Below are 139,286 nucleotides of genomic sequence, written 5' to 3' on the forward strand. Positions count from 1 at the left end.
TCGGTCATTCGATTTTTTTTGTATTTTTTAATCCGGCTGAAACTTTTTTGGTGCTTTCGGTATGCCCAAAGAAGCCATTTTGCATCATTAGTTTGTCCATATAATTTTCCATACAAATTTGGCAGCTGTCCATACAAAAATGATTTCTGAAAATTCAAAAATCTGTATCTTTGAAGGAATTTTTTGATCGATTTGGTGTCTTCCGCAAAGTTGTAGGTATGGATACGGACTACACTGGAAAAAAATGATGCACGGTAAATTTTTTTTGGTGATTTTTTATTTAACTTTTTGTCACTAAAACTTGATTTGCAAAAAAAACACTATTTATATTTTTTTTTATATGTTTTAGAGGACATAAAATGCCAACTTTTCAGAAATTTCCAGGTTGTGCAAAAAATCTTTGACCGACTTATGAATTTTTGAATCAATACTGATTTTTTCAAAAAATCGAAATATTGGTCGCAAAAAATTTTCAACTTCATTTTTCGATGTAAAATCAAATTTGCAATCAAAAAGTACTTCAGTGAAATTTTTGATAAACTGCACCGTTTTGAAGTTAAATCCATTTTTAGGTGACTTTTTGCCTTCCTCACCTTACTGAGGAAAGGCTATAAAATCACTCGAAAAATGAACTTCTCAATTAGACCTCCTAGACCCACCTTCATGTATACCTATCGACTCAGAATCAAATTCTGAGCAAATGTCTGTGTGTGTAATGGGATGTTGATCAAAAAATTGTCACTCGATTATCTAAAGACTGGCTTAACCGATTTTGTCCGTTTTAGCCTCATTCGATCCGTTCTGGGGTCTCATAAGTCGCTATTAAAAATTATGGAGTTTAGTTAAGTACTTTAAAAGTTATGCTAAAAAAACGATTTTAACAAAAGTTCGGAAGATTGTAAAAAGGGTGGTTTTTGTAAGAAAACCCGTCATGCTATACATTTTCAGAAAGGTATTTAAAAGACCTTTTCAGCGCGATATTGAAGATCTGAAAACCCTATCAAAAGTTATAAGCACTTAAGTGTTATTTACGCACTTTTTGGAGGCCGGATCTCAGATATTTTGATGAAAACGTTGTCCGGATCTCTCATGCGACCTATCGTTGAATAGGTTATCAAAAACCTTTCCAATGCGTCCAAGAAATTGATGATCTGACAACCCTATCAAAAGTTATAAGCACTTAAGTGTTATTTACGCACCTTTTGGAGGCCGGTTCACAGATATTTTGATGAAAACGTTGTCCGAATCTATCATGCGTTCATCGTTGCATAGGTAATCAAAAGACCTTTCCAACGCGTCCAAAACATTGAAGATCTGACAACCCTATCAAAATTTATAAACACCTAAGTGTTATTTATGCACATTTTGGAGGCCGGATCACATGATCATCCCAACTTATCTCATGATATTCATGCGACCTATCTTTGGATAGGTAATTAAAAGACCTTTTCAACGAGCACGAATTGGATTGAAGATCTGACTACCCTATCATAAGTTGTAACCACATAAGTGCCCTGCAATATGAAGATCTGACTACCCAATCTAGTGGTATGAATAATGAGTCAAAATTGATAAAACTCTGAAAAACACCGCCATTTTGTGTCTATTTTGGATAGCACCCTTTAAATGTGAGGAAGGCACCAACCACCTAAGGGTGGATTTTAAGTAACGTTTTTGAAAATAGTCGCAGTTTTTTTTATTTTTTTAAATTAGTGCACATGTTTGCCCACCCTTAAAAAAAATATTTTTGAAAAGCTGAGAAAATTCTCTATATTTTGCTTTTTTGGACTTTGTTGATTTTGCGACCAATATTTCGATTTTTTTTTGAAAAAATCAGTATTGATTCAAAAATTCATAAGTTGGTCAAAGATTTTTTGCACAACCTGGAAATTTCTGAAAAGTTGGCATTTGATGTCCTCTAAAACATATCAAAAAATAAAAAAAAATAAAAATAATGTTTTTTTGCAAATTAAGTTTTAGTGACAAAAAGTTAAATAAAAAAGTCAAAGTAGTTATGTCACAGACATAACCGGAATGGCGTAGACTACGTAAAGTTTTGAGATGTGGACATAGAGTTTTCCATATATTAATTTTGAAGAATTAGCTAGATACTTGAAATACATTAACGGAATAAGATCGTAAATGGGAGATGGACCCCCCAACAAGACAGAACTTACACACTCCAGTCAACTCAATCGGACTGCGACTGCCATGTAACCATACTTTGAATGTGTTGGTAAATCTTTGACTAGAAAGCCTTATTTAAACAATGGAAACATCGAATTGAGGAGAGAAGAACGAAAAACGATTTTTTCGCGAACCGAATGAAAGTTTGGTAGCATAATGTGGGGGAGAGAGAGGGGTTGGTGGGGTGCAGCCTCAGAAAGCTGTGCAATCCGTCACCCTCGAAGACCAACACTAGTTCCTGAAAGGTATTTCACCGACTCATCACGGGTGGGACGAGAGACGGGGAGTGAGGCAACTCCGAAGAGTTGGGAAGTCTTCACCCCCTTCCTGATTGTTTCACAATAACGACCCACGAGAGGCAACTGTTCGGCGAGACGGCAGCAGGCGCGTGCCTCATCTTGTTGCTGCCTCGTCCCGGGTGGGACGAGGGACGGGGAGTGAGGCAACTCCGAAGAGTTGGGAAATCCTCACCCCCTACCACGAAAGATCCAAACGGTCCGGCCATCGAGAGGCAACTGGCTGACGGTGACGACGAGAAGGCGATGCGCGCTTCTTTTGCAGTTCTAGTCCCTCTCTCTCCTGCTGCTGCTGCTCTGGTCTCTCTCCTGCTGCTGCTGCCGGTCCGATGTCTGAGACGTGAATGATGGTCTGAAATCTGGCGCAGTTTCTTATATATGTTTTCGGCCCGCTACTTCCCCTCCTTTTTCGCGACCGGTACCGGTCGCGCTGCTTGTGTGATTTTCCCCTCAAAATAGGTACTTGACCTTCCCGTCCGTGAGTGGGAAGCGCTCATTTTGCTTGCAAAATCTCTGCATTTTGAAAACATTTTAAAACATTGAGTTGTTACAATAGTAAAACTATTTTGCCAACATTGAAAATTTAATAGCAAATTGCTGAATAATTTTCGAATCGAATGGAACCAAAATCGTGCCGATTCGATTTGAGGGAAGGAAGATATAAGCGATTGACGGATGACGCAATATTCCAGGGCCTTCGGCCCGGGTTTTTTGAAATGGCACCCCAGTACCTTCGACAAAGACGTAAGTCTACGTCAAAATCACCAAAAAAAATTTTACCGTGCATCATTTTTTTCCATTGTAGTCCGTATCCATACCTACAACTTTGCGGAAGACACCAAATCGATCAAAAAATTCCTTCAAAAGATACAGATTTTTGAATTTTCATAAATCATTTTTGTATGGACAGCTGCCAAATTTGTATGGAAAATTATATGGACAAACTAATGATGCAAAATGGCTTCTTTGGGCATACCGAAAGCACCAAAAAAGTTTCAGCCGGATGAAAAAATACAAAAATTAAAATTGAAGAAAAAAGACCGATTTCGTAGAGAATTGCTCAAAAATAAGTTTCTCTACAGATTGTTCCACCCGGTTTGGATTACATGATTTGAACTCAGTACCTTAAATTCATTTATTATTAACTCATAATTGAGAGCCGGATAAAAAAATAACGCAACAAAAGGCAGGACATTGCAAGATCACCATTTGATATCCTTACCAGCCGTTCAATGGATCTTCCTGCAGTTGATGCGTTCCCCAACTCGACAAGCGTGCCAGGTTTGACCATAATTAACATCCTTGCACTAACGTTCTTCTCCGAGTACTTTGCAGTGTGCATAATCAAAGTGCCTAATGAGGACCTTCTCCTCAGCGAGTCTTTACCGGTGCTCATAATTACCGTGGACTCGGAATTCAACGCGACGTTCCAACGGGGAGTGGACGGCGCCTGCCAAGCCTTTATAATATCCGAAAAGGCCTTCATTTTGTTCTTGGACCTGTTCGTATTCGTGCACGATCGCTCGGACCAGCGATCGCCGGGTAAGAAGGTCATCGTCGTCATGGATTCAACTGACAGAGCTAAGCTCGAGCAGTTGACGAATCATCCGAACATCCTGGAGGTACCGGAGGTACTCTTCGTTTGCCCAGATGAGCCGAACGGTTCGATCGAGTACCACACTACCGACATCTCCAACAATGGAACTCGGAGTACGTGGAACGTCAACATTGTTCCGATCACGCCTCCGGACTACTTCCCGGACAAGTTCCAGGATATGCAGGGGTATCCGATTCGAGTGATCGCCTGCTCGTACCCTCCGTTTGTGCACTATGAACAGTCGGTTTGTTCTAAGGGTCTTGATATAAATTTTATGAAAAATATGACAATTTTTTTCAAATTTAAGACTACCGAAAAGGCAAATGCTCGCTACGATCCTAAATATATGAAGGAAGATCTACCCTTGTTTATGGATGGAACCGAGCCTATACTAATACTGGAGTTTTGCCGGATACACAATTGTTCCGTGGAGGGGTCTTTTGGTGGGTTGAATCGTAAATCAATGAAATGGCATTGAGATTGATAACTTTCTTCCCAGATGAGATTGCGTACTGGGGTGAAGTCTTTGAAAATCGCACTGGAACGGGTCTTCTGGGAGCAGTGATTGAACGGCGAGCTGATATAGCCGTGGCTGCTGTCTACTATTGGTATTTCTATGTTAAATTGATCATGATCTATATTTAAATCTTTCATAATCCAGGAGAAGAGCGTACGACTACGGAACCTACACCCACCAGATGAGCCGATCCGGAATTACAGTTTTGGTACCAAAGCCACGGCTTCTGGCTCCTTGGCGGACTCCTTTCCTTTCCTTCACCGGATCACTCTGGATTGCAGTATTCGTGACCTTCATTGTTGCTACTGTGGCAGTCTGGTTGATCGAGGGAGGTCGCTACAAGCTTCTACAGCCTCTGAACGAAATGCCAATCACGATGAGCGATTCCCTGCTCACCATGATCGGGTTCTACATGGAGCAAAGTGCTCGCATGCGTACCGACATGGTGTCGTGTATATTTCTCTTTACATCGTTGTTGTTTGCCGGATTCATGGTAGGCAACAGCTACGGTGGTGGTTTGGCCGGGGTAATGACTGTGAAGCAGTACGAGAAACCCATCGACACTACGAAGGATCTTGCGGCAAGCGGGCTTCCGTTCGTAGGAGTAGCTTTGTCGTGGATATATTCAATTCTTTACTCAACTCAGCCCCATGTCCAAACTCTGGTCAAAAACTACCGAATCGTCGACGAGGACTACCTGGTCGATCACAGTAAAACACACGACGTGGGATTCTGCGTGGAGCAGTCCGAGTACGGTCACTTTGTGCCGTCCTCGTTTGTTGACGTGGAAGCGTCCACCATGCTGCAGAAGCTCAAGGATAACCTGTACTGGGAAACCGTAGCGGCGCTTGTGACCAAAACCTGCCCCTTCAAGCAACCGTTCAACGATCTGATCATGAAGGTGAAGCAAACGGGCGTCCAGCACTACTGGGAGCTGCAGGTGAGAGCGAAATTCCAGACAGATTCAGCTATTCCTACAATTGATCTATTTCTTGCCAGACCGTGAACCGCTACCTGCAGACAACGGTGCAGAAGAACATCATGGACACTCGCCAAGCCTGTGGTGACGATGAAGTTATAGCGCTTACCGTTTTACACTTCTTGGGAGCTTACCTTATTTTGGCAATTGGATGTGGCTTAGCGACGGTTGCATTTGTACTAGAGGCACTGCATTCTCGGTTTAGTGGAAATTCAAGAAAATTATTTAGGCGAAGGGTTAATATAACCGTGACATGAATATTTGAAAGAATTTCTCTCAATTCTTTTGCACATTGTAACATCAATTCTACACACTTTAATTACATTTAATCAGCGGTATTTCACCAAGGTCAATGTCATTCCGAGTCATAGAGTTAATAAAGAAACTGTCATTGTCAAGTTACAAATAATTGGAGGAAAAGCTGTGGAAAGTTTTGAACTAGAAGATTAATTTTCTTCTTCTAACAACTTCAAGAACATACTTAAATCAGACTCAGGAGGTATAAGGAAATGTCACGTCATCATATTTAATAACATTATTATGCAGCACAAAGACTCACAACTACGCTTCAAAATATAATTAACTGCATTAATCAAATCAGTTCAATGTTAATCGCATAGAAAGAATTACCATCCAATTGTCAACTTGCAAAGATGCCCAATAAAAGCTACGCACAAAGCTGCACAAGACGCATTCTAGTGGCTCTTCAAAACCTTAAACCATGAACCTACTAGCAGTTCATTCCACCCAAAACTACCCCGTCATCACCGCAATCCAATACCTGGCGGTAACGTTCATGTCTCAGTACTACACCGTGTGCCTCATCAAAGATCGCGATGACGATCTCCACCTCAACGTACCCATCCCACTGATCACGATCACCGTGGATTCCGAGTTCAACGAGACGTTCTTGCAAGCGGTGGACGCCGCATGCCAAGCCTTCGTAGTGTCCGAAGCGGCGTTCGTTCCGTTCCTGGATTCGTTTGTTTTCGTGCACGATCAGTCCAACCAACGAGCCTCCGGAAAAAGGTTGATCGGCGTTATGGAGTCCGATGATGTTACTAATCTCAACATGCTGAAAGGTCATCGGAATATTCTGGAACTGCCGGAAGTCGTTTTTGTTTGTCCGGATAAGGGGAACGAGTCGATCAAGTTCTACACTACCGATATCTTCAACAATGGATCGCGGAGTTCGTGGAGTGTTGAGATCGTTCCCATCGAACCACCAGACTACTTTCCGGACAAGTTTGAAGACATGCAAGGATTCCCGATACGGTTGAGCACTTTGATGTACCCACCTTATGCTTACTATGAACAATCGGTAAGCTTCGCATAGAAGCTCAAGAAACAAATGTTCTAACCTTTTACAATTCAAGACCCCCGAGAAGGCCAATGCTCGCTATGACCCCAACTTCATGAAGGAAGACTTGCCGCTGTTTCTGGACGGTACCGAACCTACTCTAATTTTGGAATTTTGCCGAATTCACAACTGCACCATCGAGGCTTCGTTTGGTAAGGTTGAGCTATTGCTAGGGACAAGGGCCAAAGTGTAATAAAGGTAAACATTTAAGACGAGTCCGCATTTTGGGGTGAAGTCTTTGACAACCGCACTGGAACGGGTTTGCTGGGAGCAGTCGTTGAACGGCGTGCTGATATAGCGGTAGCTGCCATCTACTTCTGGTATCGTTGACTTAAATTAAATGTTGAAGCAGAATTTCAATTCATTTTTGTTTTAGGCGAAAACCGTACGATTACGCAAGTTATACCCATCACGTAAGTCGATCTGGAATCACTGTACTCGTTCCAAAACCTCGACTTCTGGCTCCTTGGCGGACTCCTTTTCTTTCTTTCACGGCATCCCTGTGGATCGCGGTATTGATCACCTTTATTGTTGCCACCGTGGCAGTCTGGTTGATCGAGGGCGGTCGCTACAAGCTGCTGCAACCTCAGAACGAGATGCCGGTCACGCTGAGCGATTCCTTGCTGACCATGATCGGGTTCTACATGGAGCAAAGTGCCCGCATGCGGACGGACATGGTGTCGTCTGTCTTTCTATTCACATCGCTTTTGTTTGCTGGATTCATGGTGGGCAACAGCTACGGCGGAGGATTGGCCGGAGTTATGACCATACCTCAGTACGAGAAACCCATTGACACTACCATGGACCTTGCTGCCAGTGGAATGCCGTACGCGGGAAGAGCCCTTTCGTGGATCTTCTCTATCTTGTACGCTACACAGGTATAATAATTTCAACAAGCTAATCCTATTTAATACTCTTCAGATTTGTAATTATTCCAGCCGTACGTCAAAACCCTCGTCAAAAACTACTTGGTCGTTGACGAGGAATATCTCGTAAGGCACAGCAAGACGCACGATCTCGGCTACTGTGGCGAGCGGACCGAGTTCGAGCACTTTGTTCCGTCGGAGTTTGTCGATCTGGAAGCATCCAGCATGCTGCAGCTACTGAAGGACGACCTGTACTGGGAAACTGTTGCGCACCTGGTGACCAAAACCTGCCCCTTCAAGGAGCCGTACAACGACATGATCATGACGGTCAAACAATCCGGCATGCAGGACTTCTGGGAGTTGCGGGTAAGAATATTGTTCCAAAAATCAGTTCAAAGTCTCACTTTCTCCGCATTACAGACGGCTAACCGATACCTGCTGACGACGGTACAGCAAAACATTTGGAACGCTCGCAAAGTCGGTGGTGACGATGAGGTTATCAAGCTAACCGTTTCGCACTTCTTGGGAGCTTACCTCATTCTGACGTTCGGATGCAGCTTGGGAGCACTTGCGTTTGCCTTGGAAGTTTCCCAAGCTCGAATCAAGGCGACTTTCAACAAAATATTCAAAAGAAAAGCTACTACAAGCACATCGCTTTAATTTTAAAAACAACCCTAAACTACACTTTCATGCACCGATTCCCTACGGGAAAAAGAACTTGGGCGTTGCTTTGAAGAAGCAGGTCAACAGCACGTAGGCAACTTCGCACTTGTCTTCGATTCCGTCGGCGGCATACCTGCACGAATCCAGCCCGATTCGGAACGGTTCCTTGTATTCCTCGGGGAGAAGCTGAACCTGAGCGTACGCCGCGTCGTAGTTGAGCTTGCCTTTTTTCGACTAAGAAAAATAGTTTCATCAACTTATATTCAATTAAATTTCCTCAAATTTCTCACAGTTTGTGTTAGATCCATTAAACAGGAAGCGTAGCACTGCAGCAAAAGAAAGTAGTCTTTAGGTAAAGCAAAAAAAAAATCCATCCTACAATAGTTTACCTTAAACTCCGGTGTGTCCGGAAATACTCCTTTGGAAGCAGCGGAAGCGACATCTGAAGGAAGCACTCATCATTAAATTGTCCGAAAATGTTATCCTAATATTCCTAACCTTCCGGAATCCCGTACTTTGGTTGACAAATATTTCGCATCACTTTGGCGACTCGGCTCATGTCTTCAACGGTCATCGTACCAGCCACGTGGTCCAACCCTATTAAGGCTACGTAAGAACCGATGGCTAAAAGCACTAGATATTGCATGGCTCACTGCGATTGCTGTTACCTTCCTATTACGATAAAAACAAAACTGATATTGCACCATATCGAATGGGTGGCATTTATAACAATAAAGCTCCAGGTCGATGATTAAATGGTGAAAACGTACTGTCATCTCTAGTCAACACTCAACGTTTATGTTCGGTCATGATTCCTAGAGCTGGCAAAGCGTTGAACAGATAATTACATATATAGTTTTACAGAGTTGCGAGTCATCGGGCTAGCCCTCGCGATGTATCAATAACTTGGCAACTACATTTAAAAAAAAAATATCTTAAATGATCTTGGAAGCTCTTAAGAGAATATTCCGCTACACGAATTGATGTAGTGACTCGAGAATCAGCGATCAAATATTAGATACTTATTATGTTATGAAAGATGATTTTTTTTCGATTTTTCAATTTGATGCCATTTTGAGCAAATTTGTTCAAGAGGTAGTTTATTTTAGAACTTGTGCGTTTGTATCAAGGTTGTTAACGATAAAATTATCGAGGCTAGATAATTCTATCGGCGATAATCTTATCGCCGATACTGAACGATAACTAATTTTCGAAATCTTTCTAAAATCGATAATTTTCATAATTCGCAATATGAGCATCAAACGAAGCAAAATTTTGATTGCATTTTGGCTTTTTTTTTTTGTAAAACACAAAAATTTTCACAAAATATCGTATTTTTTTGAAAATACTCATATTTCCATAATTTTCAATATGGGTATCAAACGAAGCAAAATTTTATATGGGGCATACAAAATATCAATTTATGTATGAAGCATACAAAATTTCGCTACGTTTGATACTCATATTGCATTTTATTTAAATATGGGTATTTTCAAAAAAAATACGGTATTTTGTATAGTTGAATTAATCGATTTTAAAACGGTTTTTAAATTGAGTTAATGTCCGTTTATCGAATTATCGAAATAACGATAACGATAGATTAGGATAGCGATAACCATTATCGTCATCGTTAGACGATAATATTATCGAAGATAATTTTATCGATTGACAACCTTTGTATGTCTACACATGAAAAGAACTCATATAAACTTTGCCTGAGATACCAAAACAGTCAGAATATCCCTTCTTAAGATACAAATTTTTGAATATCCACTTGCCCAATTTGTATGGCCAGCCCTCAAAATTGTATGGAGTTATGTATGGAAAAACAAATGATGCAAAATGGCTTCATTCGACATAGGGAATGCATGAACAAAGTTTCATTTGATAAAAAAAATAAAAAAGGAAAGTCGAAAACGTAGAGAATTAGGATAAAGTATACTCATCAAAAAATAGGTACACGGAAAAAATCCTTATTGATTTAGTTATAGTTATATTTAAAAAAAATGTGATTTTCGGGAAAAATCTTGAATACTGTGAATCAAAATTTCAAAAACTGTATTTAGAAGCAACATCAAATTATTGACATTTTCAAATTATTTTTTTCAAAAATGGACAGTTTTTTGCAATTTAAAAACATTTCATGAATAAAAAGCATCGCTGCCGATATTTTTTCAAATAGCTAAGATTTTGTAAAACTTTCCGCCTTTTTTTTTCAAAATTTTAATCAATAATATTTAAAAACAGTTACTTTAACTTTTTCAAAAGTTGAGTTTGAATTAAAATTTTGGAAATAATGTTTATTGAAAAGAGATCGAACCAATAGTTCTCGCGATCTCGCAAAAATGAGTTGAAAAAAGAGGGCGAATTACATGACACTGAGAAAAGCGCATTTTCACAAAATTTAAATATTAAGAGACAAAGTAAAATAGGATGTAACAACTTTCTTAAAAATTATTTGACAATTACAAAAAAAATGGTGTACCTATAAGACCGTTGCAAATAATTTTTGAAGTTTATGTCCCTCGACTATGACCAAAGTCGGACAAAAGGGCAAGGGGAGGGGGGAGGTGGGGGACAAAAAATAAAAAAGTTAAAAAATTGAAATTACAGGCCACGGTTTCAACATTTGAATGAAAAAAGGGTTTAAAAAAGCATTACACATCTGGCCAGTTGTTTTGCAATCGTGAGATTAAAAAATTTCTAAATATTGAGGAAAATTTTATTTTTGCGAGAAAAAACAAGTTTTTACGGTGATGTACATTGGAATTCCATAAAAGTTCAAAATATTTTTAAACGAGCCCAAACAGGCTAAATATGATTATCAATGCAGAATAGGGCATTTAAGATTGTTTTCAGTTGATTAGACTTCTATTTCCATTGAAATTTTCAAGATTTTTGAGAAAAATATTGTTTTGCCCCCTGATTTTTTGGATCATTTTTGACGGAGGGGGGGGGGCGACATAAAATTTGAAACATATTTGCAACGGCCTAAACATATGGGATTTGCTTGTAATCATTACGAATTATCGGGATTCTTGAATAAAAACAAAATGAAAAATGATCCTTGTAGGTTATTGCAGATTCCAAAAGTACATTAAGTTCCCTTCTAATGCCATGTCCTATTTTTTTACAGTCGAGTAACAAAAATTTTCAAAGGTTTTAAAATTATTTTTGAATTTTGTTTCGATAAAAAATACTTTTTTTCGGAATTGTGAGAACGCCATCAAATCGGGCGGCCAATGACACCTAAAACTTCCTTTGACACAAAGTTTCCATCTCATCACCTTTTCAGGCTGCAAATGACTGAAAACCATGTATTTTTTCGCGTGTTTAAAAATGAAAGGGGTCGTACCACTCCTCCGTCACGATATATCATAAAAGGGACCTAGGATTCGTGATCATGAACAAAAGTTACCCCTAAGGACAAAGTTTGACGTAAATCGAAGCGGGATCGGGGCAACTTTTCCAGATTTCGTGTGAGTTGGTAGAGAATCACCCAAATAAAAGATTACCAAAATGGTAAATAACTGTTCCTGTAAGTTCACTTGCAATGTGTGCTTTTATAGCTCAATTCATAATTTTGCAGTCCAAAACTTTGAAAATCGACGTTATCGGGTAAATCACTTCGATTCCGAAACCAGTTAGCACTTGGTTAATCACGCGGAAATCACTAATTAACACAATTCTAAAACACACAGGAAATCACTTCCCGATTAAAGATAGCCCCTAATTATCACTCACCGCAGCTGGGGTAGATATAAAACCAACACTCCCTTCGAGGGTACGCTTCAGTCCCAACTCGACAATCAATCTCAAGTGGAACCAATAAAAGTGAACCCAACCCAAATCTCGTAAATCATCCGCCAAAAAAACGCGAGGGATTCACCCTCGTATCAATTTTCCCTAACATAAACCCACGTGTCTGGCGGAAAAGTTCACAGAGGGTGACGGTGGGGCGATGACTTGTTGAAGTGAGCAAAAGTGAGCCGACCGCACCGCACCCACCAACCAAACCAGAAATGAAGACCTCCCTCGTGAAAACGTGATATAGCGTGACGACATGAGGTGCGACAGTTGGGCCACCCTACTGCTGACGGTTCTAATTTGGTACGCCAAGTTCTGCGGACATGATTGCGTAGGTGTTGTCGTTTGAAGGGGGGCGAGGAGGGTGGTTTTTATCGGGTTGACCTGTTGCATCTCCTTTTTTATTGCCCCACAGGGAGTGACTAAGGAACAGATGGAAAAGACGGCCCGAATGTTTCGAAATGTTTGCCAACCGAAGCATAAGATGTCCGATGATATCCTGGAAGAGGCAAAGAAAGGAGTGTTTCCCAACGAAAAGAACTTTAAATGCTACGTCAGCTGTCTGCTCGACATGATGCAAGCTGTAAGATTTGACCTTTAATTACAGCTGGATTTATTAACATTTGTAAAATTTTCCTTCCAGACCAAACGAGGCAAGATCAGCTACGAGAAATCGCTCAAACAAATCGATACCCTACTTCCGGACGACTTTAAGCCGGACTTTCGAAACGGACTGGAGGCCTGCAAGGATGTAGCTCAGGGCGTCAAAGATCACTGCGAGTCGGCGTACGTCCTGTTGAACTGCTTTTACCAAAACAATCCAAAGTTTATTTTTCCCTAGCTGATATTCATGAACTGACCAAATGCAAACGACCACCGGACAACCCCTACCATGATAGTTGATAGATAAATGTGATATTAATTCGATAAGTTTGGCTCTTAGACTTATTGTGTGCACCTCAAAGGCGAAATAAAAGTTTGCGATTGATGAAAATAACATGTTTATTGCTTTCAAACAAATCACAAATTACACGACAGGACCACACATTTTGCAACAACCCAAGCTTAGGCAAAGAAAAACTTGGGATTATTGTCCCTGTTGCACTTCAGGAAAGCATACGCAGCTTCACAGTTATTTTTTATACCATCCGCTGGAAAAAAAAAGTTCCAGAACGCGATTACACTCCAACTAAATTAAACATCAGAAGTTCGACAAACCAGAGTTTCTGCACATGTTGAAGGCCTTTACCGTTGGCTCAGCGATGTCCTCCGGGAGCATCATGTCGATCTGTTTGATCGCACTATCCACTATCACCTTGCCTTTCCGCATCTATATTTCAAAAGAAGAGCATTGCCGTGCGTAGCAATTTATTTTTAAATGAAAACAGGGAAAACAGCTAAATACACTGACAGATCAAATAAAAATATTGCTTGCTGATTTGAAGGTCTCGGGACCAAACAGCTCAAAGCTGCAAATATATTTCTATGATTTTTGAGGATGTTTTACGCAACATTTCCAAACATTATCTGAATATTGTATTAACACTTGTAGCACCCACCGGTCACGCAAAGGTTACGCAAAGCACCAAGGGGGTCAAACAAGTGGGAAATGCAACTTCAACCATCTGTATCTTAAAGAAAACTCAACCGATTTGGATGATTCTTGATGCATTCGTTCCGGAAGGATGTCAAGAATCATCTCCAATAAGGTAGCTCCAAAACAGATGCATAAAAATTACCTGTCACAATTTCAAAAGATTCAAAAGATATTCCACTTTAAAGACATACATTTTTTATGCGAACTTCGTTTGACATTGAACCTCTGGGACCATGAAGGCTACTGGTTTTCCCCAGTGCTCAAGATCAAACTACCGTCATCTGGGGCAAATCGGGACTACAGTTTGAATAGGGACAGCACTTTTTAGAACACTCAACATTTTGAAATTTGGAAAACGATGCGCTATTACTGTTCGATTTTGAACCAAATACCACAAACTCAAAATGATTAAAATGCATATGAGACATTTATGCAAACAAGGGCAAGCTGCTCATATTTGAAAGCATTTCTTTAACTGATTATATTTTTGTCCACCTTTTTTCTGATATTCTGTTTGGTCAACGCCAGTATACGTGTAGAAGCAAATAAAAATCCGATATTGCGGATTAATTCTCTATAAAACTTACAAAAAAGACACGTTTCATTATTATAAGTGTTTAGCGACTTTGAAGAAATCAAAACCTACCGCCTGCATCATCTCGAGCACACAGTTTGCGTAGCACATGATCTCCTTCCCTTCCGGAAGCTGCTCCTCCCCCCGGGAGAGCGCCTCCACCTGATCCAGCGATGCCTTGGACTTCCCGAGGCACACGGTGCGCATCATTTCACCCGTTTTCTGCAACTGCTCCATGGTCGTTTTCTAACAGGTGTGAAAGGAGGATTTTGATAAAATTTGTCACGTGGAGCGTGAATTTGAACTAATTACACTTTGTACAGGATTGCAGAATACTTGCAGGATGGCGAGCAGCGCCAGTGGGACAATTGTTCGAGTACTCATTGTTGGTTTTTCTGCGATCTTTAATGAATGAATGAAGCATGTTTATATAGCTCCGATGAATGATTTGCTGCTGCGCGCTAAAATGTAGGTTTCCCAGTGACGATTGACAGCAACGGAGTGCAATCATAGCTATTGATTTTGAAGCGAGCAGGTCAACCCGGCTGCACATTTGTTTAGACTTGGAGAAAATTCGCAGTAATTGCATGCGTACACAGATCGATATCCGCCCATCGGAGGGTAATTTTCTCATCATGAATGAAACATGAGTGGCTTATATTTGCCTAGAAAATTAAACTTTATTATACTATTTTGCCCAACGATCATACATTCTGCTATCACAATTGGATTACTTTACTTCGCTTACGGTTTAGGCATTGATATTGTTGGATTTCCTAGAAAAAGCTTAACAATCGTTTCTCTCCTCTCCCCTACGCAGTCAACCACTTAAGCCTAAATGAGAAATAAAACATAATTCTTGCTAAAATACAGATGGCAGCGGCTCGCAATCGGTCAAACGTTGGTTCCACCCCGGGCCCGCATCTTTCGCAAGCAAACGTACCCTCCGCCAAAGACCAGCATAACCAACGGAACGCCAATTCCGATCCCAGCCACAATCAACACAAACGCCGACAGCTGCTCAACCGGAGGCATTCCGACTCCCACCTGAAACGTCATCGTGGTGTAGTTCGTCTTCGTGTAGAACCCGTCGCCGCTGAACCCGAACGAGATGTTCATGCCCTGAACCAGCAGCCGGTCCAACTCCTGCCCGTAGATGGCGTACGCGAGCGTAGAGTTCAACGCGTTCGCCGGCGACTCCACCGTCTGCGGTTCGCTCTGGTGCGTCTCCGTCGAGGTGGACACGTCCCGCTCCGGATGGGTGTACGACACGGGCCTGTACTCGATGAACCCACCGGCGGAAAACTTGAACGCCCCCGGCGACAGCACGTCGATGATTTCAAAGATGCCCGGCGTGTGCTCGTCGTCCAGGCTTTTGCGCTTCGTGATCTCAAAGTCCGACCCGGCGACGGCTTGCTCCGACACGACAAACAGCAGCTCGAGCGCGAACCGGGGCCGGTCAAACTTGGAGCTCACGTTGTTGAACACGATGTCCACCTGGGTCGAGTTGGACGAGTGCAGCAGGTGGGGAAAATCCAGCCCGTGGTCGCGCATCGAGAAGGCGTTCAACTGGGGTGGGAGAAAGTAACTCTGTATTGTACAAGTTCATTTTGTTACAACAGGGTGGTCATTGGTCAATCTATTCAAGTTACCGAAGTTCTTAACGTACGCTTCAGTACCCAAGAAGCATCACGGTTCAAAATTGGTTTATTGGTCTTAAAAAAAACTCCAGACAATATTATGCACTTGAGCAATTCTCTCAGATTTCGGACATTCGATTTTCTTTGTATTTTTTTAAATCCGGCTGAAATGTATTTGGCGCCTTCGGTATGCTCAAAAAACAAGCAAAGCAAAAAAGCACTTTGACGACCCCCGGGTCTTTTGTGGTCTCTGTTGCAAGTAACTTTTAAACTTTTTAAATTTTCGAATTTTTTATTTGTGGTTCTAAGAATTTTAAAATTTCTTAAATTTGTTAATTTAAAAAATCCAAAATTGAGAAATTTCTTTTCGTTCCTCAACTTTTGATTTAAAAAAACATTATTGAGCTTTAATTCCTAAATTCTGGAGTTTGATACTCTTAATTCCTTTATTTTTTTTTAATTATCAAATGGTTTTATTTCTAGATTATTAATCATCATTGTTTAATTGTAAATGCAGCCACAAAATCAAACATTTTTTGGGTCATATTTAAAGTTTGAAACATATTCCGATTTTTGCAGTTTTTTAGAATTCTTAAAAATGTTAATTCAAGGTTTTTTTTATAATAAATTCTATGATTTTTCCAATTGTAGCATTATTAAAAGTTTGCCCTGTAATGTTCAAAACTTAAACAAAAATATATTTTTTCCATTTATCAATTTAAAATTTTTAAATTTTCGAATTTTTAATTTGTGATTCTAAGAGTTTTAAAATGTCTTAAATGTGTTAATTCTAAAAATCCAAAATCGAGAAATAATAAATAAAAAAAATTCTCAACTTTTGATTTATTTATTTTTAATTCAAATTAGACCGTTGCAAATATTTTTCAAAGTTTATGTTGCTCGTTAACTGGGTTGAACAAAAAATAACGAGGGGACCGATGCATAATATTTTCCAGATGAAATATAAAAATAAAAGTTACTCAATTTTTTTTTTCAATGCTTACTTTTCATTTTTCTTTAATTGTAACTTGAAATTAAACAAAAGTTTGAAAAAAGTTTTCTTATTTATTGAACATGATTTTTGCATCCATTAACCCCTCGGTCATTTTGGTTTGTTTTGGTTTTTTGACGTTTGTCTGCTTTTTAACTGGGATATGACCCAGTTATCGAGCGCCCAGTTAAAAAGCAGCCCAGTTAAACAACGCCCAGTTACCGAACAACTACTGTATTAGGTGGTAGAATAGGCCAAATACTACCAAAAACAAACATAAACTAAACAAGTTAAATGCAAACTAAAATACTTAAAATAAAAGTTGCTCAAAATGACCTCCTGAACACGGGAAAAATGAATATTTATGAAAAAAAAATTTGGACAGTAGAGGGTTAAGAACAACTTTTTGTCGTGACCCCTCTCTTGACCGTTTCTTGGGCATTTTTTATATGGAGTTTTGCGTTTCTTCCCTTATCCGTATCAGCTTGTAGCTGTTATGAGTCCCAGATCTTGACTGCTGGGGACAGGTCGCCAACTCGGCAGGGGATTTAAAAAATATCCTTTCCGACCTTTTGTATCTACCTTTTTTCGCTCAAATATATAATGCAAAATTTGGCATTGCCAGACTCCTGCTTCACCCACATAGTAACATCTGATTCAAATTAATTATATTTTTCAGAAATTGCAATTAATTTTCGATATCAAACTTCAAATAGATTGACCACCCTGATCGAACTGAACAATCACCTACCTTGAACAGAAAATCATTTTTAGCGTTGATGGCTAGCATCACATCCCGCTCGCTGGCCCACAGCAGCGTCCGATTCCAGGCGAACGTATGCGGGTCGTACACAAAAGCCTTCGACTGGTTCGTTATGGTTCCCGTGTCCCCGATGTCATCGAACTGGAATATCTGCAAAATTCAATCGATATAATGCTCACAATCAATTCCAACCAAAAACCGCATAAATTAACGCACCCTGTTAATGACCGTCATAAAGGTATAGACGGGCTGCTTGCTGAACCGAACCGACTCGGGCTTTCCGCCAAGGAAGTCGTCCCACTGAATGTCCAACGTGGCGCTTTTGTCCGTCAGCGCCACCAGAATCGTTGGCTTGCCGGTGAAATCCCACACGTAATGGATGGTGTCCTTGGCCGAATCGGCCCGGATGTGGATCACGGTCACATCGGTCCCGTTTGGGGTGCACACGTCCTCCGGGCAGTGCGGGTTCAACCGGGCGGTCAACTGGAAAACAGAGCACAACACCATTAATGCGTCATCGATTCAGCCCTTTGTGTCCTCGATTAAGACACGATTACGAAACATCGCCACCATTAGTCACCTTGCGTTCCAGTTCGATCGATTCCGTGCCGTGACAGATTCCGACGGCCAGCAGCAACAGCAGCGTTAGCGGCGTCGTAAACATTGCGTTATTATCTTTGGGCGGCTGTTGTTTTTGGAATCCTCCCCCAAGCAGCTGCGAGACGCGCGTTCATTGACTCACACACAGCAGACACTCTCGAGTTGATAGTAACGTTTCGGTTTGATAACACACAAAGAATTTCCGCGACCAACTCGTGCGCGACGAAGACCGCGGTGTTGTGTTCCAGTTCTGAATGAATTTCTGCTGACCGAAGCACTCTGAGCTGACATCAACATCTGTCATGTACGGCGTAAGCTTTCGCGAAAGCTCGTTTTGTTTACATCGTCGCTGTCTCAACACGACTCACATCTCTTTTTAGTTTGGTTGATCTGGCCGTTTTAAGGGGCTACGTGCAACATTGTGGTTAATAAATTAAAATTAAATGTTAATTTTTTTCAGGACTTTTCATTAGAAAAGTTGAAAGTTCAGTTTTGCCCCCGTGTTTTCCACGGCCGTGCTAGCCCCCGTGTATATTCTGGAGTTTTTTTTTTTTTGAAAAGGTCCAATAAACCGCGAAACCGCTTTGAGTCAGGGGTAGTAAAAACACGCAAAATGCAAAAACTGAAAATTTGGTTTATTGGACCTTTTAAAAAAAAACTCCAGATATGTATGTTGTCGCATTCACGCAACGCATTGTGTTGCTTCAAAAAATCTCAACCGAATTGTATTTTTCAGAATTCGTAAAATGCATTTTTTTTTTAATTTTAAATTTTTTTTTTAAGAGAAAGAAAATTAATTGTGATAATCGATTTTATGATGTTTAGTTTCTTTTAAAATAATATTTGGTGAATTTCGATGAACTAAGTGTAAAGGGACAAACTTTGAATTATATTTACAGCGACCAAGTTAAAGAGCAGAATTCGTCGTCAACATTTGCATCATGTGCAAACCAAGCGTTTAACAATTTCGTCCAATAAAAGTGGGTTTATTTTAATATTTTTTGCCTCCTATTTTGTTTATTTCATAGAGCAAAGAGACAAAATCATAAAATAAAATTAGGATTGACCTTATTAAAGAATGTTGATATATTTTATTTTAGTTTCTTTTTTCATTTCCTTATTTTAAAACTTTGGTATTTCAGAATTTTACCAAATCCCGGACGACTTCATGCCACGAGCTGATGTGCGGTATGGTGGACGGTGAGGACGATGAATGAAGTTAAGGATGCCATCAAAAAGCTAAAGAACAACAAAGCAGCGGGTAAGGATGGTATTGGTGTGGAACTCATCAAGATGGGCCCGGACAAGCTGGCGGCCTGTCTGCATCGGCTGATAGTCAAGGTCTGGGGCGCAGAACAACTACCGAAGGGGTGGAAAGAGGGAGTTATATGCCCAATCTACATTTCGTTGGTACTTATCAAGCGGGTTTTGTGGGGGGAAAATCGACGACAAATCCTCCAAAAAGTTCGCGGGTACTCGATCCCGACGCACCACCTGTTTAACGATTTCAAAGCCGAGTACGACTCGATCGATCGCGCAGAGCTATGGAAGGTCAAAATGGTGAAGTACGGGGCACGGTGTAGCCTGGGAAGCTATTTGTCGATGGGCCTCCGCAAAGCTTTTTTTTTTATTTTTTGCCTTCCAGTTAAGGATTCTATCACAGAGTAACCCAGAGTAACCAGTCCGAAGAAAAGTCATTTCATTTTTAGCTCCATAAGGTTTGCTGATATCAGGCGTGCGATGTACCACAAAGTTGAACCAAAAATCAAGAGGCAGTGGTAACTCTGTCTTACTCTGTGATTCTACTATGGTCATGTATTATGTACTTGTAGATATTTTACTAATAAACAACTTTGTAGAACAGCAACCACCACACATTCCTTTACCTGTTATAGCACTACTTCTATCAAAAAAATAAAAATTTATGAACTGATATACAAATAGGATAGAAACCGCGATTTGAAAAAGAAATGACCATTTACGTCAACAAATCCGTAGTTCCTCGATTCGCAACAATGGTCGATACAATCATAATCCGAAAACCGTTAGTTCAACAGATCAACGAATTTTGTCCGATATCATTACATTGTTGATTGATCGAGACTCTATGGACAATTTGACATAAAAGAATGCCTAGTATTCTACATCAATCAAAGTTTATTGACAGCATTACTTTAACTTAACTAACTAACTTTAACATCAAATAGATTTGTAAAGGATACAGATTTATTTTAAATGCTAATGCTAAGCAACAACACAATTGTACTATCCTGAAGTCCCAACCTAAATCCCACATTGTGATAGTGAAAAAGTCACAGAAGCAGCGGTGTCTTGTGCAATTGTGATATTTTCACTATCGGAGAACTACCTAGTTCACGAAGACAGCTTTTCGGTCAACGCTTAAGCCCTGGGGCTGCGGCAAAGCGAGTTCTCGTAGCATGAAGTGGTGTCCATAGTGCTTATAAAAAAGAATGTTGCCCAAATTTTAACTAATGCACTAGGATCAAATCATGCCCCTTGACTTTACAAGGCCCAGGGAACTTTGTAGAACAGCAATCACTTTAGAACAAAACAAAAGTTAAAAAAAGATTGTTAAATTATTTTAGAAAAATGGATCGCGGCATTTCTTGACTGTTGTATTTTTTTGGATGAAAAAAATGATTCAAAATCAAGTAAAAAAATGTTCTTAGAAATGCTGAAATCATAGAGTTTTTCAGGTTATTTGGTTTAAGACTAGTATGCTGCCGTTCTACGCATAATTGTCCCATGTCATTTTTGGTCGATTCTGACCTTTTGTCATTTTTAGGTTTAGTTTGACGTTTACTTTTCGAAAAACACATAAAATCTAGTACTTTGTTCGTAAACTCAGTGAAAACAACACCAAGTATGTTTGTCCCATCGTTGTACTTCTACGCATAATTGTCCCACAAAGTATTTTCTATCACCAAATTATCAGTTTTATGAAATATTGTGTCTTGTTTACCTGTTGTGTAGCAAGAGGATTATAAATAAGAGTGATAAACTGCTAACTGGGATGATTATGGACTTATGGGGTGAAGAGAAACCTACGGGACAATTATGCGTAGAAACACAAAAAACGGTCGAAAAATTTCAATTGCCTTTTTCTCAGTTGCACTTTTTTGAACATGGGACAATTATGCGTAGAACGGCAGTATGGGCAGTGACAATATTTAAAGAAAATAATTTCAACGCTTCGGTTTCATAAAAAGTAGTAACATATATTTTTAACATTTCCAAATATAAATTGTTGCTTTTTTATTGTTTTTCAAATTCCAGTTTAAAAACCATCCAACTTCACTGACCTTCACTGCTACTCATTTGGAGTATATCTGGTCCGAATAAAAATCGACCCACTGGTCGGCGGCTTCACATCGCTCAGGTGTACGCCCTCCTTCAGCGTGCCACGCCTCAGCAGGTCCTCCTCGTCTTCTTCGGAATGCTGCGATTTGAGATGTTTTTTGAGATGCACCTTCTGGGCAAAGTACCGGTCCGTACACTGGACGCACTGATAGTACCGCAGATCCGTGTGGGTGATTTTGTGCTTCGTCAGGTCCGACTTGTTGGTGAAACCCTTTTGGCAGATGTCACAAATGTAGTCTCGCGTGTTGGTGTGAGATCTGGAAGGTAAAATTAGGTTATGAGTTCTACTGAAAACGTAAACCGTGTTTCTTACTACCTCATGTGCGTTTTCAGCGCACTGGACTGACTGAAAGCCTTCCCGCAATCGCTGCAAGTGAACGGTTTCTCCTGTGTGTGAGTTCGGATATGGCTCTTGAGGTTACCAGATTGAACGAACGCAGCGTCGCAGTAATTACAAGAAAAGAGCTTCACGTTGGCATGCAACCTTAGATGGTCAACCAGATTTGATTTCCGCTGGAACGTCTTGTGGCACACTTCGCACTCGTGTCTTTGGGAAACAATAGACGGTGTTTTCTTCGCTTTCGTCGGCGATTGCTGTTTGCTCACGTCCTTGAAGTTTTGCAAGATGAAATCAACCGCATCCGTCGGTTCATCAAACACAATGTGCGACGACTCGTCCGAGTCTTCCTCCAGCTGTTCCTCAGACTCATCCCCAAAGTCGTTCTGCTCCTGTGAATCGTCGCGCTCCTCTTCAACGGGGTCTTCATGCAAACTGTCATCGTCCAGATACTCGACGCGAAAGCTCTCCCCTCTATCAAAAGTTACGTTTACAACGTCATCCTGCTCGCCTGGGTCCACCTTAATTGGCGAGAATTGTCCCGCAGTAGCTCTCATAGCTGCCGCGATCTTGAGCGTCTTTAGCAAGTCCTGATTCACGCAGCCCTGCAGCATGAAGTTGTGCGCATCCTGCAGCCGGAGCTGGCAGCTCTGGCAAATGTGCGATGGGAGCTCATCGTCGACGGAGCACTGGAAGGTTTGGGTTCGAGAGGAGGAAGCGAAATGTTGGTTCTAGATACTATTTTAAGTAATTTACTTTTTTTTTGGTATTTTAAATAAAAAAAAAACGAAGTTGACTTTATAGCTGTCGGCCACCATTGCTAGTACCAACCACTAGTGTCTTCCTTTTATCTTCAAGGACTTCGCCGCCCTGGGCTCCTAAGTGTATGAAAGTATGGCACGGAGCGACGGCGCCGAATACCCATATTTACACAAAGAATTTTAGAGCGCCCGCCGCGGGATTCGAACCGGCAACCTCTGGATTGGAGTCCGTTGCGCGGTACCAATGTAAATACTGGTTAGTCCAAAACCATTTTTTGCCAATGTTTAGAATTATTGTAAGTTGACTTAACAATTTTATTCTGGTGAACTTAACCGAAAAAAATATTTTAAAAATTGTTGCTCTACGTCCAATTTTCTTTATAATGAGTATTTGCTCAACTTTCTACAATTTGATGTTCCGGAGATATTGCAGTTTAAAAATGGAGGTTTTCACAATTTTAAGCGAAACTGCGAAATGACGAAAATCAACATTCATGCTTGTTTTAATGGTATTAACAGTCCCACCGAATTAGAGTTATATCAGAAAAATTTGATTTAAATTTTGCTATTTTTGTGTACGATTGAAATGATCCATAAGGCCATTGCAAATATTTTTTGAAGTTTATGTCCCTCGCCTCTGACCAAAGTCGAGGGGGAGGGCAAAAAAATAAAAAAGTTTTAAAATTGAATTTAAGAGCCATGGTTTTAACCTGGGTGCTGAATAGTAGTCCGCAAAACGGCCTCAATTTTGAACTGTCAAAGTGGAACCAATTTACTGTTCGCCGAAAATAGAGAGTATTGTTATCGATCATTAAAAATTGTTTTTTTTTGCAAGAATGAAAAATGTGTGGCTTTTGAGGACCTGGAGTTGAAGTCAAGAAATCTTAAGAAAGTTGAAGGCGAGATCGTCTTTTTTTATAATTATGAATGGAAGTTGTTTATGGAGTCGATGCTGTTGTATCCATCCAGAAGCTTTCTTTTTTGTTTGATTGCGTTTGAAAACCTACTGGTTTAAAGAAAATGTTCACTGTTTGTTAGATCAGCTTCGCTAGAATTAGCGATGTTTCTCGCTGGACCAGGAAAAGCTGCAGGATTTCAAAATGACACTCTTGCCGCAGTTTTTCGTCACCCGTAAAAAAAAGAAGCTCTTTTAACCGATCGAAACTAAAAAAACACAATTTTTCAGCAAAAAAGTCAAAACTTGTCAAAATAAAACACAAACTACTGATCATTAAACATCTCATTTACCCTTAAGAAAAAAGTCATGCTTGTGCTTGAACAGACTCTTACTTTTAGATGTAAACAAAGTGGGATCATTCGAAAATCACGTTACGCATTCTGTCTATTCATCACCCAGGTTTTAACATTTGAATGAAAAAAGTGTTTTAAAATGCATTATACACCTGTCCAGTTGTTTTGCAATCATTAGTTTCCAAAATATCTAAGAATCGACGAAAATTTTATTTTTTGCGAAAAAAAAGTTTTCATAAAAATTCAATTTTTTTTTTAATCCAGGCAAAACATGCTAAACTTGATTATCAATGCAGAAAAAGGCATTTTAGATTGTTTTCAGTTGATTTAACTTCTATTTTCATTATAATGTTGAAGTTTCTTGAAAAAATGTTTTTTTGGCCCCCTGATTTTCGGACAAATTTTGAAGGGTGGGCGACATAAACTTGGAACAATATTTGCAACAGCCTAATTTGATTTTCTATAAACGAAAATGATACATTTCACCTAGATTTAGGAACATTTATTTTAATTTGATATGAAACGGAATTTTCCTTATGTAGATTCAAGCTTTATTTATTTATTTTTTGCTAATAAATCATATCTCGGGATATTTTTTCAATGTTGTCTTAAAAATGTTGCATATAAATTTTAAATTAAAGCTCATTAAAATTATTTTAAATCTAATTTTGATAAACGATGATTTAATTTTTCGAGATGTAACCCCTTAAATTATATGGTAACATTTAAAAAAAGTTGGACAAGTCGGTGTTTGCCATTTTTTTACAATTTAAATTTTTGCATTAAATACTAAAAATTCAAAGAAACTAACTTTTATCCCCGTCGTCTTCTCCAGCGCCAGCTGCAAAGTTATTTCACTTCCCTCCAGCTTGGTGCTGAAAATGTTCTGGAACAGCTCGTTCTTGTCGACCTCCAGGCACATCCGGCAGCACAGCAAATAATTGTCCACTGTTATCACGGCCATCGCCGGTAAACAAAAGCACAAATTTCACAGAATTAAAAGTTTTTTGAGAAGTATTTTGTAAATAAAATAAACCAAAACGAATGTTTTCGAAAAACGCGAAATTGCAAACGTAAACACGCGAAAGCTCTCACAAAAACAAGCGCGATTTGGGTTTGGAAATGTCAAATGGGGTTCAATCGAAAATTACGTTACGTTTGCGGATGACTGTTATTTTTTTTAGGTTTTAGATTAGGTTTTAGATTATCAAAATCAAGCAAAACATTGTAAAACGTCCCATCTCATTTTTCAAAACATTGAGAAAAACGAGGATGAAATCTGCGGTTCGTTTTTCAATTCCTATTTCGAACTTAATTGGCCAACCGCGATTATTATTCAAGTAAAATGCGTGAAACTAGATGTGTTATGCATCCCCATATTCAATTCAATGCAAAAATGTAATTATTCCTGTAAAATTGATGAAAAAATAACATAGGCCTGAAAAAAAGTTATCAATATGCGGGATCAGATTAAGCCCATTGCGTTTTAGAGCCTTTGTAAACATTGGCGTGTTTCATTTTCCATTTGGGCCCTATGTCAAACGGCCAAACACGACGGCAGGATTTGTTTTTGTTATTGTTTTGTTTTTTGGCCTCGTAGGCCAATCCAAAACAAATCAGGCTTTCGTGTTTGGCCTTTTGAATCAAAAATTTATTTTCGCTCGTTTTTGTTAATTTAACATATTAATATCGCGTTTTTTATTACAATTTCTGTTGTACATCGAGTATTCCTGCATTCGAAATGGTAAGTTCAAACTTTTAGTGATTTAAAGTGCATATTAAAGTTCTTATTTTGCAGGAAAGTTCGTGATACTTAGATGGCTAAAGAAGCCCACAAACTTGGCTGGTAGGTGCTCCAGGAAAAAATGTGAGGACATTTGTGGAAGGAATAACGTCCTACGATGCCGAAGGAGGCGATTGGTGCATTCCGTTATCGGAGACGTGGAGACCAAGCCGCATGACTATCTCCGTCGAACTTGTACGTTGCCGACGGGTCGATGGCACTGACGGCTTGACCGGCTACAACTAGGTGAAAAGGAGTAATCAGTGCGAATGTACTTATCAACGGGGAGATTCATCGGAACTAGTGACATGGAATAGCAAAGAAATGGTATTGTGTAATAAATTTATGTATTGGAATCTGCTCTTTCAAAATTGTCCACTCACCCGAAGCCGTGGTGAAATAGAACGCGCCATGCTATTCCCGCCAGCGCTGGCAGGAGTTTCAAGCGCGAACTGTTCCGAATTCCGTTGTTCACGTTGACTAGGTTGATCAGATCGTCTTTTCGATACAGCCGGAAGTAGATATCTGTCCCGTGGCCTCTTACTGCATCGCTACTCCGTTCTGTCCCGGAAGCTTGCAGTTTCGCAGTAATTCAAAACAAAGGGCCATTCCTTGTTTCGGTGTTTGTTTTGAAACACATTGTTTTTGTCCCTGGGTCAAACTCGATTTCAAAACAAAACAACCCAGTTTCCACATTGGCCCTTAGAGCCAAAGGGTCTATGAGGATTTTGAATACAAACAAAAAATCATTGACTTCGGCCTTTGGTAAAATATATGTTTTTACATAGAAAAATCATATTTTTCATACTTATCTCGATATGTAGCGATAGTTTAACACCCTTAGCACCGTTTGCAAGAAAAATGTGTTTTGTTTACATTTTTGACTTTGGACCTTTTACATTGTTTTGCTTGAAATATCAATGAGAACTTTAATTTTGTAATACTTTGATACAATAATTAGGTGTTAATAAGGTGATTGAATTTGAAGTAACACAAATTAGAATTTTCCAAAACACCCTTTTTTAAATTTTATTCATGGGAAATAATTGGTTACGTCATGACTGAAACCTCCTTTTTCCAAAAAAATAGAGATGTGAGTCGACATTCGTTTAACGGCTTGTTTACGTTGGCCAACTTCGACAGGCTCGGTTCAGAATCGACACCCGCGTCGACGAGTCAAGTGGTCGGCCGCCCTTTCTTTTCTCCGCGTCGGTTGCGAGGAGGTTCTCCGAGTCCCCACCATGGGTCGCAAGCGGAAGTTGACCTCCCCGGTCAAGCAAGCCGCTTCGGCGGAAAAGCAGCCGAGAGAAGAGCAACCGCCTCAGGAGGAGGAGGAGGCGGAACCGACCGAGGTCGAACTGGCCATTGTCGAGGAACCGGAAAGTGATCCGCTGGCCACGCAAGGGCGCCAGGATGTGGACGACTCTGATGGCGGTGGCGACGATGGCACCGGAAGCGAATGGGAGGACAAGTGTCGCCAGTGGGTGGTACGACAGGAGCAGCCGGAATCGACCGTACCGGAACCACTGCAGGATCACGACCACGACGAGGTGGCCCAGCTGACCTCGAATGTATGCTGGGTACTCGAAGCTTCATTTTTTTAGTGGATTAACTTCCTTTTTTAATTTTAGGCCCTGCGGCGTCCACTTCGGGACCAGCTCAAGGATTTGACCGAGAAACAAATCCAGAACTCGGTCCTATTTGACTGCGAGTGGGAGCGCTGCGAGTTCGAGAGCAACGACGACCTCGAATACACGAAGCACGTTGAGGGGCACGCGCAGCGTTACCTAGCGGAAGCCGTTGAGTCGGAAGGTATAATTGGAGCTTGTGTTGCTGAAGATCCTTGTATACTTGCTGCTCTAAAAGCAAAAGCAAAGTTACCTGTTCTGGAATTCTGGAACACTAATGAAATGAAAACGATGTGTCTCAATCGGACAAAACTTGACAACTTTAAACAGTTTGAAAAAGATCCTAAAAATTGAGTTTAGTGCTGCGAGAAAGTTGTGCACAGACCTAAAATAGCTAGACACAATTTCGCTGGAAAGTAAATGATATATGTTGGCCCACAACAATTGTCAGAAGATAACGAACAAGAAGTGTTTTAAATGGATAGTTTGTTTCGTGGAGGTGATGTTCATCATGCTTTATGGACGATCGATCAGGCTTGTTACAATCAATGTTTCAATATATTTGCAATTACTTCCAAAATCATTCAGCCTCAATGAGTGACTTGTACATTTTCACGTCCGTAATCGTGATGAAATGTCCTTCTTAAATGATTCACATATTCTGGTTCCCGTTAAAATCTAACCAACATTATCAAATCGCTTTCCTGGCAGGGCTCGTCTGCTACTGGGATCTGTGCGACTTCCGTACGTCGTCGGCGACCGAGCTGGAGAGCCACGTGCACTTTCACGCGTACCACAGCCGCATCAAAACGTACGGTGCCAGCCTGAACACGTGCATCGACATTCCCAAGTGCAACAACGAGAGCCGGCGGCGAAATCACATCGAGATGTACAAGGCGTCGTTCCGGTGCGAGTGGGGCAACTGCGACGAGCGGTTCAACAAGGTGGTGCCGTTCTTTCAGCACGTCAACGACCACGTCCGGGATCAGTTTCCGGTGGATAGAAAGTCCACCAAGGAAATTATCAAGTGCGAGTGGACGCACTGCCCCCAGCAGTACTGTCGTCGCAGCGTTGCGCTCGAGCACGTTCGTAGACACTCGACCGAGCGGACCATCGGCTGCTACAACTGTGGATCGGTGTACACGTCCCGGCTCAAGTACATCGAGCACTGCCGACGCCAGGTGGACTACCAGCGTAAGCTTTTCCCACGTTTGAATCAATCTTTGAGTAACTTCTCATTCCGTTTCTTTGTTGCAGTTCGCGAGATTCCCTGCCCGGACTGTGATAAGCTGTTTGCGACCACGCAGCTCATGAAGGACCACCGGGCCGTGCACAATAAGCGGTACGAATGTCCGCAGTGCCCGATGAAGTGGCCCTCGCAGAAGGCACTGGCCTGCCACATCCGGTACCGCCACATCAACGAAAAGCCGTACAAGTGTCATCTGTGTGAGCACCGGTAAGTTTGATGGGAGCAATTCTTGGAGCTATTTTGGGATCTGTAAATATTCAAACTTCTGTAATTTTGGAAAATTTTATATCCGGAATCTCAGTTGAGTTAGTACTTTACAACCTCAGTTTTACTGACAAAATTAAAGAAAGAAGCGAAGCAGATATTCTTCCGCTTCAAGGATCATTTCCTTTGGTATGGTCAGTACCTTCGCCCCCGATATGATCATGGTCGAACGAAACTTTATCATACTCATCAATGTTAATGTTCTGAGCGATGTTCAGAATACTTTAAGCAAGCTTAAGCACCTTGACGTGTAAAAACTCCCCAGTTTCTAAAATTGAGTCTGAATTTGAACGAAATCGCGTCAATTAACATCCGCAAGCAACGAGAAACTTAGTTCTGTTTTATCTACCCTTCCCTTTGCAGAACGGTCTCGATACACGATCTTGAAGGTCATTTACTCAGCCACAAAACTAAAACCGAGTTTAAGTGTCCCTATAAGGGCTGCCTTAAGGCATCCAAGTACGAGGTCACCGTTCAAAAGGTAGGTCTTTCCCACCTTTCGAAAATCTCAGCTTCTATTAACAAACCACGTCTACAACTCCGTCGCCTCCCCACAGCACATCTATAAGGATCACCTCGGCTATCCGATGATGGTGTACGCTTGTCACGTGTGCGGCAAAAGCACCGAAACGGCCGCCTCTATGTCGAAGCACATGATGAAGGTGCACGAGCTGAAGCGAGAACCGGGCTACAACCGGTTCGTGTACAAACAGGACACGGCCACGGACGGCAAGTACCGGCTGCGGTCGTTCCTGAAGAGCCGAGCGGTGGCGGCTGCCGAGGAGTCGAAACCCGACCTAGCGTTGAAGAAGGAAGTCATCACCGAGGTCAACCCGACGGTGAAGCCGCTGCCGATGGTTGCGGACATTAGCAATCTGGAGCGGTACCTGTGTCCGAAGCGGGAGGTGAAGGAAGTGCCGGAGTGGGAGATGGCCGAAATTGTTCCGGTGTGGCGTACGCAGGCAGCGAGGAAGACTTACGAGAATAAGGCTAGAGTGCTTACACTGAAGGAATTTTAGGGCAGTTTTAATGATTTCATTGTTGATTTATTATTTTTTAAATTCATTTATGTATACATTGTAAAACAACGATGCTATCTTTTAACATTTAATCAATTCAAGTAAGGATATTATTACACAATTCCATTTATATGATCAAAAGTGAAGTTACAATTGTTGAAAATTGTTTTTTAAGAATCGCCAGAAAAAATATCGCTTCCTGGATGTATGTATAAATTAAAGCAAAACAAACATTGTTTACGTAAGGTAGAATAAAAATGGTTTTGGAGAAATACAGATTGAATCATTCAGAGTGAGATTCATCTGTATTTGTTTATCTGTGATTGAAAGTTAAATTCACAAAGTATTTTTCAAAGATATTTAACTAATCTTATAGAAAACAGATTCGCAACATCAAATTGTATTCGAACCATCCAGGGCTGCGAAATCGGGTAGCTATTGAAGCGACTCCGACCCAAAAATTTGCAAAATATTTGAGATTTCGCGAGTTTTTTTTTGTATGGACAATTGTCCACGAAGGGGAGGGGGGGGGGGGTAACAGATTCCTAAAAAGTGTCCACGTGGTTTATGGATGGTCCCTAAGGGCCATCCCGTAATTCCGTTATGCAAAAAAAATATAAACATTTTAATAACAAGCCATGGTCTCAACTATTGAATGAAAAAAAAGTGTTTTAAAGTGCATTTTACACTTGCCCAGTTGTTTTGCATCCATTATTTTGCACAATATCGAAGTATTGAAGAGATTTTGTTTTTCATCGACATAAACTTTGAAAAAAAAAATTGCAACGGCCTTATTAAACTTTTTTTTTTGATACTTCACAAATTACAATTTTTTTCGAAAATTTTCAGAATATGCAATACGGATATTAACGGAAAGAAATTTTGTTTGCTTTTTCACATTAATAGAGTTTTTTTGCAAATTATTTTAAAAAATCACAAAATACCGTATTTTTTCGAAAGTCCTAAAATTTTCATAAATTGCAACATGCTTTTTCACATTATTTAGAGTTTTTTTTGATGAAAATATTAAAATTTTCACAAATTACCATATTTTTCGAAATTACTCATTTTTTTCAAATTTGAAGTATTTAAGTATTTTCAAAAAGATACGGTTATTTGTTAAAATTTTAGTATTTCAAAAAAATCTAATAAATTGAAAAAGAAGACGAAATTTAAATTCGTTTGATACCAATGTTGCAAATATCGAAAAATACGTTTTTTTGTAATTTTTTTCATATTTTACAAAGAAAAAAGCTTGAATAAAGTGAAAAAGCATAAATACAAAATTTCGCTTCGTTTGATACCCATATTGCATATTTAAAAAATTTAAGTACTTTCGAAAAAATGCGGTATTTTGTTATTTTGTTTTATATTTTCCAAACCAAAACTCTATTAATGTGAAAAAGCAAACCAAATTTCGCTTCGTTTGATACCCATATTGCATATTTTGAAAATTTGAGTATTTTCGAAAAAATACGGTAATTTTTGAAAATTTTAGTATTTTTCAAAAAAAAAATCTCTAATAAAATGAAAATAGCATACAAAATTTTGCTTCGTGATACCTTTATTGCAAATTTGGACAATTTGAGTATTTTCAAAAAAAAAAACGGTATTTTGTGAACAATGTTGAGTAAATTCACTCCGAAAAATATTTTGTACGACCTTGATTTAAGGGCTTACGAGTACGAGGTACGAGGCTCGATTCAAAAAATTTTTTGTTGATTATAAAAAAAGTTTTGCCGGTATGATCAGTGGTCAAATATCATTGACCTCTTGCTTGTTACGGCGGTAGACCCACCGGTCTTAACTCCAAGGAGTTTGAGGACGACCCAGAACATCTCAATAAGTTGTCTCAACAATGTAGGGGCAGGGGGGGGGGGGGCAGAATGGACCAGGGGGGCAGAATGGGCCACCCTTGGTTTTGGGCTTTAGAATGGATTTAGACCAACTGTAAGGCAAGGGTCTTATAAAGGACGTCAAATAACATCACCATACCGAAAACGACGTTTGAATTCATTGTATTTTTCGAATTATGAGCAAAAATGTAAATAATTGACAAAACCACGCAAATGTTGTTTATTTCGAGGTTTCTAAATAAGCTTTCTGAAAAGTATGATTATTTGAAAAAGTTTGTTCAATGCTTATAATGTTACAAGAGGTTATTACCAAGGTAAACAAACAACAACGGAACCTTCAAATCATTTAGAGGCTTGGTGGTGGAAGTGTTAAATTAAATTCCACTTGGGGGCAGAATGGACCACCCTTTTCCTGCCTTATAAAAACAATCAAAAGTCACGAAATTTGAGCTAAATGGATTATTTCACTCCTTGTAGCTTCACAAATCACGTTTAATGCAACATTAGTTGATTTTTTACTTGTTTTGATGCTTATTTGTAAAAATAGTGTCTTATTTCTAAAAGGCGGAGCTTTAATAAAACGGTCTTTATTGTAACAGGTTTGAGGTAGGAATGAAAATTATTTCAGGTGACACCTTGCCGGTGTCCTACGATGGTTGCTACGCAGTTGTTAGCGGTTGCCACCAAGCTGCTCGCGGTTGCCACCTAACACCCCCACTGAAAGAAACCAACATAGCAATATCTGGAGCAACATTTGAAAGGGGCGGTACGACATTGCTCTTACGGCCTTTCATTACACGCGTTTAAATGGGACGAAAGGCCGTAAGAGCAATGTCGTACCGCCCCTTTCAAATGTTGCTCTGGATATCACATGTTTCACACATGAATCTGCCCTATACGACTTATGGCCTATCTACAATCACTTAGCTTAGAACATCTAAGTAAAGTAGTTACTTAGGAAAGTACGCAACTTACGGCCGTCATCCACAATCAACTTAGAAATTTTGCTGGGCTGATATACGTTGCTATGCAGTTGTTTGTTTACCTTTGATATTGAAACGTCAACTTACCGTAGATTTTGAAATTTTTCAAGCCATACGTCAGTTTCTAATTTGATTACTTTTCCATTGTAGAAGCTCGGCTTCATTTCCATTGATTCAAATTCCTAAGCTAAGTGAAATTTTCTAAGCTAAGTGATTGTAGATAGGCCATTAGCATGTGAATATCACGTGTAAATCACTTGAAAGAATCCATCGAGCGACCCTGCAAATCCAAATGCAAAACACGTTAATCTTGAGTGAAAGCTCACATGACATTGGAATGGAGTGCACATGCATTTCAAATGATTTTGTAGTGTAAATTGAATGGTTTTCCAGCGATATTCATGTGTACTGAATATTGCATACAGTTTTCTGATTATCTCAATTTTTTTTATTAATATTAAAAATCAATTTTATTGAAAAAGAACTTTTTATTATATGTATCCCATGAAATAAATACAAATTGTCGCACAAAAACAACCGGGCAACGATCTTTCTTTTTTTATATATTTTTCACTTCTTACTTTCCCAACCCGGCAACGGCAACGGCACATTTTGCAGCTAGTAGATGTCTGGGCGACGGAACGAGAATAGCTTCCGGTAACGGGAACCGGTTCTTGAAGTCGTCAAACTGCTTGACAACGGTTCTTGGAGGCCACCATCGACTCAACCTTGATCTGGATCTGGAGTTGCCACGGACGGGTATGGGAAGAAGTGTCGCCCAGCACCGCATCACGGAACTGCCGCCGGTTGCACATTTTGTTCGTTCCGGAACGCAAGTCATACTGCAGCCAGATGCCGAAGTTGCCGGATTAATCGGCCAATACAGTGTCGGTCCGGGAAAAACGAGTTCAGGAGCCAACCCTTCACCGGAGTTTGAAATCCTGCAAATTCATTGACATTGTTAGTATTTTTGTACATTTGTCAATATTCACTCTTTTTCTATCAAATACTTACCAAAAAGTTCTAGCACAATTTATTTTACTCTCAAAAATATGAGTTCTACTATAAAATAATTTATTCGATAAAGAAAAAGCTAATTGGACTGTCTTCGTCCGTCGCCATCTTACGAATAAGTATTTTTTCATCAACCACCTTTGAAACCAACACATTTCAATCTCACGTGATTTTCACTTCGAAATCAAAGGAGAAGTCAAATGGGGCAAATCTGAGTGAAATTCTATTGAATCCAAAGTGAACGCCACGCGATAAAAGAATGAAAAGATCGCGCTTTTAATCAGCTGATTTCTAATGATTATCATTTAAATGTCACATGAAATACACATCTATGTCAAAAGAAAAGCATGGCAAATCATCGTGATGATTTTTTTAGCAGCTCACGTGAATAAGCATTTGAATTTTCTTTGTCAGATTTTTTCAGTGCCCGCTCAATCGCGGAGTCCGTGCTTGGTCTGGATCGCTTCGAACTGTCCACGTGCTCGTCGGCACATGGACCACCTTCTTGATGGGCTGCCGGTCCACGTTGTAGACCTCGCCCCGCTTGATTCTTCTTACTCCGCTTCAAAACTTCAATCGTCGCCGCCAGGTTCTTTACGACTGCCTCAGTGTTCCGTGCGCAGACAATCAAGACGTCCTCAGTGGAATCTGTAATGCGTCCACCAACAGTACTTCTGCCAAACTGTTTACAATGGTCAGGGAACTTACCCGGGATACTGCGCTCCCGTTCGCTGCGCCTCGTGGACCCTTCTGCTGGGCAGTAGTCACGTTCTGGTTGCGAAGGGAGCGCGCCGGAATGTTCCTCCTCGCCCTCGTCATCCGTCAGCTCAGCAACGACCGGCTGTCGTCCAGACGAATCCTCTACGGCCTCGTCCTGGTCTTCCGTCAGCTCTGCAACGACGTGTTGTAGCTCAGACGGACCAGCGAAGCGCTCCACGACACTCTCGCCATCTGGAACAGCAGCAACAGGCTCCTCCTCAACCGGTTCAATCACAGCAGGTTTCTCGTCTCGGATCATCCGCACCACAGGCCGGTTAGGTGCCCCCGCTGTTTTCGGTTGATCTTGTCGGCGCTCTTCAAACACCATGTCGCGTTTCCCGTACGACTTCCTAAACGCGGTTCTCGTCTGCTTCGCTGCCAGACTCACCCCGCACGCGCATCGCCTTGGCCAGTTCTTGATCTTGGGAAAGCTCTCCACCATCTCGTCCCTCTAGAGGTTTCTCATGTTTGCTACCAGCGATTGGCCAGATTTGGCCACAGCAATCCGCACGTTCCGATCCAATGGTCGCAGCTCCGCAAAGAGCGACTTGTCTCGCACCATGTGAGCCGTTGCTCCGGAATCCACGTACCACTCGATTCGTCCGTTCATCGCAGCAGGCGACGCCGAAAAAACACCAGCGTTGTCCGTAGCAACACCAAACGCGATCTCGTTTTCGGTCGTCACATTGGCTCCACTTCTCGGGTTTCGCGTAAACCTGCCGGACTTGAATTCTGGCTCCCTTTCGTCCGATCGTTCATTGGGGCAGTCTGCTCGCTTGTGACCGGGCCGGCCGCAGCCGAAACACCTGATTTCCCGTCTCTTGCCGACAAACACAGACTCACCCAATTCTCCATCTCCTAGATCCTGTGGGGCACCTTGCGCGTTCCGCTTGACCTGCTCGTCCAGGACCCTTTTCTTGACGTACTCTAGCGTCAAGTCCTTTGGCTCGATCGTCTCGACCGCCGTGATCAGCGCGTCGAATGATCTCGGCAGGGCCAACAGCAGCTGGCAGACGATATCCTCCTTCTCCAGCTTGACCCCGGCCGCCTTCAACTCGCGTAGCAGCTTCTCAAACTGGAGCAGGAAAGCCGGAACATCGCCGCCCTCCACCAGCCGTAACTCCTGGAACTGCTTCTTCAAGAAGAGCTTTCCAGCGATTCCGACGCGCTCGAACACGTCGCGCAGCGCGTCCCAGGTCTCCTTGGCCGACCGCGCATCCTTCACGTGGTCGAGCTGGTCCTCGGCGATCCGGTTGACCAGCAGATTCCGGCAGCTTCGATCCTTGGCCACCCGTTCCGCCCGCAACGCTCGCTTCCTCTGCTTATCGTTCGCCGAGTCCGATTCCAACTCCGCCAGTCCCGCCAGGTCCAAGGGCGCCCTAACACAGTCCAGCAGGCCCTTGTCCTCGAGCAGGACCTCCATCCGGAATTTCCAATTTCCGTAGTTCGTCCCGTTTAGCAGCCAAATTTTCTCGTCAGCCATCTTCGTAAAAAATTTCTTGAGAAAAACTTCTTCAGTGCAAAACGTGACCTGGGCCCATAACCTAAAAGGCGGAGCTTTAATAAAACGGTCTTTATTGTAACAGGTTTGAGGTAGGAATGAAAATTATTTCAGGTGACACCTTGCCGGTGTCCTACGATGGTTGCTACGCAGTTGTTAGCGGTTGCCACCAAGCTGCTCGCGGTTGCCACCTAACAATTTCAACATTTTAACACTATTTTCAAAAATGTTTGTTTTGGTAAGTGACTATTTTTATAAAAGTTGTCAAACTTCATGGAAACTATGTTAGAAAGGTCCCTTAAGTCATTTCTTATCTCCCTTTAACCACTGACGAACTGACGTGCCACCAGGAACAAATTGGTCGATCATTTTTGACCGCACACTGTTTCTTTTTCTTTCTACTGTTCTCTTCTTCGGCGATTGTCAGAATTCGAGTTTGACGTTTTGTCAGATCAGCTGTTTCCTTGCTGTGAAGAATTCTGGAACAACATGTGTAAATGGCGGATAAGAGTTGGAATGGAAATGTTACGTAAAGTCTTAAAGATAGCCTAATTTGGAAGTTTAACGAAATTTCTTGTCTCATTTCACATTAAATAATGCAAGATTTGCAAAATATTCATCGTTTAGTTCAGAATTTGCAAAAGTTTTCAGGCTTCAATATGTTTTCCCCCATTTTCATTTGTTGTTTCTGAAAGTTTCTCAGCAAGTGCAGCTGAGCATCTGTCAAATCGTCTGTTTGACAATCGCTGATCGCTGAGGGTGAGTGAGAAGGAAGATAGGAAAGTGCGGTCAAGTTTGGATTCGGGGTGGCACGTCAGTTCGTCAGTGCTTTAACGTTGTATTAGAAGAAATGGCTTGTTTTCTAAGGTGGCCCATTCTGCCCCACAGGGTGGTCCATTCTGCCCCGCACCCTGGAAAAGTAGTCAAAAAAACTTTTTTTTTAAGTGGCTCAAAAATAGTTCTAAGCTCAAAATTTTCATCAACCAAGTACAACATTGAAGGGAACATCCCAAAGCATAAGCCTACTACACTGAATTCATATTTTTTTAGGTTTTTCTATGGTTTTTGGCGCATTTTACTTAGGCGGACCATTCTGCCCCCCCTAACCCTACTGTTGCCTTCCATACTCACTGAAGCAGTCTGGGTAGGATCCGTTTTCAAAATCTTCAAGTTTCGACTTGTTTCTATGGTAAGCCTCTTGCACAAACGGTTCAAACGGATAAAGACAAGAGAAGTCATGTTTCAATCATGCTAAAACATATCAGAACTTATAGTTTTTGCTGATACGCGTCGAATGAAGTCAAGATGATCGAAATCCATAATAAAATAAGGATTTTATGAGTGATTTTAGAAATAGCAAAAATACGATTTTTTGTACATTTTAACCCAAAATACTCAAACTTCAACAACTTGTAACTTTTGAACCCCGGGGTTTAGAGAGTTCGTCCAGAAGACTTTTTTTCATGTCTCGGCGAGATCTTTCGAATAAAGTTTCTCCCGTTCTCCTTTGGTTTATTGGACCTTTAAAAAAAAAACTCCAGAATTGTTAGTTGAAAAACTGAAACAAAATAGCTGTGAGTGTTGTAAAATATACTAATATTTTAACGTACGGACAAAGTTTTATACAAATTAAATGTACTGTTTGTGGTAACCCCATGTTACCATCGGCGTACCCCTCGCCAGTGCGATGTTATTTGATACGAATTGTAAAACTTTGAATTACAGATCACTCCCACAGTGACCGTACGAAGCACAAGACACGCGTCTCCTTTTTCTCCTCCATCCGAACTCTTCTCTAACCTCACGGGTTAGCTCAGTGGCGACGAGGAAAAGTAGAAGTTTTTGGGTTTTTTTCGCACAAGTTGGTGCAGCGTGACGTTTTGTTGCTGGAGTAAGGACGTGCCGTTCCGGATTGCAGTTTTTTTCAACGTTTTCATCGGAGTTTCATTCCCGGCGGAACGAGCATCAGCATCGGACGGAGGACGCGCATTTGACGGACTTCGCAGTTTAGAGTTTTTTTCTGGTGGAGTTTTTTCCCGCTTGGTTTTGCCAAGGAGGTGTCGTTTACGGGTGAAGTTGGTTTTTCCAGAAAACTGCGTAAGTAGAGTGCAAATTTGCTGCGTCTAGGAGGTCGCATTGTTGAGAATTGTGCGTGTGTTCATTCGCCATTTTCTTTGCCTAGCAAGCGAGGCATTTGGCGTCAGTATTCTTTTGTGTTGATTGATTTCACACATACTACCACACAACACTTAAGATACACACACTTTTAGTGGTGATACGTTTTTGTGTCGCACAGGTTGTTGCATCATTGTAGCATCGTTGTTGCATCATTATTCAATTTGGTGTGCAATTGATTGCTGACAGTTTTGTTGCGTTTCATGTTGGCAACGTTTTAGTTTGACGAGTTTTTATTTTGAGAACGATTTCTTATTATTGTTTGTTTACGTTTTGTTTTATTTTTTTTATTATGTCAGATTCGAACTCAAAAATGCCGTTTAGTATCGAGCCATTCATCCCCGGCGCCGTTTCGTTTTTGCAATTCCTAGAGCAATTGGAATGGGTTTTCGAGCATCATAAAGTGTCGAGTGATGAAGACAAAAGAACGTCGTTTATGGCGACGTGTAATCGCGAGGTTTATTCGGAGATTAAGCGTTTGTTCCCCGGTAAAGATCTTAAGAAGCTCACGTTTAAGGAAATTACGGAAGCGTTGCAAAAGCGTTACGACAAGTCGGTTGCTGGTTTTATTCAGCGATTCAACTTCTACAATCGTGTTCAAGGGTCAAACGAGTCGGCAGAGGATTTTATCTTGGACGTGAAGCAGCAAGCGGAGTTGTGTGATTTCGGCGACTTTAAGAACACAGCGATCCGCGACAAGCTGATTTGCGGGATGGCCGATTCCGTTTTGCAAGAATCGTTGTTTGATGAAGAAGATCTGTCCTTGTCCCGAGTTGAAAAGTTGATCCTGAATCGTGAAGCCAACAACGCGAGGAAGAAGATAATAGCTGGTGACAGACATGCCAGTGTGTTGAATCGTCTTGGCAGACGTGACGGAGCACCTGCTTACAAGGGTCGGTCTCGTAGCAGAGGGCGCGATCTACGAGGAAGGAGCAGGAGTCGTTCTGGTTCGTTTGACCGCAGGAAGCGTGATTCTAAAAAGCAGTTTTTCTGCACGTTTTGTCGTCGTAATGGCCATACCAGACCTTACTGCTACGATTTGCCTAAAAACAAGAAGTCTGTGAAGTTTGTTGACGAGCAGCCATCAGTGCAACAGTCATCAGATCAACCAAAGTCGTCGCGCAACAAGTTTGATCGGTCGGTTACTGACGATGAATGTGACATGCAATGCTTGAGCATCTCGTCAGTTAACAAAGTTAATGAGCCGTGTATCAGAAAAGTTTTTGTTGCAAGTTTGTTGATCTCGATGGAAGTTGACTGTGGTGCAGCTGTTTCTGTTGTTTGCTGGAGCACTTACAACAAGAAGTTTAGTCACATTCCTTTAGAAAAGTGCAACAAGAAGCTCGCGGTGATCAATGGCAGCAGTTTAAAGGTCGAGGGGCAACTCTCAGTTGTGGTTGAGCTTAACGACATACGTCAGAAAGTTTCTCTCATTGTTTTGAGAAGCTTCAACGAGTTTATCCCTTTGCTAGGACGAGATTGGCTGGACGTTTTCTTTCCGGGTTGGCGCAACACGTTTGGAGAGACCAGCAGGGTGAATCAGGTGGCAAATACGGCGGATCAAGTTTTAGCTGAGATTGAGAGTAAGTTTTCAAACGTTTTTGATAAATCTTTAGCTACGCCGATTAAAGGTTTTGAGGCAGATTTAGTCCTGAGAGATGATACACCGATTTTCAAACGGGCTTATGACGTTCCATTAAGGCTTAGAGATCAAGTTTATCAACATTTGGAAAGTTTGGAAAAAGATGGCGTCATAACTCCGGTTGACGCAAGTGAGTGGGCGTCTCCGGTGATCATTGTTGTCAAGAAGGATGGTGGTATTAGGATGGTGATTGACTGCAAAGTTTCGATCAATAAGGTCATCATTCCTAACACTTATCCACTTCCGTTGCCTCAGGATTTGTTTGCTTCTTTAGCTGGAGCTAAGTTGTTTTGCTCGCTGGATTTAACTGGAGCGTATACACAGTTGCTTTTGTCAAAGAAATCTAGAAAGTTGATGGTGATTAACACTATAAAGGGTTTGTTTTTGTACAATCGTTTGCCGCAAGGTGCTTCTTCAAGTGCAGCAATTTTTCAGAAGATCATGGAGCAAATTTTGAAGGGCATTGTTGGAGTTTATTGTTATTTAGACGATGTGTTGATAGCAGGCAAAGACTTTGAGGATTTGGTTTCGTGTTTTCTGTTTAGCTATCGGAATACTTGTTTGGAAGATGGTTCTTCGTTTCCTTCCGAGAGGTTGTTTAATTATAAGCCAAAGACGCTGTTGGACTTGATCCATCCAAAGAATAGTTTTAGTAAACACTTGACGCCACGTGACGTGGAGAAAGATGTTGTTGTTGTTGGTGATCGTCATGTGAAGAATCGAAAGTTTGATTGGGTTGATCGTTTAAGTCCTGGTGATTCTGTTTACTTCAAAAATTTTAAATCTACAGAGATCAGGCGTTGGTTACTATCAAGTTTTATAAGACGTGTTTCTCCCAATACTTTCCAGGTTTCCCTGGGTGGTCGGACGTATCTCGCTCATCGCAATCAGCTGAAAGAAGCGCCGAAGGAGGACTATCAGCGGAAGGTCGTGTTCACGGCACGGAGCGAGCGTCGAGGTACTAAAAGGGGGAGAGAGCGGTACGGTGATGCTGCTTACGAGGATGGAGAGGACAGTTTTTACGGGTTTGCTGCGGATTCGTTCGTCTTCGCTGAAGATTCGAATGATGGTGTTGATGTCGACATGGAGGTTGACATGGAACGAGAAGGAGTTTCAAGGCTGTCGAGCGTTGATCGTGAGTCGCAGATTCGCGACGATCCAGTCGAAGGAAGTTCCACACAAAGGCTCCCGGATTTTTCTGTCCCATCGATCGATAATCGTGCAGTAGCGCGTCGTTCGACGCGATCGAAACGTTACAAGAAAGATAAAGATTTCGTTTATTATTAGGTTTTTTTTTCCTTTGTTGAATTGTTTAGTTTGTTTAAAGGTTTTTCCTAATAGCTAAGTTGTTTAACATTCTGAATTAGTTAAATAATGTTGATTATATTTAGTTGTTTACTTAAGGGTGAGAACTGTGGTAACCCCATGTTACCATCGGCGTACCCCTCGCCAGTGCGATGTTATTTGATACGAATTGTAAAACTTTGAATTACAGATCACTCCCACAGTGACCGTACGAAGCACAAGACACGCGTCTCCTTTTTCTCCTCCATCCGAACTCTTCTCTAACCTCACGGGTTAGCTCACTGTTAGCAATAAATTTAGCTTGTATTTTTTTTTGTTTTTACTTTTTATAGCACCGTGACCAAGGCCGATCTCGACGAGCATATAATAACCCACGACGACCGCAAGACGTTCCGGTGCGAGGAGTACGGCTGCGACGCGGCCTACAAGTGCCAAAAGTCGTTGAAAAAGGTAATTTCCTTCTACTTTCCCGTGTTGGTTTTCCTACTAATCTTGTTTGAACCCTCCTCCCCATAACAGCACGTGGATATGGCCCACTACGGGTACGGTCCATCCGTCTACGCGTGCCACCTCTGCAAGAACACGTACCGCGCGGGGACGAACCTGTCCAAACACCTGGAAAAGATCCACCACCTGAAGCGGCCGCCGGGCTTCAACCGGAACGTGTACCGAGCCGGCGACGACGGCATCTTCCGGTTGCGTATTGACGCCGACATGGCCTCGACGAGCGAAGATCCGCCGGCAAAGTCTTCCGCCTCGAGACCGCGCCAATTACGGAAGATACTTCCAAAGCCAAGCTCCACCGATGATGACGATTCGGACGACCTGGCCGAAGACGAAGAACAGGAAGACCGGGAGCCGGACACCTTCACCAGCTACGAGATAGCAACGGTTCAACCGCTGTCCAAGGCCAAGTTCGCGATCGAGCTGCGTCCCGGCGAAGAACTGCCCACGCCACGACTCACAAACCCACGCCGGAAGCGCTGCAAATCCCCGGAGACAGCATCCTCTTCGGAGCCCCACTCGGCGTCTTCCCCACCGCCACCTGCGCCCTGTCCAACGCCACCACTGGTGCAGCTCAAGCAGGAACCTCGGTGCGATTCGCCGGGTTCGTCGTCCGCATCGGCGGCCAAAAACATCGACGACTTTACCGTGATGAGGCGCTACCTGAAGGTGGAAAAGACGGAAAAACCGGTCCTGATCTCGTACGAGGAAACGAACGCGGCCGGCAGCGTCATCCGGAGCGAAACGGTGCAAACGAGCGAGATCAGCCGCGATCGGCTCGGGCGGAGCGAGTTGAATTAAGTGTGTTGTGAATGTGTTGAATTTTAAACCTAAATTGTAAGTAACTTATTGAACTAAAAGAAATAATCTCGCGTAGATGCGTATTAGAAATGATAATAAACAATGATTACGTATATGATGAAGAAGAAGATTTTCATGGGTTTTCTTAATAAATTGCTTTGTTGAAAAGCAATTCTTTAAGAAATCGATCGATTTCAAGACACCTTCATTTTTTATATGACTAAAGATGGATTTTATCACGTTCCCCAGAATGAACAATTTTCCAGAAATATTAAGGACGCATTCCTACGTTGCAACGTCACTAATTTTATTATTTTTTAGATGTCTCGTAAGATATTTAAACCTTTCCAAAACATAAATATTATTACAGATTCGGATGAAAAAAATAATTATAAGTCGAACTCTTCATTTACCCCATCGATCACTCCGTGACGTTACAATGGATTGCGAAGTTTCGACCCTTTTTGGTTTCATACAAATTAATAACTCATGTTTTAGCTATGATAAACATTTATCTTTGTTAACCTTCCTACGGTATTGGGGTCCTTTTCGGCCTTTTTGAAAATTAAATTTGCCATAACTTTTGCTATGTACATGCTAAAGCCTTGAAATTTTCTGACATTAAATTTAAAGTATAAATACACATTTCACAAAACAAACAAACCTTGGACGACCCCTAGGGGAGCGTCCAAAAAAAAAAGTTACTTTAAAGGTATTGGGGTCCTTTTCGACCCCAAACTTTAAAAAATCGTCAAGAATCCAGTTTTTGACCGATTCCGGTTCTATTGGTCACAAATGAAAGCTTAGAACGTCCCCTTTCCGAAACTGACCTGGAAAACCGGATTTGATGGGTTTTCACCAAAAAAGTCAAGTTGGCCGTTCATCGGGTACCCGGGAACCGGTTCCAGGTTACCCGGAAGTGGCCACTAACACTCCAGAGTGGTTCTGGCAATGGTGTTTTGTGTTTTAAGTAAGTTTTATGGATCAATTTCAACTATCATGAGAGTATTGGTATCACATATATGTGAAAAACAGTAAAACATGAACTTTTCGGATGTTCCGGATTTCCGGAACCGGTAGGTTACCTGGCCCTGATATTAATATTTGTGGTCAAAGTACAGGTAAATACCTGTCAAATGCAACCCGGAGCATCCTGATTGGTTGAAATTTGCCGGAGATACAGGTCGTCAAAGTTGGGGTCTCAAAAAGGTCCTTTTTCGGTTGTAGCTGATTCTTGGTGGCCACAGTGACCAAATCCGGTTTTTCAGGTCAGTTTCGGAAAGGGGACGTTCTAAGCTTTCATTTGTGACCAAAGGAACCGGAATCGGTCAAAAACTGGATTTTTGGGGTCGAAAAGGACCCAGATACCTTATGTGTGATTTTTTTTAATACCAAGGGAAGGTTAAAGTACGGTATGCTGATCGGATGGAACGCGGTCAAGAAATGTTGCGTGTTCTTTTCGTGACCCCCCCCCCCCCCCCCCAAGAAAAGTTGACAGTTCGGTATGAGCGCGATTGACGGTGTGCGTGCTTGAGGTTCTTTCGAGGAAAAAATAAAAAAATAAAAATATTCAAAACTTAAAATTAAATAGATTAAAATGTTTATTCAAAAACTTTTAACAACAGTTAAAATTCTTAAATTCTAAAACAAGAAAAACTAAAATAAAAAAAATATGTAATTATGAAATAAGAAAATTAAAAAATTATTCAATTATGAAATAAGGAAATTCAAAAATTAGGAAATTAGGAAACCAGGGAATTAGGAAATTTGGAAATTATGATATTAGCAAATTAGTAAAATAAAGAAAATGAGAAAATTAGGAAATTATGAAACAAAGAAATTAAGAAATCAGGAAATTAATATGTAAGGAAATTAGGATGTTAGGAAGTTAGGAAATTGGGCAAATGAGGAAATTAGGTAATAAAGAAATTAGGAAATAAGGAAATTTTTTAAATTAGGAAACTAGGAGATTAGGAAGTTAGGAAATTAAATTAGGATATTAGGAATTGAGGAAGTTAGGAAATTAGGATATCAGGGAACTAGGGAATAAGGAAGTTAAGAAGTTAGGAAATTAGGGAATTAGGAAGTAAGGAAATTAGGAAACTAGGAAATTAGGTTTTTAAGAAGTTAGGAAGTTTAGAAATTTTGAAATTGATATGTTAGGAAATTAGGAAGTTAGGAAATTATGAAATAAGGAAAATAGGAAATTCAGAAATTAGAAAATCGTGAAATAAGGAAAATAATATGTTAGGAAATTAGGATGTTAGGGAGTTAGGAAATTAGGAAGTTAGGAAGTTAGGAAATTAAGAAGTTAGGAAATTAGGAAATTAGGAAGTTAGGAAATTAGGAAACTAGGAAATTAGGAGTTTAGGAAGTTAGAAAGTTAAGAAATCAGGAAATTTGAAGTATGGAAATCAAGATGAAAATTAGGAAATTAGGAAATAAGGAAATTAGGATATTCGGGAACTAGGAAATTAGGAAGTTAGGAAATTTTAAAATTTAAAATGAGGTGGGTTTATTTTTTTCTGGAACTCTTAAATTCTTTAATTCTTAAATTCTTAAGTTCTTAAATTCTTAAATTCTAAAATTCTTAAATTCTTAATTTTTTAAATTTCTTTATTCTTAAATTTTCATTCTAGATTTTTTAATTTTGGAAGAAATAGAGTTTTTGGTTGTTATAATTTCGAGGTTTTCGTACATTTGTATCTACGATTTTATATATTTCCGATTTTTAAAACTTTTGGAATTTCGACTTGTACATTCGTTTCGAACTTTAACATTTTTGATCTATTGAATTTATAAAAAACATTAATTTTAAGATTATTATTCAACTCTGCATATTTTTAATTTTGATTTTCCAAATTTCAGATTTTTGCTGAAATTTTCTTTATTATTTAAAAAAAAAGTTATTTGAAATTTCTGAAATGTTTGTTTTATTTTTCATATTTTTGAATTTGTTGTTTGGTTGGATTTCAAAATTTCAGATTATTATTGTATTTTCAGTAAGAACATAGATATTTGTATGATTATTGTCAAGTTTAATTTCACTCTGATTTACTTCATTTTGGTCTTCGAGTGTGGATAAATCAGACAGTGCAGGGGACTCACAATCCGGAGGTCGCTGGTTCGAATCCCGCGGCGGGCGCTCTAAAATTCTTTGTGTAAATATGGGTATTCGGCGCCGTCGCTCCGTGCCATACTTTCATACACTTAGGAGCCCAGGGCGGCGAAGTCCTTGTAGATAAAAAGGAAAACACTAGTGGTTGGTACTAGCAACGGTGACCGACAGCTATAAAGTCAACTTTTTTTTTACTCCATTTCGACCAAAAAACTTAATCTGTCCTTTTAGTTTCAATATTCTGCTTTTTGAGATTCGTCGGGAATTTTAAATATTATTATATCCAATACAAAATTATTAAAACGTTTGTAATTATCAGTCGCATTCAAAAAGGAAAATTACAATTCTTTGATTTTTTCATCAAAACATATTACAAACAAGCACCGCGCGAAGAAACGTCAAACGCTATCTTTCCGTTTCTGTTACTTTTCAGCTGCGTACCGCTTAAGAAAAATCTTTTCGTGACCCTTTCCTTGACCGTTTCTTGGGCGTTTTTTTGTATGGAGTTTTGCGTTCCTTCCCATCTGCGTATCAGCCTTAACCCAGCAGCATTTTATGGTGGGACAAAAAAAATACACGAATAAATATTTCAAATATTCGACCTATCAGCCAAAACGTGTGAAATTAAATTGAATTTTGCCTTAGTTATAGCTTTTTTAAGATTGAATAGAATTTTTCAGGCAAATTGGTGAGGACCAAACGACGTCCCATACAAAGGGGTATGCCCTGTTCGTGGACTCGCTCTTAAGTACTCATAACTTTTGATAGAGTTGTCAGATCTTCAATTTTCTGGGCTCATTGGGAAGGTCTTTAAAATTTTCCGTTTTAACAATCTTCCGGACTTAGACCAAATGTATTGTTTTAGCATAATTTTTGAAGTACTTTTCAAAACTTCATAATAATAACTAGGGTTTTATGGGATCCCATAACATTTGCTCAGCATTTGCTTCTGAAAGAGGTATTAGAATATGGAAAACAAACTCGTGCTTTTTCGTGTTTGGCAGTTTGCCAACCTCGCAAACAAAGCAAAATGTACGCGGGCTGACGTTTCTGCAAACAAATGCAGGCAAACTTCCAAACTGTCAGAAAATGCGAGTTTCAGGTTTGTTTGTTTATCGTAGTCTAATACCTCCTTGAGTCGATATGTGTACGTGAAGCTTGGTCTAGGTAGAGAACCTGGAGCTTATTAGAGAACGGTTTGAGATGGCAAGGTTCTCTAGGTCTAGGTTGTCAAATCCCAGTCTGTGGTCAAGTTAAGAAGTTAATTTTCGAGTGATTTCAAAGCCTTTCCTCAGTAAGAAGTTAATTAAATTAAAGGCTAGTATGCAGATTGAAAGGAAAGGGGCCAAGAAACAGCTTTACGAACAGCAGAACAAAGGAGAGGGAGCGATTTCTTGGGGCTTTTCTTCACCCTCTCGGACTCTGGTTCCTTCGGAAGTGCGCATACCGCTTCGAGCTGGAAACAGGACAAGGCTTGAGGTTTGTTTCGGATATAGAAATAGTGTTTGCCACAAAGACCAAAGCGTTTTTTTTTTCTCAACGTACCTTTCGCGTTATATTTTTTCGTTCTTTTCACAGAGACTTATGAATCGATATTTTCATACGCAATGCTTACACACAAAAACAAACCGAATTACGGTCCGCTTACTTGTGGGCGGCCTTACGCATATGGGCCAGAATGTTGGACAGTTCCTCACGCTTCCTCTTGGCGCGGATGTGCGTACCGAGGCGACGCTTCAGGAACTTGAGGGCGCGCTTATCCTTGGACACCTTCAGCAACTCCATACCGCGCTTCTCGTACGGCGCGTGGCCAACGACCTCGCGGACCAGATCGCGCACGAACTTGGTGTGCTTGGTTTGGATCTAGAGAAGAAGAGAATGAAGCGCGCGATTAGTAACGGATCTCATAATGGGAGCTTTCGGAGGGAAGATGGCTGTGTTTGATCAGAACCAAGATTGAACCATGTTGCACGATTTAGCGTGCCGAACCGCCGGAACAGGCCAACAGAATGTTGGTCGTCCGGGGCCTGACACGAAAATACGTACTGTCTGTGAATGGATTAAGGAGGTTTCATCATTTGAAACGAAAGTTGCCACTTGGAACCTGCTACCCTAATTCTAACCTAAAACAAGCTCCAAGTGACAATAGAATCAAAAATTAACAAGAAAACGACAAAAAAAAACTTACTCCCTTGGTGCGGGACGGGCGGATTCCCTTGACCTTGCGATCGCCGCGGTACTGCAGCTGCTTTATCTTGGTCGTCTTGTGGCCCTTGTTGAGGCCGACGCAGATTTCGTATCTCGGAGCCATGTTTCCTCCTGCGCAAGAAAACAAAAGAGAACCGAGTTAGTAGGCGATGAAAACAAACCGCAATTTCCGGACTTTACAGCGATCTTTCCCGTTTCAACGGAGCACCCGCAAAACAGTGTCCACTTTTGGAGTAAAGTGAAGCAATTTCCAAACGAATCGAAACATTTTTAAACGGTGAAATTCCGCGATTAAAAACGAGACTGCTCGGAATCACGTCTTACCTTGGTGTAAATGACAGCCGGAAAGGAATGCTAGAGTAAGGATGAGGTACTAGAACGAATGCGCGCTGTCTGAAAGCGGAAGTGCACAAAAGTGACAGGTAGAGGCGAGGCGGTGCGGCGTTTTCGAAAGTGAAGCGGCGCGTTTGGGGGATTGTGTTTTGAAGTACACTGTTAATTTGTGATTGTTTATAAAACTTTTACTTTTTAAATGTTATTGCGCGTATTCCGTGGCGTATTCCCGAAACAGACACGCGGCAAATCAGCCTCAAAACGACGCGCCGCACTTTCGGCAAATGCGCGCTATCAAATCCCATACTCCACGTTTTGTTTTTGTTGATCTTCTTCTTCTATTGTACGAAAAGTGTAGAAAATCGCGGCACATTCTGAAATGCCGCGTGGCGTGTATCTTTGAGAGAAACGGACAATATTTTGCCCTTGTTTTTGCCCATTATAAAAAAGAAACATTTTTAAAGACACATTTTGCCGAGGGGGCAGTGCAGTGCGTGGCCGAATGGTTACGCTGTCCGCTTTGTAAGCGGATGATTCTGGGTTCGATTCCCATCTGCTGCAACCTTCCATCAGATGAGGAAGTAATATGTCGGTCCCGGCCTAGGTCCCGGCCTTGGTTGTTAGGCCGTTAAGTCATTCCAGGTAGAGACCCAAAATAGGGAGACTGGTCTAAGCTGGCTAAATCGATCTGGCAACGTATGTTTTGAGCTTGGCAACACTGATAGGTTTTGCTGGGCGTAAAGGCAAATGCTCGTTTGGATACGTCAAACTCGTGTCTGGTTGGGTACGTCAAATTCACTTCGACCAGTCTCCCTATTAAGGATCTCTAATTCCAGGTGTAGGAGTCGTCTCCATGCCATAAGTACAAACAACACACCAAACCAAGCCTACTCCGGTGGAATCGCTGGCGGCGGTTGGACTCGCAATCCAAAGGTCGTCAATTCAAACACTGGGGTGGAAGGATCCTTGGAGTAGAAAGGGGTTTGGGTGCTCTCCCCATTCAAGCCTTCGGACTCCTAGGTTCGAGCAGAAACTTGCAATAGAGACCACAAAAGACCCGGGGGTCGTTAATGTGGATGGTTTGATTTTTGATTTTGCCGAGGGGAACGACACAGCGAAATATCTCGGATTTTGGCTAACATTTCAACATTTTTTTTTTCAAATCGGGTTGAATCCGACTCAGCGAGCGAAATCCATGAAATCCGAGCAAATCCGATTTCAGCCTAAGCAAATCTGACTTTAGCGAGCCGAATCTCGACGAAATCGAACATCAATCTGTCAAATGGATTGTCAAAAATGACAGTTATGAAAGTTTGTTTGGATGTTTTTGCTAGCACCTTCTGGAACTCAAATGGCGTATTCCCGTATCTAAAAGTGGCCCTGTACCTTGCGCATACTAAACTGGAACCATTCGAAACTCGATTAAACTCGACAATTTTGATTGAAATCCGATGAAATCCGATAAAGTTGATTAAATCTGATACAATCGATTAAATCGTTTGAAATCCAACTAAACTGAAGAAAGTTTACAAAATTCGTTGGAATTATAGCTCAATGGATTACTGTCATTCCCCTCGCATTTTGCAGTACATAGCACTCAAATTTCAATAGCCAAACCACGTTACATATACATTTTATGTACACGCAGAAAAATGTTTTGTAGAATCAGCCTGTACAAGGTTTGATTCAACAAAATATTTTGTTGAATATAATCAACAAAAACTTTGCATTGATTCAACTCTGGAATTTTGTTGTTTCAAATCGGTAAATTTTGTTGCATTAAAGCGGTATTTTTCTTGAATCTACTCTCATTTTTGTTGATTAAATTTTGACAGAAAGTGCGTTCAAATCCGATTTTTGTTGAAACAACGATGTTTTTTTGTTGAAATAATTCCGATTTTTTTTTTCAATTAAAGACCAGTAATCTAGTTGAAACAACAATAAAAAATAAATTAAAATAGTCATTTTCATTATTTATTAAAATTCGTATTTTTGATGAGTTTATTTATAAAACAAAAACAATTTCAGACTGCTTCTTCAGGTTTTGCATCACATTTTTCCCTTGTGAGGTTTCACTTCGCTTGAACGGCACCTGGTGGTGCCGCTGCTTTCCGATGAGGACATCAACAACGTGTTGGTTAGGCTACCACCGCGAGTTGAATCGGTCATGCTCCTCAGCGGTCGCCTGAAAGTGAAAAAAAAACATTAAATTAAGATCACTTGAGGCATCGCTAATACCAAGTCGCCTACCACATTTCTTATGCCGGAACTTGGGTGACTCTGATGCTACGGTGTTGGAGGTTGATCCTTTTTGTTGCTGGCACCGTTGAAGATAAGTTGAAGGCAGCCGGATCGAGCAAAGTGGTCCTAGCTTTTGCTTTTCTTGTCCCGTCCCGTACATCAACATTACTGGTTTGGTTGACTTACGAGGTGGCTGCATTGCCCCGATTCTTGAGCACAAACTTCTCGAACCACGCGATTTTTTTTTCACGGCTGGCAGACAGGTCAAAAATTGAACAATTCACGTGAACGGTCAACGGAACCGAGGCATGGACCCAAAAAAACGGACCCCGAAGATGGAATAAATAAATTTGCCACTTGCCGACTGTCGAAAACAGATTATTTTGACAGAAAAAGAGCACGTGTAAATAACAATTACTTTTATTGAAATCAAAAAACATGGTAGAGTTGATTTAATTGATTTGTGAGTAGAATCAACCCGTTAATTTTGTTGTTTTCCAAAAGAGTGGTGACAAAATCAAGGGTGTTAATTCAACGCAAAATTTTGATTGGTTTCAATTGGATTTGAGACTAATTTCAACAAAAAATCGTAAAGTTAAATCAAAAAAATATTTTGTTGATTCAAACAGGCCTTATTTTTTTGCGTGTAAAAAAGCACACTGCAAAAATCTATAAAATCTCGCATATAAATGTTATATGCGGAGTTCACGAATCATAAACAACAGGTTGCATCAAGCAGAAGTAAAATTCGGTTATGAGCATACGCATATAAAATCCAAAAAGATTGGTTGTAAAGCATATTTGTTAAGCGTATAGAGATTAATATGATGCATTATATGTTTTATTACGCTACATTGAAAATTGAATATGTGCAGTGTACATATAGAATCAATCATGAGTTTAGTTTCCGTGTAGAGGAAGAAAAATATTATAAATCGAAAAAACCCATGGGAGATTTATACGTAGAAAGATGTTGATAATGTTAAGTCAACATTTTATTGAAAAATAAGAATTTAAGAATTTAAGAATTTAAGAATTTAAGAATTTAAGAATTTAAGAATTTAAGAATTTAAGAATTTAAGAATTTAAGAATTTAAGAATTTAAGAATTTAAGAATTTAAGAATTTAAGAATTTAAGAATTTAAGAATTTAAGAATTTAAGAATTTAAGAATTTAAGAATTTAAGAATTTAAGAATTTAAGAATTTAAGAATTTAAGAATTTAAGAATTTAAGAATTTAAGAATTTAAGAATTTAAGAATTTAAGAATTTAAGAATTTAAGAATTTAAGAATTTAAGAATTTAAGAATTTAAGAATTTAAGAATTTAAGAATTTAAGAATTTAAGAATTTAAGAATTTAAGAATTTAAGAATTTAAGAATTTAAGAATTTAAGAATTTAAGAATTTAAGAATTTAAGAATTTAAGAATTTAAGAATTTAAGAATTTAAGAATTTAAGAATTTAAGAATTTAAGAATTTAAGAATTTAAGAATTTAAGAATTTAAGAATTTAAGAATCATTGTTATCCGAGCATTCGTTGGTGAAGGTTGTCTGAATCAACATGACTCGTCGCGTCCCGGCGCAAAACGCCGGCAATATTGCCCTACCTGCGGCTCAAGCAGGCAAAAAAGTGGGAATTTCCAAAAGGAAGGTTGAGGCCTCAACCGATGGCCAAAAACCGGGGATTTCCAAAAGGAAGGTGCTTTTGGAGGTGACATCGAACAGCAAAAAGACGAAAAAGAGCGACGGTACTGTACCGATGGATGAGGAGGAGGAGAACTCTTCGTCGCACGAGGAGCAGCTTTTGAAAAACAACAAGTTCGCTGGACTGCCTGACGAGGACCAGGTAGCGGAAGCAAAGGAGAATGAAGTGAAACAGCGAAAGGAGAAACTGCCTCCTTTTTATGTGCGGCAATCAGCAGCAACGATCGATTTTCGAGCGGGGCTGGTTGAACTCATCAAGTCTGGGAAAGTCCTAGGCAACATTCGTCTGTGTCAGGACGGATTTAAGGTGCTGGTGCAATCCAGGCAGCACTATCAACTGGTCAAGGATTACTTGACCGAAAACGAGGCGGAGTACTTTACCCATGATGTCGTCATGGATAAGCCGTACAAAATCGTCGTCAGAGGTCTGTACGACATGCCAGTGGAGGAATTAGCTGCCGAGCTAAAAGTTTTGAAACTGGATGTGTTGGCTGTGCACAAAATGAGCCGACGCAACAAAGACATCAAGTACCGTGACCAGCTCTACCTGCTGCATTTGGCTAAGGGATCGACGACGCTTCCTGAGCTGAAGGCAATCCGAGCGGTTTTCAACATTATCGTGTCGTGGGAGCGATACCGACCAGTGCATCGTGACGTCACACAATGCTTCAACTGTCTGGGCTTCGGGCACGGAGGTAAGAACTGCCACCTGAAGCGTCGTTGCGCCAAATGTGGTACCGATGCGCACATCACATCCCAGTGCATCCAAGATTCGCTGGTGAAGTGCCTCAACTGCAACGGTGAGCACTCGTCAACCGACCGAAAGTGCCCCAAGAGAGCTGAGTTCGTGAAAATTCGGCAGCAAGCATCGACGAAGAATCAGCCTCAGCGTCGTAGAACTCCTCCAGCCCTGGTGGAGCAAAATTTTCCACCTCTTCAACCGCGACGCCAGGTCCCGAACTTGGCACCGTTGCCGTTGGATCCCAGGAAGAGAGCTGAGATGAATCATCCACGGCCGGGTTCCAGCCAGGAGCCGAGACCGCCACCACCGGGCTTCAGCCAGGAGCCAAGACCAACCCAAGAACCAGCAGTTGAGGAAAATGGTAATGATCTTTACACCTCAACCGAACTCCTCAATATTTTCAAACAGATGTCCGCTGCACTGCGTGGATGCAAAACCAAGACCCAGCAGATTGAAGTGCTGACCTCGTTCGTCATCCAGTATGGATCGTAGGTCCCTCAAGCTGCTGAATTGGAACGCTTGCTCCATTAGGAGGAAGAACTTAGAGCTGGTGGATTTTCTTCGCGAGAAGGAGATCGACGTAGCTGCCATCACGGAAACTCATCTGAAGCCCGGTGAAAAAGTTTATCTGCAAAACTACAAGATCGCGACGCAGCTCGATAGGACCGCCTCTGGAGGAGGAGGTGTGCTTGTCGCTGTTCATCGTGATCTCAAGCCACGCCGGCTGCCACACTTCAAGCTGGACATCATCGAGGCCGTTGGGGTGGAAATTCCCACTTCGGTTGGCCCGGTACTCTTCATTGCTGCATACTGCCCACGTCAGGTGAATTCCAGAGATGGTTCAGCAGCAAAACTGAAGAGCGATATCCAGAAGCTGACACGGCGGAGCGCAAAGTACATCATCGCTGGTGACCTCAACGCGAAGCATGAAGTTTGGGGCAACAGCAGGAGGAATCGGAACGGAGTGATTCTGCACAACGATATGCAAAACGGATACTACAACGTTGTGAGTCCGGATCGTCCAACGAGAGTGGCTCGGTCTGGGAATCACTCAATCATCGACTTCTTCATTACCAATATGGCTGAGAACGTGGCTCATCCTGAGGTGTTTGAAGAGTTGAGTTCTGATCACTATCCGGTGGTTGTGGAGGTTGGAGCTTCCGTTACTCCGCAGCGGCAACCAACCCGGAAAGATTACCACAACGTTGACTGGCAGCAGTTTCAGCAAGTGGTCGACAGCAACATCGACTATGATCAACACCCGGAAACTTCTGCCGACATTGATCGTTCGCTGGAGGTAATCCAGCAGGCTATCAACCAAGCAGAGGCTGCCAACGTTCGGGAGGTTCCTGTTAATTTTAAGGTAACTGATATTGACGTAGATACTAAACACTTGATTAGACTTAGGAATGTTTATAGGAGACAATATCAACGGACTGGGGACTATGACAAAAAGATTTCAGTGAACAATTTGAACAAAATCATACAAGACCGACTTGACAATATCAGAAATCAAGAATTTTCAAAACATGTAAGCCAGCTTGGGAATTATTCAAAACCATTTTGGAAACTTTCAAAAGTTCTTAAAAACAAACCAAAGCCTATTCCTCCTCTTATTGTTGAGGATTCTCCTTTGATTACATCCGAGGAAAAGGCAAATGCACTTGGGCTTCATTTTGTTAGTTCACATAATCTTGGCGCTTCCATGACCAGCCGTAAAGAAACATCAGTTGCCAATAGTATTTCAACAGTCAATGACTCTACCTTTGAATTTCCTGCAGATTCCTATGTTTCTGGTGAGGAAGTCAAAGTTGCAGTAAAACAAATGAAAAATATGAAAGCTCCTGGCTTTGATAACATTTTTAATCTGGTGTTGAAAAAACAGAGTGATCAGTTCTTTCAACATCTAGCCAATATTTTCAATAAATGTTTGCAACTTGGTTACTTCCCCACCAATTGGAAACTGGGCAAAGTCATACCAATTTTGAAGCCTCAAAAAGATCCAACATCGCCAACAAGTTATCGTCCCATTAGTCTTTTGAGTAGTCTGTCCAAACTCTTTGAGAAGGTCATCTATTCAAGGCTTTTGGATTTTACCAACGATAATAATATAATTTTGAATGAGCAGTTTGGCTTCCGAAAGGGACATAATACTGCTCATCAGCTTACGAGAGTAACCAAAATCATCAAGCAGAACAAGCTTGAGTCTAAATCAACTGCTATGGCTTTGTTGGATGTTGAGAAGGCTTTTGACAATGTTTGGCATGATGGTTTGATACATAAACTGTATTTATACGGTTTTCCAATGTATCTTATCAAAATTATCCAGCACTATCTTTCGGAGAGATCGTTCAAGGTTTTTCTGAATGGGATTGCTTCTGGATTATTCAACATTGATGCTGGGGTTCCCCAAGGAAGTATTCTTGGCCCACTTCTGTACAATATTTTTACATCTGATTTGCCTACTCTTCCTGGTAATGGTGTGTTGTCACTTTTTGCTGATGACACTGCCGTTATTTATAAGGGTAAAATAACCAGATATTTAGTTGGCCGTCTTCAGAAGGGTCTTGACGTTCTTTCCGTATACTTTGGCGACTGGAAAATTCGCATAAATGCAGCCAAAACTCAAACCATCATTTTTCCACTTTCTAAATCGGCCAGATTTGTCCCAAAGGATGATGTTTTGATTAAAATGAATGATGTTTCAATACCCTGGTCAAAGGAAGTTGTCTATTTAGGTCTCATACTTGACTCGAAACTTTTGTTTCGGCAGCATGTAGATAAAATATTGAACAAATGCAGCATTCTCATCAGGTGTTTGTATCCTTTAATTAACAGAAAATCAAAGCTATCTTTGAAAAATAAGTTAGCAGTTTACAAACAAATAATTTACCCAGTTATTGAGTATGCAGTACCTGTTTGGGAGTGTTGCGCTAGAACTCATAAATTGAAGCTCCAGCGTGTCCAAAACAAGGTACTCAAAATGGTTTTGAATGTTCCTGGCTGGACAAGATCAAGTCAGGTTCATGAATTAGCAGAAGTTAAAATGTTGGATCAGAAGATTCAAGAAAAATGTTTGAAATTCAGGGAAAAATGTGCAATTTCTGAATACCCCTTGATTCAAGGATTGGTTTAGTTTATTGTAAGTTTAAGTTAGTTTTAGGTTAGGTTATGTTTTCTTAACATTTTTTTTTTTCCTCTTTGTACCTAGTGTTACAAAAATGATAAATCATATACTTTTAAAGCTATAAAAATGAACAGTGTTTAAATCACGAAAAGCAAACTAAAGCTGAAGAGCCACAGCTGACCACTTATTATGTAAACCAAATGTAATTATTATAAGAAAGATTCAATAAAGTATATTTAATTAAAAAAAAAAAAAAAAAAAAAAAAAAAAGAATTTAAGAATTTAAGAATTTAAGAATTTAAGAATTTAAGAATTTAAGAATTTAAGAATTTAAGAATTTAAGAATTTAAGAATTTGAGAATTTAAGAATTTAAGAATTTAAGAATTTAAGAATTTAAGAATTTAAGAATTTAAGAATTTGAGAATTGGGTACTAAAGCCCTATGTCCATTTTTATGTACAACGGTAAAAAACACGATTAAAAACCATTTCTGATCACTTTTTTTCATTTTAATGCAAAAAAAATTTTTTGACTAGACAACATTTTATCGATGGATCAACTATGGTCCCCTTGGAACGAGCTGTCAAGTAGGAGCTTTTCTGTCAAAAAGGACCGCGAGGTTAATTTTTCAAAATTGATTTATAAATCCATTTTAAACTCTTTGTGGTCGTACAAAGTGTCATTGTGCTCAGAAAAATAAACTTTATCGCTGTTAACAATAATATCAGCAATCTAAGCTTCATTTTAGGACCGAATTTAAGAATTTAAGAATTTAAGAATTTAAGAATTTAAGAATTTAAGAATTTAAGAATTTAAGAATTTAAGAATTTAAGAATTTAAGAATTTAAGAATTTAAGAATTTAAGAATTTAAGAATTTAAGAATTTAAGAATTTAAGAATTTAAGAATTTAAGAATTTAAGAATTTAAGAATTTAAGAATTTAAGAATTTAAGAATTTAAGAATTTAAGAATTTAAGAATTTAAAATGAAGCTTAGATTGCTGATATTGTGCGTATTCCCGAGAAAGACACGCGGCATACCAGGCTCGAAACGACGCACCGCACTTTCGGCAAATGCTCGCTGTCAAATCCCATACTGGGCGTTTTGTTTTTGTTGATCTTCTTTTTCGAATCGCTTGCCATTGTTGCCAGGTACGTTTTATACTGAAAGTGCAAAAAATCGCTGGCAACAATGTCTATCGAGAAATTAAAAAGAAGGATGTGAGCCGGTAACATGGAGTGAAACTTTCACAGCTGTCATGGAATATTTCACAGCAGCTTGACAGAAAGTTTAACTCCATGTTGCACTTTTAATTTCTCGATGGCATATTCTGAAATGCCGCGCGGTGTGTACATTTGAAAGAAACGGACAATATTATTGTTTACAGCGATAAAGCTTATTTTTCTGAGTACAATGGCCCTTTGTACGAACACAAAGAGTTTAAAATGGATTTTTAAATCAATTTTGAAAGATTAACCTCGCGGTCCTTCTTGACAGAAAAGCTCCTACTTGACAGCTCGTTTTAAGGGGACCATAGTTGGTTCATCGTAAAAATGTTGTCTTGTCAACATTTTTTTTTTTTGCATTAAAATGAAAAAAAGTGATCAGAAATGGTTTTTAATCGTGTTTTTTAACGTTGTACATAAAAATTTGCATACACTCAAAGTCAGAAGTATCCCTCAAAAGGGTACTTTCAATCCTCAAAATGGTATCCTCAATAGGATACTTTTTACTTTGAGTGTAGGGCTTTAGTACCCACACGCAGAAAAATATATTGTAGAATCAGCCTGTACGAGGTTTGCTTCAACAAAATTTTTGTTGAATATATTCAACGCCAATTTTGCGTTGAAACAAACCTTAATTTTCTCAATTCAAACAAAATCTTTTGTTGTTTTGAAAAAGTTGCTTTGGCGTTTAGCGTTGATTCAACAAAAATCTTGTTTTTCAAATCAACAAAACGTTTAGTTGATTCAAATATGCATTATTTTTCTGCGTGAAATTAAAATTTGATATCGCAGGTATTTTCGGGTTGCAGAATTTCGCTGAACTTTTCCAACCAACATTCGTTCAGCGTGCATTTATTTTTCCCATCTTCGAAAAGCTTTCGAATGCGGCGCCGCCTCAACTGTCACTCGCTTATTTTGACAGACGGAAAACGGAAGTTTGGCATTCTGGTACCTCCTTCGGCGCAGCGCTTCAATTTGACAGCCTTTTTACTCTCCGCGAGTGTATGGAAATAGACGTGTAAAATGAAGGTACGGGTCGAATTTGGCGAAAATTTCCGCATTAAATGGCGATTCGAGAGTTCGATTGAGGCAAAATGTTGAAACCGAGTGGCGGGTGTGTGATTTGGTTGGGGGTTTGGTGGTGGTCGGGTGGAATCGACGGTGAAATCTGCGGTCGGATTCCCCGGGCGGTGTTCAACGCGTGTGCGGCAAAGAGCCAAGTTGTTGTTGGTTTTGGGTTGTGCGTGAAGAGGGGTACGGGGGAAGATGCATCCCCGGAACCGGAGTGATGAAATGGGACAGAAGTGACGACGGGGGTATAAACAGGAGTGTGTGTTCATGGCCTTCCGCGATCGGTTTCAATATTTTTGTTTTGAATAACCTCTTTGCAAAATGGTGATTGTTGACACTGTTGACGGTTTTTGTTTTTCTTGTTTCTCGGCAGCTGAACGTTTCTTTTCCCGCTACGGGGGCCCAGAAGACCATCGAGGTCATGGATGACCACATCCTGCGCCACTTTTACGACAAGCGCATGGGTGCGGAAATCGGCGCCGACCATCTCGGAGATGACTGGAAGGGATACGTCTTCAAGATTGCCGGTGGCAACGACAAGCAGGGCTTCCCGATGAAGCAGGGAGTGTTGACCAACAGTAAGTGACCCCGATGCAACTGGTGGACGTGAACTGATTGTCCGCTCTCTTTATCTATTTCAGCCCGTGTCCGTCTGCTGCTGAAGAAGGGCCATTCGTGCTACCGTCCGCGTCGTACCGGTGAGCGCAAGCGCAAGTCGGTCCGCGGTTGCATCGTCGACCAGAACCTGTCGGCGCTGGCGCTGATCATCCTGAGGAAGGGTGAGAAGGACATTCCCGGACTGACCGATACGACCGTGCCCCGTCGTCTTGGACCGAAGCGTGCGACCAACATCCGCAAGCTGTACAACCTGACCAAGGAGGACGATGTGCGTCAGTTTGTGGTCAAGCGCCCGCTGCCGGAGAAGGACGGCAAGAAGGCCAAGTCCAAGGCGCCGAAGATCCAGCGTCTGATCACGCCGGTGGTGCTGCAGCGCAAGAGACATCGTCTCGCCATCAAGAAGCGTCGCGTTGAGTCCCGCAAGGAGGCCGCGTCCGAGTACCTGAAGGTGCTGGCTCTGCGCCGCCGCCAGGAGCGTATCCGCCGCCGGTCCCGACTGTCGTCGATGCGTGACTCGCGCAGCTCGGTCGGCTCCGAGAAGGAGAAGGACAAGGCCGCCGTCAAGGCTGCCAAGAAGGTCGCCAAGAAGGAGGCCAAGAAGGAAGTCAAGAAGGTGACCGAAGCCGCCAAGAAGCGCGACGAGGCCAAGACCGCCAAGAAGTCCGACGGCAAGAAGGGCGACTCCGCCAAGCCGAAGGCCGAGGCTGGCAAGAAGGCTGCCGCCGGCGACAAGAAGGAGAAGAAGGTCGTGAAGAAGGACGGAGCGGCCGGAGCCAAGAAGGAGGCGCCCAAGAGGAAACCGGAGGCGGCCAAGGGTGGCGATGCCAGCGCGGCCAAGAAGGAGAAGAAACAGAAGAAGGAGAAGAAGTAAAGAAGCGGCCCCGGGCTGGCGCTTTTTGTAATTTAATCTTAATGATAAACACAAAAATACAGAGTTAAGAAAACACCTTCAACAGAAACCCAGGACGTGTTTGTGTTTGTGCCGCGGTCGGTGGTGACCGGCAAGTTCCAATATTCCTCTGCTGTGCGCGCGCGCTGTACGATGATGGTTGAGTAGAAATGCTAAACGTAAAAAACACGCGAAAGTGGGCTCGTTTTGTTGTCCGAACTTGGTCCCTTTTGGTTCTGCTGTTTTGTGTTCAAATCCAAGAAAATCTTATTCTGGTTTCGTACGCTTTTACCAGGAATGTCCAGCGAGTCAAACTGCACTTATCTTGTTTTGTAGAAAAACTTGATACATATTTCTTTTTGTTGTTGCAAAGCTTTTTTACTTTGCCAAAACTTTCAAAGAAATTTGCTTGCTCATTTACAATTCGATTTGTGTGTTGTCAAGTTTACATTATGTAGGGTAAATATGCTCATTTTAATCACTCTAAGCCGTTCGACCGATTCTCATCACTTTGCAATTTTCCGCTATTAAATCAACATTTTCAGATGTATCAACAATGAAAAGTTGCTTGCTCACTTTTGTTTGAGCTATTTCATACTTTGGAACAGTCAAAAATACTTTATGAAAGCTGTAGTTTATGATCAAAGTGTTGATAGGCCGATAATAGAAATAGGCTGAGAAAGGGTATAGTTCCCCTACATCTAGGATCACTTTACTTTCTCCAATTTATCCTAAATATTCCTTAATTTTTTTTTTAAAAGGAGCTTTTTTGTGTTGTTTTTTCTGAGTTATTGTTCAGACCACCAAACCATCTGGAGTAAAACCTGCAAAACTAGCGATTTAAGCCTTATTTTATAATACAGTAGGTGAAATCACAGACAAAAAGACGTAAATTCTCCACCAGTCAAGAATTAACGGCCAATTTAAAGGATCAGTAAATTCACCACAGCCATTTTAAATTCACCACTGCTTATTTAGGGTGGCCACTCATGTCGGGAATTTGCCTTAATCGGGAAAAAGCCGAAAATTTATTGCGCGTATTCCCGAAAAAGACACGCGGCATAACAGCCTCGAAACGACGCGCCGCACTTTCGGCAAATGCGCGCTGTCAAATCCCATACTGTGCGTTTTGTTTTTGTTGATCTTCTTCTTCGAATTGCATGACATTGTTGCCGGGAATGTTTTTTATTGCACCAAAAGTGCAGAAAATCACTGGCAACAGTGTCTGCGGCACATTCTGAAATGCCGCGCGGCGTGTATCTTTGAGAGAAACAGACAATAACGTGGTGATTATTGCATTCGATCATTTCTCGATTTCTCGATAGTAAGATTACGACTTACCATCGACAAATCTCGATCTACTATCGACAAATTACGACTTACCATCTAGAAATTACGATCGTAATTATACTGTTGAGAAATTACGATCGTAACTGGTAATACCATTTTTTTTGATTTTTTTATTTAAATAAAATCTAAGTAATTTTTTTTAATTTGAAAAAATAACAAAATTGAAAAATCTTAAAGAATTTCTTTTTAAATTTTAAACAATTTTAAAAATTTCAAAAAAATTTAAAATTTCAAAAATTTCAATAATCTTAAAAATTTTGAAAATTTCAAAAAATTTCCAAAATTTTCAAAAAATTAAAAAATTTCCAATAATTTCAAAAATTACAAAAAATTCAAAAATACAAAAAAATTAAAAAAAAAGTTAAAAAATTTAAAAAATAAAACGTTTTTTTTAATTTAAATTTTTTTGAAATTTTTAAAATTTTTGAACATTTTAAAAAAATTGAAAATTTTGAGGTTCCTTGAAAAAAAAAATTAAATTTTGAACCTTTTAATTTTTTTTAAAATTTTTAGAATTTTTGAAATTTTTAATTGACATTCAATGACAGATCGAGAAATTACGATCGAATGATCTCTATCTACTATCGACAAATTACGACTTACCATCGAGAAATCTCGATCGTGAGTCCAGAAATTACGATCGAAACATTACGATCGAATGCAATAATCACGACGTATGATTTGTTGCCAAAAAGTTGGGAATCTCGCTCGAGAATTATTTTCAAACTCTTTTTGGCACTCAACTCAAATTTCAAGCTTTTGTATCTGAAAATGAAAAAAAAAAATGTCAAGACATTAAAAATCCTTGTAAATATTGGATGATTATAATTAATGATTCTTTAGTTATAATGGCATGCACTGCAGATTTAAGAGATTTTGCAACAATCGTGAAAGTTGTAAAAAGCGATATTTGACGCAGATTATCATCGAAATTTAAATGAATCAACAGATATTTTGATTTGTTTTGGCTTGAACAAAATTAAAGAGTACAAGTAGAATTTAAACAAGAGCAAAACTGGTAAAAATCAATCTAAAAAAGAGCGCAAATTGAAAAATTATCACCAACGTAAAATTATTATTCTGTTCCAATATGGCGGAAATCGTAAAAACGCGTTTGTAATTAAATAATTCAAAAAAAGATGCATTCCAGCAATTAAGAACTCAATCATAATAAGAATTTGTAAATTAAAAAGAAAACATAAAATCAAATGCTCTGAAAATGAAAATAAACTAAACTTTAAAATTTAAAATATTTTTATTAAATCAAAATTTGTAAAAACAATATTTCCAATTTCAAAATTTCAATTCAATCAAATTTATATGTCCCTAAATTCTTAAATTTAAAAATCCTTAAGGGTGCACAGCAACCAAGGAAGTTGTTGTCTTCTTTTTCCGGAATTGTCAAACTTACGGACCCAATCCTGCTACAATTTGAGTGTAAAGATAGTCAAATTTTGTCGTAAATTATGTTGTTCCCGTAGTTTTGAAGATACCAAAATGTCTGTAACACTTATCTTGGTGCAATAGGTCTGGTTGATGTGTACCGTCAAGTATAGCTTTTTAGTCAAAAAATTACTAACACATTCACACCTGTGCGTGCCACAGAAGTTGGTATATTTGCATCAGAAATCGCTTTTTTCTTTCTCGCAAAAGTTGTTTGTAAATTATTATTTTTTAGCTGGGCCAAGAACGCCTTATTCCTAAATTTGGAATACTTAAATGTCCTTGAATTCTCAAATAACAGAAATTTAGATTACTTTGGAGCATGTCTGGATATTTTAGGATATTTTCGTGATTTGATTATTCGGATTGACATTTTGACGAGCACTTCGGATTCCATTCTAGTACGAATTGTTTTAATTTTTTTGAATCCTAGGATTTTTGAAAAATAAATCCAGGAATAAAATAAAATTGATGCGTTAAAATTTTTGAAAATTTCTTTGTATTAAGTTTCTGCGTTACGTAATAAAAGAACGCTCCCATATCCCTGTCAACCTGTCAAATATAAGACTAACATAGAGTTATCTACGTGCGCATGTATTGCGTGTACGTACACGAAAAAGATTGAGGTTAAATTTTGTCCGGCCAGCAAAATCAAATGGTGCGCTAGTGTGTGTACGCGAAACGTCATAAAGCTCTATAAACTTCGTGACGGAAAAAAAACATCATGAAAAAGACGCCATGTACATTTGCCGACGAAAAACGAATCATAACAAATCTCCCCCTCCAATGACTTCAGGGTGATATCGACGGTAACATTTCAAAAGACATCATGTACATTTTGACACTTTCTGGGTTCTTGCATATTCTGAAAGTACTCCTAATAAGCTACCTCTCCACCAAAAATGAGCAAAAGTTACTTCAGTAAAGTCTGTTTAATCATGATTTTAAATAAAGTAACATAAACAAAATCTCTGCCATCAGCAGTCTCTGTTTATATAGCCCTGTCAACCTGTCAAACAAAAGACTACATGAACCTCGTGACGGAAAAAAAGCAACATGAACAAAGCGTCATGTACATTCGGCGAAGAAAACCGAATCATAACAAAGCGTCCCCCTCAATGCCAGCAGGGTGATATAAACGTTGGTGATTTCAAAAGAAGTTATGTTTGTTTTTCTCAAATGGAATTACGGAAATAATGTTTTATTGAATTTGGATGATCAAGTATCAATAAAAGCAACGTTTTTTATCGTTTGTTATGATAAGAACATCTTATTTTGCTTTTATATAAAAATGGGAATTGAAAATGGATGCTCAACATTCAAATCGACGCCAACATTTCAAAAAGCATCATGTACAAACCATGCGTTTTGAGAAAACCGTATTTGAATGTTGAGCATCCATTTTCAATTCCCATTTTAATATAAAAGCAAAATAAGATGTTCTAATGATAACAAACGATGAAAAACGTTGCTTTTGTTGATACTTGATCATCCATATTCAATAAAACATTATTTCCGTAATTTTATTTTTAGAAAAACAAACATAACTCCTTTTGAAATCACCAACGTCGATATCACCCTGCTGTCACTGAGGGGGGGCGCTTTGTTATGATTCGTTTTTCTTCGCCGAATGTACATGGCGTTTTTTTCATGTTGCTTTTTTTTCGTCACGAGGTTTATGTAGCCTTTTGTTTGACAGGTTGACAGGGCTATATAAACAGGGACTGCTGATGGCAGAGATTTTGTTTATGTTACTTTATTTAAAATCATGATTAAACAGACTTTACTGAAGTAACTTTTGCTCATTTTTGGTGGAGAGGTAGCTTATTAGGAGTACTTTCAGAATATGCAATAACCCAGAAAGTGTCAAAATGTACATGATGCCTTTTGAAATGTTACCGTCGAAATGCGTTTTTCTCAAAACGCATGGTTTGTACATGATGCTTTTTGAAATGTTGGCGTCGATATAGACGTTGCACAGTGGGCGAAATGGAACCCAAAATCGGACTTAATTGAACGCGGCTGCTTCCCTGGTATGGAAAATAGTGTTTCTTATGTAAAAAAATCCGGGAAATCGATTGGTGATGGTTTGATCCACCGCACGAAACGGCAAAGGGTCCATTTTGCCCCAATTCCCCATTTTTTCTACATTCTTCTTGAAAATCGGTCTGTATTTAGAGCGGAGGCTTTATGCGGCCATCCAAAATGCACTTAACTTATGTGAAAATGTCCGAGGAATCCAGTAAAAATAACCACATGCACCGCAAAAATCATCTAGAGTCCATTTAACCCCAATTCCGCTATAAAAGCATTTTTGACCGTTTTTAAATGTTAGGTCAGAATGGGAAATGTGGGCAAAATGGACCCTTTGCCGTTTGTGCGGTGGATGAAACCATCACCAATCGATTTCCCGGATTATTTTACATAAGAAACACTATTTTTCATACCAGGGAAGCAGCCGCGTTCAATTAAGTCCGATTTTGGGTTCCATTTCGCCCACTGTGCGTTGGTGATGCAAAAAGAAGTTATGTTTGTTTTTCTTTAATACAATGATCCCACTAATATTTTTACACAAGATCCTAAATAAAATCATTTTATTAAGAAAAAATTATGAGAAATTTAATTAGAATTTGAATGTTTGTTTTTGGTCAAAAACGCGATTGCAATGAAACTTGATGAAAAATGTTGATCTTATTTTCCTCAAGATTTTCCCACTGTGCGCACCGTGGTGAATTGCTCTGACAGCTGACTGCCGCCGCGCCAACCTGTCACGCTGGCTGGTGGAGGGCGTGGTGAATTTCTCTCCCGTTTGTGGGTGGGGAAGAGAGAGCAGCGGAGAAAAGTCACACACACACTCAGAAAAAGTCATGTCGTCGAAGCGATCGGAGTGAAAATTTTTCGGTGTCGCCGTCTGCGCTGGAATCTGGAAGCAATTTTCGGCCCCCAAACGTTCGCGCCGTGCGGCAACAGCAGTCGGAACGCGTAACCGGACCGCGGATCGTTCGTCGGAGGGTGGGCGTGTGGCCATCGGACGTGTACTGACGGCACGGGAAGCAGGTGAAAAGTGTCGCAGGTTCCTTTGCCAGAAGGGTGGAGAAAAAAAGTGGGCAAAAGTGAAAAGTGACAGCTCGCGAAGGCGAAGAAAAGACAGAAAGAAACAAGTCAGCAAAGTCATCATCCAGAAAGGTTTCTTGGTCGCGACTCGGAAGCGGGCTGATAACGGTGCCGCCGGAGGAGGACGATTCGTGTCAAATCGTCGAGTTTTGAGAGAAGCACCCAAACAGCGGTATCAGTAGCGCTAGCAGTAGAAGCAGATAATGTCCGGGTTCGATGATAATCCGTTCGGCGAGCCGATCGTGGACAACCCGTTTGCGGTAGGTTCTTTTTGGGATTTATTGACATTAGTTAGTGAGATTGATTGGTGAATCATGTTTCTTGCTATCAAATCTAGAAAAGGTTTAAACTCAGGTAGTTGACGGGGAACGCTTCCTATAAGGGAAATGAATCATACTCCTGCGTGGTGGCGACCGAAAGTGGTCAATTAGGTGGGGACTCAAAACTGATAACCTGCTGACCTGATAAACAAATTCGTTCAACTGATATGACTTCTGTTAGAATTTTTGTCATTATTCTAATAAATTTGCAATTGTTTTGATTCACACTGAGCTTTATCTTCCATCATTTGGAGTAAATTTATTAAACTTTAGCTTTTTCTTGACATAGTAACAAAGAACATAACTTAAAACCAAGCTTATTTTTTTTTTAACAGACTCTGAAAACAATTAACAGCTATAGTACATTGTTGGGATGGAATTGTAAATTTAGGTTGTTTCGTCAGGCCACTTAAATACAAGTTTTGATTCATGCAATTTTTAAATTATTAAAATGAATGATCAGTGTTCCATGAAAGTCATATATTCAAACCCCTTTTTGTTTTTCTTAAACGACACATGTTTAGAAAACGTGTACCCTTTTTTTGCAAAATGGACGTTTCGCATTTTTCAAAATTGGATTTTTTGTTCCAGGTGATAAGGGATGTTCCAATGCATCTTCTGAAAATTTAATAGCTAAAATAGTGTTTAGTTTTGGCAAACGATGCAAAATAAAAGCCAAACGGCTAACGGCTTCTAATGGGAAATTGCATTGGTTAAGCTTTGGCGATGAACTCTTATTTCGTCGCCGTCGTGATTGTCGTACGTGCATTTTGTGCCAAATTGAGTTAAGAATGCCATTTTGTGCAGCTCAAAATGCCTCACCTTTTGACCTTCACAGATCCCCAAAATTAGATTTCAATCCTGAGATATTCAACGAAATCCGAAAAATCTCGGTGCATTTTTGTCACTTTTCATAAGAAAGAAGTTTCAATCTTGTCGTGCTATCTTGTCACTCCCTGAAAATTCATGTAAGTGCGACAATTGGCCAAAGGGATTCCAGGCCAGAACGTGTTTGACGCACGTACAAGTTATACTACCGTAAACATTTGTAATTATAACTCAGATCTCCAGCAACCAACTTCATCCAAACTTCGGGAAAATGTACATAATGGTCAGCCAAACAAAACGTGTTTGTTATTGTTTAACTGTTAAAAATATTTGCAACGGCCTTGACGAATTTAAAAATGAAAGAATTGAATTGAAGAATTGAATGAATTTTGAAATTTTGTTCTTTAAGAAATTAGGAATTTGCAGGTCAAGGGTGCATGATACTGATGATACTCGTCGGTTGACACACCTAGGCGAGGAACATCCCGGAAGGAGCCCAACTACATCCGTAGTGCTGTTTGGACAAAACAGCATGGCCCTGGTTCCTTGCAAGTGTCCTATTTTCTTACCTCCACGTTGGCATGGTTTAGTCATCATGATGACAAGGTGTAACCTAGCTGGTGGCCTGTGGAAACGACTCGTAAACCTTTGACCAGCGAGGGTCAGAGTAGAGACGGCTAGAAGAAAGAGGCGCGTCAATGTGGGAAAGGGAAGTAATTTGTGATTGTAGACGGTATTGTTTTGATTTGCAGTATGTTGAGTCAACTGCTGTGGATGTACCTGAAACATCACACAACGGGGTTTTTCTTCTCTTCATTCTCAGCTACCACCTATCTTCTGTTAATTTTGTTTCACTGATTCTCTAACGCAGCTTCTGTTTACTATCCTCCATTTGATTTCGATTTTACTCATTTGATTCTCTTATTTCTCAACGCTTTTCCACTCTATTTTACCAATTGATGCTGCTGTAACAAACTGTCTGCTTTCCCTTAATTTGGCAGCGATGTCAATTTTGTTTATCATGTGCCTTTTCTTTATTTATGTATTTGAATAATTTCTCATTTTCCCTATAAATTGTCCTCAATACAATCTTGTTTGTTACCTCTATTTATTAACTATTGTTAATTTCTTTATCTACTTCGTAAATTACTATCTTTCTTTTACTATTGATTCTTTACATAGTATATTTCCTTCACTGTCCATTGTTTTGAAACTTCACCTTTTTCATAAGCAAGTGAGGTTCGAACCCTTACTCAATTTTTGGAATGATTAAAGAATTAACACAAATATTACTATTGTACTTTTGAAAAACTTTTATAAAATGCTTAGGACCAAAAATTGGAACAAAACACCGCGACAAAAGAAATAGCAACATATAAACACGACTCAACACTAGGAAAGATTTCAGGAGAAAACAAAACACAGTAAATAACAATAAGTTTTTGAATTCAAACTAAAAATAAAACAGTTTTTGCTTTAATGAAAGTTGATAGGCACACTATAAATGGTTAGGCGCTTATACTTACATCAAACCCTACGTAATGTACCACCCCGGCAGAGTTAAAATGCGTAACCGGAAAAGAAGGTGTGCATGCCTGGCACGAACACTCAAAGCGTGTTCTAGCGTGCTGCTCGTACTGACTCAGAGCAAGGGTGAGATGTAGGTGTAAGGGCAGTGCGTGTTCGTCGGGAACCTGGTGCATAAGATCGGTCAAGGCCCGTTCTTACACTGAAAATTGCGAATTGCGAATATACGGTTAGTTATTTTTGACGATTTCGTGGACGGCGTGAAATTCGTGAAATTTATCAATTTACTCAAGTCTTTTTTTTAAATAACAACTTTAATAAATATGTCATCCAAAAAGACTTTTCAATTGAATTTTATTAGTTTTCAATTAAAAAGCTTGAATATATATTTATCAGAGGCGACTCGTGCCCGAATGAAGCACCTGTTCAATGTTAAGAAATGTTTTCAATGTTTTTATGTTTCCAATGGCTTTTATTTTACGTTTTTTAAAATTATTTTTATACTATTTTAATTTTCTGTTTATGCAAAAAATAACTGAAATTATGATTGATTTTTTTTATCTCATTAAAATGTATTTTTAAGACTTAATCAGCAAGGGGAATGTTAAAAAATAGGGCAGTTGCTCCGCCATCCTTATTGAAATTCAAGGGAATTTATTAATTATTGTTCCGAATTTTGAAACTATTCATCAGGGTTTTCAGAAAAAATACCACATCCTTCACAAAAGAAAACTGCTTGTTGGGCTTTTTCAAGCCCAACTTATGTTGAGTTAACTTGGTTACTTGAGGACAAAGCTATTAAAAAAATCATTTTGCATTCAAAAATGTTTTGCCTTCCTCACCTCACTGAGGCAAGGCTATAAAATCACTCAAAAATTGAACTTTTTAAATAAGTCTCCCAGATATACCTTTACGTATACATATCGACTCAGAATCAAATTCTGAGCAAATGTCTGTGCGTGTGGATGGACGTAGAATTTTTTTTCTCACTCACTTTTCTCGGAACTGGCTCGACCGATTTTGTCCGGATCTATGTTTTTGGATTTGCCTTCAGGTTCTTTAAGTCTTTTTTAAATTTCATCCGGCTTGGTGCAGTACTTTAAAAGATATGTTCGAAAAACTGTTTTGGTTGATACTAAAAAGGGTCATTATTTACATAATTTGAAAGCTCCGGCGGATAGCTGTCGGAACTTTACGCTCAGTGCACGCACACAAACACTGCAGTGCTTTCAAATGGTTCATTAAATTTATCATACCTAGATGGCAGCACTCAGATGTATAGTGTCTTTACTAAGTAAGCGTTAGCCAAAGCTTTCGTAGTGTGTGGTTGCAAGGCTTTTAGGAGGAAGGCAGCAACCACCTTCCGGTGGATTAAGTAACGTTTTTTAATCTCATTTTACTTTTTACTTTTTAGAAGCAGGTCGTATCGCTTTTGGTACTTTATCCATTTTCTAGAATTTACTCTCTATGCTGCCAAAGAGAATTTCCACTGCTTGTTATGTCTTAATATTTTCAATTTCCGAATAAAAAGAAGGGCTTTTGATGTTAAAAATAAAATTAGATTGACCTGAATCCGAGATAATGAAAATTTTTGTTTTTAACCTCAGTGAAAAAAAAATATATTTCAGAACAAATTCATGCTATAATATATGATATATTTAACTAGAGTGAACCGGGACTACAGTCTGAATAAGCACAGTCGTTTTTGAAGCATTTAATGGCATCAAATCTTAAACGAATTAACCCTTTTTTGGACTACTTCCGCTTTAAATTGAACCATCCGAAAAATAAAAAACCTATACCTTTCTTTAGTAAGAAAGGCAAAAACGATGGTTGAATCTACTGTCATAATTCTGCTCATGTGTCTCGATTCCCAGATGACAGTAATGTTGGAAAAAGCGCAGCACTTTTTTGTTTCAATTCATTCTATCAATCACACTATCTAAACATAACATTACATCATTTTCCAGTAGACCAAAAATCCACTAGTAACCAAGAAGATCAAAGATGTTCAACGCGCGCAGTTGAACATTCCTGTTTTAAAACGGGCCATCGCCATTCTGCGCAAAACAGCCTGAAGCCTAAAATTGCGCCAAATATAGAGCAATATCTGTCGTGCTCTCGCGCTCTCTCATTTATTCATGCTCTCAACGTGCTGTCAACGCGCTGGCTTGTTTACCTTTTGCAAGCAGCTCCCTGCAGAGCTGAGTCAGCTGAGTCGGCAGGGGCCTGGGGGTGGTATTTCGCTCTCTCCCAAAAAATGCTGTCAGTTCACGCTCTCAGTTTGAACCAGATTTACCAACACCTCGATACTGCCGCTGCGTGTGAATAGGAAGATCTTTACATATGTTGAAGTTTTTCTGTATGGAGATTTTTTCCCCGACGTTCAGAGGGTCATTGTGAACGCGACGAGCATTTGAGCGTGGCCCGCAGGGCTCGCATTTTTCGCTTTAGTATTGGTGGGTTGGAAAGAGTAAAGGGTGGCGGGCCAAAGCTTTTTCGGTGCATGCAGCGCTGCTGAACATAGGGCGTTGATTTTGTTTACGTGAGCTTATATTCAAACAAAAATTGTAATTGTAATTTGCTGGTTTGAAAAGCTCTGCGATACTTAATAAAATTTATCCGCTTGAAATCGGCTACCTGTTCAATGAACAGGTTGGACAGGTGGACGAGTCGCCTCTGATATTTATGTCAAGTTGATATAAACCATTTGAAGATGTGTACAGTTTTTAGATTTTTTTTAGAAACTAACTAAATCTAGTAATATTTTTATTCGCTGTATTAAACATTTTACTGCTATTTTATTTGAAAGGTATAGTTTTAAAAGAAATTTGTTTTATTCAAAATAAAATGAAGAGTATTTTTTATCTTTGGAATCACATTTTAAAAACATGTATTTTTTTTGGGCCTGTTTAATTTTAACGATATTTGTTTATTTGGGTGGATGATTCGAGTGAAAGTTAAAAAAATATTACTTTTTTGTTTTCTTTTCTCATTTAGAATAATATTTTCAATTTTGTTAAAAATTATATTAATTTTGCTAATTGATTTTAAATTTAGGTTTTGAAAAGTGAGCTGTGTATGTAGAAAATCATAAAATTTCATATTACAGAAAGTTCACTAAATTCACTAAAAAGATGATTTTCAATCACTCCTGAAAGTTTCATGAAGATATTTCGTGACTAACCTGAGTAAGAGACGATTTAAGTTCACTATTTTGCCATGCGCAAAGCGAAATGTGAAACTTCGTGAACGTTTTCCTCTAAATACCGAGTTGATTTACGGGTGCCACGATATCTCGAGATGGGATGGACCAAATTGGCTGAAATTCGGGGTGAAGACTCCCAAGACATATCCCGTGTGCATGATAAAACCCGATTTGGAAATTTAGCTTTTTTAAACAAATACAAACATCAAAAACTGACGAATTTTTATATGAAAAACATAAAAATATTTTTATCTTTTTTTTTTTAATTAAGTTTTTGAAAATCGGCCTTCGTCATGCACACAGAACTGGTTTAACGATTCTTCACCAAAATTTGAGCTAATTTGGTCAAAGCAGTGTTGAGATATCGTGACACCTGTTTTTTGAAATTGCTAACTTGAAATTGCTATATCTCGGCAATGGTTCACCCAAATGTTTTCTTATTTATTTTGTTAATAGATGAAAATGTATATTTTAATGTCCTGCAAAAAGATTTAAAGAAAGTTTAAATGTGTGCTCATACCAACCTCTAACATTTTTGACGATTTACATGTATGTAACCCCAGAAAATTCAATTTAATGTACTCATTTTGACTGGACAAGTTTGTAAATCTTGCTTTGATATGAAATTCAATAAAATGCAAAATTATATAACAGGAGCATATTAGCCAAAACATTTTAGCTTTTTTAGTCGAATATTAAAAGAGCAGTTCAGTAAATGAGAATACGCGTGCCCTACATTTTGTTTCAAAATATATATAGAGAGCCCATCTATAAACCAAGAGGATTATTTTTTTGAAAATTGGGAGATTTTTTAGTTCGAGCGTGAAAAATCACTAAGCCTAGTTATAAGTATTGTTGAACCTTCGATTTTTTTTCGAGGACTAATTATCTGTGTTTTTACGCTGAATTATATTAATGCATTTCCATTAATGAAGTATTTTTTTTATTTGTTGTTCAGTTTCTGTGTTTACAAAAAATGCCAATAGTTGGATTTTTGCCCTCCTCACCTTACTGAGGAAAGGCCTCCTCACCTTACTGAGGAAAGGCTATAAAATCACTCGAAAAATGAGCATCTTAATTTGACCACTCAGACGCACCTTCACACATTACATTACAGATTTTGACTGTTTTGGTCTCATTCGATTCGTCTTGGGGTTCCATAAGTCTCTATTCAAAACATTAAGTAACGTTTTTAAAATTAATTTAGATTTCTTTTTCGGTGGTTGATATTGACTTTTCTTATAGAGAGTTTTTTGCTGGAAATCATGCTTTAGATAAGAAATGCTTATTATTTGAGCTTTTTGGAAAAGTCTATAAAAAGTCGGGAATTTGAAAATGGGATTTGAGTGGTCACCCTTTGATTCGATTTTCCATAAGTTCCTTTGGAAAATCGAGGCTTTGGATAATCAATTCGGGACTGTATCTAAGATTTAAAATTTTCAGTAATTTCTTGGAGATGGAGCCACTCGTTGCCGTCGTTTGAGGGCTGCTTGCCAAGATGGTTTCCGATGTTGATATGATAGAAATCACAGCTTGTTTGTAAAATCTGAGTACAGCGCCAGGTTCAAGACATGATTCACTGATAAGGCTTCCCTGTCCCGCTAAAACGAATACCCCAAAATATTGCTCATATTTTATATCTTCCCCTCGCAGGACCCCTCGATCCAGGCCGTGCGAAACAACTCGGCGAACGCCCAACAGACGCTGGACGACTACGACCCGTTCTCGAGCGAATCGACCAATGCCCGAAGCAACCAGCCCCAGCAGCCGGCCACCCTGCAGCCCTCGTCCCAGACGGTTCCGGCTTACAGCCAGAGCGGGGCCCAGTACAGCAGCAATGCGTCCGTGCCGGGAGCGGGTCCCAGCCCGGCCGCGATGACACAGATCTCCACCGCCGAGCTGCAGGTAAGGACCACGGATCTTCCCTTTGCAATAAGCACATTAATTTGACTAAACTCACATGTTTCTTTGTCTCCGTGTTAACCGACTTGTTTCTTCCCGTGCTTGTGCTCGCCACCTGCGATTCACGTGCGTGTGTGTGCGCGCGCGCGCCCTTTTCGATGGGTGGAAATTGCTTCCACCCACGCGGTTTATCAAAACATTCCCACGACCGCCCACCTACACATTGTCGTCCTCGTCTTCATTGCACAGGAGTTACGGGTAGGCACCAACCCCTCTTGCTTCCACTCTCGAAGAGTGGGATGTTTCTTTGATGTTTTCAGTGTGTAGTTTTGAGTGGCTTTTAGCAGCCTTTTTCAGTTTGTAAAGTTGCGTTATTTTTATATTTTATTTTGCTGTAATTTTTTAACTGGAGGATTTAAAAAAACCCAACACTGTCGAACTTCTGAAAAGTTAGTATTTGAACAGTACAGTTATTTTGGTTAAACCTAACTTAAACCTAGTAACAACCTTATTCAACGTTTTGTTACTTCCCGGACATGAATCATCACCATCGTAATGCTTTTACGTTAATAAAATCACCGTCGTTGACAGTATTCGTCGAAGGTCGCAACAGAGGCAGAATGAGCGCGTTCTCGCTTGGAGAAAGTTTGCCGCTCCTACCAATCGGTAGGAACAGCAGCAGGCCCATAAATTGGTTTGAACTAATTTGTCGCTGATAAGAAGAGGAAGGCTCACGTCACGGAACAGGCGACACTTTGTGTCGTTTGGTTCGTTCTTTGATTTTTCGATGGTGCATTGCATTTGCTGGAAATTTATCGGCAAGTTTGTGCTATTAGATTTATTAGGCCTTGTGAAAATTTCCGATCCAACACAGCAAAAAATCCGATGGTAAAATCGCATGCAAAAGCATGCACATCACCTTTGTCAAAAAAGACACACGCTGCATGTACAATTTTTGCAAACACAAAAAAAGGTTGCAACCGTCGGGACTCAAACCCAGCACCTACAGTAAGGACTGGCGCCTTAGCCCGCTCGGCCATCAGACCGATGAAAAATGGTAAGGATAAACGTATATATCAGCTTTCGGTCAAGTAGGTTTCCCATACTGATGGGCTACATATTTCAGGGTGTAATATTACACAGAATTTCATAAAGTAATGCAAAATCTATTTTACACCCAGGCCTTTTACATGCAGCTGGATTACTATTTTATTTGCTGTGAAGCGGCAGATTATGCTTTATGCTATACGCACTTAGATCTTTTTTACCGAATTTCATATTTTGTTAAACTGTTGAACAATCAGTAAACTGAAATGCCGTGGTAAAGCGTATTATTGTCAATTCCGGTAAATTTTTGTCCATTTTACATGGTACCGATGGAAACTTAACTGTTTTTTCAGCAACAGAATTCGGTAATACTTAACGAAATTCGGTTACAGTAGAACCGAATTTCGGTGAATTTTCACTTATTGACAAATGGTTCACCTATTCAAACGCGCAACTATTGATTTTGGTCTAAAAATCTTGGTGTGTACAGTGTTCAATACCAACATCGGTTTTGATTCAAAACCGAACTTCGGTAGTTCGGTAATCGGTAAAGTTAAGATCGGTAAACCATCTGTCAAAATGAACAAAAAAAAGTTACCAAAAATAAGTTTAAGGTGAACAAATATAAATGTTGTTACAAAATTTCGTTTCAATTTTACCAAAAGTTATAGTTTTCAGCTGGGTGCTGAAAAGACAGAATGCGTAATGTAATTTTCGAAAGCTCCCCACTAATACAACTGCACTACAGCTGTAAACATAAACAAAGTAGAAGGCTATGTTCAAGCTCAAGCGTGACATATTTTTTGCTGCTGAAGTGAATTGTTTTGAAACATTTTGGATCTGTTAATGTTGATGTTTTCGATGAAAAATTAAGTGCTTCGCACTTTTTTCTTCGTAGACTTAACGATGGGCAGCCAAAAATAGTAGTTTATGCAACAAGTTGCAAAAAGTGGATTTTTTCAGCACGAGTCGTACATTTATCCAACGAGGTTCACCGAGTTGGATAAATACGACGAGTGCTGAAAAAATCAAGTTTTGCAACGAGTTCCATACAACATTTTTTGCAATTCCGAAAAACACCCATTCAGTGAAATTTTAAGTCAATTTCCATGTATTTCGTCAATAGATCGTTTAAATAAAAAAAATGTTGAAAAGTGTTACATTTCGAAACAAGTGCTGAAAAGTTCAACTTTTCAGCACCCATTTCAGAGCTGAAAAGTAGAACTTTTCAGCATTTATTTTGAAAAGTGTTGCTATTCGATTCTGTTATGATTGGTACAGAAAAGTAGGCTGTTTCGTCGTTCAGGAATGACAGAAAAGTAAAGAAGTTTCACGACGGAATTGCAAAAATGCCTTTTTTGTTTTCCACGTGATGAAAAATTTTGTCAAAAGTTGGTGGAATTTCAAGAATCAGAAGAGCAACCGAATGAAAATTCCGAGATTATGTATCTTTGATGTGTAGTGCTAATAGTACTACACATCTAATCTAATATTATTTGGCAGGTACCATTCATAGTTATTGATAATTCGTCGCTAAAATTTCAAAAAGTGTCATAAACATGGGGTTTGCGTTTTTTTTTTTTCTTTAAAAAACGTCAAAGTTTTAATAAAAAAAAGTCTAATGAACTGAAAATTATTTCAAATTACATTTTCCTGCGTTTAAACTCATATTTAGCATGATTGAGATCGACCAACAATATTTTTTTGGTGAAATTCCGTTGTACAGTACTGCAAAAAGGTTTTTTTGACAAAAAAATATTTTGCGAATATTTTTGATACACCCAAAAAGCAAATACTGGAAATTTGGTTTATTGGACCAATAGAAAAAAAATACTCTAGATTTCACCTTCTTGAAATCTGGAGTCTTTTTTTTTAAATTAAATTTCCTATAAACAAAATTTTTACATTTTGCTTTTTGGGTGTTTTTGAACAGCCCTGACTCAATGCGGTTCAAAAACACCCAAAAAGCAAAAAATATAATTTTTGCAGGACCTTTTCAAAAATAAAAACGTTACTTAATCCACTCTTAGGTGGTTGTTGCCTTCCTCACATTTAGAGGGTAATGCTATTCAAAATAGATACACAAGGGCGGACCTTACAGTGTTCTATCAACTTGATTCATTATTCATACCATCAGATTGGGTAGTCAGATCTTCATAATTCAGGGCACTTATGTGCTTATAACTTTTGATAGGGTTGTCAGATCTGCAATCTACTGAACTCGTTGGAAAGGTCTTTTGATTACCTATCCATCGACAGGTCGCATGATAGATCCGGACAACGTTTTCATCGAAATATATGAGATCCGGCCTCTAAAAAGTGCATAAATAACACTTAAGTGCGCATAACTTTTGATAGGGTTGTCAGATCTTCAATCTTTTGAACTCGTTGGAAAGGTCTTTCGAATACCTTTCTTAAAATGTATAACATGACGAGGTTTCTTACAAAAACCACCCTTTTTACAATCTTCGGAATTTTGTTTGAATCGTTTTTTAGCATAACTTTTGAAGTACTTTATTAAACTTCATAATTTTCAAAAGCGACTTATGGGACCCCAAGACGGATCGAATGAGACCAATACGGTCCAAATCGGTTTAGCCAGTGCCGAGATAATCCAGTGCAAATTTTTTTTGGTCAACATCCCACCACACACACAGACATTTGCTCAGAATGTGATTCTGAGTCGATAAGTATACATGAAGGTCTAGGAAGACAAATTAAGAATTTCGTTTTTCGAGTGATTTTATAGCCTTTCCTCAGTAAGGTGAGGGAGGCAAAAAATGTAGAAATGTAGGTCTTGATTCCAAAATTTTAAAAATTGGTATGTTTTTCGAGAGGATCAGAACATTTCACAAAACTCTATATCTTGAAAACGGTGCACTTTATAAAAAAAAAACTTTGAAGTACTTTAATATTACATTTAAAACTGAAGTAAAAAAACTCGACTATTTTTTTTTATTTTTCCAAATAAAAAGACATTTTTTTAAAATAATAACTTGGGGGGCAAAATGTCAATGGCTCAAAAGTTGTTGTTTTTTTTGGCTCAAAAGTTGTGGTTTTATGTCTCCTAAAACATATAAAAAATAAAAGTGTTTAGAAATTGAATTTCTGTGAAAAACATGAATTAAAAAATCGGCAAATGTGTTTTCCCGTACCATTAAAATCCATTTCCGGTTTTGGTGAAGAATTGCTTCATATTACTGAAAATTTATTAAATCAACTGAAAAGCAAAAAGATTATTTACAATCACTCCAGAAAGTTTCATGAAGATATTTCATGATTAAAGTAAGTTACAGACGATTAAGGCTGAAAATTTTGCCATGCTCAAAGTGAACTGTCAAACTTTGCGAGCGTTATTTTTGATTTACGGGTGCCACGATATCTCGGAGATGGGATAGACCAAATTGGCTGAAATTTTGGGTGAAGACTCGCAAGACATATCCCGTGTGCATCTCGATTTTGAAATTTTGCATTTTTTTTAAATATAAAAATCAAAAACTTTAGTTTTTTCGGTAAATCGGTAATTTCCGAAGAAAAAACTTTCGTTTTTAATTATGAAAAACATAAAAATATTTTTAACTTTTTCTAAAATAAACTTTTTGAAAATCGGCCTTCGTCATGCACACAGGACCGGTTTAACGAGTCTTCACCAAAATTTTGAGCCGATTTGGTAAAGGCAGTGTTAAGATATCGTGGCACCCGTTTTTTTAAAATGCTAACTTCATATAGCTGTATCTTGGCAATGATACAACCAAATGTTTTCAAATTTATTTTGTTATATTAAAAAAAAATATATTATTATTTCCTGAAAACAGATTTAAAAAAAAGTTTGAGTTTGTGCTCAACCCAACTTCTGACATTTTTGCCGATTTACATGTATGTAGCCCCTTAACTGTTCCATATAAGTTTCCATACAATTTTGCGGGCTGGTCAAACAAAATGGGCATGTAAATGTTCAAAAATCTGTATCTTGAGAAGAGATGTTCTGATTGATTTGATGACTTGGGCAAAGTTGTAGTTGGTTTTGACTAAGACTTATCTGAAAAAGTAGATACCTACTCGGATAAAAATCATGATTTTTTTTATTTGACTTTTATTATTTAACAAAAATAAATCAAGTACCATTAAAATTTATACATCTGGTACCAGATTTTGTACCACCCCTAAAACCTAAAAAATTGAAAATTAGAAAAAATACGTATTTTTTGAATTCTTCTTTTGAAGGTAAAAAGCCAAATAAAAAGAGGGAGATTTTTTTTCCGTGTACCTTTTTTCTGATAATCCTAATCCATTGCCGAAGACACCAAGTCGATCAGGAAATCTTTTCTCATTTCTCAAATGTTGAGTAGAGAAGTAGAATATTTTCTATCCATATTCGTCGATGTGCCTTTCAAGCTTATATATTACCAGAAGGGCCTTTTCGCCGGAAGACTGATCTTCTCAATGTACCGGCTAGTACAACTGTCTTATTTTTATGTACCATTTAAAGTGTGTTGCCACCGAAATTCAATACTGCTTTAGGGTAGACTATTTTGATTTTTTTCTGCGATAGTGTGCCTTGCGAGTGGCATTGTTAAGAAAAAGACTTAGTAGATAAATTGTGCTTTCCTTTTTATTTAGCAGTCATGCTGTTTTTTTTTCGTAATGATGTAACTTTGAATCTGTTGCTTGCTAAAGTTTTGATTTCCGCAATAAATATTGTGGTTTTTTGTGCTTTATTTTTCTATAATTTTTTGTTCAAACGTGTAATCAATTTTGTAGAAATACTTCTGATTTACAAATTTGTGTTTTAGTGTTGTTTCCTGTTCTAAGATTGTGATTTCTATTGGATTCATACTAATTCCTTCCCCTTCCTCTAGCGGCGCCAAGACGAGCTGGAGAAGAAAGCGCAGGAGCTGGAACGTCGCGAGGCGGAGCTGATGAACAGTGCCAACGCTAGCCGGCCGAACAACTGGCCCCCGCTGCCCTCGTTCTGTCCGGTGCAGCCCTGTTTCTACCACGACATCAACATCGACATCCCGACCGAGTTCCAGAAGATTGTGCAGAACCTGTACTACCTGTGGATGTTCTACGCGCTCGTCATGGTCGTCAACATCCTCGGCGGCCTGGTGATACTGTTCCACTCCGGGGACTTTCGCACCTTTGGGCTGGGCATGTTTTACGCGATCCTGTTCACGCCGGCCTCGTTCCTGTGCTGGTGAGATTCTGTGGTGTGCTTGATTTCTCTATGATCGACTCTGACAAAACTTCTCTTACTCGCAGGTACCGCCCGGCGTACAAGGCGTTCAAGAACGACTCGAGCTTCAACTTTATGATGTTCTTCTTCATTTTCTTCTTTCAAACGCTGGTGACGATCGTGCAGACGATCGGCTTTCCCGGCTCGGGCACGTGTGGCATTATTATGGCCATTACGCAGTTTGGCGGTGGTGGAATCGGCATCCTGGTGGGCATCTTTGTGCTCGCGATTGCGTTCGGGTACGGGGCGTGCGCCGCCGGGAACATTTTTATGCTGAGCAAGGTAAGGGGCGAAAAATAGCTAACAAACAGTCAAGAATTGAAAAAAAGCAGATACGTTTTTAGGCAAATGTTTGCTCGTAAATTTAAGCAGCATTTTTTTGGTTTGTTTTCCCCTTCGTACAGATCCACGCCATCTACCGCAGCGGCACCGAGACGAACCGCATCACGATGGACAAGGCCCGCCAGGAGTTCCAGTCGGGCTTCTTCGGCAACCAGATCGTGCGGGACGCGGCGGCCGGCGCCGCACGGGCCACCGTCCAGTCGCAGTTCAACCAGAACAGGTACTGAAATTCGATCCCAAAAACAAAAAAAGAAGGCAAAGTCGTCAAACTACAAATTCAACCAAGCAAACTATTCTCCCTTTTACCCTTTGCGAGAAAATTGCACCCTATTTTTTTGTTTCGTTGTTGTTTCCTCTTCCACTATCGAGTTTTTTTTTCTCAAAGTTTATCCGTTTATTTATACCGTATTTACACGATCACTCTAGACTCTTACTATCGTTGTTTAGTCAGTGCAACCTCTATTTTTCGTTTTCTAACCTTGTTATAAAACACACTTGAAACAACTTCATTCGTTATTCTATTATTCTTCACAAATTTACCTTAGTTTTTTTGAGATTCGTTAGATTCTACTTTTTACTTTTGAGTCGCCGAAGAATTGTGTTTAGTTTAGTGAAAAGAAGTATCATTCAATCATTGAAAATGCGCTGTTTAGTGAGTAAAAAAAAACATTCAAACAACAAATTAATTTCAGACCTACCACATTGTAACGATTAAGCTATAGGGCAAGAGTAACTAAAAGGGCAAATCATTGAAAATGTTTGCAAACACTTAACCACAACAACTAATTTCCACGTGGAAATAATCCGACGACTGGGACGAGGACGAGGACAATGACTAAAGTTAGACGTTAACGATACAAATTATGTTACGAAAACAAACAACAAAAGATAACAGAAAGAGACGAATTGTTAATCATTGCTAATTATATAAATGTGTGTATATCAAGCGAAGCAAAGAGAGAAGAAGAGAAGATTTTCGATCGTCCTTTTTTTTCTTAGTTGTTAGTCAAGAAACGAAGGGAGAGAAATTTATATTAAATTTACACACACACGCAAAGCAAACAAAATTAGAAGAAAGTAGTTGTGTAGCATCGCTTTCCAAACTGTCCAAAACTATTCTAAAAAAAACAAATTGTCACATCCGCACCCCGTCAATACAAATCCGGCGTGAGCTACTTAACTTGCACACATCCTTTCTTGTCCTCTTTTTTTCTATGATTATTTTTTTCACTTTTTCTTTCAACCCTCGTTTAAAATGCTTTGCTCTACTCTTATTTGGTCAGTAGGTTAAAAAACACAAAGAATAAAAAAAAACGTGATTTTCTGTTTAAAAACTAAACTTTCGTCTAACGATTTGACTGGTGAAGATGAATTCCATTCGTTTAATAATTAGTTGGTTTCGGCCACTTTAACATGAATAAATATATATGATAAATTTAACGGATATAATTTTGCTCGGTTATAAAAGTGAAACACACACACACATACACAGACAAACACACACATTAAACACAATGATGGATGTAACTGATTACAATAATAAAAACAAACGCTATTTAATATGAGTAATAATATTTTTTTGAGTTTTATTTGTCACATTATCACAATCATTTCGGTTCTCGTTTTCCCTTAAGTTCGTTCGTCTTGTTTTGTTGGTTGTTAGTGCAGTTAAATTAGGCTAGTACGGAGCTCGAAAGGAACGCAAAACTGCTTTGACGATTAGTCCGTGTTCCAGGGAACAACTTTGCCGAAGAGGTGCGAAAAGATCCGTCAAGTATTAAAAATATTTTCTTGGTAGTTTTTCCGTGCAATGCATCCGCGGTAATTACCGGTATGGTTGCCTCCACAGTTGGCGCACTTTACGCGCGGCTTGGTTTGCTCTGCGTTGTCCCACAAGTCGTGGCAGTGGGCACGCACTTCACGCATCGGGGCCGGAGGTTGAAGTTCGGTGAGCCGTGGCCGAATTTCTGGCAACGGCGGCATTGTGCTACGTCCGTCGGGTTCTTGGAGTAAGCATTTTTTTATTTTGCTTATTCTCAAGCTTCAGGAAACTTTTTCACAAAACTCGAAGTTTAAAACCAGTCTCCCAAGCTACGTCTCAACACCTCGTGGTTTGTTAAAAAGAAACTTTTTGTCTTGGAATTTGCAAAATAGAAGCTGCTGTCAAAATGCTTTTGCACCCTTTTCATATGTTGCTCCAGAAATTATTTCGCTTCAATTTCTCCGCAACCAGGTCGAAGTTTTTTTGGCTAAACCTGCACTGACGGTTTACCGATTTTGAAACAATATACTTCAATATTTAAAAAAATCCAATTTTAGAAATAAAGAATTCAAAACATCTAAAATTTTATAATAAAAATAATGAAAAAATATTGTTTCAAAATTAATGGATTTAAAAATATCGTAACGCAAAAAACCATTGAGAAAACCAAAAATTCTAAAATTAAAAGTTAAAAAAATAGAAGTTCAACGCTTTTTAAATTTTTCAGTTTGTAGGTTTCTGATTTTTTAAATATTGAATTTGTTGTTTTACTTACTTCAAAAATATAAATGCGCAAAAATTCAAAAAAAAAATTGGAAAAAAAATCAAAAACGACAATCAGAATTCTAAAGAATCTAAAATACAGACAATTAGAAATAATAAAAAAAAAACAAATAAGTATTTAAGAATGTGGAAATTCAACACAAAACAATATTCAAAAATTTAAAATTAAAATGGAAAAAATCAAAAGCAACTTGAAAATTAAAGAATACAGAGATTTTTTTTAAGAAATTTTAACACACTGGTATTAAAAAAATAATATTCAGAAATTAAGATTTCGGTAATTCAAAAATAACAAAAATATGTTATTTGAAAATTCATAGAAATTCTACATTTTTAAAACTCATAAGATTTTAGATTTCTGATCTGTTAATTTCAGAGGCGACTCGTCCACCTGTTCAACCTGTTCATTGAACAGGTAGCCGATTTCAAGCGGATAATTTTTTTATTTAAGTACCGCGGTGCTTTTTCAACCATCAACATACAATTACAATTTTTGTTTGAATATACGTTGACAAAATCGACGCCCTATGTTCAGCAGCGCTGCATGCACCAAAAAAACATTGGCCCGCCACCCTTTACTCTTTACCTCACTTTACAACCCACCAATACTAAAGCGAGCCAGCCTGGCGGGCCACGCGCAAATGCTCGTCGCGTTCACACCGACCCACTGAACGTCGGGGAAAAAAACTCCATACGGAAAAAATTCAACACATGTAAAGAGCTTCCTATTCATACGCAGCGGCATTATCGATGTGTTGGTAAATCTGGTTCAATTTGAGAGCGTGAACTGACAGCATTTTTGGGAGAGAGCGAAATGCCACCCCCAGGCCCCTGCCGACTCAGCTGACTCAGCTCAGCAGGGAGTTGCATGCAAAAGATAAACAAGCCAGCGCGGTGACAGCACGTTGAGAGCGTGAATAAATGAGAGAGCGCGAGAGCACGACAGATATTGCTCTATATTTGGCGCACTTTTAGGCATCAGGCTGTTTTGCGCAGATTGGCGCTGGCTCGTTTTAAATCTGGAATGTTCAACTGCGCGCGTTGCACGCCTTCGTTCTTCTTGGTTACTAGTAGATTCCTGCCCTACTGGAAAGTGATGTAATGTTAAGTTTAGATAGTGTGATTGATAGATTGAATTGAAACAATTGAAACAAAAAAGTTGGATGCTTTTTCCAACATCCCTGTCATCTGGGGAGAATCGGGACACATGTGAAGAATTATGGCTGTAGATTAAACCATGATTTTGATCGTTCTTTTTTATGGTTTTATTATTTAAAGTGGATGCAGTCCTGAAAAATGTGAAAATTCGTTTCTAATTTGATGCTATTAAATGCTTCAAAAACGACTGTGTTTATCCAGACTGTAGTCCCGGTTCACTCTAGTTGAATATATATTGTAGCATGAATTTGCTCTGAAATCATTTTTTTTTTCACTGATGCTAAAAACAAATATTTTCATTATCTCGGATTCAGATCAATATTATTTTATTTTTCACGTCAAAAGCCCTTCTTTTTATTCGGAAATTGAATTCCGAAAACATGAGGACATTACAAGCAGTTGAAATTCTCTTTGGCAGGATAGTGAGTAAATTCAATTCTCTAATAAATTGACATAGGACCAAAAGCGATACGACCTGGTTCTAGAAAGTAAAAAGTAAAATGAGATTAACAAATCATTTCTGAATGCAAATTTAATTTCTGGAGCAACACGAGAAAAGGGCGGATAAGCATTTTGACATCTAAAACTATTTTGATAATTCCGAGCCAACAGGTAACTTTTTCACCAAACTCGATGTGTTAAACAACAGCTGGCCTTCTCAGCTACCATCTAACGTAGCGAGTTTTGTTAAATAGTTACCTGTTGTTTCGGAATTTGCAAAATAGTTCTAGCTGTCAAAATGCTTATGCGCCCTTTTCAAATGTTGCTCCAGATTTTTAAATATCTTTGCCCTCAAGTAACCAAGTTAACTCAAAATAAGTTGGGCTTAAAAAAGCCCAACAAACACATTTCTTTTTTGAAGGATGTGGTATTTTTTCTGAACATCCTGATGAATATTTTAAAATTCAGTACAATATTCAATAAATTCCCTTGAATTTCGATAAGGAAGGCGACACAATTGCCTTATTCTTCCACATTCCCCACGCTAATGATTATTTCTTAGAAATACATTTTAACGAGAAAAAAAGTCTGAATCATATTTTTTTATTTGCATAAACAGAAAATTATAATAATATAAAAATATTAAAACGTGAAAATAAAAGCCATAGGAAAAAATAAACTTTAAAAACATTTATCAACATTGAACAGGTGCTTTATTCGGGCACGAGTCGCCTCTGGTTAATTTTTGAATTTATATTGCTTATTGCGAGATAAAATCACGTTTATCGATCGTTGTGAAGGAGCTATTCGACTATGGCAAACAAACAAACCAACTTGCACTTTTTTGTGTTTGACAGTTTGCCAAACTCGCAAACAAAGCCAAATGTGTGCAGGCTGACGTTTCTGCAAACGAAAATGCAGGCTCACAAACAGAGCAGGCAAACTGCCGTACGGTCGAAAAGTTTGTTTGTTGTAGTCTAATAGCTCCTTGAGTGACAGGATATTTACAGCCGGCGAACTACCGCGGCGTAAAAATCAGCAAGTTAACCCTCTACTGCCCATATTTTTTTTCGATTTTTTTTTATTTTTCCCGTGTTCAGCAGGTCCTATTGAGCAACTTTTGTTCTACGCAAAACTTCTCTTGTTTTATGTTTTTCTTGTTTCAGTGCGTCCTATCATTACATTTTGCCTATCTATTTTTTATGTTTTAACAGTCACCTTTTCAATTTTCTGTTGTTTTTCACATTTTCAGCTATAAAATGACACCATTACTATTTGAATTGTAGAAAAATGCGTAGAGGCATAGTCTGGGACACTTCTTTTTACTTAAAATATAGGAAATGTAAAAAAACACAGCTAAAGCGTTCCCCTAAATACATGACATTAAAAAAAAAACATTGGCATAGTCACATAAAACAAGTAAAACTTCCAACCTATAAATTTTCTAAAATTTTGAGAGTTCTCATTCCAATGCTTTTTAAAAATCAAAAATTGGTTGAAATTGGTTTTTGGCGATTTTTAAACTGGAAGCCCGTCTAAAGGCGGGGTTGGATTGTAGAGGGTTAAAGTAAAATTATACGTTGATTTGGCTGTAAACTTGGTTTGCTTTGAATAGTTCCCAAAAAAGTCAGCTGAAAGCTCACGGTAACCCTTGACAACAGCCAAAAAAATGTTTTGCGGCTGTCATGCGACCATATCAACGCGTATCATAAATTCAAAAACTTGATAATTTTAAAATGGAAAATAATAAATACACTCAAACCCCGATGGTTTGACACCAACTGTTGTCAAACGAACTTTTTAGTTTGACACCCCTTTTACACGGAGTTCACACACACTACCAAACGATTGTTGTGATAGTGTGCGTGAGCCCTGTGTAAAAAGTGACAGTTAATACCTTTTTAGTTTGACTTTGCACTAAACTAAAAAAGTGTCAAACGAAAAAGTGAACAACCGGGTTGAGCGTATTCAAAAATTGACTATCTGAAAATTTCTGAAAAGTCTGAATGAAAAAAATAATAATACATAGAATTAGAAATTCAAGACACAAATGTTTAATAATTTAAAAAATCAACACAATATTCAATATTATATACTCAAAAAATCAAAAACTTAACTATTTTAAAATGAAAAAAATAAAATAAATAAAAATTAAAAAATCGACTATCTGAAAATTTCTGAAAAGTCTGAATGAAAAAAACATAATATAGAGAATTTAAAATTTCTAAACACAAATCTAGATTAAATTTTCAAAGCAACCTATCCGTCATGGGTTTCCTATGCAGATAGAACTTTTTGAAAATTTAATCGGGAAATATTTAATAAATTGAAAAAAATCAATATTCAAAAATCAATCTAACACAATACTCAAAAATTAAAATTTTCGAAATAAAAAAAATCAAGATTCAAAATTCGTCAATTTAAAAATTTTAAAATACAGAGAAGTAGAAATTCAAAATACAAATAATAAAAAAAAATCGAGAATTCTGAATTTTACGAATTTGAAAATTCAAAAAAAAATGATGTTCCAAAATTTTGATATTGAATAAATTCAAAATTCATACATTTAAAATCTTAAATTTTAAATTAAAAGAAAAACATTATTTTTTTTTCTATTTTTTGACGAACTCAGTAGGGTAGCTGGGGGTAAAACGGCCACTCTAAGGGAGAAGTCTCATAAAATTTTTACAACAGATTATTTTTGATCTCAAATTACGTACATATTGTTCTATCAATACTGCCGCTCTACGCATAATTGTCCCATGCTCAAAAAAGTGCAACTGAGAAAAACGCTATTGAAAATTTTCGACCGATTTCTGTGTTTCTACACAGAAAAAAAATCATGGTAATATTACATCTGGGAAGGGGTACATCTTTTATGTCAGAAAAAAGGTGTAATTTTACCTCTAGAAATGTGTAATTTTACCACTTTTCTGTTGTAATGTCACTTTTTCAGTCTAAATTGAGGTAAAATTACATCATAAAAGAGGTAATATTCAAGCTTCCAAAATTTAAGCTTCCAAATTTACATTATTTTTTTCTGTGTACGCATTATTGTCCCGTGGGTTCCTATCCGTCCTATATGTCCCTAATCGCCCCAGTTAGTAGTTTATCACTCTTATTTATGATCCTCTTGCTATACAATAGGTAAACAAGGCATAATGCTTCGTTAAACTAATGATTCTATGAGAGAAAATGCTCGGTGGTACAATTATGCCTAGAAGCGTAACAATGGGACAAACAGACTTGGTGTTGTTTTTGATGAGTTTCCGAACAAAGTACTAGATTTTATGTGTTTTTCTAAAAGTATACGACAAACTAAACTTAAAAATATCAAAAAGTCAAAATCGTCGAAAAATTACATGGGACAATTATGCGTAGACCGGCAGCAGTAGTCCATTATAGAAATGACAAAAATTAGTTGGTCTTAAAACCAATTTTCAATACTTTTCAGCAATTAATAAAAAATAGTTGAAATCGTATATATTAGGGTGGGTACGCATTTTGGAGAGTTCTCAGATCAAGTTCTGGTGTGGTTCCCCTTGTAGGGCATACCCATATGGACTCTCACACCAAATTTCAGCTCATTTGGTTGAAAATTGGCTTGTCTCAAGCGGGTTCAAGTTTACATGGAAATTACTATGAGAAATTTTGAATTTTCATTCATTCGCTCCTACCTTCCTTGGGAAAACATGTAGAAACTTCTAGGATGGCCAGAAATGAGCGGAATCGTCTGGAGAACAACTTTTTGAACTATACAATTATCATTTATGGTGATCCTGATACTATTTAGATGTATTCTGAACCTCCAAATAAAAAAATAAAAAAAAAACTGTTATGATGCAAATTTTACAACCACGTGGTAGCTGTTTGACATGTGGCGTCGCGGTGTTCATCAAACATTCATAGCATGCTAAGGAAAATTTGATGCTTTTCTGGGGGGAAACCGATGGTTCCGAAAACCCCGGATGTATTGCCGTTGAGCTCGATGGGGCATGACCGAATCGACCTGGTCTCTTAGGGAAAGTTGTTCTCCAGACGATTCCGCTCATTTCTGGCCATCCTAGAAGTTTCTACATGTTTTCCCAAGGAAGGTAGGAGCGAATGAACGAAAATTCAAAATTTCCCATAGTAATTTCCATGTAAACTTGAACCCGCTTGAGACAAGCCAGTTTTCAACCAAATGAGCTGAAATTTGGTGTGAGAGTCCATATGGGTATGCCCTACAAGGGGAACCAGAACTTGATCTGAGAGCTTTTCAAAATCCGTACCCACCCTAGTATTATATCTAATACGCAGGGTAAGACGGCCACCCATGTGGGGTAAGACGGTCAGTGCTAAAAAATAACCTAATAACTTTGCTAAATTCACCGAAATACCTACATGGTTGGCTGAACAGACTTCTCTGAACATCATAACTATTTTGGTTGAAAAAATCAAGTTTAAAATGTAAAGAAAAATGATATTAAAATAGTAGTTTATGCAACAAGTCGCAAAAAGAGGATTTTTTCAGCACGAGTCGTACATTTATCCAACGAGGTTCACCGAGTTGGATAAATACGACGAGTGCTGAAAAAATCTAGTTTTGCAACGAGTTCCATACAACATTTTTTGCAATTTCGAAAAACACCCATTGAGTGAAATTTTAAGTCGAATTATCATGTATTTTGTCAATAAATCGTTTAAATCAAAAAAATGTTGAAAAGTGTTACTTTTCGAAACAAGTGCTGAAAAGTTCAACTTTTCAGCACTCATTTCAGTGCTGAAAAGTAGAACTTTTCAGCATTTATTTTGAAAAGTGTTGCTATTCGATTCGGTTATTTTTGGTACAGAAAAGTAGGCTATTTCGTCGTTCAAGAATGACAGGAAAAGTAAGTAGTTTCACGACGGAATTGCAAAAAAAAAACATATTTTGGCTCAGTGAATTTCATATCATTGCGACCACATTTTATGAAAAACTGTTAATTTTTACTACAACACTACAACACTACAAACAAACACAATTTGATGCAAAATAATTAGTTTGTGTATTTCGATTAAAATAAGTAAATCAAAACTATGTAAACAATTTTAAAGTAGCAATTTTTATGAAAAGTTTGACAGGATTTCATACTGTTCAATGAGTTTTGCTTTATCCCAGGGAAGAATGTTGTGTTAAACATTTTGATTAAAAATTGATAGTTTTATTGAAAATGCTTTTCCTTATCTACAAATATGTCTTAACAGTCAAAAAACCGTCAAAAATATAACCTATATCAAATAAAATTTACAAATTACGGGTGGCCGTCTAACCCCCGGAGGAGATGGCCGTCTTGCCCCCCAATAAATTATTTTTTAAAACATTTTTTTGCAAATAGCTCATTGCATTTTTTAAACTTTTCCAAGGGACATAATCTAGGGAAAACTTCAATTTAACATGAAAAAATATTTGAAGACAGGAAAACATATTGTTATCTAACACAAATGCCTAAGTTGTAATTCATGAATATTACATCTAGTTTCAAGTTCAAAAATTATTTGTTTATTTTGAGCTATTTTTATACTATTTCAAACAATATGTTTGGCAAAGGTGGCTCCATATGCATTATTTAGCATGAGGAAGAGTATTGCTAAACATTTTAGTAATATTCATTAGTATATTTATTAAAACAGTGAGGTGGCCGTCCTACCCCGCCTGGCCGTCTTACCCCCAGCTCCCCTATGCTGTTTTAAACGACGGAAAGAAACAGAAAAAAAGAATGATTTTAGGAGTTACGTAAGAATTGCAAAAACAGTCTTTTTTCTATTTTTTCCGGTTGATAGATCTGAGGTACAAAAATTTATTTGAATAGAGGTAAACTAGAGTGTTTTTTAATGTTCTTAAAGCATTGGGACTCTCAGTATTTATAGGAACTATCCAGATTTTTAAGTGAAGAAAATTACGCAGTGGTACCAACATTACAAAAAAGTTTCCCAAGGGATGACTGTCACACTTTTTTTAAATGTTGGTACCACTGCGTGATTTTGACATTTCGGGCGTGCACCATTCGTTACGCCATTTTTGCTTAAAAATCTGGATTAAATTTTTGTCTTTTTGTTAGATATAAACATTTGTGGAAAAATTGAAAAACTTGTATTATGTTTTGATTTTTAATAATTTTTGGGGCGCCAGATTCTCAGAAAAAAAATTGTTATCACTTTTGGGATGTACAATCGTGAAAATATAATGAGAACGAGAATTAAGTTACTCAAAAACCAGTTATTTCACTAAAATTTCGGCACATTTTGTTTGCATGTTTTTCAAAAGAATTCCAAGAATTTAAACACATTCTTTATTAGATAGTTTTTTCTCTCTCATTTGCTTGCCTTATTTTTAGTTTTTCTTCATCTTGCTACCCCCCGAACCTATAAAATTCTAAAATGTTCAACTTGAACCAAACCAAACGATGCCGCCCTCACTTTCACAAATAAAGCAAAAAAAAAAAAAAAAACAAGTCATATCCCTTTGTCTGCTCACTACTTCTAGCGCGTATTGATAAGTCCGAAAATGCACTCACTCTACCAACTACTACGACTTATTCGTCCGGCCCGGTGCGCGCGCGTCCGCGAGTCCCGGTAGGTAATTCTATTCCCGTGAAAAATTGAACAAAAATAATACTTGGATATGAGAAAATATGATATTTTGTATGTGTTAAAGATATGGTGAACATTTTTAAAAAGAAAGACGTAAATATTATTCAGATTCAGATCAAATTATTTGCAGGATAAAAACAAGTTTGAAGATTGTCTGTTAGATGAATTTCACAGAACAAACATTACAGGAAAATGAGCCGCAAGTTAATTTTGCTCACACTATTTAAAATGAAAACAATTTAGAATAACCGACAGTTGTTAGAGATGTAAACAGCAAACGCTTGTTTTTCCAACTTGCAACTACAGTGCTTGTGTCGCAGTTATTCCAGTTTCTTTCAACTCTATTAGTGTTAGGGAAAGTTGTGGAACTAAATCAATTCAAGTGTAGTTTTTTGTATCCACAGTAACTCAGATGTATTTGCCTAAATACAGTATGTAGCAATAAAGACATAATTGTACAGAAAACCAAACTTGTTTTCCTCTTTCACCCTACAACTCTTCCTCATCACTATCATCATCATCATCCTCTTCGTCGTCATCATCATCTTCCATTTCCTCATCCTCGCCCTTCGCCGCCACCTTACCGGAAGAAGGCCCACTCGCGGCGTCCTCCATCGGCGCATAGTCGGTGTCCTCCTTGTACTCCATGTCGGCCTCGTGTACCAGGCTGTCGCCGCCCTCGACGTCACGGCACCGGGCCGCCACCAGCTCGCGCCGAATCTCCGGCGTAATTTTGGCGTGGGACTTTTTCCTGAGAAAAAATTGGTTAGTAATTTTGAAATTGGATTACGCAAATGAAACTCACTTGAGAAGCTGCAGCAGCGCGTCCCGCTGCTCCGACGAGATGTCGTTCTTGTAGCGCTGGGCAAACGTGAGCAGTGCGTTGTGCCACAGCGTGGGCAGCTCGCGCTTGTCCTGCTCGAAGCGCAGGAAGTGAAAGACGGCCGCGTCCACAACCCGGTAGGGCAGCGCGTACCGCTTGTCCAGGATGATCCGGATGAAGATCGAGTTGGCGCCCGAGTATTCCATTTCGCAAATCTTGAGCAAGCAGGCCGAGGTGTGCAGCACCGGGATGGTCGTCGAGCTGATGATGCTGCCGAAGATGATGGCCTCGCGGAGCGTGCAATCGCCGGACTCGAGCAGCGGCAGGATGATGCCCTTCATGAAGGCGGCCGGCTTGAAGAGGGCCTTCTTGAGCGCACGGTACAGGTAGAAGTTGAGCTTGTGGTACTCGGCCAGGTCGTCCCGGACGCGCGGCAGCAGGGCCAGATTGTAGAACCGTTGGGCCATGTACTGGGTGAGACCGGAGGAGAATATCCGCGTCGCTTGGAACATGGCGGCGGCACTCCAGTTTTGTGGTTCCGTGATGAACAGAATCTGCTCCCAGTTGCGCAGCTTGGGGATGATTTTGAACGCTTTTGGGACGCGGCCACTTCGGTAGCGCTTCAACACGTCCCGAACGCCTTCGTACATTTCCCGGACCCGGTCGTCAACCTCTTCCATCTTGAGCGAACCGTTGTCGGAAAACTGGGTCTGAATTTCCGTCTGCTTCTCGGTGATTTTATCCATGATGATATCGGCCAGCGTGCGTGTCTTGACGCCGTTCCTAAAAAGTAAAAAAAAATACTTGAGTTACCCCAATCGTCCACAAAGTCACCCCACAAAACCCCTACTTGTTCTGAAACATCTCTAGCGCGCGCTCGTCCTCCTCGTTGATCTTGATGTCGTCGAAAAAGTCCTGCCCGTCGACATCACCCTCCTCGCGAAACTCCTCATCCGACTCGTCCGAGGAATCTCCCCCCGCACGACCCAGCCGGTGCTTCTGCCGCTTGCTCGTTCCCTCACTCAGCGCCACCGACTCGGACAGCGACGGCCCGAACGAATCGCCGCCCAGCAGGTTCAGCTCCGCTTGCTGCTTCCGGGCCTGCTTCAGGATGCGCTGGCTCGTTTTGGCGTCGACAAACTCTTCCTCCTCGGCGCGCAGCCGGAATTTGCTCGACTTTTGCTTCTTCGAGACCCGGCCTTCGGTGATTTGGTCGCCCAGGGACTGCTTCGGGGCACTTAGGCCCTTTATCCGGTGTGCCTTGGATTTGCCCATGGTGGACTTTTTTTTCACGAGATTAGCACGATTTTCTGCACAAAAATTCACCAAAACTGCGACCGAGCGATGGAACGCACGACGAAAAACGAACGTAAACAAAACCGCGTGTTGATTCGTTTGACGTTTTGGAAACTTGACGATCGGGGAGATCATGGGCGTGCGCACATTCGTTGAGTTTGGTTAATGAGGGGGGCTGCACGGTAGGGTGCTTTAAAATTAAAATATTTTTTTATTTATATACACTCAAAGTAAAAAGTATCCTTTTTTCAAGTTCACCCGTCGTCACCCTTTAAAAGGGTATCGAAAATGTTCTGAATTTGACATACCCTTTTAAAAGGGTGACGCCGGGTGAACTTTAAAAAAGGATAGAAAGTATCCTTTTTGAGCTGGGTGATGAAAAGAGAGAATGCGTAACGTGTTTTTCGAATGATCCCACTTTGTTTACATCTACAAAGTAGCAGGTTGTTCTAGCACAAGCATGACTTTTTTCTTACTATAGTACACTCTCGCCTCAGTTCTTCGTCACCCGTAAAAAAGAAAAACCTCTTCTTACCGATCAAAACTTGAAAACACACACAATTTTCCAGCAAAAATGTCAAAAACTAGACAAAATAAAACACATACTATTGATTATAAAACAGCTCATTTACCAGTACTGCCCATAATTGAAAATTCGGCTATTATGCCAAATCAAGTATTCCGAGAAAAACGCGTTTTAGTGTTTGTCACAAAATCTCCATCAAGGCAATTTCCCATAAGAGTGGCATATTAGCCGTTTGGTTTTTCGCATCGGCAGCCAAGTCTAAACACTATTTCAGTGAAATTCAAGTTCCAGAAGATGCGTTGGAACATCCTCTACCACCTGGTGCTAATATCTCGATTTCGCCAAAAGTGGATATTAGCCGTTTTTTCAATGGTGGGCAGAGTAAGAAAAAAGTCATGCTTGTGCTTGAACAGCCTCCTACATTTTAGATGTAAACAAAGTGGGATCATTCGAAAAACACGTAACGCATTCTCTCTATTCATCACCCAGCTATTACCATATTTTAAGCATTTTGTGATAATTTTTACTTTACTAATTTGAAAAATAAGCTTAATTTTTAATTATATCAAGCATAACAATGTAAATGGGCCAATATCAAAGTGTATACAAAGAGTTCATCCTGCTCCTTCCTTATTTAAACATCAGCTGACGTGAGCCGGATAGACTCTTTGTTTACACTTCGACACTGGCCCATTTACATTGTTTTGCTTGATGTAATTAAAAATTTACAGAGCGATAACTAAATATTTGACATTTTTAAAATGTAAGACTTGATTCCAAAATTTAAATAAATCTTTTTTTTGAAAAGGGAGCGTACGTATATTATGTAACGCAAAAATTAGGATTTTTAACCCCCTCCCCCTCTTAATAAAATTTCCATATGGAGCTTAACACGGCCTTCGACGCCCCCTCCCTCCAACTGCGTTAAGTAAAGCTCCCAAAGATCACAAGATTTCATAGACGTTTCATTTTTAACATTAAAAATGTAAAACCACTAGTTTCTGAGATATTGGTACTAAAAATAAAAGCACTGACGAACTGACGTGCCACCCCATACATATTTCTGAGGAAATTCTGACCGCAAATTCTCCAGCGAACACCAACTCCATCTACCTTCAGGTTCGCTGAACTAATTCTCTCTTCCACACATGTTTTCGATATTGCTGCTATGCTTCAATTTGTAATCTGCGTCGTTTCAAAAAAGTATGCGCTCAGAACGATTTTAGAGCGCGCTGTTCGTTTCGGCGAAAGCGTGTGTCAATTTATGCTGAATTCAACAATACATTGCATGTAAACATTGGCGCAAAGCGAGAGAAGAGGGCTAGTGAAGAGAGAAAAATCGGTTGACAGATTGTTCGCTAGAAGCAAAAACGCCAAACAAGAAGAAGACAGTTGCGGTCAAAAGTGGTTTGCGCGTGGCACGTCAGTTCGTCAGTGATAAAAGGTTGTTTTGACGTGACTTAAAACATTTCGACGCCAACATTTCAAAAAGCATCATGTACAAACCATGCGTTTTGAGAAAAACGCATTTGAATGTTGAGCATCCATTTTCAATTCCCATTTTAATATAAAAGCAAAATAAGATGTTCTAATAATAACAAACGATGAAAAACGTTGCTTTTATTGATACTTCAATTCAATAAATCATTATTTCCGTAATTTTATTTGAGTAAAACAAACATAACTCCTTTTGAAATCACCAACGTCGATATCACCCTGCTGTCATTGAGGGGGGCGCTTTGTTATGATTCGTTTTTCTTCGCCGAATGTACATTGCGCTTTGTTCATGAAGCTTTTTTTTCGTCACGAGGTTCATGTAGTCTTTTGTTTGACAGGTTGACAGGGCTATATGAACAGGGACTGCTGATGGCAAAGATTTTGTTTATGTTACTTTATTTAAAATCATGATCAAACAGACTTTACTGAAGTAACTTTTGCTCATTTTTGGTGGAGAGGTAGCTTATTAGGAGTACTTTCAGAATATGCAATAACCCAGAAAGTGTCAAAATGTACATGATGCCTTTTGAAATGTTACCGTCGATTTTTTTTGTTTCTCTTTCTTTGGTTCGCTGAACTCAGGCAACCAGAGTTCCAATCTTTAATGTCTTTAATGTAAGCTTTCTTTGAAGATTACCATGGCACTTTGAAAAGATTAACTCCATGTTGCACGCACACACTCTCACTTTTAATTTCTCGATTGGGTCCTAAAATGAAGCTTAGATTGCTGATTTTAATTTTTACAGCGATAAAGTTTATTTTTCTGAGTACTTTGACCCTTTGTACGACCACAAAGAGTTTAAAATGGATTTTCAAATCAATTTTGAAAAATTAACCTCGCGGTCCTTCTTGACAGAAAAGTTTCTACTTGACAGCTCGTTTCAAGGGGACCTTAAAATGAAAAAAAGTGATCAGAAATGGTTTTTGATCGTGTTTTTTACCGTTGTACATAAAAATTGACATATGGCTTTAGTACCCAATTGTATTGGAAATTTCCTCAACTCTTCTGAAAAAATATTTTCGGCAATAGACAATCATGGACACTATTTAAACAAAACGAAAAACTTAATTTGTTCAGTTTAAATTCAAGTGTAATTGGGTCCTAAAATGAAGTTTAAATTTGTGATATTATTGCTCATAAAGATAAAGCTTATTTTTCTGAGTACAATAACCCACAAAAGATTTAAAATGGATTTTTAATTGAATTTAAAAAAACTTACTTCATGGTCCTTCTTGACAGAAAAGGTCCTACTTGACAGCTCATTCCAACGGGGCCATAGTTGATCCATAAAAAAAATGTTGTCTCGTCAATTTATTTTTTTGTATTAAAATGAAAAAAAAGTGCTCAGAAATCACTTCATTTGCAACTACCGAACACTATACTTAACATGTGATTTTTAGTACAATAACCTAGCGAACTCATCCGACGGCGTGCCTTCCGATCAACAATGATTAAGGAAGGACTTTTTTGAACAGCTGTTTCCAATCTAACAAACCGATAAAAAATCACTGTAACACACAAACAATCGCGAAGAAAATTAACGTCCCTACTGCCAGCGCCACTATTCAATTTTAATGCAGGCACAATTCTGGTTTTTTACACTGCGAAAAAACACAACCATCCACTGAAACATTATTCAGAACTGGTGTTGCAATATTTTTTGCAAACAAGTCACTGCACGAAACACACTGAGACACTTTCCGGCGGGACGAAAAATCTCGTATACAGTTCTTAAAAGTATAATAAAGCTTATTGAGTTTCATTGGTTCCAGCGCTTCAAATCATTATTTTGTAAAAAAAATACACTCCTGGAGAGAACCAAAGTTTTTCTTATATCTGTAAGAAAAAATTGTTACAAATTTGTTAATTTCAGGGTTCATTGTTTTCGTCAAAAACAAGCAAAAAAAGTATAAAATTTGTAGACGATCAATACATCATTCGATAAATCATAAAAATGTAATCAAACTAAGGTAAAAGAGAATCATTACGTTCAATAAACGATTTTCTATGATTGTTTGGAGAATGGCCGAACTATAAACCGACGTCGTATAAACTGTTCCGAAAATGAGGGATGTCTGTAAAAAATATAGTTGAAAAATTACCAATTTGAAACAAAATAAATAATTCTGATCATAGCCTCAAGGGTCAAATTGAAACAATCCAGAGCTGTCGTGGGCAGTTTGAAATAACCGCGGGCTGGACGTTGGGCACCCCTGCCGCAAAACATTTACCGTAATCTGGGGTGAATCGGGACTACAGTCTGAATAGGGACAGCAGTTTTTAGAGCACTGAAAGCTTATAAATTTGGAAATGGATCTACACATTTTGTTGGCCTGAGTCTTTTCTAACCGAAACCAACCAGAAAAATTAAAATATTGTGCTCCAACATGGTTAAAACTGCTGTCCCAATTCGCCCCATGTGTCCCGATTGACCCCAGTTTACGGTACTTTTATGCTCACGATTGCTCCTCAGCACCACGCATTATTAGAGCTGTTAAGAAGAGATCTCAGGCCTGAATGAACAGTTTTATCGAAAAGATGCACAACCAGAGTTATCTAGCTGTAAAAATAAGTCTGGCAGTGTGGGGCAGTTTCAAGAAACCGTCAAATGCATTTAAAAAAGCTGTAGTAAGTTTTAAATTGGCGTGGTGAGTTTTTAAACACTCAAATTGGCCGTTTTATTGTTGATTGATGGATTTTAAAAGATATTAGGTATAAGTGAGATATAAATTCTTCAGAACCCCTCGAAACTCTTTCTTTGAACTTTAACTTTACATTTTGGTCGTGAAAGTGAGAGAAGAGTCTCGGTTGCTTTCAAATTTTACTATCAGCGAAACTTACAGAATGTCTGTAATATTATAATTAGGCAACAATTTTTACTGCGACTAAACAAAATAGAGGTGTTAAATATAATCTACCGGATTCTTTTTATTTCGATGAATTCAAAAATAGTTAATGACATCGTTAAAGCATTCGTTCTACTTTTATGAATCATGTGTTTATTCGTAATGGACAAAGTAACGATTTTTTAATGAACGACATTGCGCTTATATTCGATTTAACACCTAATAATAACTCAGTATGATTTGAAACTTTCATCTAGAATGGCGTTTGGTAAACTTAAAGTTGTATATTTGATTCTACTGTTTGCGGTATTGGTATCTTCATTTAGAAATTAACAGTTGTTATTATGCCCAACTTTGTATCATTCCAGAAAATTTCAACGGCTCAAAATGACTATGGAGGAACTGAAATGCCAGCCGCAACAGTTTTGCCGAATGGCGGAGTTGACCACGACGTGATCACCGAACCACCGATAGTGGTCACTCCTACAAAGGCTCGTCCATGTAATCGAGTACCGAAAATGATAATGAATTGCAATCTATTGGGTCCCAAGAAAAAGACATCAGGTTGGCGTAACGTTCAACCGATGCGAAGTTCATCGGCCGGCTATGGGATGCCCTGGAGCACTTTTTACGGCTACAATCGTAGCAAATAAGTTGTCCAAAAGTGTCCTACTGCAAGACACATTGCATCTGGTGGTAGTATTTGTTTTTTTGGCTCTGGAAAAACCAGAAATATTGTGGACAGAATAAAATAGAGTCGGTTTTTTTTTAATTTAAATTTTTGTATTTTTTAATCCGGCTGAAACTTTTTTGGTGCCTTCGGTATGCCCAAAAAAGCCATTTTGCATCATTAGTTTGTCCATATAATTTTCCATTCAAATTTGGCAGCTGTCCATACTAAAATGATGCATGAAAATTCAAAATTCTGTATCTCTTGAAGAAAATTTTTGATCGATTTGGTGTCTTCGGCAAAGTTGTAGGTATGGATAAGGACTACACTGAAAAAAAAATGATACACGGTTAAAAACAATTTGTGATTTCTAATTTAACTTTTTGTCACTAAAACTTGATTTGCAAAAGACACCATTTTTATTTTTTTTTGTTTTTGATATGTTTTAGGGGACATTAAATGCCAACTATTCAGAAATTTCCAGGATATGCAAAAAATCTTTGACCGAGTTATGAATTTTTGAATCAATACTGTTTTTTTTTTCAAAAAATCGAGCAATATTGCAAACATTTTTAATTTCATTTTTAAATGTAAAATCAAATTTGCAATCAAAAAGTACTTTAGTGAAATTTTGATAAAGTTAACCGTTTTCAAGTTAAAGTCATTCATAGGTAACTTTTTTGAAAATAGTAGCAGGTTTTATTTTTTTAAATTAGTGTCTTTTGCATGTTTGCCCACCATTGAAACAAATATTTGTGAAAAGCTGAGAAAATTCCTTCTGCAAAGGTTTCAAAAACAAAAAAAAAATATTTTCTAAGTCTCACCCAAACGATTTACGATGTTAAAATATGAAACATTCGTGAAATTTTCCGATCTTTTCGAAAACAATATTTTCAAAAATTTTAAATCTAGACTATAATTTCAAAGGGGCGTAATATTGAATGTTTAACCCTTTTGAAATGTTAGTCTTGATTTGAAATGAAAATATTGTTTTCGAAAAGATCGGAAAATTTCAAGAATGTTTCATATTTTAACATCGTAAATCGGACCATTAGTTGCTGAGATATCGAAGTAAGAAAATGGTAGGTTGTTTGGTTAAGACTAAGAATGTTTTTTTAAACCTTTGCATGGCAATATCTCAGCAACTAAGGGTCGTATGAACAAAGTTCTAAAAAGCAAAATATAGAGAATTTTTCAAAAATATTTTTTTCAAAGGTGGGCAAACATGTGCATTAATCAAAAAAAATGAAAAACTGCTTATATTTTCAAAAAAGTTACCTAAAAATGGCTATAACTTGAAAACGGTGCACTTTATCAAAATTTCTCTAAAGTAGTTTTTGATTGCAAATTTGATTTTACATCGAAAAATGAAGTTGACCAGTATTTCGTTTTTTTTTTAAATCAGTATTGATTCAAAAATTCGAAAAGGGGCATCCCTGCTGCTTGCCTACGGTTCATCGGTTCAGAGCCAGCGTATTTTTCGAGCGTTTTGTGTGTGAAATCAATCGCGAAAAGTATTCGTTCGGGTGTCAAAAGGAAAATAAGTGGTTCTGCTAACGAAATTCTATGGAGTTAAATGAATTATTTGGGAGTTTGAGTGAAAATTTGTTTAAAAATAGTTTGTGCTAGGCGCTTCTTGTTCTTTCTTCAGTTTGTATTATTCTTTTCAATGGGAGCGGATGTCATTTTTGTTGTGCTGCATGGGCCTCGCAGAAAAGTCAGACGGTATCAAATTTGAAACGTCAAAGTTCGTAGAGGCGAAGAAAATAAATCCAATTGGAATCCAAAGAAGAGAAAATAAATATTATTGTTGTCGAAGTTCCTGGGACTGGAAATTTTAGGTTTCATTGCTGAGAAGGAGTAAGGTTTTTGTGTGGGTTTGTGTTCACCAATCGTGAGGTTGTCGTAGGCATCGGTGCGGAAGAAAGCAGGATTTAAAATTTACAATATAAATTTTGTAAGCATATGCCGCTCAATGCTCAATGTGATCTTGTGAAAATCGTAGTTTGTTGATTTGGACAAGCCATGTTGCGATGCCGGTGAGAAAAAACTTGAGTGAAATGGCTCCCCAGGACGTACTCGATTCGAGGTGGCCGCAACTTTTGTGATTCCTGACCGAGGAGAACGCTCTCAAGAGGGATCCAAGATGAAGCTGTTGTAGGCGGAACTGGACACATTCTCACCACAGTGCAGGGATGTTGCCGTCGTGTTCAGGTGGCTCATCTGAATGCATCGGACCAGCGTGAGAGGTTTGGAAGTGTATCATCAATTTCAGGTAGGATCGTTTATTTTTCAAAGCCGGTGTGAGAGCAACTTGCACTTGGGTTTTAATAAAGGTGAGTCTTCATTTATTCATTTATTTTTATGCCGTTAGATACTAACTACAAAAAGCAGCATGTTGTGCCTTACTTTTTCCCATAGCATTGAAATGGATTGTACAGTCCATGTAAAATGATACAGAATTTTAGTTTCATTCTATTAGTTTAGCGCATTTAAAATTTTGAATTAAAAATGGATTAAAAATAAGGTCACTAACACTATCATACCATGTAAATTCCAAATTGTGCTAATTTTAATATTTCTCCAACAGTGAGCGAGTTGTGGCGCTATAAGCACGGCAAATAGTGTCCAGGGCATTTGTGGAAATACGATGTCCCATCCTCGATGGTCCCGGAGCACCAAAACTTCTTAGCATGGTGGCTCCCAACGATTTTTGCCTAAATAAACAGGAACGTGAGCGGGGGATCCCCACGTTTCTTCCTCCCCTGTAGATTCAGAACTGTATTGCTGTTTGAACATTCGTGTTCAAACTCAATCCAATTCAACGAATCATCTTTGCGGTTAACTTTACGCAGTTGGCCTGGCCGCTTTAACGTTTGTGATGTTTCAATGCAATTTAATGCAATGGGGCACTGTAAATGTTAATAATGACAAGAAGATGCTAGGCGTTAATCAACCTAAGGCATTCTCCAGGATGCCCTCGAAAGACTGGCTGCGATAGGGTTAGATTAGATTAGATTAGATTAGAAATCAGTATTGATTCAAAAATTCATAACTCGGTCAAAGATTTTTTGCATAACCTGGAAATTTCTGAAAAGTTGGCATTTTATGTCTCCTAAAACATATCAAAAACTAAAAAAATAGTGTTTTTTTGCAAATCAAGTTTTAGTGACAACAAGTTAAATTAAAAATCAGTGTAGTCCATATCCATACCTACAACTTTGCCGAAGAAACCAAATCGATCAAAAAATTCCTTCAAGAGATACAGATTTTTGAAATTACATACATCATTTTTGTATGGACAGCTGCCGAATTTGTATGGCAAATTATATGGACAAACTAATGATGCAAAATGGCTTCTTTGGGCATACCGAAGGCACCAAAAAAGTTTCATCCGGATTAAAAAAATTAAAAAATCTGTAACCGTAGGGACTTCACTCGTGAAGTTCTACGAGATCGTCTGTAGTAGTGTTCGTTAATAAAAACCTTAGCTTGGGAGGTGTTGGGTATCCGGTGGTTTTCTTCAACGAGGACCCAGCACAGCGCCAATACCAGCGACGTCCCAGTGTGCAGCCAGCGCTACCAACGAGCTGCCGCAACCCACCACCAGAGGACTCAGACAACAGTGGGTGGGGTAGCGAAGGAGTCGTGACAGGGTGAATGGGGGTCAGGGGTGAAGGCATGACGGAAGAGGTGGAGACGAAGGGTAGCAAGGACCGCCATCGTCGAGCTGATCCACGAACTCGGTCTATTTCCCGGACGACACCATCGCGAGCAGTTGGAACGCTCTTTCTACTGCTGTGCCCGAAAGTGAAATTTACTTTTAAAGTGCCACAAAAGTGCTAGTTGTGCCACCCCAGAGCTTCAGGAGAAGCCGAATTGTTCCCGTGTGGAATTGGAGGACACCAGGTACGCCAATAGCCTTCCCCGAGTACTCAAACGACCCCCCTACCAAACCCCAAAACCCAACCGTCACGATATCCCTAACCTCAACGTTCCCAACCAGGACCCCTTGTGCTTTGGCATAGCCATTACGGCCAAGTGCACCATCCGGAGACTCGCGCTACATCCGAGTCGCCGCAGAAGCCGAACAGCTCGTACCTGTGCCGTAGTCCGGGAGTCCGGATACCCTCGACGGTAATCCGAAGGCCACTGCCGTAACCATCGGTGGCGGAGGACAGGACGAGCCGCTTAACGGGTCCATCGACGATCGCGCCGGAGCGCCAGTACCACCCCGTGCGAGGACGAACGGCCTAGCCGTACGTCGAGAGAGAGAGAGTTGGTAGCAGAAGTGAGAACAGAGGTTGAAGCGGAAGGAGAGGAGAGCAGGAAGCGGAAGGTGAAGTACCGACGTCGCTGGAGTGCTGCGGTCGAAGACGGGGCCCCGAAAAGAGGAGAAGAAGAAGAAGTGAAAGGTCAGGTCAGTGTAGGATTAAGTAAGTGGGAGGAATAAAGCACTGTAGAAGAAGGAGAAATAAAGTGTGTTTCTGACCCGCACACACTGGAGTTTCCATTGGTATCCCAGCATTCCCCAAGCTACCCGCGACTTGATCTAGAGGCGTGCCGACCTTGAGGCACTTGTCAGAAGGTCTCAACGACATTTATGAGTCGGAGCAACCCGTAAGTTACAAATCTTAAAATCGATTGACCGAAATGTGAGAGAGGAATTCTACTACGACAATATATAATAACTGCGATGTTTGATTGTTTTATTTTTCCTAATCTGAAACATAAATGAGTAGTTTTTGTGCGAAAAACTACATTAATGTAAAAGGTATTTCAAAGAGTGCATTTTTTAACCTAAATTCTTTTAATGAATTTCTACAATTTTGCCGAAGACACCAAATCCAAATCGATAACGATTTTGAATATTTCGATAATATGTTTGTATAAACAGCTGCCTCTTTTGTAATAGTCGGCCAAGGGCTGCGAGATTCCAATTATGGACTGTGAAATAAATAATGTTCCCAGTTCTGCTTGAAACTACACAGAAAAAAATAATGTAAATTTGGAAGGTTAAATATTATTATCTCTTTAATGTTGTAATTTTACCTCATTGTAGACTGAAAAAGTGGCATTACACCAGAAAAGTGGTAAAATTACACATTTCCAGAGGTAAAATAACAAATTTTTCTGACATAAAAGATGTACCCCTTCCCAGATGTAATATTACCATGATTTATTTTGCTTTGTATGTTTTAATGCCTTTGGATACTAGGGATGCCCAGGTGCAGGACATCATGGAAGGAGCAGAACTCCAAATTTACACAATTTTTTACTGTGTATTAAAAAACATTGTAAAGTAGAACTTATATTTTTTTATAATCACCAATTGGGTCAAATTGGGTACTAAAATTAAGCTTATCAAGCTTAGATTTTATGCGGTATTGTGTGTGAATTTTTTGAGTATTTGATTTGCTTTAAAACTTTTTCTTTGTTTAATTTTATATTGGTGCATTTATTCTTGATTTTTTAAATGTTTTATTTTTGATTGACACGTGAACAACTAAGTTGGTCATGTAATTTCAAATTCAAATTCAATTGGTGTTTATTAGAATTTAACAGTTCTGCTCCAGGATGTTACATTTTCAATTCAGAGATTTGGAGAACCTTTAAACTGAGATCAATTCATAAGCCTTTACAGGGAGGGTACATGTTTCTAAGTTTAGATTTAGCTAGCTGCGTGCTCTTTTAGGGAAAATAAATTTTGAGAAAAAACCCTAGATCTAATCATGTAATTTTTTTCAATTTACATCGTCATTTATGGTAATATCTAATGAAGGAGCTACTTTTCGTTTCCAAATTTGGCAAAAACTTTTTAAAGGATTCTATGTATCCTGAATTGATTTTCCTTTTAGCTGCAATAAGGATGTTTTTGAAACCGTTAAACCATTTTACATCTCAACATTTCAATACAACACAACACATCGCGTGGCAGGTTTCTTATTTACAAATAAGTCTCCCTTCTGGTCAACAAAAACACTTCAACCCCCAGCAGAGAATGAGCTGCCGTTATCAAAAAACATCGCGATCCGGGTTGATAATAAATACCCTGTATTGATTATGGTTAAATGCAGCCTGATGATTAATCTAAACAAACAGATGTGCAAAACGTGCTGAAGAGTACTTCTTGTTGTTAGCTGTTTGTGTTTATAGATTTGCAACAACAGAGGTGGTGGAAAATAACAGGATTCAGTTGCAATTTATTTTGAAGAGCATAATTAAAGTGTGATTCTGGGAAAACCATTCCATACAGATAGATTGCAAAACTTCAAAAGTAATAACTCTTCAAAATCTGCAAACAGCAGCAAGTGTTCTTGATGATTCCTATATATTGTATCACATCGAGCACAAAACAAACCAATTATTTTCACTCGACTGATCGTGGCAGGATTCTCTCGAGATCCAGGGAAAGCGCATTAAGTTTTTCTCGTCTGCAAATCGTCTCGGAAAAACTCGGACCAAAAGTGCACTTCCAGTTTCTTGTTCGGTTTGAAACAAAATCCCTCTCATCATCCATCTTATTCAGCTGCATTCATCGTTGTTGTTTGTTGCACTTTATAGAGCAGAATATGCCATCCTCAACTTCGCAGCGCAAGTCTTAAGCCCTTCTCAACACTCTTGAACCGCTGCTGCTGGCCACTCAAAACTGTTGGCGCGAAATAAGATAGTTGGGCGGCTTGTTTTAGGGACAAGGGGGTAGTGGAAATTGGAAAATCAATTCGAGATGGCTGGTAGGGTAAAAAAAAAGAAGGAGCGGGTGCCAAACTTTGAAGACCACTCGAGCACTTTTGCTTCTCCGATTCCTGGCCCAGATCGATTGGAGAAAGAAATTTAAAACCACACTGGAGCATCATTTTCTGTAAAGATTCGAAGCTGGGGTTGGTGCCAAATTTTCGTCTCTCATAAATGGGCATCAGGGTTTACTTTTTTGAAATGTTGGTTTGGTTTATAACGCATTGAGATTTTCTTTTCTTCAAAGTAAGGCCGTCGCAAATATATATTTTTTGAAGTTTATGTCGCCTTCTTTTCAGAATCGGACTGAAAATCCAGGTTTTTAAAACTTCAAAATTTCAATTCAATTTCAATTCGGTTTTATTGGTGAATAATCAAGATACAATAAGTTCTTTTGAGGTTCATTACAGAGTTTTGGAGTTCCTTTCAGCTGTGTGTTGCATCATAATCCATTTTGGAACAATTATTTCTATAACTATGGCACTAACAAGAGCAAGAAAAATTTAAAAAAAAAACTTGCTAAAATTGCAAAGGAAAGGGGAAAGAAAGAGAAAAAGCTTATAACTAAATCACAGTATTTTATCCTTTATAGATGTGCTTGATCATCAGCTCCCCAAGGGCCAGGAATTGCTCTGCCTTGTTACGGCAGGTCCGAAACCGCGTCATCATCTCCCCTGCGAGAGCAAAGAACTCTGGCAGGGTAAAGAGATCTTCCCCGGTAACTTCTTGCTGGGCCGCATTGCCGCTACCGGCAGCGACCACGCTGGCGAACGATCGCCCCCATCCAGGAGGGAACGCTGAGTTGTCCGCTGGAACCGTACGATGACCAGCTGCCGGCACGGTTAAGCTCGTACTTCGCTGAGGAGGGTGGGATGCTGCTGTTTTCTTCTTCCTCTTTTCCTGCTCCTCGATGTAGTTTTTCCGTGCGCTGCATCCACGGTAGTTGCTGGTATGGTTACCTCCACAGTTGGCGCACTTGATGCGCGCCTTGGTTTGCTCTGCCTCGTCCCCCAAGTCCGCCTTTCGTGGCAGTGCGCACACCTCCGAGAGGTGTGATTCACCGCACTTCACACAGCGGGGCGGGAGGTTGCAATTCCGCGAGCCGTGGCCGAATTTCTGGCAACGGTGGCATTGTGCTGCGTCAGACGGGTCTTTGAGTAGAACCGCCAGTTTACCCAAAACCCGTCCAACGCCTTAGTTCGCCGCAGGTCTTGAATCTTGACGGTGCCGCGGTCGAAGTACAACAGGTACAGTGTGTGTGTACCTGTGACTGTTGTCTTCCGCGAGAGGACTTTTATGTCACGCGGCGTTATTCCAGCACCAGAGAGGTCCTTCTTGAGGTCGGAGATCGGGCGGTCTTGGTACCCCTTCAAGACGACCTTAACAGCTGTCTTCTGCACGGGGTCGAATGTGTAGAACTTAAAGTTTTTACTCTTTAATTTCTCCACAACCAGGTCGAAGTTCTTTTCGTCGAATGTGTAAACTTGCACCGACGACTTACCAATTTTCAGACAATATCCGAGGCCTTCCAGCAACTCGTCAATATCGTCCGCCAACGTGTCCAAAACAAAAATTGGAGGTGGTCTACGTTCCTTTGGAGAATTGTTCGTTTTTGGCGTCGGCACTTTTTTCCGTGCACGACGGAGGTCCAAACTTCAAAATTTCAATGGAAACAAGATTAGGAATAGGAGTTCTCTGGACAAAATACTTATACCCGTATTTTTTGTTTGGAAATTAGGGCGTACCAAAAACTTGCGTTTTTTTAACGATTTTCGCAAAAACACATAAAAAAAAGCTCGCCGCGTTTCAAAATAAAGGTTATTAGTAGGGCTCTTAATCAAATACTAAGACATTTAAAAATCGTAGCTCAATCCAAAAATCTAGAGTTTTATTAGAAAGGGTCCTATAAACATAAGGAATTGCATAGCTTATAGAACCACTGAAAAAAAATCTCTAGTTATAGATAAAACTCTGATATCGTGATGTAAACTGAACTTAAAGTACAGTCATCCCTCATATTCGGAACAGTTAACAGATCGGCCAATGTTCAAAACATCATAGCAAATCGATAATTGAACTTAATGATTCGCTTTTACCTTCATTTGAAAGCTTTTCTTGCGATCTTTCTAATGCTACATCAAACAACTGCAAATTTTAACTATTATATCAAGTTTTTGAAGAAAAACTTTTACCCTCGAAATCCACAAATTCGGAACACTTTTTTCTTATGGATGTAAACAAACTTTGGTTCTCTCCAGGAGTACATATTTAAAAAAAAAAATAATGACTTCACGCACTGAAACCAACGATATTCAAACTCAGTTATGTTTTTTGAATGGTCTGCTAACTTTTTTTGTGAAAATATCATTTAAATTCAGGTGTTCCACAATTGTGGGAGGCACAATAACATCCCACAATTATGGAACAGGCAATTTGGAGGCAGTGTTTAACTGCACTGGATAAAATAGTCTTGAAATGCAGTTTTCTGTTCTGAAAGTACTACTTTTACTAGTGAAATAGCAAGAGAATGTCCAAATAAAGGTCCTAAAAAAAGTAGGGTCGACAGAAAAGCTGCATTTGGCATGCTATTGACAAATTATCACAAAAGTGTTCCGAATTTGTGGGTGTTCCAAATATGTGGGATGACTGTACCGCGCTTCTCCATAGGAATGATTTCTTGGTACACTTCGCTGGAAACGCATGGTGCTTTAAGTTCTATTATTATACCATCGTTAATTTTTTTTTCAGCAGAAAAGCATACCTCAAACTGTTTTATGTTTTTATTGTTTTATTCTTAGTATTTTAATTTGCATTTATTTTTTTTAGTTTATGTTTGTTTTTGGTAGTATTTGGCCTATACTAACACCTTCTATCATTACGTTTTGCCTTTCTATTTTTTTCCTATCCCTCGCCATGTCCAGAACAAACTCCAAGATAGAGCTGTCAAACCAAGACTGTCACACCAAGAGTCAGACCAAAGGGCAAAAAATAAACAATCTTGGTTTTGGACATAGGTGCTCACAAATCTGGCAAAGACAATTTTGAACAAAAATATTTAATTTCATTTAATTAACTGGTTTTGAGCAAAAAAATGAAATAAATATAAATATTGGAATAACAAGCCATAGTTCAACATTTGCATGGGAAAAGTGTTTTAAAATGCATTTTGCACAAGTTCATTTGCAATCATTAGTTTTCAAAAAGACATTTTGCGATAATAAAAATCGAAAAATTTTCAAAATTCAAGATATTTTTAAATCAATTCAAACATGCTTAACCCTCTAACGCCCATGGTTACTTCAGGGCACCCCTAATTTTTGTCTGCAATCATGCATTTTTTCAACCCGGTTCAACCTGCGTTAGATTAAAGAGAATGTTAGCTTATTACCATTAAAATTTCATCCAAATTGGTCGATCCAGTGACGAATAATGGTGAAAAATGTAAAAAATCTCGATTTTGCTCTGGGCGGGAAGGGGTTAAAATGATTCTAAACGCAGTAGAATACATATTAAATTGACTTCAGCTGATTGCAGTTAAATTTCCATTGACAAAAACTTTAAATAAAATTTGTACCAGCCTAAATGTGTGTAAAAAGCACCTGACCCCTAAAAAATGACATTTTAAAAAAACATTGGTAAAGTCACATAAAACAAGTCAAACTTCCACCCCTAAAATTTTCTCAAATTTTAAGAGTTCTTCTTTCCAATGCTTTCAAAAATTATTTTTTTTTGATTTTTTTTAGATTGAAGTCTATAGGCGGGGTTGAGTTGTAGAGGGGTAAATTGATATATTTTGATCACATCCGTACAGGTTTATGTGAAATTGCTGTATCTTACAGTTAATTAATAGTTTGGATGTTTTAGAAACATTTTGCTAATAATTTCGTCAAATGTTGAAGGGGGATCAATTTACTGCCCCTGATCGCATAAATGTCCCATATGTATTTTCATCGATTTCGAGTTATTGATGCAGTTTAGTTCAAAATTGTGTGTTCTTTCGAAAGAGCCTATAACATCCAGTACTTTGTCCTAGAAATCAGGAGGAAATCCAGTTTTTTCGCGAAAACTTAACACGTAGCCTTATGTATGGGACAAACTTCAAATGCGTTTTTCTCAGCTTGCTGTTTTTGCATAAGGGACATTTATGCGAACATGGGCAGTTTACCTCTTAAATTTAGAAAATGCCGGTTTAAAATATTTTTGAAAAAGGCTTGGCATGACTCAAAGAACTCTTCTGATCAAATATTCTTATCAGCTAAATATAGTTTAATGTTTATTGCAAAAAATCATATTTTTTTGATAAATTAAGAAAGCATATAGCATAGCGGGATACAAACAAAGGAATCAAATATCCCAAATTTGTAATGAAAAATTATAGTGCTTGTGATTCCAGAAACTTTCTTGTGAATAATTCTCCATGAGATGTCGGTCGGTTTAATTAAACTTAAATTTCGTTAAACATGAAAAATTAGCGAAAATCGAAGCCCATCACAACCCTGCGGTGGTTAACATCCCGATTGAAACTAATCACCAAAAACCATCCCACTTGGAGGCTGGCCAAGTTGAAGTTCCATCCGCACCGATTTTGCGGCCACAACTTTCTCGTTTCGCGCGGTGTCTGTTCTCTGGCTCTCAGGATTCAACACTTTACAAAGTTTAATGCATTTCTTCAGGGAGATTTGTCATCATTTGGGACAATCGGTTGGAATTGAGTGAAAAAGTGGGTTTTATTTTTGGTATGTTTGTTTTATTGCGATCGACTGATAATCTTAAACTATTCGTCTAGACGTTAATACTTAATAGATGAGCTAAGGCTTAAGATTACGATGTGGCTAAGCTACTGTACAAGAGGACAACCCTGCAGGGCCTCACATTTCTTCCACGCGACTCTTCAGCTCCTGCCACTCCTTGCCGATCGCTTGCGGTAGGTCGCGAGACAGTTGATTGTCGTAGTACTGTTTGATTTCGTCGACCTCCTTGAGCCAGAACTTTTGCGGGATTGAGAAGAGTGCCTTCTCGTCGACTCGTCGGTTGAGCCCTTCCAGGTTGATCGATCCGGGGCTGGGGATGCGGCCGATCGGGGTGTCTTGGTAGCATTGTTCTCCCTCGATTCGTCGGAAGATCCAGTCCAGGACGCGGCTGTTTTCTCCGAATCCGGGCCACAGGAATTTGCCTTGTTCGTTCTTGCGGAACCAGTTGACGTGGAAGATTTTGGGCATGCTTCCGCCGGCTTGGGCCGCGCGGTCTTCCATGCTGAGCCAGTGCTTCAGGTAGTCGCCGAAGTTGTACCCGAAGAAGGGACGCATCGCGAACGGATCGTTCATGATGACCTTGCCCTTGTGTTCTGCGGCTGCGGTGGATTCGCTGCGCATGGCCGAGCCGATGAAGACTCCGTGGGACCACGAGTTGGCCTCGTAGACGAGGGGGACACCCTCTGGACGGCGACCTCCGAAGAGGATGGCGGAGATTGGGACTCCCTCGTTGCATTCCCAGGCTGGGTCGATGATGGGGCATTGGCTAGCGGGGGCACAGAATCGGGAGTTGGGGTGGGCTGCTGGATTTTTCGATTCGTTCAGCTTCCACGGTTGGCCGAGCCAGTCGGTGATCTGCACTCCTGGGGCCAGTTCATCTTCCATGCCTTCCCAGAAGACGCCACCGTCCGAGGTGGACGCCACGTTGGTGAAGAGCGTGTTCTTGTAGATGGTGTCCATGGCGTTCGGGTTGGTGGCTCGCGAGGTTCCCGGGGCTACGCCGAAGAATCCGTTTTCGGGGTTGATCGCACGCAGCTGACCCTTGGAGTCGAACTTCATCCACGCGATGTCATCGCCAACGCACTCCACCTTGTAGCCGGGCAGCGTCGGAGTCATCATGGCCAGATTGGTTTTACCGCAGGCCGAAGGGAACGCCGCGGCGATGTACTTCTTATCTCCGTTGGGATTGGTGATACCGAGGATCAACATGTGCTCGGCGAGCCAACCTTCACGTTTGGCGATAGTGCTGCCGATGCGAAGGGCGAAGCACTTCTTGCCGAGCAGCGAGTTACCGCCGTAGCCGGATCCGTACGAGACGATCTCGTTGACGGCGGGTTTGTGCAGGATGATGGTCCGTTCCGGATCGCAGGGCCACGAGGGCATCGAGATCTTGCCGTTGGCCGGGGTTCCAACCGAGTGGAGACACTTGACAAAGTCCTGTTGAAAAGATTGGTTAGAGATTGTCTTAAGCTTGATTACGAGGTAGCAATCTTACCGAATTGTCCGACAGCTTGTCAAGCACTTCTTCGCCCATGCGGGTCATGATGCGCATCGAGTTGACGACGTACGCCGAGTCGGTGATTTCGATGCCCACCTTGGACAGCGGTGACGCGATCGGTCCCATCGAGTACGGCACCACGTACATGGTGCGTCCCTTCATGCAGCCCGGGAAGCGGGCCTGGATTGCGGCCTCGTAGTCCTCAGGTGAAATCCAGTTGCCGAGCGATCCCTGGACGCCCTCTTTCGGCGTCGGGATTGCCTGTTCGCGCTTTTCGGTACAGATGAACGTCTTCGACTCGACACGGGCCACGTCAGCCGGGTTTGTGCGCGCCAACCAGCAGTTCTCGTACTTGGGCAGTGGTTGAATCGTTCCCTGGCTGTGCAGCATCTTCAGCAAGCGTCTGCTCTCTTCCTCGGTTCCATCGACGATGTGAATCTTCTCCGGTTGGCATAGCGCAGCCGATCGCTCTACAAAGTCACGAACCTTGGCCGACAACTGGGTGATCTCGCCGTTGACCACCGGGAATCCTCGCAGGTGGTTGTAGATCGCCTTCGGGACCGTCTTCAGCTTGGGGCTGCCCATCGCAGCTGGGAGTCTGAGCAAAGCGGATAGATTGACCATTTTGTGATGTTAGTTCACCATCTACTACAGCGGGACAACGTGGCACTCTTTAAACGCAGTCTCGTTCTTGCTTTCGCTTATAGTGTGTTCTTGCTACGAACCGTTCGATCTCACTAATAAGATCCCTCCCCGGCGGCATCGGCTATATATGCACCGCCCGAGCCGGTTATCAACTTGTTCAGAGCAAACAAAGTTCATATTTTGGAAAACAACGTTAACTGGCCAACGGAGCCGGTCCTAGGCAGTAGCCCGTCCAGGGGCATGGCCGCCGTCTGCATCGCGTTATCAGCACGTGGTTGTATGTATATTAGGGTGGGTCAATTTTTTCGAAAGTGCTCGGATCCGGCTGAAATAAAGTCCATCTTGTAGAGGGTATCCATAGGGACTCTCATACCAAATTTGAGCTCATTTGGTTGAAAACTGGCTTGTCGCTCGGGGGTTAAAGTTTACATGGAAATTACTATGGAAAACGCATGCTTTAACTTCAAACGCTCCTACAGGCTAAGCGACAAACTATAGTCCACACTTACAGTAGGTAGCCGTGTCGGGGGTGGTCCAAGGAACATTTTTCTCTAAGGGTTCATTGTCATCCGTTCAACCCTGAGCTTGCGCAAAGCCGAAACATCCGGCGACGCCGGAATCCTTCGAAATCTCAGTTTGAACGGTCAACGCATGCTACGAAACTATGACAGAAGCATTGTTTGAATGAATGAAAAACGCGACGCCGAACGTCAACAAACTAAAATGGCAGTCATAAGTGAGAGGTTGCGCTCTCCCAGCAAGGTGTTTTACTTAAAAGTATGGTAATAAAATTGAATAATCAATTTGAAAATAAAATTCAGCGGATCGGATCGGAGCTCTAATGAGTCCAGTTTCAGATCAAGTGGAAGGGCTGCGACGATTTCGAAAACTCCTGGGAACCGAAGGAAAATCTCAACTGCCTGGATCTTCTGGAAAAAATAGCGCGCGAGGAAGGCGAGAAGTGGGCCAGCAGCCACGGCAAGCGATCTTCGACGGACGCTTACTCAAACATGGATCGGGCCGGAGAAGATGTTAAGAAAGCGCCACCGAAACTGTAGAGTCTGCCAAGAGCGTCGAAAAGTTTGACGTTGGAGGACATATCCCCACCTCCGGTGGTTCCGGCCAAAAGCACAAAGGCCAAAAACGGAATCGAAAAGGACACATGGCAGAGCAGTTGGAAGGAGTGACCGAAGAGGACGGCTAACGGTTGTTCCTGGTTCACTGGAAGGGAGTCGATGAGGTGGAACTGGTTCAGTCCAGGATCGTTCAGAACGTGCTCCGAAGCTACAAGAGCCGTATCACCTGCAACAACGCGACCAAGAATAGCGTGCAGTAGCAGTTCAAGTAATACAATGTTAAAGATTTTCATGAAACTTGAAACTTGAATCAATAATGAAGTGTTCTTTTTTGCTTCCATTTTAGTTTGTTGACGTTCGGCGTCGCGTTTTTCATTCATTCAAACAATGCTTCTGTCATAGTTTCGTAGTATGCGTTGACCGTTCAAACTGAGATTTCGAAGGATTCCGGCGTCGCCGGATGTTTCGGCTTTGCGCAAGCTCAGGGTTGAACGGATGACAATGAACCCTTAGAGAAAAATGTTCCTTGGACCACCCCCGACACGGCTACCTACTGTAAGTGTGGACTACAGTTTGTCGCTTAGCCTGTAGGAGCGTTTGAAGTTAAAGCATGCGTTTTCCATAGTAATTTCCATGTAAACTTTAACCCCCGAGCGACAAGCCAGTTTTCAACCAAATGAGCTCAAATTTGGTATGAGAGTCCCTATGGATACCCTCTACAAGATGGACTTTATTTCAGCCGGATCTGAGCACTTTCGAAAAAAATGACCCACCCTAATGTATATTCCACCACAGACACAGCCGAAGACAGAAAGAAAAAAAAACGGTGGAGGGAATCGAATTGCGTCAAGCGCAGAGATCATAGTCCTTACGCGGCGCGAAATCGCTCGCTAAGGTCAACCGGAAAGTTCAAGACAAGCCTCCGGCGGGAGACGTGCTGCTCTACATTTGTTTCCAAGTGAAAGCAAGAAGCGCAAACTACTCCGAATACTTACGGGCTGTAGTAATCCACGAGATGTGGCATCTTGATGATTAATCCGGATGTACTAGTTTTGCTCAGATTTAAGTTTACCAAATAAAGTTAGTTACGGGATAGAACTCTTTGATTTCTTGCGAATGTCCGTGTTGTTTGGTTGTTTGCTGATAATTGATTAGACTGACACAGTTTCACAGCTTCTTATATATTCCAGAGTCCGTATGTTTCAGGAGGAGTGATTTATTGCCGTTATCACCATGAGTATGTGTTTACAAATTTTTGGACGTTTAGTTGAGATGTTCTAAGAAGCTTTGGAAGCTGTGAGTCGGATTTCGTAACCCTTTTTTTACTTTATGATTGCAGCACAGGATCAAGTTCCACAAACCTGTAATGATACTTTTATTACACAATTCTAGAGTTAATTTTCAAAACAACGTATGAGTCATCGGTTCCCTATGCAGATAGGTCATTTTGAAAAATTAATCTAGAATTAACAGCCGCTTTGATTTCACTTCATTTGAGATATAAAAGTGTTTGTTTTTTTTAAATGTTTGTTTTTTTGCCATATAAAAAAGTACTTGAAAATTATTTAGCAAGTAGTCACTTTTTACACGGCGCTTGTTTTGATAGTGTGTGTGAACTCCGTGTAAAAGGGGTGTCAAACTAAAAAGTGACCCCGTTCGTTTGACAACAGTTGGTGTCAAACCATCGGGGTTCGAGTGAAATCATGTTCGCTGCAGTCCTTTTTTGTTAACGGTACAAATAAAACAAATAAAAACGATTTCTGTCTTAGTTAATTTGCTTAAAAACTCTCTAGTTCTGTTTTGTTGGAAAAGGTTATGACAATAATTTTGATAAATTTGTGAGCTCAAGTCAGAAACAGTTGAAACATGGTTTTTGAATATTTATTAATAATATTTTTTCCATATTAAACAACAATGGATAATCAAAAGATCAAAATCGAATGAAAACTTTAATTTATTATGTTGATGTTGAGTACAAATTACTAAAATTATTAAGTCTAGTTAGCAAATATACACCTTGAGACATTATCAAAATGGAACTAAAACACTCACACTTTCTTTAGAATTAGCTCTGTTTAACAAAAATAACCTTAAAGAAATATCACATTAATAAGAGCAAACAAAACAGTTAACAAGAGGATGCCAACAAATACATTTGTTTTCCTTCACAATTGACTTTCTGATCCTGTTGTTTAAGGTGTGCAAAGTAAGTAAAAATAGACCACAACGAAAACACATTCTACTCAATCAATAAACAACTTTTTGCAATTGCTGAGCCGGAAAATTCCATTCACTTGCTCTGTTTACCACATTGTTGCCTGATACGGTTTAACGATGACGCAGTCAAAGGCCACACGAGCTTGCTTAATCGGAGTAACGTCATAAGTAAATTTCACATTCACTTTGGTGCGTCTCCCATTGCTGATTTCAGCTCGATGACGTCGAACGAGAAGATGCTGTGCGCGAAAACATAAACACGAGCTAACAGACATCTCGACACAGTTCGCACCCAGGTCAGTAGAATTAATTGAAGAGAGTTGGCAACTCGCGGTATTAATAGAGCACTATCAGGAAATGGGACATGCGTCCATGGTGATAAGTTATTTTGTGTGTGCAAATTTGAAATGTAAAAGAGAGTGATGACGTTGGCAGTTGTTGCTCAATTCTGTGATTACCTAAGGTTAAGGTCAGTTCAGTTGTATAGTCTTGTGATTTATTGTTGTGGTCGTGTTGTGACAAGGACAAGTTTAGTGAATTTCCTTGTTCTTTGTTTAATTATTTAATTTTGATTGAAGAATTTATTTAAAAGAACATATTTACCTAGATATTACGTCGTTGCCATACTATCTTCTCACACGTGCATTTTGGGCCAAAACGATTTAAAAACGCCATTTTGTGCAGCTTACAATCCCTCACCTTTTGACCTTCACAGATCCCCACAATTCGATTTCAATTTTGAGATATCCAATGAAAACCGAAAATACTCCGTGCATTGAAGTCGCGACCTGATCATGCTATCTTGACACACCCTGAAAATTGATGTAAGAACGACAACTAGCTAAAGGGATTTTAGGTCAGAACGCGTTTGACACACTTACATGCCTTGCTACCATAAACATTTGTAATAATAATTCGAGACTTCGGCAACCAAATTCAACCAAACTTCGGGACAGTACACAGGATGGTCAACCAAACAAAACGAAACAAAAAAGTCTTAAATCACTTATCCAAAAAAATGTAGCAGATTTAAACAAATTTTGGAAGCAAAAATTACGAAGCAAAAATTATTTTAAAATGTGTTTACCTTAAAAACACGTTTCGGCATAAGAATAGTAAGACGAAAATATGGTAACAATATTCATCATCACGAAATAGAGAATGAAAACTAGAAGGTGACGGTTCTCGAGATTTTCAAAATAACAATACAAGGGTTAAGAATCGGATTTGTCAAATATTCGAAATCATTTTTACATCATACTCAGCGTAAGTTACCCAAAAATTGTTCAAGTCATTTTTGTGTCCCATTTTTAATTCAAAATAATTTGATTGATGTTTACTTGCCTTAAAAAATAAAGGAACGCACCCTTTATCTCATTTAGAGAAACTTTAAAAAATAATTTTATTATCTTGTTCTTTCCATGAGTTTTCCATTTCAAATATTTTTTCGTAGGATCGCAATAGCTCGTGATGGTTACAAGCAAACCCCATGGAATAATTGCTAAAAAATCAATTTCGCTTGTGAACTTTCTTCACCCGCGAAAGAGAGAGAGGAGGCAAAACCCGCAAAAGAAAATCGCTCCCCAAATTCTCCAACCATGCTCCTTTCACTTGATGAGCATCCAAAGATTTTCTTTTGATGATGATTATTCCATCGCTGCCCCTTATGTTTGTAAATCAAAGTTTTTGTAGTTGTCTGATCTACAACTTTGCAGAAAATTGTTACATTTTAAAAAATAATTCTACAAAGTTAGAAAATAAATTTTAAAATGAAAAATGTTGTTTTAAATAAAAAAATACCCTGCTGGGTTGTTGCAGATTAGAAAAGTTCATTATATTTCCCTTAAAATGACACGTCTCTAAATTATTTACAGTCTATTTTTGTATTTTTTTCCGATGAAAAATTCTCTTTGATACCAAATTTTTATAGAATCACAATTTCAGGCTACAAATTATTGCAAAACACGAAGTTTTTTCGAATGCTCGAAAATGGAAGGGGTCGTACCGTACCGTCACGAGATATCGAAAAATTGAGCTCGGATTTGTGATCAGGGGCAAAAGTTACCCCTTAGGACAAAGTTTCAGGCAAATCGAAGAAGGATAGGGTAACTTTTCCCGATTTCGTTTGAGTTGGCGGAGAAGAATCATTACAAAAAGTCTCAATTTATTATAATTTTTTTGGTTCCCCCATTTTTGTGATAAATTAATTGAAAATTTATCAATACAATATAGTAACGACCCAAATTGAATAAAAACAATTGTAATATGGATTAAATAGATCATTACATAATTTATGGAAAATAAACGCAATTTCCATTGAAATTTTGAGAGAAAACCCTAATTTTGAGAGCCTTTCATGGAATTTAGCAAATCTAGGTTTATTTCATCGCAAACTTTTGTTGAAAATATAGAATCAAACCTCAGATCAAATAAAACCTGTTTCTGTGTGTGTAATGTACCATCATCAGGATATTTGGTCTGGGGTGATGGTCTGGGGAAGGTGGGGTAAGACGGCCATATGGGGCAAGAGGAACAATCGCTCGTACGGCAGTAATTTTTGGGATCATCCATAAACCACGTGGACACTTTTTTGGGAATCTGTTACCCCCCCCGCCTCCCCGCGTGGACAATGGTCCATACAAAAAAAAAACTTTTTTGTATGGATCGTGCACAATCGCCATACACCCCCCCCCCCTCCCCATACCCTAAAGTGTCCACGTGGTTTATGGATGGTCCCTTTACAATTTTGATTATTTCCAGTATGAATAAGGCTACCAACTCTTGCTGAGCAAAAATCCGTACACTTTGCCGATATGACACCATGGTATAACAAAAACTGTCTATGAATTATTTATATAAATTAAATTTAATAAATTTGAGAATTAAAAACATAAAACTGTGTCGTTTTTAGAGCTAACAAATTTCACACGTTGCACGTTTAAAAGTATTCATAAAATAAACCGTGATTTGAATCAAATCGTTATGTTCTTCAATGTTTTTTGTTAAACGTTTTAAAGTTTACAAAATGTCAAGTTTGCTTTTACGAATAATACCGTTCTTAGTGTTTTCACGAACACTTTTCCAGAGTTTTTTTTATTGAAAAGGTCCTATAACATGTGAAACACAACAGTTTATAGGACCTTTAAAAAAACTCTAGATTTGTTAATTCAAATGTTCAAATGTTTTCACAAGTTTTAGAAAGCCTTTGGAAATGGATAAATATATTTAGTAAGGAATTTCTAAAAGAACAATTCTAGAGTTTTTTTAAAGGTCCTATCAACATATGAAAGACAATAGTTCAAAAACTCTAGAATTATTGATAATCAAGTTTTAATTGAGGAAACCCAGGAAAACTCTCCCTTTTTAAATCAAACTCACAGAAAAATAAAAATTTCTACACACAAAAAAATATTTCCGAATGTTACATCATTTATGATGTAACACTTTTGCACGTCATTAAACATTTAAATTTAAATGCAATTTGATGTAAATTTGTAACAAATTATACGTAAAAACATGATTTTATGTGTGATTCAACCGTTTACGTCGAATCTTACGTTAACATCAATTGAGTTTACATGTAATTCATTTTTTCCGTGTCAAGTAAATCCACATATTCTTTCTGTGTAGTTAACAAAAGCTTGAACCAAATCAAAAAAGCAATTCAATGATTAAAAAGTTGTTAAAATTCCGTACAAATCCGTATTATGCGTAAAATTCCCTACAAAAATTCCGGCCTGTTAAAAATCCGCGAAGAGGTTCGAAAATCCGTATGGTAAGGAAAAAATCCGTACAGTTGGTAGCCTTAAGTATGAATAATTGTTGCTAGCAATGCAATTAGCTCATTCTACTACCACATAACCGCCAAAACGACGTAAACGCCACTTGGCATAAGATTGAATGAAGTTTTTTTTTCAAAACCTTTGTTTTCTTATAATATTTGGAAAGTACAAAATAAGGCTAGGGTTCGTTTTAAGGCTCATTTTATCAAAATGCTATTTTTCCTAGATCAGTAGTGTCCCTACCAATTACTTGCACCTATTATAAAGTATGATTTAACTTTTGGTTATTTTTTTTGAGAGCTTTTAAAAATCATGTTCAGGTGGGGCAAGTGTACCACATAGATTTTTAGTATGGAAAAAAAGACGAATTGCTGCAACAACATATTTTATTGTGAAATAAATACATAAAAGTACTTAAAAACTGATAAACAATTGTTAAAAAAATTGTCCATACAAAATATAGTGATATCATGAAAATTTATTATTTATTTTCTAAGTAATAATTTTTTTCGTAAGAGCGATCAAATTTTTAGTAAAATATTATAATTTAATCTAAAAATGAAAGAAACGTTTCAAATACATTCTAATCTGATGTATCTAAGTGATTACAGTTCAATTGTTAGCAAATTAACATGTTGTTTCATACATTGTTCCTCTTGTCCCAACGGGTTGTTCTTCTTGCCCCACTAGTTGAGTAGAACGTACGGAAAATCAAAAATTTTAAATTCAATTTTTTAACATTAAAAAACAGGATTTTTTTTAAAACTTGTTCTACCAAAGTCTCAGTCAAGACCTGGAATAAGATGATTATAAAAAAATCCGACAGATTTTTTAACGTTTTTAATGGGTTATAACGGACATTTCCTTAGGTTGTTACACTTGCCCCACTTTCCCCTACACAATCCAAAAATGACAAAAAGTTCAAAATTAAAAGAATACCCCAAAACCAGCAATTTTAAAAGCCTTTTTTCAGGAACAAGATAGTAAGGTCAAATCTTGAGCTTATTTAAACGTGCTCTTTCAAAAGAAAGTGCATAGTAATTTTAATCATCACAACTTACAGTTCGACGGTAACATTTCAAAAGGCATCATGTACATTTTGACACATTCTGAGTTATTGCATATTTTGAAAGTACTCCTAATAAGCTACCTCTCCACCAAAAATGAGCAAAAGTTACTTCAGTAAAGTCTGTTTAATCATGATTTTAAATAAAGTAACATAAACAAAATCTCTGCCATCAGCAGTCCCTGTTTATATACCCCTGTCAACCTGTCAAACAAAAGACTACATGAACATCGTGACGAAAAAAGCAACATGAACAAAGCGCCATGTACATTCGGCGACGAAAAACGAATCATAACAAAGCGTCTCCCTCAATGACAGCAGGGTGATATAGACGTAGGTGATTACTTCTTTTGAAATGTTTGTTTTTCTCAAATAAAATTACGGAAATAATGTTTTATTGAATTTTGATGATCAAGTATCAATAAAAGAAACGTTTTTCATCGTTTGTTATCATTAGAACATGTTATTTTGCTTTTATATTAAAATGGGAATTGAAAATGGATGCTCAACATTCAAATGCGTTTTTCTCAAAACGCATGGTTTGTACATGATGCTTTTTGAACTGTTGGCGTCGAGTTGAATAATGTTTCAATAATTGATTTCGTTCATTGTTTTATGTCCAATTTTCTTTTTAAAAAATCCTGCATTGACGACTTGCGGTTTCTGAGAAGTTACACTCCAGACATTGAGATCTTCCACAAAATTGGATTAAAACTATACCTCATCATTGATTATATGGAGACGCATGGTTCTTATCATAATTTGCCCGTGCAAACAAGTGAATAAGAATTACTTTTGAGGATATATATCTTTCAATTGATGAAACTGAAATTTTAATTTTAAAGTTTTATTGATAATAAATGCCTCAGTTATTTTTACATCTTGAGTCCTCTTAATCTACAAACTACATCACTACTGCATAATCATAAAAAAATAAATTCACATCTGCACAACGCGCTCCTTGAGCTCAGCCAGCTGCTGGGCGATCTCCTGAGGCAAATCGCACGGCAACTGGTTGTCGTAGTACTGCTTTATCTCCTCAACTTCGCGCAGCCAAAAGTCCTTCGGAATGGAAAACAGTTCTTCTTCGTCCACGGGGCAGGTCAGTCCATCAAAGTTCAGGGCACCGGCCGACGGGATACGACCAATGGCGGTCTCCTGGAAGCAGTCATGTTCGTCCACTCGCTGCAGGATCCAGTCCAGAACGCGGGTATTCTCGCCAAATCCAGGCCACAGGAACTTGCCGTTGGCACCCTTGCGGAACCAGTTGACGTGGAAGATCTTGGGCATGTGACCTCCGACCTTGTTGGCGCGTTCTTCCATGCTCAGCCAGTGCTTCAGGTAGTCACCGAAGTTGTACCCGAAGAAGGGACGCATCGCGAACGGATCGTTCATGATCATCTTGCCCTTGTGTTCTGCCGCTGCAGTTGTCTCGCTGCGCATGGCCGATCCGATGAAGACTCCGTGGGACCACGAGTTGGCTTCGTAGACGAGGGGGACACCCTCTGGACGACGACCTCCGAAGAGGATGGCGGAGATTGGGACTCCCTCGTTGTCTTCCCAGGCCGGGTCGATGATGGGGCATTGGCTGGCGGGGGCACAGAATCGAGAGTTGGGGTGAGCTGCTGGGGTCTTGGAGACTCCCATCTTCCATGGCTGGCCCAACCAGTCGGTGATTTCAACGGAGGGGTCAATTTCCTTTTCCATGCCTTCCCAGAAGACACCACCGTCCGAGGTGGCGGCCACGTTTGTGAAGATCGTGTTCTTGTAGCAGGTCTCCATGGCGTTCGGGTTAGTTTCCGATGAGGTGCCGGGGGCTACGCCGAAGAATCCGTTCTCCGGGTTGATCGCACGCAGCTGACCCTTGGAATCGAACTTCATCCACGCGATGTCGTCTCCTACGCACTCCATCTTGTATCCGGGCAGAGTCGGGGTCATCATGGCCAGGTTTGTCTTTCCGCAGGCGGACGGGAAAGCGGCGGCAATGTACTTCTTCACACCGTTGGGATCGGTGACGCCCAGGATCAGCATGTGCTCGGCGAGCCATCCCTCGCGCTGGGCAATGGTGCTTCCGATACGCAGAGCGAAGCACTTCTTGCCAAGCAGCGAGTTACCGCCGTAGCCGGATCCGTACGAGACGATTTCGTTGTTGGCCGGTTTGTGCAGGATGATGACACGCTCTGGATCGCAGGGCCACGAGGGCATGGTGATCTTTCCGCTGGCCGGATTACCCACAGAGTGGAGACACTTGATAAAGTCCTGTTGGTAGGAGAAAAAAGTGTCGGTAAGTTGGAGTTCAAGAATCAACCGCTGATTATGTAACTTACCGAATTGTCAGCCAGCTTCTCCAGCACCTCCTGTCCCATGCGGGTCATGATGCGCATCGAACAGACGACGTACGCCGAATCGGTAACTTCAATTCCAAACTTGGACAACGGAGAATTGATCGGTCCCATCGCGAACGGTACCACGTACATGGTGCGTCCCTTCATGCAGCCCGGGAATCGGGAACGGATCGCCGTCTGGTAGTCATCGGGCGAGATCCAGTTGCCCAGAGATCCCTGGACGCCTTCCTTTGGCGTGGGAATAGCCTGCTCGCGACGCTCGGTACAGATGAACGTCTTCGACTCGACACGGGCCACGTCAGCCGGGTTGGTACGGGCCAGCCAGCAGTTCTCGTACTTGGGCAGTGGCTCGATCGTTCCAAGAGCTTGAAGGGTGTTCAACAGCGTGGTAGCTTCCTGATCGCCACCATCGACGATGTGGATACGATCCGGTTGGCACATGGCCACGGACTCCTCCACAAAGGTACGGATCTTCGCCGACAGCTGGGACACATGGCCGTTGACGATCGGGGTTCCGCGGACCTGGTTGTCGACCACGGAGCGAAGCTTGGGAGAGCAGCCAAATGCGGTTGGCAGCCTGGGAGAGAATCCGGTTTTACAATTGTGTTATTTTCGCGAATTTTTTTTTGCATACTTACTTAGTAACTTGTTCAAAAACCTGAGGCATTTTGCTTAGTTAGTATTTTTTACTTTTTTGGTGAAATTTTTAAGCTTTTTTGTATATTTTTTTTGGATTTTTATATTTTTTTCGCACAGTCGGTTACTTTTTAAGGGAGGCTCGTCAGCACTTGTCGAAACTAACTTATTTCCCGTTTATAGTAATTGTCACACTTGATTTTCAAAAGGGAACACTCGCTTGCGTAAACGCTCGCTGTTTTCATTTCACTCGGTTGAATTGAAACTGATACTCGTCCCAGCGTGGTGCAGGTCCTTTTATAAGGCTGATCAGAACGGCCCAGAACGGCCGATGGTCAGAATGTTCTGGCGCGAAGAGGACAGCAAGCCGTTTATCACTGTACTCTTGCGCTGATTGGCTGCTGACCTCGGCCGAAGATCTGCGAAGCTCCGTTCGTGGACGTTATCAATCCGTACTCTCTGTTTTTTTTTATTTGCGAAAAAGAAGCGTTGTTCAATATTTTGGTGTTTTTTTGGCAAAAATGTTTACGAAAAAAAACAAGCAAAAAACTGTTAGGCAAAATTAGCTTTTCAAAAACTTATTAAGACATCCAGTGAATTATACAACGTGACATTTTGGAAGTTGATGTCAGTAAACGCCTAAGTTTCGTCAAGCACGCTCCAATTGACAGAATTAAATTTTAGTGGATTTCATGCCAGTAAATAAAATTATAAATTTGTGAGCAAATTCTATGGAATTATCTTAAGCAACCATGCGCACTCACGTTTATCAAAAATAAGGGGGTGCGCAAGGTTGCTTATATGAGGGAACGCATGGTTGTTTAACATGATTCCATAGGTTTTATACCCAAATTTACATTTTTTTATTGTAACAACTTTAAAAATGTCGAGTTGTGTTATCAATTAAGATTCCCTTTAAAACATTAGATACTGAAATAGATATGTTACTATGCCTTTATGTAATAATTTTTAAGAAAATTATATATTATTTGAAGGATCTTTTGAACAACAATATTTGGATGGAAATTTCCATTATTTCTTGACTTTTTACGACTAATATAAAATGTGCTTACGTTTTCAGTGTGGCGATAGAGGTAGTAGGGTTCAGATTTAATGTTTTTGCTAATAATTTGAAAAAAAAAAAAGATAAAAATTAGCTAAAATAAAGGCTGATTCGACTGAAACCAGAACACTTTTTTGCCGACTCAACTGAAATTTTCATCAGGGCTGCGGAGTCGGGTAGCTTTCAAATTTACTCCAGCTTACTGAAGATTTGATGGCTGCGACTTCAAAACCCTAATTTTCATATGGACGTAAATAAATCCATCGATTTATGGGGTTGTCAGTATCTCCGTATACCATTCACTCACAAATTTTATAATTTTAATTTTAATGAAATTAATTGAAAATTATAAATTGCTACTATATTTCATATTTACGCTAATGTCTGTAATAATTCATTTTAGTTCCATTTGATTATAAATCTTGTATTCACCCAAAATATCACATCCATTTAGATTTTTTATAATATTTGTCTAAGTTGTCGATATTGTATTCTTTGGCAATTGTGAAAGTAACCACAAAAGTGCTCGTTCTTAAAATAAATGCTCCATAACGGTGGGTTTGTACAAAATTTAAGCTTGACTCTACCGTCTCTAGCAGTGATAGTTAAGTGCGGAAACGGTACGACCTGCGAATTTAATCTACGGGGTCACAACCCATCCTGTCCCGCAATCTTGGATTCAGACAAGAACAACAAACTGGAAACTGAGTGAAAAAAAACGTCGCGATGGACTGATTTATGTTTTAAATGCGTAATTTTTTTTTGTGATAGACACATTGTGTGTTGTAAAAAGAAAACTTGCTGGGTAATGCTTGGGTTATCACCTTGTTTTGCGAATTTTCGGTTGACTCTTTACAAGTTCTGGGTTACAGGATTACAAAAAAAAACTAACTTAATCCACCTATGTGGTTGATGCCTTCCTCACTTTTTACCAACTATGGGTAATATGAGTGGTTTAGACACATATTTCAGCTATTTTTTTCAGGTCCAGAAAAATAAGTACACAGATATAACTTAAGTGGTCAGAACACGAGACAGAGTTGTCAGATCATCAATTTTGTGGACTCGTTAGAAAGGATTTTCGATTACCTAACCAACAATGGGTTGGATGATGGATCCGGACATCGTTTACATGCATTTAAGTGAGACCCGGCTTCAAAAAAGTACATAAATATCACTTAAGTGGTCATAACTCAAGACAGGGTTGCCAGATCTTCAATGTTGTGGACTCGTTGGAAAGGTCTTTTGATAACCTAACCAACGATGGGTTGGATGATGGATCCGGACATCGTTTACATGCATATAAATGAGATCCGGCTTCAAAAAAGTACATAAATATCACTTAAGTGGTCATAACTCGAGACAGGGTTGCCAGATCTTCAATGATGTGGACTCGTTAGAAAGGTCTCTCGATAACCTAACCAACGATGGGTCGGATGATGGATCCGGACATCGTTTACATGCATTTAAGTGAGATCCGGCTTCAAAAAAGTACATAAATATCACTTAAGTGGTCATAACTCGAGACAGGGTTGCCAGATCTTCAATGTTGTGGACTCATTGGAAAGGTCTTTTGATTACCTAACCAACAATGGGTCGTATGATGGATCCGTACATAGTTTAAATACATTTAAGTGAGATCCGGCTTCAAAAAAGTACATAAATATCACTTAAGTGGTCAGAACACGAGACAGAGTTGTCAGATCATCAATTTTGTGGACTCGTTAGAAAGGATTTTCGATTACCTAACCAACAATGGGTTGGATGATGGATCCGGACATCGTTTACATGCATTTAAGTGAGACCCGGCTTCAAAAAAGTACATAAATATCACTTAAGTGGTCATAACTCAAGACAGGGTTGCCAGATCTTCAATGTTGTGGACTCGTTGGAAAGGTCTTTTGATAACCTAACCAACGATGGGTTGGATGATGGATCCGGACATCGTTTACATGCATATAAATGAGATCCGGCTTCAAAAAAGTACATAAATATCACTTAAGTGGTCATAACTCGAGACAGGGTTGCCAGATCTTCAATGATGTGGACTCGTTAGAAAGGTCTCTCGATAACCTAACCAACGATGGGTCGGATGATGGATCCGGACATCGTTTACATGCATTTAAGTGAGATCCGGCTTCAAAAAAGTACATAAATATCACTTAAGTGGTCATAACTCGAGACAGGGTTGCCAGATCTTCAATGTTGTGGACTCATTGGAAAGGTCTTTTGATTACCTAACCAACAATGGGTCGTATGATGGATCCGTACATAGTTTAAATACATTTAAGTGAGATCCGGCTTCAAAAAAGTACATAAATATCACTTAAGTGGTCATAACTTGAGACAGGGTTGCCAGATCTTCAATGTTTTAGAATAATTGGAAAGGTCTTTCAATTACCTAACCAACGATGGGTTGGATGATGGATCTGGACATAGTTTAAATGCATTTAAGTGAGATCCGGCATCAAAATTCCAGCACCCGATTCGCAACTTTGACACTTTTTTATACGTAACTTTTGAACTACTTATCGGATCTTCAAACAATTCAATAGTGCAGTATGGGGCCCCAAACCGGACCGAATGCAACTTGTTTGACTCAAATCGGATCAGCCATTGCCGAGTAAACTTGGCAAGAATTTTGAGCACCAAGGGGAATACGCACACACATACACACACACACACAGACATTTGTTCAGTTTTCGATTCTGAGTCGATAGGTATACATGAATATAGGTCTACGAGCTGTTTTTCAAAAGTTACTTTTTCGAGCAGGATTATAGCCTTACCTCAGTGAGGAAGGCAAAAGTTTAATGTATACCCCGAACGGATTGTTAAATATATTTTAGTAGATTTGCTTAGAAATAAAAAAGCAGATACTCCTATCAAAAAGTTCCGAGACTGCTGACAAAAATGTCACTTCAATTTAGATTCCTCAACGAAACAGAAATAATCTAAACTAAAACGAACAATGGACCGCAAAATAACCACACCAGAATGTAACCAATTTGTGGGTCTCTCTGAAAACTCTCCACTTTGCCAGTTCACCTCCATGCAGTTGATTGATTAATTTTCAATTGTACAAACTCTCTCTCTCACTCTCATCCTGTAGCATTGTAGAATGGAAAAACTTTTCCACCTCCCTGGCACTTCCGGTGTGACAACCTCCAACCCCGCCCTCCCTCGCTGTGACTGATTCGTTTTGTGTGCTTTTTATTTTTCACCGGAAGCATGTAAGCGTCCGGCATACGAATGAACTTTTCATTCTGTGTTGAAACTTTATTTGCAATCGTTGGAAAAATTGCTACATGTAAGGTTGTTTAAAAGTTTGCCGATTATTTGTTTCATCATTTGTGGAATATTTTGTAGTTTAAGTTTAATGTTGGATTGCAACTGGACCATTGACCACAAAAAGTCTTCTTTTTCACATTTGACCCTCTTACACCTGTAGTTGCACCAGTGCTCCATATTTCTTTAACATCAAATTGTAATTTCTCTAGTACTAGGTATTCAACCAATTGAATTAATTCTTTTTGAACAAATTCGATTTTCATTTCATTTGATCATGGTAAACAAAAATGTAAAAAAATCTCAATTTTAATTTGTAGGTAAGGAGTTAATATTGTTTTGATGAAATAACATCAATCTGTTCAAAGTTTACCTGATTGTAATAATTTAGTACTCATTAAGCAAGATCTATTCCCAGTTGCTTCAATAATTAATATTATCAGAAATAATTCTGATATCATAATTTTTGATAACCTGATTTATTATATATAAACCAAACAATACATTTAATTTAACAAAATTATGTTGAGTTTGTTCATTTATTATTTTTTCAGAGCATTTTCTAAAAAATAGTTCCAAAAATTTAAGAAAATTTAAGAATTCCCGGGAAATTTACAAATTTCTCGAGAAACGGGAAATATTTTTTTTCGGGAAATCCCGGGAATTCCCGGGAATTTTTTTCCCGGGACGGGAAATTGGACGCTCTAATTTTCTGAAATGTAGAACAAGACGGATTTTCTTACAAAAAAAAAACACTTTTTTACAATCTTACGGAACCTAGTTTAAATCAGTGGTTCTCAATCTGGGATACAACGAGCGGGCGCGAGCGTACCGGAAGACAAACCCCGTAGTGGTGACTAGAGGGTGACGATTCTCGAGATTTTCAATTTCCCGGGAATCGAGAGTTGAATTTGGTAATTTCCCGGGAATTCCCGAAACCCGGGAGTTTTTTTCTATGCCAATAGTGGCAATAATTTGAAGGAAATGTAATAATATTGGTTCTTTTCAATCAATTAAGTGACATTTAATTCATACTTATTCTATGAAACGTTATTTCCTTTTTAAGGTCAACTGTAAATATTCATTGAAGAAATATTTACAGTTATCACGAAAATCCGTATGTTCACAATTAGTGGACCTTAACTTTACAAAGTTTAAAGAGTGTTTTTTCCAAAATATAATTGAATATTGAGGTGAAACACAAGATGAAATATTGACATCAAAAAAGGAAATTACTTTTATACAGCGAAATTACCCTAGGGACTTAGAATTAAAAAAAAACACAATTAAGAACAGTCCAGACCCGATTATCCGAAGATTTATTGGCCGAAGGTTTGTATGGAAATTTGTATTGCCTATAAGGTTACAAAATGCATTTTTACAAAATTTCATCTTTGAAATTTTGGCCGCCTTTAAAAAGTGAGAATTTGATATGCTTTTCTGTCAAGAAAGACCTTATTTTAAAATTTTATATTTCATGGAAACTATTGTTACAAAAAAACAACGCAGGACTTTTCATCAAAATTATCAAACAATACACTCTTTTGAAATATTATTTGTGACCTGTATCTCAGTAACGAAGGAATTGATAAAAAATGTTGAAAGAAAAAGGTAGAATTTCCTCGACCAATGATTTTATATAAAAATCTCTGTTTTATAAATTCATAGCAATCGTCTGAGAAACACTATTGATCATAACATTTCCCTTTAATTCGAGTAAGAGATATGAAAAAAATTAATGGGATAAAAGTTGGTAAAAATTAAAAAAAATCTATGCAAAGAAAATTCAATTCATAAATGGGAAAAATATTTCCAAATTTAAGGCATTTTGAGTAGCTCAAATTTGTAATAAATAGCTTTTTAAAAAATCATAGTTCGAAACTTGTTTAATGGCTATTTAACCAGATTTTTTTTTTTTCAAAAAACCATTGTCTAACGATTTTTATGCAATTTTTAGTTTAATTAAATCAAGAAAAGCCCAGTACAGTCATCCCACATATTCGGAACACCCACCCACACTTTTTGTCGCCCCTACTATTTTTAAGGACCTTTATTTGGACATTCTCTTGCTATTTCATTAGTACAAAAAGTACTTTTTGAACAAAAAATCTCATTTCAAGACTATTTTATGCAGAGCAGCAAAACACTGCCTCCAAATTGCCTATTCCACAATTGGGTACTAAAGTCCTACGTAAATTTTTATGTACAACGGTAAAAAACACGATTAAAAACCATTTCTGATCACTTTTTTTCATTTTAATCCAAAAATTTTTTTTGACAAGACAACATTTTTTCGATGGATCAACTGTGGTCCCCTTGGAACGAGCTGTCAAGTAGGAGCTTTTCTGTCAAGAAGGACCGCGAGGTTAATTTTTCAAAATTGATTTAAAAATCCATTTTAAACTCTTTGTGCTCGTACAAAGGGTCATTGTACTCAGAAAAATAAGCTTTATCGCTGTAAACAATAATATCAGCAATCTAAGCTTCATTTTAGGACCCAACTGTGGAACTCCTGAATTTAATTGATATTTTCACAAAAAAAGTTATCAGACCATGTTTAAAACATCACTAAGCTTGAGTTTTATTGGTTTCAGAGTGTGAAGTCATTTTTGCCTTCCTCACTGAGGTAAGGCTATAATCCTGCTCTAAAATTGAACTTTTTATTTAAAGCTCGAAAACCCACCATGATGTATACATATCGACTCAGAATCGAAAACTGAACAAATGTCTGTGTGTATGTGTGTGTGTATGTGTGTGTGTATGTGTGTGTGTATGTGACCAATAATTTCACGCAGTTTTCTCAGCACTGGCTGAACCGATTTTGACCAAACCAGTTGCATTCGACTTGGTTTAGGGTCCCATACGGTGCTATTGAATTGTTTGAAGTTTCGATAAGTAGTTCAAAAGTTATGTATAAAAATGTGTTTTCGCATATTTTTGGAAGTTGAATAAATGGCAGTAAACTGAACCAAACATCATCATTATATACATCGTTGACTAGGTAATTGAAAGACCTTTCCAACGAGTCCAAAACATTGAAGATCTGGCAACCCTGTCTCGAGTTCTGACCACTTTAGTGTTATTTATGTACTTTTTGTAGCCGGATCTCACTTAAATGTATGTAAACAATGTCCGGATCTATCATCCGACCCATCGTTGGTTAGGTAATCAAAAGACCTTTCCAACGAGTCTAAAACATTGAAGATCTGGCAACCCTGTCTCGAGTTCTGACCACTTTAGTGATATTTATGTACTTTTTTGTAGCCGGATCTCACTTAAATGTATGTAAACAATGTCCGGATCCATCATCCAACCCATCGTTGGTTAGGTAATCGAAAAACCTTTCCAACGAGTCTAAAACATTGAAGATCTGGCAACCCTGTCTCGAGTTCTGACCACTTTAGTGATATTTATGTACTTTTTTGTAGCCGGATCTCACTTAAATGTATGTAAACAATGTCCGGATCCATCATCCGACCCAGCGTTGGTTAGGTAATCAAGAGACCTTTCCAACGAGTCTAAAACATTGAAGATCTGGCAACCCTGTCTCGAGTTCTGACCACTTTAGTGATATTTATGTACTTTTTTGTAGCCGGATCTCACTTAAATGTATGTAAACAATGTCCGGATCCATCATCCGACCCAGCGTTGGTTAGGTAATCGAAAGACCTTTCCAACGAGTCTAAAACATTGAAGATCTGGCAACCCTGTCTCGAGTTCTGACCACTTTAGTGATATTTATGTACTTTTTTGTAGCCGGATCTCACTTAAATGTATGTAAACAATGTCCGGATCCATCATCCAACCCATCGTTGGTTAGGTAATCGAAAGACCTTTCCAACGAGTCTAAAACATTGAAGATCTGGCAACCCTGTCTCGAGTTCTGACCACTTTAGTGATATTTATGTACTTTTTTGTAGCCGGATCTCACTTAAATGTATGTAAACAATGTCCGGATCCATCATCCGACCCATCGTTGGTTAGGTAATCGAAAGACCTCACCAACGAGTCTAAAATATTGAAGATCTGGCAACCCTGTCTCGAGTTCTGACCACTTTAGTGATATTTATGTACTTTTTTGTAGCCGGATCTCACTTAAATGTATGTAAACAATGTCCGGATCCATCATCCAACCCATCGTTGGTTAGGTAATCGAAAGACCTTTCCAACGAGTCTAAAACATTGAAGATCTGGCAACCCTGTCTCGAGTTCTGACCACTTTAGTGATATTTATGTACTTTTTTAGTAGCCGGATCTCACTTAAATGTATGTAAACAACGTCCGGATCCATCATCCGACCCATCGTTGGTTAGTCTCGAGTTCTGACCACTTTAGTGATATTTATGTACTTTTTTGGTAGCCGGATCTCACTTAAATGTATGTAAACAATGTCCGGATCCATCATCCAACCCATCGTTGGTTAGGTAATCGAAAGACCTCACCAACGAGTCTAAAACATTGAAGATCTGGCAACCCTGTCTCGAGTTCTGACCACTTTAGTGATATTTATGTACTTTTTTGTAGCCGGATCTCACTTAAATGTATGTAAACAATGTCCGGATCCATCATCCAACCCATCGTTGGTTAGGTAATCGAAAGACCTTTCCAACGAGTCTAAAACATTGAAGATCTGGCAACCCTGTCTCGAGTTCTGACCACTTTAGTGATATTTATGTACTTTTTTAGTAGCCGGATCTCACTTAAATGTATGTAAACAACGTCCGGATCCATCATCCGACCCATCGTTGGTTAGTCTCGAGTTCTGACCACTTTAGTGATATTAATGTACTTTTTTTGTAGCCGGATCTCACTTAAATGTATGTAAACAATGTCCGGATCCATCATCCGACACAGCGTTGGTTAGGTAATCGAAAGACCTTCCCAACGAGTCTAAAACATTGAAGATCTGGCAACCTTGTTTCGAGTTCTGACCACTTTGGGTATTTATGTACCTTTTTTGTAGCCGGATCTCACTTAAATGTATGTAAACAATGTCCGGATCCATCATCCGACCCAGCGTTGGTTAGGTAATCGAAAGACCTCACCAACGAGTCTAAAACATTGAAGATCTGGCAACCCTGTCTCGAGTTCTGACCACTTTAGTGATATTTATGTACTTTTTTGTAGCCGGATCTCACTTAAATGTATGTAAACAATGTCCGGACCCATCATCCGACCCATCGTTGGTTAGGTAATCGAAAGACCTCACCAACGAGTCTAAAATATTGAAGATCTGGCAACCCTGCCTCAAGCTATGACCACCTAAGATGCCACTTATGAGCCCTTGAGTAATATGTGTGTTTTTTGTATTCCGAAACTTAACGAAATTAGACGAAATTTGTGTCCAAACCCATTTTTGGAAAAAAGTGAGGAAGGCACCAACCACATAGGTGGATTAAGTTAGTTTTTTTTGTAAAAAATATGTACACCTGGAGAGAAAAAAAAGTTTGTTTACATCGTAAGAAAAAAGTGTTCCGAATTTGTGGATTTCAAGGGTAAATATATTTCTTTAAAAACATGATATAAAACATAAAAATGTACAGTTGGTCTATACATCAATCGAAAGATCGCAAGAAAAGCTTTTACATGAAGGAAAAAGCAAATCATTATGTTCAATTATCGATTTTCTATGATTTGTTGAACATTGGCAGATCTGTAAACTTTTTTTTTTAAGTCGGCCATATGAAGGTTATAAATAGGCTTAGTGATTTTTCACGCTCAAAAATTGCATATTTCACGGGGACCTCAATTTCAAAACATCAAATTTCACGGAAATTTCGCGGATCGTGAAAAATCTTGAAATAATTATGAAAAATTGATGTTAAACTTACAGAAACTATTTTTTATGCTTTACTAACAATTTCAAAAAGTTTTTTTTCGACATTTTTTCCCAGTAAAAATAGTGTTGAGGTTTTCATCTTACTTTTCAAAAACTGAGTTGAGGTCACTAGAAAAATAATTATTTTATCTGTAACGAAATCTTCAAAATTTTATTCAAAACCAGAACAGAAACCAAAATAAACATTATTTTAACTTCCAAGGGAACCATCCACCCAAATAATCAAATATCGTGAGAATTAAACAGGACTCAGAAAAAAAATCAGAAATGTTCTTAAAATGCGACTTTAAAGATAATAAAAGCTATGAACCAAGCTTGAATCTTTCAAAAGAAATTGGAATTAAATCTTTAAAATTTCAAATTAAATAACAGTTAAATTGTTATTACGGCGAATGAAAATATTGCTAAATTAAGTTTGTTTCCTAAGAAAAAATGATAAACTTTTATTTAGAGTATCAAGAAAAAAGCAATGTTTTTTCTCAAATTTTTCTTTAATTTTTTCAATCTGTTTTTTTCTCCTTCTCCGGTTAAATCATTGACCGGAGGAAGAAGGAGAGAAGACTATTATCACAGAATGTTACTTTTTCATGAAATTTTGCTTTTAATTGATTTCTAAAAATAACTCAATAAAGTTTTACAATATTTGTGCAATTTAAAAAAAAAATCACAGTATACTTATTCAATCCATTTCAACAAGTTTTGGTTGAAAAAGACAAAATTTATTAAAAATAAATTTCAAGAAATATTTTTCTTCTATGGCTGATTTCTGTCAATATCGTTTTAATATTCGCAGCATGCACTTCTCAGTAAATGCTGTATCAATTTCATGTTTATAAATAATTTGCTAACAATTCTTCAAATGGTTCATATCACACTTTTCAATTAAAAACTAATAAAATTTACTTAAAAAGTCGTTATGAATGAAATAATTATTATGATGTTATTTTAAAGAATTGATTTGAGAAAATCGATCAATTTCACGGGATTTCACGGAAATTTTTAAATTTCACGCTGCCCGCGAAATCGTGAAAATTCACTAACCCTAGTTATAAAACATGTTGTATTCTTCTCATATTAAATACGCTCTGATCCCTGATTTGCCTGATGGGATTGGGAGTCTTAAGATAGATCAAGGATCCGTCTGGTGCTTGCTTCTATGTTAAGGCGGGGCCGGACAATGCCCACGAGACTATTGGCACTACGCCCCCCGGGGCATGGCCTTCCTCTAACGTGGGATTTCTGCTCCAGCGCCTCTGACGAGACAGGAGAAACCGGGACCGACGTTTTACTTCACCATCCGATAGAAGCTCAGTGGATAAGGCGGGAATCGAACCCGCGTCTCATAGCATCATCGGGATCGGCAGTCGAAGCCGCTACCCCTGCGCCACGAGACCCACGATGCCCAACGACCTCGGAATTGAGCCGCTAGGATCTCTGCCATTCTGAAATGGGTCGTTGGAAGCAGCGCGAGGGCTATCACCAACTAATACCCGGGGCTGAGATAAGTTGTATCAGCATTCGGCATATACAAAGTCTGATACAAATTATACTTTCCCATAATTTCGCTACCGGTTAGCGGGTATTGGATTGAACCACACACACACACACACACACACACACACCCACACACACACACACACACACACACACACACACACACACACACACACACACACACACACACACACACACACACACACACACACACACACACACACACACACACACACACACACACACACCCACACACACACACACACACACACACACACACACACACACACACACACACACACACACAACTCTAGAACTAACTTAAACTTTTTGTCAATATTACATTTAAGTCCTATCAATATAACCCAATTAAAAAAAAACATTAAAACAATCAAAAATATTCTGAAATTTGGAACGTAAAAAACTCATGAATACAAAAAAAATCATGTAATACTGGAATACTAAGGGAAGGGGTACCATCAGCTAAAGTAAAATGAATAGGGGAAACTAGCCAAGAAATGGTTGAGAACCGCTGGATGGTTCTACTTATCCAAACTTGCCGGTCTTTATTCAAAATCCGTTCAGCCAGTCCGGAGATAATCGAGTGACAATTATTTGTCCACATCCTACACCGAACTTGATTCTGTGGCGATAGGTATACGTGATGGTGGGTCTAGGAGGTAAAATTAAGATGTACATTTTTCCTTGTCAAACTATCGGAGAACAAACAAACAAAAAAAGTTCAACATATTTTTTTCAATTAGTTTTTTGTTAATATGAACTAACTGTAAATTGTAATGGGTAACAGATTTCCTTCGACAAGTTGTTGACGTTTTCGAAAAATAAATACATGGAAATTTGGGAAAAAGTATCGACGTTCGGTAGGTTCAGGTAGAAAATTGCTAGTTAGAATGCCCTGTGGTTTACTAACATTTGTCTGTTCTACAACTTTGCAGAACACTGGGTTGTTGAAGATTCTAAAATTTAATTTAATTTTCCATAAAATTACATGTTTCTTCATTTTTGACTAATGAGTGAAGGGAAAAACTACTTTTTAAATGAAAAAAAAAACTTTCTTCGCGGTTTCGAGCTGAAAACCTTTGGGAAACAAATGGAAATTTAAAAAAAATAGGGTTTTCCTCCTCCCTCTTCCAAAACCTGCGCCATGGACGAGGGACAAAAAATAAATTCAGTTTGTAATGGCCTAAACTTATTATTAAAACATAGGGGAACAGCATCTAATTCCAGCGTGCCTCTAATGTTGGCAGGTCAGTTCTTTGACATTCAATTAAAGCTAATTAAAAGCGTTTTCAACTGAAATCGAGTGATATATAGCTCAATGAGAAGTGAGCAAGCAAGTTTCTATAAAAAGTTTTGCAAAATTAGTTGTTTAAATAGTGAAAATCAGCAAATTCGATGGAGTTAGGAGCGAGTGCTTAACCTGCCAAACATACGAGAATTTCCCCTAAGTCTAATTCGAAAATATTCTCCTCTGAAATTATACATTAAAGTGAATTAAACCGGGGTTTTTTTTAAATTCATTAAGGCTCGACCTTGACATTGGTCAGAATCGAGGGACATAAACGTAAAAAAATGCAACAGCCTTACTCATGTTTGAAAAATGCAACACATCGAACCAGAGTGGTCTTCAAATTTCCACAACATGAAGGAATGATATTATTTGTGCCGAACTTCGAATCATACAGCAAATGAAGAAAAAATATCTCAAGTGATATTTTTTGAAGTTTATTTTGATTGATTTTTTGTTTGGTTTTATTTATGGTCAAGGGGTTGGAAACTCTTAGAGCTATAATTATTATGTTACCCAGTATAGCAAAATATATGTAAGTATACTTATTATTTCCTTTACATATTTCCAGTATACTTACCAATATACTGAGAGTATCTTAATATACTAACCCAGGGGTGACTAAAGTATGGCCCGCGGGCCAAACGTGGCCCGCCAGGTGATATTTTGTGGCCCGCGGACCCATTTTGAATGATCATGTAAAATGACCCGTTGACCACTTGTAAAGTGATTTTATACTTTTTCAAAATAAGGCTTTATTTTAAACTTTTATATGCTAATCTATTTTATTTTTTAAACATCGCCAAAACTTTCATAAAAAACATTTTTTTGGAAATATTGCAAAAAAAGTTCAAGTTTGATTTAGGTAGAATTCTGTAAGAGTTGCAAAAATATAAGTTTTCCTTATTGATTTGCAAGTTATAATGACCCTTTTTATGAACTGACCCTTAAACATGCATTGCACTTCCTTCGGGATTCGAACTCATTACAGTTAGATAACGAATTTGAATGACTACCAACTGATTCAGGCAGACAAAATGTGAAAATCGGAAGATCGAGTTTGTTGCAAATTTTTTACAAAGCTTTCGTCGATCAACCCACCCCTCCTCCATTATTAAAAAATGGCTCGTAAAACCAGGAGCAAAAACATATTTTCAAAAAAATTAAAAGCTTAAAAAATTTAAATTAAGTGCAATCTGCTGAAATTAATTAAATGTGCATTCCTTTGCATTTAGAATCATTTGAGCATGTTTGGGTTTATTAAAAATAATTAGAATTTTAGTGAATTTTCGATGAAGTAAATTAATATTTTTTCACTAAAATATTTTTTTTGACGAATCTTAATAATGGTTGCAGTTTAACTATACAGAAGCTTAAAACCTTTTCTAACTTTTTCATTCATTGAAATGTTGAGATTCTGGCTCTCAACAATTTTTCATATAGCCACACTTAACTTATAGATGAAATTACGCCTTTAGATAAATTGTTCAACATGTAATGTCACCACCAAACTTTTTTTTTTTTGAAAACACAAGTACAGTCATCCCACATATTCGAAACGGGTTCCAGATCGGCCAATGTTCAAAAAATCATAGCAAATCGATAATTGAACTTAATGATTCGCTTTTACCTTTATTTCAAAGATTTTCTTGCGATCTTTCGAGTACTGTATCGAACATCTGGAAATTTCAACTTTTACATGAAGTTATTGAAGAATTACTTTGACCCTTGTAATCCACAAATTCGGAACACTTTTTTCTTACGAATGTAAACAAACTTTGGATCTCTCCAGGAGTACATATTCATTACCAAATAATGACTTCACACACTGAAACCAACCAAACTCAAGCATACTTATGTTTTATACATTGTTTGATAACTTTTTTTTGTGAAAATATCAGTTAAATTCAGGTGTTCCACCAAGGGTTTCCAGCAAGGCCTCAGACTGGCAAGTAATTAATAATTACTTTGATTTTCAGCTGGTAATTAGGTAATTCTTTAATTACTTAGTAATTCATGGCAATTAGAGTAATTTAAAGTAATTAATTGGTAATTAAAGTAAATTTTAAGTAATTAAAGTAATTGATTATATTAAATTGTATTTCTTCAACAACACTATTTAGTTTTTATATATAATCTATTATAACAGTATTTTATTAATTTCAAATAAAAGTGAAACACAAAGATTAAAATAGACTGGTTATGTATGTGGAAGGCCTTATTCACCATAGTTCTCTCCTAAAACTCTCCTAAAATTTATTTTAATCATGTTGTTTATCGAAGCTGATTAACAACAAAAGGCAACGCCATGATATATTACCCAGTAAAAAATGTTTTGTGAATACGAAATCTATTCATTTTTATTAAGAAATTATGAAAATATGTTTCTTTTTTTTTGCAAGAACTACATTAGAATTGATTAATTTTGTATGCTTTTCCTTCTAATAGGCAGTCAAAATTATTTTAAGTTTATGTGGATCAAATATTTAAAGCCAAAATATACTTAACTATCATTGATAAAAACAAAGTTTTCAAGTGATAGCCATTTAAAAATCAATAAATTTAAAAATATATTTTTTCATAATCAGCAGGAATCGACAGTCCTGTAACATCTCTCTATTAAGAGCTGTTTCCCCGAAAAATTTCCAAATATTTCTGAGACAAATGTTTCAATGTTAAAAATCAAACTCAGTGAAATTAAAATCGATCAATATTCAGATGCAGAAAATAAATCCAATGTAAATGTCACATTTCACATTATTCGTATTTTCAGTAACGGATTTTTTAAATTTTCTTGAGAAAAAAAACATGCAAAGTAATGTCAAACCAATGTTTGAAAAACATTTTAAAACTTAACATTATTTTGATGAATTTCACAATTTT

General features: G+C 38.9%; 14 protein-coding genes across 20 annotated transcripts; 7 read left to right on the top strand and 7 right to left on the bottom strand.

The window, feature by feature from the left end:
• Positions 1–3,715: 3,715 nt before the first annotated feature.
• LOC128093403 (uncharacterized) lies at positions 3,716–6,081 on the top strand. Its single transcript, XM_052709997.1, has 6 exons — positions 3,716–4,324; positions 4,388–4,523; positions 4,580–4,688; positions 4,742–5,537; positions 5,597–5,671; positions 6,067–6,081. Exons 1-6 carry the CDS (start codon positions 3,716–3,718, stop codon positions 6,079–6,081), a joined length of 1,740 nt encoding a protein of 579 aa, XP_052565957.1.
• A 216-nt stretch (positions 6,082–6,297) lies between these two features.
• On the top strand, positions 6,298–8,462 carry LOC120417134 (uncharacterized). Its single transcript, XM_039579114.2, has 6 exons — positions 6,298–6,897; positions 6,953–7,088; positions 7,148–7,256; positions 7,313–7,814; positions 7,875–8,168; positions 8,223–8,462. Exons 1-6 carry the CDS (start codon positions 6,298–6,300, stop codon positions 8,460–8,462), a joined length of 1,881 nt encoding a protein of 626 aa, XP_039435048.1.
• Positions 8,414–14,865, bottom strand: LOC120417133 (uncharacterized). The gene is made up of 8 exons (XM_052709998.1): positions 14,756–14,865; positions 14,516–14,689; positions 13,491–13,602; positions 13,344–13,423; positions 8,964–9,114; positions 8,855–8,907; positions 8,756–8,791; positions 8,414–8,699 (listed from the first exon to the last, which is right to left on the bottom strand). Exons 1-8 carry the CDS (start codon positions 14,825–14,827, stop codon positions 8,505–8,507), a joined length of 873 nt encoding a protein of 290 aa, XP_052565958.1. The 5' UTR covers positions 14,828–14,865; the 3' UTR covers positions 8,414–8,504.
• Positions 12,253–13,261, top strand: LOC120417154 (general odorant-binding protein 72). The gene is made up of 4 exons (XM_039579138.2): positions 12,253–12,319; positions 12,403–12,603; positions 12,688–12,855; positions 12,916–13,261. The coding sequence occupies exons 2-4, from the start codon at positions 12,529–12,531 to the stop codon at positions 13,111–13,113; spliced, it is 441 nt and encodes a 146-aa protein (XP_039435072.1). The 5' UTR covers positions 12,253–12,319; positions 12,403–12,528; the 3' UTR covers positions 13,114–13,261.
• A 233-nt stretch (positions 14,866–15,098) lies between the features above and the next one.
• On the bottom strand, positions 15,099–18,680 carry LOC120417153 (glycosylated lysosomal membrane protein-like). Its single transcript, XM_039579137.2, has 4 exons — positions 18,418–18,680; positions 18,054–18,320; positions 17,826–17,987; positions 15,099–16,012 (listed from the first exon to the last, which is right to left on the bottom strand). Exons 1-4 carry the CDS (start codon positions 18,499–18,501, stop codon positions 15,338–15,340), a joined length of 1,188 nt encoding a protein of 395 aa, XP_039435071.1. The 5' UTR covers positions 18,502–18,680; the 3' UTR covers positions 15,099–15,337.
• A 2,979-nt stretch (positions 18,681–21,659) lies between these two features.
• LOC120417130 (zinc finger protein 90 homolog) lies at positions 21,660–25,269 on the bottom strand. The gene is made up of 3 exons (XM_039579111.2): positions 24,979–25,269; positions 22,135–22,844; positions 21,660–22,075 (listed from the first exon to the last, which is right to left on the bottom strand). Exons 1-3 carry the CDS (start codon positions 25,129–25,131, stop codon positions 21,769–21,771), a joined length of 1,170 nt encoding a protein of 389 aa, XP_039435045.1. The 5' UTR covers positions 25,132–25,269; the 3' UTR covers positions 21,660–21,768.
• Positions 25,270–27,082: 1,813 nt separating this feature from the next.
• On the top strand, positions 27,083–42,780 carry LOC120417129 (histone H4 transcription factor). Of its 2 annotated transcripts, none has more exons than XM_052710162.1 (6): positions 27,083–27,521; positions 27,582–27,762; positions 28,290–28,772; positions 28,836–29,034; positions 29,455–29,572; positions 29,649–30,340. In XM_052710162.1, exons 1-6 carry the CDS (start codon positions 27,192–27,194, stop codon positions 30,108–30,110), a joined length of 1,773 nt encoding a protein of 590 aa, XP_052566122.1. In that variant the 5' UTR covers positions 27,083–27,191; the 3' UTR covers positions 30,111–30,340. The 2 variants fall into 2 exon arrangements, with proteins under 2 accessions (XP_052566122.1, XP_039435043.1); XM_039579109.2 differs by lacking the exons at positions 29,455–29,572; positions 29,649–30,340 and adding exons at positions 41,678–41,795; positions 41,865–42,780 and having other exon boundaries at positions 27,086–27,521.
• Positions 37,849–41,566, top strand: LOC120417132 (uncharacterized). Of its 3 annotated transcripts, XM_039579112.2 has the most exons (4): positions 37,849–38,320; positions 38,698–39,345; positions 39,871–39,981; positions 40,890–41,566. In XM_039579112.2, exons 2-4 carry the CDS (start codon positions 38,712–38,714, stop codon positions 41,003–41,005), a joined length of 861 nt encoding a protein of 286 aa, XP_039435046.1. In that variant the 5' UTR covers positions 37,849–38,320; positions 38,698–38,711; the 3' UTR covers positions 41,006–41,566. The 3 variants fall into 3 exon arrangements, 1 of the variants encoding a protein (XP_039435046.1); XR_008212461.1 differs by lacking the exon at positions 38,698–39,345 and having other exon boundaries at positions 37,854–38,320; XR_005605429.2 differs by lacking the exons at positions 37,849–38,320; positions 38,698–39,345 and adding an exon at positions 39,352–39,770.
• Positions 42,781–47,304: 4,524 nt separating the features above from the next.
• LOC120417163 (60S ribosomal protein L36) lies at positions 47,305–48,404 on the bottom strand. Of its 2 annotated transcripts, none has more exons than XM_039579144.2 (3): positions 48,301–48,404; positions 47,957–48,087; positions 47,305–47,631 (listed from the first exon to the last, which is right to left on the bottom strand). In XM_039579144.2, the coding sequence occupies exons 2-3, from the start codon at positions 48,077–48,079 to the stop codon at positions 47,413–47,415; spliced, it is 342 nt and encodes a 113-aa protein (XP_039435078.1). In that variant the 5' UTR covers positions 48,080–48,087; positions 48,301–48,404; the 3' UTR covers positions 47,305–47,412. The 2 variants fall into 2 exon arrangements, with proteins under 2 accessions (XP_039435078.1, XP_052566546.1); XM_052710586.1 differs by lacking the exon at positions 48,301–48,404 and adding an exon at positions 48,157–48,175.
• A 9,837-nt stretch (positions 48,405–58,241) lies between these two features.
• On the top strand, positions 58,242–59,997 carry LOC120417150 (40S ribosomal protein S6). Its single transcript, XM_039579134.2, has 3 exons — positions 58,242–58,378; positions 58,794–58,998; positions 59,062–59,997. Exons 1-3 carry the CDS (start codon positions 58,373–58,375, stop codon positions 59,907–59,909), a joined length of 1,059 nt encoding a protein of 352 aa, XP_039435068.1. The 5' UTR covers positions 58,242–58,372; the 3' UTR covers positions 59,910–59,997.
• A 5,573-nt stretch (positions 59,998–65,570) lies between these two features.
• LOC120417128 (secretory carrier-associated membrane protein 2) lies at positions 65,571–98,471 on the top strand. Of its 3 annotated transcripts, none has more exons than XM_039579105.2 (6): positions 65,571–66,094; positions 73,371–73,622; positions 79,526–79,863; positions 79,929–80,184; positions 80,307–80,464; positions 98,358–98,471. In XM_039579105.2, exons 1-6 carry the CDS (start codon positions 66,038–66,040, stop codon positions 98,443–98,445), a joined length of 1,149 nt encoding a protein of 382 aa, XP_039435039.1. In that variant the 5' UTR covers positions 65,571–66,037; the 3' UTR covers positions 98,446–98,471. The 3 variants fall into 3 exon arrangements, with proteins under 3 accessions (XP_039435039.1, XP_052566276.1, XP_039435041.1); XM_052710316.1 differs by lacking the exon at positions 98,358–98,471 and adding an exon at positions 90,894–91,092 and having other exon boundaries at positions 65,572–66,094; XM_039579107.2 differs by lacking the exon at positions 98,358–98,471 and having other exon boundaries at positions 65,573–66,094; positions 80,307–81,719.
• Positions 91,384–93,218, bottom strand: LOC120417126 (bystin). Its single transcript, XM_039579103.2, has 3 exons — positions 92,674–93,218; positions 91,806–92,606; positions 91,384–91,751 (listed from the first exon to the last, which is right to left on the bottom strand). The coding sequence occupies exons 1-3, from the start codon at positions 93,096–93,098 to the stop codon at positions 91,490–91,492; spliced, it is 1,488 nt and encodes a 495-aa protein (XP_039435037.1). The 5' UTR covers positions 93,099–93,218; the 3' UTR covers positions 91,384–91,489.
• Positions 98,472–110,124: 11,653 nt separating the features above from the next.
• Positions 110,125–114,517, bottom strand: LOC120417114 (phosphoenolpyruvate carboxykinase [GTP]-like). Its single transcript, XM_039579097.2, has 3 exons — positions 114,360–114,517; positions 111,641–112,241; positions 110,125–111,582 (listed from the first exon to the last, which is right to left on the bottom strand). The coding sequence occupies exons 1-3, from the start codon at positions 114,386–114,388 to the stop codon at positions 110,263–110,265; spliced, it is 1,950 nt and encodes a 649-aa protein (XP_039435031.1). The 5' UTR covers positions 114,389–114,517; the 3' UTR covers positions 110,125–110,262.
• A 6,743-nt stretch (positions 114,518–121,260) lies between these two features.
• Positions 121,261–123,676, bottom strand: LOC120417116 (phosphoenolpyruvate carboxykinase [GTP]-like). Its single transcript, XM_039579099.2, has 3 exons — positions 123,413–123,676; positions 122,757–123,351; positions 121,261–122,688 (listed from the first exon to the last, which is right to left on the bottom strand). Exons 1-3 carry the CDS (start codon positions 123,439–123,441, stop codon positions 121,369–121,371), a joined length of 1,944 nt encoding a protein of 647 aa, XP_039435033.1. The 5' UTR covers positions 123,442–123,676; the 3' UTR covers positions 121,261–121,368.
• Positions 123,677–139,286: the final 15,610 nt, after the last annotated feature.

The sequence above is a fragment of the Culex pipiens genome, chromosome 3, assembly GCF_016801865.2.
Source record: "Culex pipiens pallens isolate TS chromosome 3, TS_CPP_V2, whole genome shotgun sequence".
In the NCBI taxonomy this organism is placed as follows: domain Eukaryota; kingdom Metazoa; phylum Arthropoda; class Insecta; order Diptera; family Culicidae; genus Culex; species Culex pipiens.

Bases quoted from the DNA above. Each gene is read 5' to 3' on its own strand.
- LOC120417153 (XM_039579137.2), bottom strand. From the start codon at position 18,501: ATGTTTACGACGCCGCTAACGCTGCTGTTGCTGCTGGCCGTCGGAATC. The intron at 17,988-18,053 runs GTGCGTTAATTT...TGAATTTTGCAG, and splicing joins TTATGACGGTCATTAACAGG to ATATTCCAGTTCGATGACAT. The intron at 16,013-17,825 runs GTAGGTGATTGT...CTCCCACCCCAG, and splicing joins AAAATGATTTTCTGTTCAAG to TTGAACGCCTTCTCGATGCG.
- LOC120417129 (XM_039579109.2), top strand. From the start codon at position 27,192: ATGGGTCGCAAGCGGAAGTTGACCTCCCCGGTCAAGCAAGCCGCTTCG. The intron at 29,035-41,677 runs GTAAGTTTGATG...TACTTTTTATAG, and splicing joins TGTCATCTGTGTGAGCACCG to CACCGTGACCAAGGCCGATC. The intron at 41,796-41,864 runs GTAATTTCCTTC...TCCCCATAACAG, and splicing joins GCCAAAAGTCGTTGAAAAAG to CACGTGGATATGGCCCACTA.
- LOC120417132 (XM_039579112.2), top strand. From the start codon at position 38,712: ATGCCGTTTAGTATCGAGCCATTCATCCCCGGCGCCGTTTCGTTTTTG. The intron at 39,346-39,870 runs GTTCGTTTGACC...TCCCTTTGCTAG, and splicing joins AAGGAGCAGGAGTCGTTCTG to GACGAGATTGGCTGGACGTT. The intron at 39,982-40,889 runs GTAAGTTTTCAA...AATACTTTCCAG, and splicing joins AGTTTTAGCTGAGATTGAGA to GTTTCCCTGGGTGGTCGGAC.
- LOC120417134 (XM_039579114.2), top strand. From the start codon at position 6,298: ATGAACCTACTAGCAGTTCATTCCACCCAAAACTACCCCGTCATCACC. The intron at 7,089-7,147 runs GTAAGGTTGAGC...TAAACATTTAAG, and splicing joins CACCATCGAGGCTTCGTTTG to ACGAGTCCGCATTTTGGGGT. The intron at 7,257-7,312 runs GTATCGTTGACT...TTTTTGTTTTAG, and splicing joins GTAGCTGCCATCTACTTCTG to GCGAAAACCGTACGATTACG.
- LOC120417126 (XM_039579103.2), bottom strand. From the start codon at position 93,098: ATGGGCAAATCCAAGGCACACCGGATAAAGGGCCTAAGTGCCCCGAAG. The intron at 92,607-92,673 runs GTAGGGGTTTTG...TTTACTTTTTAG, and splicing joins CTAGAGATGTTTCAGAACAA to GAACGGCGTCAAGACACGCA. The intron at 91,752-91,805 runs GTGAGTTTCATT...ATTTTTTCTCAG, and splicing joins GCGCTGCTGCAGCTTCTCAA to GAAAAAGTCCCACGCCAAAA.
- LOC120417128 (XM_039579105.2), top strand. From the start codon at position 66,038: ATGTCCGGGTTCGATGATAATCCGTTCGGCGAGCCGATCGTGGACAAC. The intron at 73,623-79,525 runs GTAAGGACCACG...CCCTTCCTCTAG, and splicing joins TCTCCACCGCCGAGCTGCAG to CGGCGCCAAGACGAGCTGGA. The intron at 80,185-80,306 runs GTAAGGGGCGAA...CCCTTCGTACAG, and splicing joins ACATTTTTATGCTGAGCAAG to ATCCACGCCATCTACCGCAG.
- LOC120417154 (XM_039579138.2), top strand. From the start codon at position 12,529: ATGAGGTGCGACAGTTGGGCCACCCTACTGCTGACGGTTCTAATTTGG. The intron at 12,604-12,687 runs GTAGGTGTTGTC...ATTGCCCCACAG, and splicing joins AGTTCTGCGGACATGATTGC to GGAGTGACTAAGGAACAGAT. The intron at 12,856-12,915 runs GTAAGATTTGAC...TTTTCCTTCCAG, and splicing joins TGCTCGACATGATGCAAGCT to ACCAAACGAGGCAAGATCAG.
- LOC120417114 (XM_039579097.2), bottom strand. From the start codon at position 114,388: ATGCCACATCTCGTGGATTACTACAGCCC. The intron at 112,242-114,359 runs GTAAGTATTCGG...CGCTTTGCTCAG, and splicing joins CTCGTGGATTACTACAGCCC to ACTCCCAGCTGCGATGGGCA. The intron at 111,583-111,640 runs GTAAGATTGCTA...TCTTTTCAACAG, and splicing joins ACAAGCTGTCGGACAATTCG to GACTTTGTCAAGTGTCTCCA.
- LOC120417130 (XM_039579111.2), bottom strand. From the start codon at position 25,131: ATGGCCGTGATAACAGTGGACAATTATTTGCTGTGCTGCCGGATGTGC. The intron at 22,845-24,978 runs GTTAGTTTCTTT...CAAACCTTCCAG, and splicing joins AGAAGACGACGGGGATAAAA to TGCTCCGTCGACGATGAGCT. The intron at 22,076-22,134 runs GTAGTAAGAAAC...TTTACCTTCCAG, and splicing joins GCGCTGAAAACGCACATGAG to ATCTCACACCAACACGCGAG.
- LOC120417133 (XM_052709998.1), bottom strand. From the start codon at position 14,827: ATGAGTACTCGAACAATTGTCCCACTGGCGCTGCTCGCCATCCTGCAA. The intron at 14,690-14,755 runs GTAATTAGTTCA...CACACCTGTTAG, and splicing joins TCTGCAATCCTGTACAAAGT to AAAACGACCATGGAGCAGTT. The intron at 9,115-13,343 runs GCCTAAGCTTGG...CAATCGCAGTGA, and splicing joins ATAATCCCAAGTTTTTCTTT to GCCATGCAATATCTAGTGCT.
- LOC128093403 (XM_052709997.1), top strand. From the start codon at position 3,716: ATGGATCTTCCTGCAGTTGATGCGTTCCCCAACTCGACAAGCGTGCCA. The intron at 4,524-4,579 runs GTGGGTTGAATC...CTTTCTTCCCAG, and splicing joins TTCCGTGGAGGGGTCTTTTG to ATGAGATTGCGTACTGGGGT. The intron at 4,689-4,741 runs GTATTTCTATGT...TTCATAATCCAG, and splicing joins GTGGCTGCTGTCTACTATTG to GAGAAGAGCGTACGACTACG.
- LOC120417116 (XM_039579099.2), bottom strand. From the start codon at position 123,441: ATGCCTCAGGTTTTTGAACAAGTTACTAA. The intron at 123,352-123,412 runs GTAAGTATGCAA...ATTCTCTCCCAG, and splicing joins GTTTTTGAACAAGTTACTAA to GCTGCCAACCGCATTTGGCT. The intron at 122,689-122,756 runs GTAAGTTACATA...TCCTACCAACAG, and splicing joins AGAAGCTGGCTGACAATTCG to GACTTTATCAAGTGTCTCCA.
- LOC120417150 (XM_039579134.2), top strand. The intron at 58,999-59,061 runs GTAAGTGACCCC...TATCTATTTCAG, and splicing joins GCAGGGAGTGTTGACCAACA to CCCGTGTCCGTCTGCTGCTG.
- LOC120417163 (XM_039579144.2), bottom strand. From the start codon at position 48,079: ATGGCTCCGAGATACGAAATCTGCGTCGGCCTCAACAAGGGCCACAAG. The intron at 47,632-47,956 runs GTAAGTTTTTTT...CTTCTTCTCTAG, and splicing joins GCCCGTCCCGCACCAAGGGA to ATCCAAACCAAGCACACCAA.